The sequence below is a fragment of the Parambassis ranga genome, chromosome 1 (assembly GCF_900634625.1).
Source record: "Parambassis ranga chromosome 1, fParRan2.1, whole genome shotgun sequence".
In the NCBI taxonomy this organism is placed as follows: Eukaryota; Metazoa; Chordata; class Actinopteri; family Ambassidae; genus Parambassis; species Parambassis ranga.
Genome location: NC_041022.1, coordinates 23,200,322 through 23,340,615, shown reverse-complemented (window position 1 = coordinate 23,340,615; position 140,294 = coordinate 23,200,322). Strand labels below are relative to the sequence as shown.

The 140,294-nt window shown below is 42.1% G+C and overlaps 11 protein-coding genes across 20 annotated transcripts; 8 read left to right on the top strand and 3 right to left on the bottom strand.

Moving 5' to 3' along the window:
- The first annotated feature begins 3,722 nt into the window (after positions 1-3,722).
- On the top strand, positions 3,723-8,779 carry LOC114439654 (malate dehydrogenase, cytoplasmic-like). The gene is made up of 9 exons (XM_028411745.1): positions 3,723-3,859; positions 4,702-4,800; positions 5,189-5,285; positions 6,311-6,486; positions 7,361-7,483; positions 7,589-7,765; positions 7,865-7,978; positions 8,114-8,203; positions 8,311-8,779. The coding sequence occupies exons 1-9, from the start codon at positions 3,857-3,859 to the stop codon at positions 8,431-8,433; spliced, it is 1,002 nt and encodes a 333-aa protein (XP_028267546.1). The 5' UTR covers positions 3,723-3,856; the 3' UTR covers positions 8,434-8,779.
- Positions 8,780-10,135: 1,356 nt separating this feature from the next.
- Positions 10,136-18,096, top strand: LOC114439308 (UTP--glucose-1-phosphate uridylyltransferase-like). Of its 2 annotated transcripts, none has more exons than XM_028411171.1 (10): positions 10,136-10,317; positions 12,468-12,583; positions 13,364-13,471; positions 15,739-15,924; positions 16,012-16,145; positions 16,228-16,525; positions 16,617-16,814; positions 16,924-17,166; positions 17,259-17,363; positions 17,976-18,096. In XM_028411171.1, the coding sequence occupies exons 2-10, from the start codon at positions 12,485-12,487 to the stop codon at positions 18,081-18,083; spliced, it is 1,479 nt and encodes a 492-aa protein (XP_028266972.1). In that variant the 5' UTR covers positions 10,136-10,317; positions 12,468-12,484; the 3' UTR covers positions 18,084-18,096. The 2 variants fall into 2 exon arrangements, with proteins under 2 accessions (XP_028266972.1, XP_028266963.1); XM_028411162.1 differs by lacking the exon at positions 10,136-10,317 and adding an exon at positions 11,805-12,015.
- A 70-nt stretch (positions 18,097-18,166) lies between these two features.
- On the bottom strand, positions 18,167-34,001 carry LOC114438771 (vacuolar protein sorting-associated protein 54-like). Of its 2 annotated transcripts, XM_028410318.1 has the most exons (24): positions 33,864-34,001; positions 30,983-31,157; positions 30,554-30,795; positions 28,703-28,787; positions 28,379-28,413; positions 27,798-27,929; positions 27,215-27,600; positions 26,997-27,123; positions 26,825-26,854; positions 26,222-26,329; positions 26,085-26,140; positions 25,915-26,011; positions 25,419-25,756; positions 25,192-25,321; positions 24,929-25,110; positions 24,680-24,792; positions 24,319-24,382; positions 23,754-23,859; positions 23,477-23,564; positions 23,232-23,353; positions 23,073-23,153; positions 22,690-22,797; positions 22,518-22,612; positions 18,167-20,554 (listed from the first exon to the last, which is right to left on the bottom strand). In XM_028410318.1, the coding sequence occupies exons 2-24, from the start codon at positions 31,125-31,127 to the stop codon at positions 20,449-20,451; spliced, it is 2,976 nt and encodes a 991-aa protein (XP_028266119.1). In that variant the 5' UTR covers positions 31,128-31,157; positions 33,864-34,001; the 3' UTR covers positions 18,167-20,448. The 2 variants fall into 2 exon arrangements, with proteins under 2 accessions (XP_028266119.1, XP_028266128.1); XM_028410327.1 differs by lacking the exon at positions 26,825-26,854.
- A 1,666-nt stretch (positions 34,002-35,667) lies between these two features.
- On the bottom strand, positions 35,668-46,743 carry LOC114439384 (E3 ubiquitin-protein ligase pellino homolog 1-like). The gene is made up of 7 exons (XM_028411307.1): positions 46,542-46,743; positions 41,116-41,305; positions 38,351-38,480; positions 37,951-38,052; positions 37,605-37,802; positions 37,339-37,527; positions 35,668-37,079 (listed from the first exon to the last, which is right to left on the bottom strand). Exons 2-7 carry the CDS (start codon positions 41,259-41,261, stop codon positions 36,501-36,503), a joined length of 1,344 nt encoding a protein of 447 aa, XP_028267108.1. The 5' UTR covers positions 41,262-41,305; positions 46,542-46,743; the 3' UTR covers positions 35,668-36,500.
- Positions 46,744-49,408: 2,665 nt separating this feature from the next.
- LOC114439365 (equilibrative nucleoside transporter 2-like) lies at positions 49,409-54,321 on the top strand. 4 transcript variants are annotated; one of them, XR_003671048.1, is made up of 14 exons: positions 49,409-49,697; positions 50,259-50,317; positions 50,405-50,486; positions 50,672-50,820; positions 50,932-51,071; positions 51,263-51,418; positions 51,500-51,597; positions 51,846-51,912; positions 51,989-52,098; positions 52,334-52,442; positions 52,673-52,758; positions 52,934-53,130; positions 53,498-53,577; positions 53,788-53,913. XR_003671048.1 is itself a non-coding variant. In XM_028411282.1 (13 exons), the coding sequence occupies exons 2-13, from the start codon at positions 50,280-50,282 to the stop codon at positions 53,903-53,905; spliced, it is 1,329 nt and encodes a 442-aa protein (XP_028267083.1). In that variant the 5' UTR covers positions 49,411-49,697; positions 50,259-50,279; the 3' UTR covers positions 53,906-54,321. The 4 variants fall into 4 exon arrangements, 3 of the variants coding, with proteins under 3 accessions (XP_028267083.1, XP_028267073.1, XP_028267095.1); XM_028411282.1 differs by lacking the exon at positions 53,498-53,577 and having other exon boundaries at positions 49,411-49,697; positions 51,263-51,397; positions 53,788-54,321; XM_028411272.1 differs by lacking the exon at positions 53,498-53,577 and having other exon boundaries at positions 49,412-49,697; positions 53,788-54,321.
- A 777-nt stretch (positions 54,322-55,098) lies between these two features.
- LOC114440078 (galectin-related protein-like) lies at positions 55,099-60,728 on the top strand. 2 transcript variants are annotated; one of them, XM_028412362.1, is made up of 6 exons: positions 55,099-55,345; positions 57,353-57,397; positions 58,157-58,240; positions 58,510-58,598; positions 59,825-60,008; positions 60,118-60,728. In XM_028412362.1, the coding sequence occupies exons 2-6, from the start codon at positions 57,359-57,361 to the stop codon at positions 60,259-60,261; spliced, it is 540 nt and encodes a 179-aa protein (XP_028268163.1). In that variant the 5' UTR covers positions 55,099-55,345; positions 57,353-57,358; the 3' UTR covers positions 60,262-60,728. The 2 variants fall into 2 exon arrangements, with proteins under 2 accessions (XP_028268163.1, XP_028268156.1); XM_028412355.1 differs by having other exon boundaries at positions 57,258-57,397; positions 60,118-60,727.
- A 4,683-nt stretch (positions 60,729-65,411) lies between these two features.
- On the bottom strand, positions 65,412-69,477 carry LOC114440129 (myelin and lymphocyte protein-like). The gene is made up of 4 exons (XM_028412429.1): positions 69,388-69,477; positions 67,870-68,037; positions 66,513-66,638; positions 65,412-65,940 (listed from the first exon to the last, which is right to left on the bottom strand). Exons 1-4 carry the CDS (start codon positions 69,475-69,477, stop codon positions 65,866-65,868), a joined length of 459 nt encoding a protein of 152 aa, XP_028268230.1. The 3' UTR covers positions 65,412-65,865.
- Positions 69,478-73,958: 4,481 nt separating this feature from the next.
- Positions 73,959-79,095, top strand: pgap4 (post-GPI attachment to proteins GalNAc transferase 4). Of its 2 annotated transcripts, none has more exons than XM_028411471.1 (2): positions 73,959-74,034; positions 74,864-79,095. In XM_028411471.1, exon 2 carries the CDS (start codon positions 75,054-75,056, stop codon positions 76,242-76,244), a length of 1,191 nt encoding a protein of 396 aa, XP_028267272.1. In that variant the 5' UTR covers positions 73,959-74,034; positions 74,864-75,053; the 3' UTR covers positions 76,245-79,095. The 2 variants fall into 2 exon arrangements, with proteins under 2 accessions (XP_028267272.1, XP_028267281.1); XM_028411480.1 differs by lacking the exon at positions 73,959-74,034 and adding an exon at positions 74,057-74,627.
- A 1,343-nt stretch (positions 79,096-80,438) lies between these two features.
- tpcn3 (two pore segment channel 3) lies at positions 80,439-93,115 on the top strand. The gene is made up of 19 exons (XM_028410562.1): positions 80,439-80,775; positions 81,946-82,028; positions 82,291-82,405; positions 82,729-82,857; positions 83,598-83,714; positions 84,765-84,883; positions 85,018-85,119; positions 86,550-86,676; positions 86,892-87,099; positions 87,973-88,117; positions 88,196-88,381; positions 90,370-90,434; positions 90,535-90,622; positions 90,824-90,893; positions 91,504-91,723; positions 91,813-91,903; positions 91,996-92,109; positions 92,532-92,647; positions 92,750-93,115. The coding sequence occupies exons 1-19, from the start codon at positions 80,680-80,682 to the stop codon at positions 92,881-92,883; spliced, it is 2,325 nt and encodes a 774-aa protein (XP_028266363.1). The 5' UTR covers positions 80,439-80,679; the 3' UTR covers positions 92,884-93,115.
- Positions 93,116-93,392: 277 nt separating this feature from the next.
- On the top strand, positions 93,393-122,955 carry ttbk1a (tau tubulin kinase 1a). The gene is made up of 16 exons (XM_028410187.1): positions 93,393-93,451; positions 101,161-101,313; positions 101,920-102,067; positions 103,116-103,189; positions 103,391-103,531; positions 103,909-104,013; positions 106,607-106,672; positions 106,943-107,035; positions 107,638-107,763; positions 107,851-108,005; positions 108,171-108,381; positions 108,477-108,649; positions 108,882-109,222; positions 109,332-109,513; positions 120,166-121,625; positions 121,717-122,955. Exons 2-16 carry the CDS (start codon positions 101,212-101,214, stop codon positions 122,123-122,125), a joined length of 3,786 nt encoding a protein of 1,261 aa, XP_028265988.1. The 5' UTR covers positions 93,393-93,451; positions 101,161-101,211; the 3' UTR covers positions 122,126-122,955.
- Positions 122,956-124,555: 1,600 nt separating this feature from the next.
- On the top strand, positions 124,556-132,584 carry pex6 (peroxisomal biogenesis factor 6). 3 transcript variants are annotated; one of them, XM_028410269.1, is made up of 18 exons: positions 124,556-125,089; positions 125,262-125,882; positions 126,123-126,292; positions 126,400-126,483; positions 126,599-126,704; positions 127,015-127,148; positions 127,228-127,330; positions 127,457-127,659; positions 127,771-127,957; positions 128,357-128,433; positions 128,638-128,755; positions 128,924-129,129; positions 129,293-129,354; positions 129,689-129,797; positions 130,021-130,137; positions 130,622-130,699; positions 131,699-131,838; positions 132,286-132,422. In XM_028410269.1, the coding sequence occupies exons 1-18, from the start codon at positions 124,562-124,564 to the stop codon at positions 132,420-132,422; spliced, it is 3,180 nt and encodes a 1,059-aa protein (XP_028266070.1). In that variant the 5' UTR covers positions 124,556-124,561. The 3 variants fall into 3 exon arrangements, 2 of the variants coding, with proteins under 2 accessions (XP_028266070.1, XP_028266063.1); XM_028410262.1 differs by having other exon boundaries at positions 124,562-125,089; positions 127,225-127,330; positions 132,286-132,584; XR_003670990.1 differs by lacking the exons at positions 130,622-130,699; positions 131,699-131,838; positions 132,286-132,422 and having other exon boundaries at positions 127,225-127,330; positions 129,293-129,379; positions 130,021-130,129.
- Positions 132,585-140,294: the final 7,710 nt, after the last annotated feature.

The window sequence follows — 140,294 nt, the reverse complement described above, 5'->3', positions numbered from 1 at the left end:
TGCCCACAATAAAAGGCCACCCTGAAATGTGCAGTTTTGTCTCACAGCAAAATGCCACAGATGCCACAAGCATTGAGGGAGCGTGCAATTGGCATGCTGACAGCAGGAATGTCAACCAGATCTGTTGCTCGTGCATTGAATGTTCATTTCTCCACCATAAGCCGTCTCCAAAGGCGTTTCAGAGAATATGGCAGTACATCCAACCGGCCTCACAACCGCAGACCACGAGTAACCACACCAGCCCAGGACCTCCACATCCAGCAGGTTCACCTCCGAGATCGTCTGAGACCAGCCACTCAGACAGCTGCTGAAACAATTGGTTTGCATAACCAAACAATTTCTGCACAAACTGTCAGAAACCGTCTCAGGGAAGCTCAACTGCATGCTCGTCGTCCTCATCGGGGTCTTAACCTGACTCCAGATCGTCGCCGTAACAGACTTGAGTGGGCAAATGCTCACATTCGATGGCGTCTAGCACGTTGGAGAGGTGTTCTCTTCACGGATGAATCTCGGTTTACATTGTTCAGGGCAGATGGCAGACAGCGTGTGTGGCGTTGTGTGGGTGAGCGCTTTGCTGATGTCAATGTTGTGGATCGAGTGGCCCATGGTGGTGGTGGGGTCATGGTATGGGCAGGCATCTGTTATGGACGAAGAACACAGGTGCATTTTATTGATGGCATTTTGAATGCACAGAGATACCGTGATGAGATCCTGAGGCCCATTGTTGTGCCATACATCCATGAACATCACCTCATGTTTCAGCAAGATAATGCACGGCCCCATGTTGCAAGGATCTGTACACAATTCTTGGAAGCTGAAAATGTCCCAGTTCTTGCAAGGCCAGCATACTCACCGGACATGTCACCCATTGAACATGTTTGGGATGTGCTTGACCGGCGTATACGACAGCGTGCACCAGTTCCCACTAATATCCAGCAACTTCGCACAGCCATTGAAGAGGAGTGGACCAACATTCCACAGGCCACAATAGACAATCTGATAAACTCTAGGCAAAGAAGATGTGTTGCACTGCATGAGGCAAATGGTGGTCACACCAGATACTGACTGGATCTGAGTCCCCAGACCGCCAATAAAGCAGAAACAAAATGCACATTTCAGGGTGGCCTTTTATTGTGGGCAGTTTGAGGTACAGCTGTGCACTAATCATGATGTCAGATCAGCATCTTGATGTGGCACACCTGTGAGGTGGGATGGATTATCTCAGCAAAGCAGAAGTGCTCACTATCACACATTTAGACAAATTTGTGAACAATGTTTGAGAGGAATGGTAATATTGTGTATCTGGAATGAAGTTTAGATCTTCAAGTCCATCTCATGAAACATGGGAGCAAAAACAAAAGTGTTGCGTTTATATTTTTGTTGAGTGTAGTTTTGCTCTTTTGTTTGCTTTGGTTTTCACCTGTAATGCTTCTCCCATCGTCCTGATTTTGTGAAATGTGTGTGATGTTCCTCGTTAGTATAGTGGATAGTATCTCTGCCTGTCACGCAGAAGACTGGGGTTTGATTCCCCAACGGGGAGAACACCTTTGGGGCAGCAGTGGCTCGGGGGTATAGCAGGGTGGTTTAATCCCAACTCCTCCCTAAGTCATTGTTGTGTGTCCTTGGGCAAGACACTTTACTCGCACTGTCTCCAGTGTACTCACTGGTGTGGTGTGCCTTGCTGGTCATTGTATGACACTGCTTGGCAGCAGCCTCTGGGATTATTAAAGTATCTAAAACAAATAAATAAAATTATTAACCTTCGGCGTCATTGGGGACATTTTTGTCCACTTGGGTAAATTTTTGCCTCTTTACCTGGCCACCATTTTATCTGTGTTGGTGCATATGGCACAATTTTAGTAATAATGCATCAAACTCAATATTTTGGCTAATCTTTGACCTATCCATGACAGATATAAATATAATGCCTCAGCCACCTAACTTTTGTTTTGTGGAAAATAACCAATTTTTTGTGTTTTCTTTATAAAAAATTACTGTGACATCAGGTAATCAAACTGGCATTTAAAGGGTTAAATTCCTCAAAATGATTTAATGTTTGGTAGTTTTTAGCAGGGCTGAAGTTGTTTAACATATTTATGCAGAAAAAAAGTAAGAAAAAATATTAATCTAATAATAATAATATAATCTAATAATGTATAATCTAATAATGTAATCTGTTTTTATAGCAGTTTTTTGGAAGTGGAAATGTTTGTCCACGAATGATACAAAAGGGTAGTGATTTAGAGTGACGCCTGAGGGTTAAATAGATGAAATTTATCGTGCATGATAAAAACTGTAGTCCACAACACACTTTAGATATTGACCTTATGTAAAATTGTCTTTATATTGGCAGTGTGCAATTCAAAAGGGATCAAAAAATATTTTGTCTCCATAGACGGCTGTTCATATTTTTTTTTCAGAAAGGTCCCATGGGGCTGAAGATTCTCATTCATCCAGGTCATTTTCATTCAGAAGGTTGAAACAAGGCAACTGGACTTTGGATTGAATTTTCTTGAAGACATTTCGCTGCTCATCCAAGCAGCTTCACCAGCCCAGCAAGAACAATGGGCTGTTCGCCTGTCCCCCTCCGGCAGGCTCACAGTCGTTAGCCAGTCATTAGAGACACCAGACACACACAGTCAGACCAACACAGGTAAGTATGGAGACATTTAGAGCTATTGTGTGTGAGTTTCACACAGACCTACTCACTGAGGTCCTCCACCACATATAAACCATGTTTCCCCACCAAATGGTGAGAACTGATGAAGCTGCTTGGAGGAGCAGGGAGACTTCTTCAAGAAAACTCTAGGTCCAGATGCCTCGCTTCAACCTTCTGAAAGGTCCCATGGGGTCTAAAGGGCCATGACTTAAAGAGTGCAGCAGGGCTTTTGTGTAAATAATATTGTCATTATTTTAATCCTGCTTCTCTGACCATGTCAAAGTTGATGTTATATTTAATAGTCAATCATTCTGTAGTAGCAGTAGCAAAGTAGTAGCAAACTACAGTCAGTGTTTGAAGTCTGTTTTACAGTCTTTCCTGAGAGATATTAGGGAGGAGGTTTCATTCAATCAAACCTACTTCATATTAGATCTCCATCTGTGTTTGGTTATTGTTATTACATATGTCTCACTACTATCCAGGAGAATTGATGCAGTTCTGTTGCCAGTCACAAGAGGATGCTAAAAATACATGTTCCAGACCAATCATTCCCATAGAAATATTTTCTTAGAATGAAAAGTTGTATGTGTAATGTGTATCAGTAGCTGCCTATTGCTAAATATTTGGCCAGTAAGCTAAACAACATAAAGGCATTTATGTTGTTTAGATCACCTCAGGCACCTCCGAGTTTAAGGTTAAACCAAACAGAATAATATAAGTACCAACACACGTGAAAATACAACAAACACATGATGTGGGAAAAAAATAGATGAAAATGTCAAATTAGTTATATTTATTTGTGTGACAGTCATTTCTATTAACCAGTAGTTCAGTGAATAAGCGCTTTGTCATGCTGAAGGACAGGCAGTGTTGTTCCTCTGCTGACCACGAGATGTCGCCACAGCACAGCTTCCAGATGCTCCCTTAGAAAGGACGCTTTTTACAAAGTCTACCATATTTGGCACAGGTAGGCGCGGTTTGGCCAGAGCAGTGCATTATGGGAGATTGTGTTTTTGTGTTAATTGGGCCGGTCTTTAAAAAACTGCGTTGACTACAAGTCCCGTGGTGCGTTTGGGGCGCGTCGATTCACCGCCTGACTTTACGACACACGGATAGAGGTGACCCCTTTGGTTCAGTTCGAGTCCGAGCAGGGAGAGAAGGCGCCGCAGAACCAACGCATCTTCATCCGCTAGCGAAATGGTAAGAAGCGCTTCCTGCTCCGTCTGACAGCACGAAGGTTTAAAGAAAACAGTATCCGTCCTTTTATCCTTGAATAACGTAATGCTGTGCCAAATAATGCACTAACAGTTGACATTGGGGCAAAGGCGGCAGTGCCATCATTTATTCCCACCTGTCTCCATGCTAATATGCTAATATTCCATGTTTAAACACAGGTTGTCGTTGTGCATGATTCACAATGGAAGAGCCGAGGACAGAGCAGACAGACGCAGTTTGTTGCGCAGTTTTGGAGACGTGTGTGAAATGAAAGATGTAACGTTAGCATCTGGAGCGGAGAGTGCAGATTAGTTCCATACTTTGTACAACACCAGTGCAGTGTACAGTCATTCATCTGCCTCCATTTTAATGCAGCCAGGCTCCGGCGTGGCATCAGCGTCATCACAGGCCTCTTCTCTTACCAATCCCGGCAGGAGCCGAGGCAGATTGAATCTGAGTTCACAAAGCTGTCCGTTAGAAGATGCTCTGCCTAGCAGACTAGTTTCAACTTGTAATGATGTCAATCAACATGGTTTCCAAACTTATTGATTGTCCTTGTTTGTCCTGCTTCAGCTGCATTATGTAAAATCTTAAATACACGCTGTATTCCTGATGAAGACCTTTGTGAAGAATGGTGTCAGGATTCCCACATCTGCATGCTGTATGCAGAAGAAAGATAAAGGTCCAAGGTCTTCAGTATATGCTTGATTCAAAATCAATTAATGATCCAGTTCAAAACAACAGTCCTGGTTATCTCCACTTCAGCCCCCACCCTCAGTTATTTTCTGTATCTAGGTCAATGACACATACTGTTGCTGTCCTTTCAGGCTGAACCAATCCGTGTTGTGGTGACTGGCGCTGCTGGCCAGATTGCCTACTCCCTGCTGTACAGCATTGCTAAGGGAGATGTGTTTGGGAAGGACCAGGTAAGACTCAGCCTGAGCTTCCATTACATAACCTTCAGGAGCCGCAGCAAAGCATTCTCCCCCTGCAGCTGATCAGTGCACAGGCTGGGCGATGCACTGTTACGTAATGGAATTAACCTAAATAATGAACACTGAAGTCTTAAGAAAGAATGCATCTCTTTGTATAATGTAATGCAACCGGTCAGTGTTGAGAATTATAGATTTAAGTACTTAATTGTTCTATGCCCGTGTTACAGCTCAAAACATGACCTTTATTCATGAGTCCTCCATGTGGCCACATCACATATCAGAAGTCATTGAATACCTTTGTATCTCACATTGAAGGGTACATGTTTGTTCATATAGTACCTGTGATTTACTGACTCCATGTTCTCTTGTGTCTCATAAGCCCATCATCCTGATCCTGCTGGACATCCCTCCCATGCTCCCAGTGCTGGATGGAGTCGTCATGGAGCTGCAGGACTGCGCCCTCCCTCTGCTCAGGGGTGAGAACCCAACAAACCTGTTTATGTGAAATCAATATATGGCAGCAGGCCAGTGTTTAAATAACAAAAATGTGTCAAGAGTATTACAGTGATAAAATATGTGGCAATGTCATGTGATGACCACAGACATGCATACAAAAGAAGTGTACCATCACGAGTGGGAGGATTATGAGGCTGCTCATGCTGCTACCGAAAACCAAGTTATCTCTGATGATATATTCATACCTGTGAGAACAAAATGTGAAACTCTTTCAGTGTGCTGTCCATAATGGTAAGAACAACTTGGGCCTCATCTGGAATGCAGTACACATGGTGTCTGCATGCATGTTATTTGTCCTTCATAGCTTCTGTATAGAAGCCCCCTCTTTCTGCTGTCCGGAGGAGGAGGAGGAGGAGGAGGAGGAGGAGGAGGAGGAGGAGGGTCTAAAATAAGGCCTCTGGTTGGCTGCTGGTGGTGGCACCGCATTAGCCAATCAGAGCAGTGGTGGGACAACAATGAGCAGAGGAGAAGTGAACCCAGACTGAAGTCCAGTCTGATAGCAGCCGGTTTATGTTTAAGAAGTAGACAGAATCCATCTTATCGCAATCAGCAGAGGCAGCAGCAGTTTATCTAAAAACAGACCTCTTTGAATTTAAACATTGACGCCCCAAACAATAACAGATAAAACTGTTAAAATGCTATTGCAATTAAAATATATAAACATTAACAACATGACTATGTTGACTGAAGGTCGTGTATTGAGAGGGTCCAGTGTGATGTGAATGTGGTTTACTACTTCCTCTTATTCTTATCAATATGTCCTCCTGCAAGTGGCACCTTTGTTCAGAACAGATAACTTGTACTGCAGGTTAATAATCAATTGTTTGATACCAATTTTTATTAAAACCGAGTACTCACTCTTGGCATTGAGTACCGATACCACTAGTACTTTTAATTTGTATATATATATATACACACACAAACTAGTAGTATGTGTATTGGATACAGAGACGGAGCTGAACCATCTCTCTCTTCACCCCCACAGAGGTCATCCCCACTGACAAGGTGGAGGTGGGCTTTAAGGACATCGACGCCGCCATCTTGGTTGGTTCCATGCCCAGAAAGGAGGGCATGGAGAGGAAGGACCTCCTGAAGGCCAACGTGGCCATCTTCAAGACCCAGGGAGCGGCCCTGGACAAGTACGCCAAGAAGACCGTCAAGGTGACACTTCTCTCATGTCTGTTGTTGGGGTCTGCTTACTGGCTTTTAAAGAAACCACTTGCAGCTGATGAACTCAGGAAATGAAAGTTGCTTACACTGCACCCCTTTACCCAAGAAAAAAGAGCATGTCTTTTGAGAGGCAGCTGTTGTTCTGCTGTCGTGTTAGCTCTGCTGAGTGTCTGCAAAACATTTCTGTGAATTCAATCAAGAAAAGAACGGAGGGCCTTCAGAGCTCAAAGCTCCTCAGGTTGAGTGGTTTGTGCATATAACATTAGTTAATAACATTAGTCCATAACATGTACATTCTAATCCCAAAGTCCTCTGTGGGGTCTGGTGTGAGTGTGACAAGAGGGCGCATTTCTCTTGAGGTCAAAGTTCAGATTGTTGAGAATCTGTGGAGAAAACAGGCAGATGATGTCAACACTGAGGCATTTGAAGCACCTCAACACAAATAATAAGGAAAACTCCTTGCACAGTAAAGATAATATTGTATTAGAATGATATATTTTTACACTACTAGCAGCATAGACACTGGAGCTCAAAGTGTTCGTCAGTTACTGCCATTTATTAGCACTTGGTACAACACACCAAGTGGCATCAGTGCTAACATGCTGTGACAACTAGGAAATGCATAAACAATTCACACTATGAATAACACAATATAGCATTCTCATAGAGAACAACCCTCACACTGTTACTGTGTCAGCATTTCAGCAGTTACATTTTCCACTTTAAAATGAAAGGGTTTCTTCTGTACATGTTCTTAATTGTATTTATGTTACCAAAACAATAACATGCATTAGGACCTTCTTGATTATCTATTAGTCTGAGATGATATGCGTCTTATGCAGGTGTTTACTTTTCTTCCTGTCAGGTTTTGGTGGTGGGAAACCCAGCGAACACCAACTGTCTGATCGCTTCCAAGTCCGCTCCATCCATCCCCAAAGAGAACTTCTCCTGCCTGACCCGACTGGACCACAACAGAGCCTGCTCCCAGGTACACACACGTTTTTGTCTATGTACAAACATACAAGCAACAATTGAACCCACAATTCTATTTCTGTATTAACACTACTACTGCTTTGTGTTCTTCTTCCTACAGGTGGCAATGCGCTGCGGCGTGTCCGCTGACAGCGTGAAGAATGTCATCATCTGGGGAAACCACTCCTCCACCCAGTACCCAGACGTCCATCATACCAAGGTCAACATCCATGGCACCGAGGTGGCTGCCTATGACGCCATCAAGAACGATGCCTGGCTCAGAGGGGACTTCATCTCTGTGAGTGCTTCCCTCTGAGGCTCTTTTGTCTGTAATCTTATCGTATTTTAGATTTCACATTTTCCACAATTCTTAAACTTTCTCCTCTCGCTTCTGCAGACAGTGCAGCTGCGTGGTGCAGCCGTCATCAAGGCCAGGAAGCTGTCTAGCGCCATGTCAGCTGCCAAGGCCATCTGCGACCACATGAGGGACATCTGGTTCGGCACCAAGGAGGTCAGTGACAGATGCTAGCTCCGCAGGTGGTTAGAGGTTCAGCTCTCTGGGATGATGTTGTGTCTGTCAGTAAGGATTCACTGTGTCCCATATTTCTAAAACAATCTGAGTGAGGCTTTTTTTGCCCACCAACAGGGTGAGTTCATCTCCATGGGTGTGTACGCTGGTGGAAACTCCTACGGCATCCCAGAAGACCTCATCTACTCCTTCCCCATCCAGATCAAGGTAAGCCAATGTTACACCACAGTGAGTGTCTGGAAGCATCCAGGCTCTGTGGTTGCCAAGCACACATACAAAGAAGGTCAAATAACCAAACATCTCAACCCCTGCAGAACAAGACCTGGAAGATAGTTGATGGACTCCCGATCAACGACTTTTCCCGAGCCAAGATGGACGCCACAGCAGCAGAGCTGGTGGAGGAGCGAGACACTGCTCTGGACTTCCTGTCCCAGTGACTGTCACCCACAGCAGGCCAACAGCAGCCCGTGGATCTCCCAAAGGCTCGCTGCTCTCGGCTCTGAAGACGAAGCCCTCCACCATTATAAATGTCCGAGCCGGTGTCACCTCTTTGTGTGTGTGTGTGTGTCTGTGTGTGTGGCTGAATGCATCAGTGTGCGTATGCGTGTGTGTGTCACTAGGCCACCTCTTCAGGTTTTTAGAAACCTGTTTACCACAACCTGGCCTCCTCCGTCTGCAAGAGTGTAAGAGAATGTGTTGGTAGATGATAGACACACACTAGCTGTCCTGAAACTATAATGAAACCTGTTATCACCAATAAAACGAGGAATCTGACAGACCAAACTCACGACTCTGATGTTGAATGGATGGAGAGTTCTTCCAATGACATGGGAAAAACATTGTCTACCAGACAGATGATAAATAAATGTAGACATTAATGAAATTTGAAAATACATGAGTAAATGACACATATTTTATAGGTAAACCACAAACATGGACTAGAACTCAGGACACAACAATAAAGTGACCAGCGGACTCATGTTACAGTTGTCAAGTTGAGATGGTAGCTGCAACATGTTTCTAAATTTAGAAGAGTGACCTGCGTGGAACAATGTCCCCTCAGTTTCCATTAGTAAATGTTTTTAACCACACGAGGGCGGTGTTTATCTGTGTGAATGCACATCCAAAGGCACTGCATCATGTCTGCAAAAGTTAGTACCCCCTCTTTTAATTCTGGGTTTGTATAAAGACATAATAAAAATCCTCTTGTTGTACTGAGAACATAACTTCTTTCACAAGTCCATTTTTATTTAGCTAAAAATAAAGCCAAAAAGATAAATACAACATGACAGTGGTTTAATATGTTGTAGATCCACCATTAGCAGAAATAACTTAGTAAGTAATAGTTTTCTATGTAGCTTTATTAGTCTCTCACATCATTGTGGAGGAATTTTGGTCCATTCTTTAAAACTTTGCTTCAGTTTTTTTAAGGCTTTTGGTCATCCTCTTACTCTTGAAGTCACACCACAGCATTTCAACTAGGTTGAGGTCTGGACTTTGACTAGACCATTCCAAACCTGGATTCTTTCATTTTTGTCTTTCTGATGTGGATTTGCTGCTGTGCTTTGGATTGTTTATTTATTTACAACAAATAAATAAATAAATCAACATAATACACAGACCATTGCAGTGACCTCCAGTGAATGTTTTTAACCACATGAGGGCAGTATTTTCCATATACATTTTGATCCAACTACCGCGTATCATTTAAAATGTTTTGTTTTTTTTCTTCAAACGTTGTCAGATCAAACATGATCACACGAAACTGAGAGTGGAGACACATAATGCACTGTAATGGACGTGAGGCAGAAACACTTCAGAAACATGTTGTTATACTGTTAAATATCACACTGACATATTGACTGAACGATTGAAGATTGAAAAATCGATATATCCCATTTTGGAAACAATAAGGATTAGTTCATCTTGCCTTACCATCTTTTTATTTTATTTATAAATAACATGTATTTCAGATTGAACAAGTCTTCTGTAGCTGAAGCTACAGGTGTCAGTGAGACTCTCCTGGGTGGGCGGGACCTTTTGACAGCCACGCGATTGGCAGCCATGTTGGACCAATAAGTTCTCAGCTTTACACCTCGTGCTTTTACGTCACGTGTCTATACAGAGTTGGTGGGCTCGCACCGCAGGCAGCATGCTAGGCTGGCTGCAGCTAACAGCAGGAGGATGAAGTTACAGCGACTTTCACTCTCCTAAAGCCGGGTTCTCCCGATCCGAGCGACACCTCGTCTCTCTCCGGGGTTGTCCGTGTTTTCCTCGGGTGTGTTTTTGAGGTTCTTCCGTTACTTTGACAGTGTATTCAGGTGGGTGAGAGCTTCGTCACGCAGAGCCACGGCTGTTTGTGCACGAAAAGTCAAAACATGTTCTGCTGCAGGTTTAGTAAATATTAAAAAGCACCGAGACACGCTTCAGCTCCGCATGTGTGTGTGTGTGTGTGTGTGTGTGTGTGTGTGTGTGTGTGTGTGTCACACTGTGACGTCCCACACTGATGATACCCCTCAGTACCTAGCTGCACGTCCATGTGCTGCCTGGAACAATATATCATGAGTTATTTTAATATCTCACCGCGCTTAGGCCATAATAAACTTACCTCCCGTCTAAATAAGGGCATGCTCTGCTGACGTCACACACACGGAAGGAAAAACAGCGATAGGTTAACGCACTTTTATATTAAAAGGAATATAAACACGTGATTAGGAGTTTCATTAAATAAATGCAAAAATAATATAGTTTAAAAACATAAACATATTCATGGTGTTCACAGTCTACATAGCTTCAAACAGCACATGTTAACTGTTAGAGTGCAGCTCTGCAGACTCAGCAGTTCGCACCTTTGACCTTCATACAGGAGTAGAAATGTGAAGGCCACTATAAAGGCCTTACCGAGAATCATGTGAGCACATAATATTCCAGAGAACTGCACGTGTAAGTGAAGGCCATCAGCACGAAAATGTACTTTTTTTAAAAAAATAACGTTTGGTCACACAAAATAAAATAAAACAATCACGCTGTTGACTCATTGATAGGATATATAGTTACCCAAGACTGTTAATGCTTGGTGTCTTAAAATACATGCATGGATGTTCAAAAGTGAAAATGTGCTGCTGCACTGATCAGTCTGTCATAGCACTGAAAGTGCTTGGAAAAAAAACTTGTGCAGATCAGTGTGTTCATGACCTTTAAATGAATTCAGTGTACTTTTAAATGGTGTGTTCAGACCCGTCCATCCATTGGTTTAAACACTAATTAATATAAAATTGTTTTTCATGATTAGAACTGCAGTTAATACTTTTGCCTTTTCATTTAATAGTTAAAGAAAAAAAGTTGTTACCAAATGATTTATCTCACCAGCTGTTCAAAAATTCCAAAATATTCACTTTATTATGAATAAATGAGAAACAGTAAATATTTGTATCATCAACTGATAACCCCTGAACATTTTAGTGCATACCTGGGCAGTATGACCAGCAGTGTACTGTAAATATGGTTTTATTATAGCGAATAGTAAACAGGGCTTTATGCCCCCGCTCTGTTAGGTGATGTAACTGGCATAATGAGCCATCATAGTTTGTGGTAATTGGATGACTAACAATACATTTTTTACAGTGGGCCTTGCAACAAACAAACAAACAAACAAAACCCAACTACAAACTTCAAAGAGCTCCAGAACACACAGAGCTCCACTTACACACACACAGTCTCACTACCCTGGCTTTGTGCGATTGGTGTGTGTGTGTCTGTGGGCAGGCCCTGTGTCAGCACAGGGTCGGAGCAGCAGACCAGTGAGCTTCCACTGAGCTGAGGATGAGGAAGGTGTCTGTTGTTCTCTGACAGCTGCTGACAGTTTTTTTTTGTTTCTTATTGGGACCATTTTTTTAAGAAACTCACAGATTCAGTGTGAGCCGACACGTAGCTGCCAGCTGCTTCTTTTCTGCAGATCTTATCGTAGTTGTTTGTCGTTCTTTTAGCAGACTGTAGTGAAATGTCTCTAACTGTGGCTGGTAAGTTCACATCTTATATAAAGTTTGTGCTGAGCAGATCATTTGAGTTTGATACGTGTTGATAGTCACTTTGTGGTCATAGTTTTGCTGCCAGATGTAGTGTGTGACACAACTATTAGCTTTAATTATCAGCTGGAAAAAATGTTTCAAGTTCTTAAAGTGCACAGAGGTTTTTGCAACTTCCTGTTATATTTACATTAGTGTTATTTGTGACTTTCCTGTGTGACAATTTGATCACATACATTCTATGTGTCTAAATATTGAGTATTTGTTGGTCATTCTCAGACTCTGCAACAGCAGCCAATTAAAGGCCAACAGTTTTGTATCATTCAGGCTCTAAATGCAAAAGGATGTAAGACCCTGTTGCTCTAAAAACCCATGTGATTGTCCTGGACTATAGTTATACTCTAGTGAAAGTGAAGTTAAATGAATATGCTTGTGTGTGTTCACAGATCTGACCAGAGGAGTGATGACAGAGTTCCAGGAGAAGCTCCGTCAGCAGCATGAGGAGTCCATGCACCGCGAGCTGGAGGTGCTGCTGGGTACAGCCAGCAAGCCTGAAGCAGAGGTGGGAGAAAGTTTTACAGGCACATCTACATCCTTTACTCACTGAACAGCCTGAACATGTTTTTAAGCTGGAGAATTAAAAACACCAGTGTATGGTTACACACAGTGTCACTAGTGTCAGGGGCTGGTATATCAGTTAAATATGCTGTACAAATATTTGCACCTTATTGCATACAGAAAGTCCACTAGCACAAAGGCTGTGTTGTAAGAGTGCGGGTCACTTACGGGAACCTGAGGTGAACAAACTACAAATCAGAGCACTCGTGTTTGCACATGGGAAACACTACCTTTGTGTAATTTAGGCTTCAGTTTTGCTTTGGTTCTGTGCTGCCGTCCTCTCTCACTTTCACTTTACATTCTTGTAGGTTTCAGCATTACATTCTGTCGATGACCTTTAACGTGACATGGCTACAAGAAAAAGACGATTGAAAGATGTCTTCAACAGGTGCTAAGAGACACGTTCAGTAATGAGGACAATATTGAGATACAGACTTATAGAAACAGCAGCCTCGTCTTTTAAGTTGAAATGTCCATTGGTGCATTCCTCATTATTTGTGTTTTTCATTATTGAGTACTTTGTGCGACCTGTCCAGGGTGTAGTCCCGCCTCTCACCTATAGATAGCTGGGATAAGCTCCAGCCCCCCGTGACCCTGCACTGCAGGACAGAGGATGGATGGATGGATGCAGACATCTGCCAACATCTGTAGTCCACAGCTGAACAGATTATTGTTTTTGTTTTTAAAAGTAATTGAAGAAAATGTTTGATTTGTTCTTTTCCAGATCTCCAGGAAAGATTTTGATGGCTTCAAAAAGCTCTTCCACAGATTCCTGCAGGTCAAAGGTCCTTCAGTCGAATGGACCAAGATCAACCGGCCACCAGAAGACTCGGTAAGCACCAGATACCTGCATGTCATGCTGTTTACCAGAGCTTAGGATGTTGCAATCCTCTGAGGGGCAGTCCAGGGTGAGTGTTTGTCCAAAGGGCCACTTCAGACATCAGAGCAACAAAGTTGGACTGTGCCGTGCTTACATAGGAGGCCAAGTCCCCAAACCTGACTGTGAACAAGGCCTTTGAAGCCCTCATTATGCTGATGAAGATTTTAAAAAGTCATAAAAATACAAAAAAATAGTGTTTTCTTTGCCTTAGAGTAGGCAGGATCCTTTACTCTGCGTGTGTAATTAGCACAGAAGATCAGTACAGACTACCACACCATCTTGAATCAAGCTTTGTTAAGCAGAGGGGAAGCTGTCTGACTCTGGGTCAACCTTACACCTTCAACACAAGAAGTTTGTTGACACATTTCTATGTGCAGGCAACAGTGATTCTGCTCAAAGAGGTTTGTTTCTGCTTGCCAGCCACAATATTACTGCCACTTCCTGATTTCTCAGATAATTATAAAATGTGTTAATCTCGCATTAAAAAATGGTGTTGGAAGAAACTTTTGTTAAGACGTTATCATTGTATCAACTCTGGTAAACCTAGTGTTGTTGCAGGGCTCAGATGGAGCTAAGCTAGGCCAAACCCTCAACCTGAGTCTCTACTGATTTCCCAATTTGTGGAACTGTTCCTTTAAATCTTTTTAGCTAACACAGAATGGAGAAGAGTGTCATGCCATAACAGGCTACTGTAACCAGAGCTGAAGACAGAGAACAGTCAGGCGAAGGCGGTCTATTCATCAGCATGGTGACATTTCTCTCTCTCTCTCACACACTCCCCACCTTATTCCCAAAATACCCAGCACAGTGAAGGTTAGGAACTATGAATAGTCTGACCGCCGTAGCATTTGAAAGTCTGGTTTTAGGACAGCAAGGCCGTGCAGATGCTGGCATTTATCCCCTGTGGGACTCTGGACTATAAGATACACTCAGACACTGTACATTACTGGTGTATTCTCGTCATGCTCTTTACTATGTGAAGGTTTTTATACAACAGTAAATATGTTCTTCTTTAGATACAACTCAGAGATTTAAAGGCTACTTAGTTAGTTAGATATTTATTATATATTTCAATTCCATGCCGTCTTTTTATTCTTGTCTGTAACAAAAAGAATTTCCCCTCAGGGATAAATAAAGGAATTCTGACTCTGATAAACACAGCAGCACCCACCCACTCCACACTAACTGTGTGATTCCACAGGACTTAAATATTCATATGAAGGCTGATACCCTGGTATTAAACACTGTATCCTGAGAGGAAGAAATGTTTATTTAAATATGTTTATTCACATAATCACAATCAAAAAACAGTGAAAAGGTCTTGTTCCTTAAAGATAAATATTTTCTAGCTTATCAGGATTAGTTACTAACTTCATTCCTAACAAAGGCTATACAAATAGTGTCAGATAGTTATTATGAAAGTGGAGATGATACACACACATAGCATCCATAAATACATGTCCTTCCTGTGTGTCACACTGCGGTTATGTGCTGCTGATCTAAAAGTCAGAGGGTCGCCTGTTCCAAAGCAGCTCCTATGGACTGACTGAGTGGAAAAACATATATTTAATAATTAAATCACAAACATCCGGCGTGTAACATCATGTTATATCTGATTAATAAACTTAACGTGATCATCGATCCTCAGCTAATCAGTGTAGACTGTATGTAGAACGAGGGCACCCTGCTGTGGCTGGTGCTAACACTGGCTGTGTGTTTGGTTGTGTAACAGCCTGATGTCTCCCCCCCGTTTGCTCAGTCTGACACTGACCTCAACCTCAGTCTGTGTCTGTCCACATGCAGCTGATGTCAACACTTTCACCCCTGCTTTATTCACAGATTTAACCTGAAGACAAACGCAGTACCACAGCATATACATGAATACTGTTAAACAAACCCTCAGCTGAAATATGACCATAATCAAACTGTATCTGGAGCTCATTCTTTGATAGACAAAGTAGCACAGTTTAGTGCCTGAGCTCAGCCATGACATACTGACACACCAATGCTTTGATTCTTGTCTATCAGGCAGTTCATATTTCAGTCACTAAAAATAAATGCAAAGGACCACAGCTTATAATTAACTAAAAAACTCATGTTTCTTGGGAAATCATTGAAAATGAACCTGCTAAATGCAGAAATATCATACACAAATTTTGACGGCCTCTGTTTGTGAAACAGCATTTGGCATCTGTGTGCTGGCTCTGCTGTCCCTTCAGATCCAGCCCTATGAGAAGATCAGGGCCAAGGGTCTTCCTGACAACATCACCGCCAGCCTCAACAAGCTTGCCGTAGTTAAACTGAATGGTGGCCTGGGAACCAGCATGGGCTGCAAAGGCCCAAAGAGTCTTATCAGCGTCCGCAATGAGAACACCTTCCTGGACCTGACGGTGCAACAGATCGAGGTAGAACTTGCACAAAAACTCCACAACACGCTGCTCTACAAGGCCAACGCTCTGATCACACCTTCTCCTCTGCATACACTATTTCAGCATCTGAACAAAACCTACAATGCCAGTGTGCCGCTCGTCCTCATGAACTCCTTCAACACTGATGAAGACACAAACAAGATCCTGCAGAAATACAAACACCACCAGGTCAACATTCACACCTTCAACCAGAGCAGGTGCAGCTCAGGGACACACACCTTCCTTTACTTTGCAAAGTCCAGAAACATGCAGTCTACATGAGTGACTGTCTCCTCTCAGGTATCCGAGGATCAACAAGGAGTCTCTGCTGCCAATCGCCAAGAGTATGACATTGGGCGGTGACAACGCCGAGGCCTGGTACCCACCAGGTCACGGAGACATCTACGCCAGCTTCTACAACTCTGGGCTGCTGGACAAACTCATTGCAGAGGGGAAAGAGTACATCTTTGTGTCCAACATCGACAACCTGGGAGCCACCGTGGACCTCTTCATCCTCCACCACCTGATGAGCCAGCCAGCAGACAAACGCTGCGAGTTCATCATGGAGGTCACTGACAAGACCAGAGCTGATGTCAAGGTCAGTGCAGTCCTTCTACTGTGTGCTGCTGTCATCCAGGTACACGAAGGTTTAGACTTGTTGCTCAGTGCTTCCTGTTTCTTCTCTGCAGGGTGGTACTCTGATCCACTATGAGGACCATCTGAGGCTGCTGGAGATCGCTCAGGTCCCGAAAGCCCATGTGGACGAGTTCAAGTCCGTCACCAAGTTTAAGATCTTTAACACCAACAATCTGTGGATCTCTCTGCCTGCCATGAAGAGACTGCAGGAGAAGAACAGCATGGACCTGGAGATCATCGTCAACCCAAAGGTAGCAAACACTCTCACCCTGAAATGTGAGACACCTCAGTCAGAGGTAAAAATGTAAAATGTCGTCTGTGACCTGCAGGTTATTCATGAATCTCTCTGTCCCTCTGCAGACATTGGACGGAGGTCTAAACGTCATCCAGTTAGAAACAGCCGTGGGCGCCGCCATCAAAAGCTTTAACAATGCCATGGGTGTGAACGTTCCCCGCAGCCGCTTCCTGCCAGTGAAGACGTCGTCCGACCTGTTGCTGGTGATGTCCAACCTGTACAGCATGGATGCTGGCTCACTCACGATGAGCAAGAAAAGGGAGTTCCCCACAACACCACACGTTAAACTAGGCAGCTCCTTCACAAAGGTCAGCAACCCCCACCATGTTGGTTCAGTTGATTCTGTGTTAAGAGGAAACCCACTAGTGTTATATCTGAATGTTGTTTTTTTGTCCTACAGGTTCAGGAGTTTCTGGCCAGGTTTGAAAACATCCCAGACATGCTGGAGCTTGATCACCTTACTGTGTCTGGAGACGTCACCTTTGGAAAGAATGTTTCTCTGAAGGTAAAACACAGTGCATCTGAAGCAAATATCTCAGGACATTGTGAAGGCTATTGTTTGCCTAAAAAAGGAAAAGATTTTAGTGACCATACAAACATAAAACACTCACTCACACACTGTAGTGATGTTGAAATCCAAATTCTCATGCAAAAGGAGCCAGAAGATGCATGGAAACATGAAGCATTGTCAGATCTTCCTGACAATTATATATTCTGATGTACGATTTAAAGCACCAAATCTAAGCTCAAGTTGTTTTATTTCCACCACAACCACTTTGTATTGATGATTTTGTCGTCCTGTGTTTGTTTACTTGTGATATAACAGTAAAAACTGAGCTCTTGCTGGCTTAAAGGTTTACAAAAAGTGATTGACTAATACAGTGATTAAGCTTTCCATCATTTAATTTAGATCAAATGTACATTTGTGCTGGCAGTTCCTGCCAAAATATTGAAGTGGGGGCTGCCATCTTGGTCTGACCTGTTTTTCAACCATTAGTTCTACAGCCCAATGTCATTCCAGAACCATTTGGCACTACTTCCTCTGTGATGTGTGGATCATCAGTGTTTGCCTGCTGACCATGATGAGCACATAGTGATTCTGTTTCACTTTGACCAGGGGACTGTCATCATTATAGCCAATCACGGCGACCGGATTGATATTCCTGCTGGAGCCATGCTGGAGAACAAGATTGTTTCAGGGAACCTGCGGATCCTCGACCACTGAGGCCTTCTGGGGGAAAAAAACACACACACCAAAGCCATTTGCACTTCAAAGAGACTTTAAGAGATTATTTTAATGAACGGCTAGGCTGACCCTGAAAGGGTCAAAGGTCAGCCTCATCCTCCGTCCAGATGCACTATGCAGATGTTCACTGTTACTGCAGACACACACAGCAAAGTTTGACCACTCTGCTCGCCATCTTCTTCTCATGTCAATAAAAAAGTGTAATATGGATCAGCAATTTGTCCTATCGTTTTTCAGAAAAAAAAACTCTTTTTAAACAATAGTTAAAATACAAGTTATCAATGGGGATCAATTACATCAACATCAATGCAGTTAGCTAAAAATGCAGCACATAAACAGACTGACAACAACTTGCTCCATCATCCTGTTTTATTCACAGCAGGGTTGAAGGATTCAAGATAATTTGAACTCACACTCATGCTGCCGCCCCGACGCAACAGAGCCAGGGTCGACTCATTCACACACACTCTCTCTCTCTCTCACACACACACAGTGGTATGGTAGGCACACAGTAGTGGAGAGCTCAGATGTGTCATCTCTGACGGTCAATCAAAAGTAGGCACTTCTGAAGCAGATGACGGTTCTGGTTTTGTTGTAAGACAGCTGCAGTCACATCACACCAGTACTCCATACATACACAGGCAGGATGATGGTATAAGAGCACTTAGGAAGATGAAGGTTATGTAGTAATCTTGCCAAGTGCTTCTATACAAACAGCTCACAGCCTGCCTGATGTAACTGCAGCTGGACAGGTGAGTGTTTGGTCAGAGCAGCTGAACTTCAGTCAGGAGGAGAAAATCTGATCTTTGCATTTTTAGTGCCATGTGTGATGGAATGTAAACACTGACATAAATAAATGTGTTTACTTCTCATTTTAGAAACCGAAACCTGTGTGATTTCGGCTTCATTAACACACAAACACCCGCAGCTCATGCTAAAACAAGCCAGGACGTGCTTAACTCCAGAGGAGACAAACCTGCACTTCCTAGTTTGTTCTACAGGGGGAGCTTTAGGTCTTTGTGAACCTACAAACCTCCATGTTTCCTACAGGGTTTGAAGTATTACCAGTTCTCCCCTTTTGCCATGTGTGCTGTTTTAACGCAAGTTGCATAATTTTTTAAACATCCCAGACCCAGTTACTCAGAAAAAAATTCAACTGCCAATCGGAACTACTTACACCCAAACTACACCCAGCCAGCATATGTCTGCAATCTGACTGTGACCATCATATTGTGCTTGTGACAGCATGAGCATGGGTGCAAATATTGATGGCATGCTTGTAATATTTATTATGGGCAAAAGAGGTTAAAAAAGAAAGAAGTAGTTCTATGGTTTTTTTGTGTTTTTATGGTGTCATATTTCTAAATCATATTGGACCTTTTATACTTCTATATTAACTGTCACTTTAATGCTATGGGCATTTCATATGGAGATTTAAAAAATATGTTACGGTATATATGTTTTAAACCTCAAAAACTCAGATTTTCTGTTCCACTGTGTCAGATGAAACAAGACGCTCATGCAGACTAAAAATACAGTAGACGTTCAACGGTTGATATTCATGCAGAATTCACATTCTGCAAACTCTCAGCATCAATTAACTACATGTCATAAAAAAAAAAGTTTGCCTCTGTCAGATGAAAGACAGTGACCGCACGAAGAGCTGAATTCCATAAGAAAGCGTTTTACTTTGGTAATAACAGGATGCCGCTTTCAGACTCCGGATATTGAGTCAATGAAATGAAACTCTTCAGTGTCACACCTCTCTCCGCCAGGGTTCCTCCAACCGAAGTATAAAAAATGATAGCCTGCCAAGAGATGCTGATCAAAGAGGTTTGGAAAAAGAACCCTGTTGATTCTTTCAGAGCAGAAAGGAGTGAATCATTTTATCCCCTGAATCTTCAGCTGTGAGATTTTCAAAAAGTCTGAAATCAGTAACAGAAAAGGTTGTTAATGATAAAAATCCCTTCGGCTCCATCATCCCGGCCTGCTAGAGGAAGAGGTCTGCACAGTATAGAATGTATTCCAGGCAAAAAAATAAATTACCCCATTATCCACACCCTGCGCTCCCACTAAGACTGTCTAATAATTTACTAGTATTTCTGTTGAATTGCACACAGTGAGATGAGGTGGCAGCAGTTTGTAGGAGGCTCTATGTGTTCCTTGAGTCTTTGAAGCTGCTGGAGCGGCTCCGGCATGCTGCTGCTCTTCTTCTCCCAGTTTTGTATTTGGTCCCTCTGGGCCTTCCCCACCTTCAGCCGGCTGTCATCGGCCCCTGAGGTCAGCCCCCAAATCACCGGGCCGGTCGGTTGGTTGGTTCTGGAAATCCAGACTCCGTCACCTATCATCTCTTCTGCTCCCAGATCTCAGCCATGTTCAGGTCGAGCCGCTCGAGGCTCTTCAGCGCCTGGACGTTCTCTGTGTAGAACGCCACGTCCACCACCACCAACCTGCAAACACAGGCACAGATTACACTTAAAAATGTCGAGAGAGGATCTCTCTCTATGTTGCCATATTGGCCATTAAAAAAAAATGTTTTGCTTTGTGGACTTTATCATCTACAGAAAAATACACCGCTCAAAAAATAAAGGGAACACTTAAACAACACAATGTAGCTCCAAGTCAGTCACAGTTCTGTGGAATCAGCCTGTCCAGTTAGGATCAACACTGACTGTGAATCAGTTTCAGCTGCTGTTGTGCAAATGGAACAGACAACAGGTGGAAATGAGAGGCAGTTATCAACCAGCCCTATAAAGGAGAGGTTCTGCAGGAGGACCACAGACCATTTCTCTGCTCTCACCCTTTCTGCCTGATGTTTGATCACTTTGCATTTTGTCAGTGCTCTCAGCCCTAGAGGTAGCATGAGGCGGTGTCTACAACCCACACAAGCTGCTCAGGTAGTGCAGCTCATCCAGGATGAAACATCAATGAGAGCTGTGGCAAGAAGGTTTGCTGTGTCTGTCAGCAGGAGACGTGGAGGGGGCCATAGGAGGGCAAACACCCAGCAGCAAGACCGCTACCTCCTCCTTTGTGCAGGGAGGAGCAGGAGGAGCAGATCCAGAGCCCTGCAACATGACCTGCAGCAGGACACTAATATGCATGTTTCTGCTCACACTGTCAGAAACAGACTCCATGAGGGTGGTATGAGGGCCTGACGTCCACAAGTGGGGCTTCTGCTTACAGTCCATCACCATGCAGAGTGATTGGCATTTGCCAGAGAACAAGATTGGCAGATTCACCATTGGCGCCCTGTGCTCTTCAGCAGGTTCACACTGAGCACATGTGACAGAGTCTGGAGAAGCCGCGGAGAACCTTCTGCTGCCTGTAACATCCTCCAGCATGACCGGTTTGGTGGTGGTTTTGGTGTCCAGGAGCTGACTGATGCTTTAATCCAGGTCTGGGAGGAGATCCCTGAGGACAACATCCTCCGCCTCATCAGGAGCATGCCCAGGTGTTGTAGGGAGGTCATACAGGCACATGGAGGCCACACACACTACTGAGCCTCATGCTGACTTGTCTTGAGGAACTTCCATGTTGGATCAGCCTGTGATGTGATTTTCCACTTTTATTTTGAGTATGGTTCCAAATCCAGACCTCCATGGGTTAATAATTTTGATTTACATTGATCATTTTTAGTTAGTTTGTTTTCAACGTATTCCACTATGTAATGAATGAAGATGTTATTTTAGTGTTCCCTTTATTTTTTGGGCAGTGTAGAATTATCAAAAGAAAAACTACTGAATGTTGGGTAGGTGTCAGGCTGCTGTGCATTAAAACAGAACTGAATGGGAATCACTGATTGGACAAAGGAAAATGTCTGAGAATCAGTGTCAGTGAACACAGCTCATCACTGCATTAACAAATTATGGTAAACCTCTACCATGCAAAGAAAAAAAGCAGATGATGAAGGTGCAGACGCAGCTACCTATACTGTGTACAGTTATACTGGTTGGAATTTATACTGTATATTTGTACTGGTTACCAAATTTCCTCCAGGATTAATAAAATAATATTATTTCAAGAGAACATAAGCTCCTTTTCATTTCTGAGCAAAACACAAGAAAAAACACCATAATAAAGCTCAAACTGTCACAATTTTCAAAAATATAAAAGTGAGATTTGCAAATCAACCAGTCTGCTGCTTTGTCTGAATAAACATATTAATGCTCAGCCCTCATAAATTTTAAAGAGGGGATGTAGACCAGTGCTGTCACTTGATTGTTTTTGTGTATAGGTCATGTTTAAAAACATCTGGCTCAAGACTTTATGCTTATCATTTGAATTTTCCTCAAAAACATGAGTGAACCCAACTAAATAATTAAAGTTGTAGAATAACTTTGCTACATAGGTATGTAAAGCAGAACAGGAAGTGTGCGTGTGTGTGACAGGAAGTGATCTGCTTTGCAATGTTACCCATGTTGTGGTCCCCCGTCATTAACGACCCCGAGCCGAGCCAGCTGCCTCTTCAGGTGCAGTTTATAACTTGCGTTGATCCTGAGGAACAACATCTGTGCGGGAAGACACATGTCTCACAATGATGCACTGTGGGGCCCATTAAAATCCTGTACAAATAAGAGAGCCTCACCTGTGTCTGTTCCTCAGGTAAAAGTTCATAAATGGCTTCGTGCATCTTTGCCATCTGCTTACATACGTTTCGGAAGCAGGCTGAGGGCATCGGGGCCTTCACTTCATACTGTGGACACAGGAGCAACAACACAGCTGACATCATGTGATATCTAGGACACAGCTGAGTGCAACGAGAAACACATTGAAACTACTCAGAAGCACAGACCTGACACTCATCTTACTCACAACAGCTGCTTTTACCTTTGTCTTATCGTAACTTATGAGTTTATTTCCATGATATCTGAACAGAATGAGACCTGTAAATAAATGCTATTTGTACCATTACAAAAAAGATTTGTAGGATTTTTTTAGCAGTTGTTAAAAAACAGATCCAGATCTTACCTTTGATAAAACCTTCTCAAACAAACTGTCCATGATAGCCACCAGTTTGGCAGAGATCTCTGCTATGTGATCATTGTAGTCCTGCAAGACAACAAACGGTGTCAGACACTCACAGTATTTCTAGGAGAATTTCCCTGTAAACTGATTGCTGTGTGTTACCTTGGTGATGTGGTCAAAGTGTCTGAGGACACTGAACTGTTTGGGCTGTAGTTTGGTCTCAAAGTGAATTCTGATGATGGGAATGTAGTGAACCACCAGCTGCAGGCAGCGGGAAGCTAATGCTACAAACAACAACAGGAAGAGAGCGTCAGTATAAACACAAGCCTTCGTCTTTAGATCAACGGAAGCATTCAAACTTCCTTTGTTGATAAATCTAATCATAAGCCTGACTTGTTGTTTTGTACCGAGGTTTTTGGTGGTGATGGTCTTGAGGCCAACGACCTGCAGAGCTCCAGCCCCCAGAACCAGCTGGCAGCTCCGGGAGTTGAAGTGCTGAACAAACACACAACGCAGGAAATTATTTTGTAACACCACTGCTGTAGACCTCACAGGCAGTGCAACTAAAACTCTAAGCTACACTAATATAACACTCAGTGATTTTAAAAAAACACCAATATCAATAATTATTGATTCAAAGAATCGTATGAGTGGTTCAGGATTATTTGGTGCTGGGTGTCTGACCTTGAGGAGGTCCGACAGACGTGTCAGCATGTCGGTGGCGATGGAGGGGATGTCATTGACACACTGACAGTATTCCAGAAAGATCCGGATCAGCAGCAGAACCGTGCTACAGAAGGGGGACAGTTTACAAACAAATGCTCACATTAATGTATATTGATATATTACTATGACTGTATCTGACTGTGGTCTATGACATTATTAGTATGTGTAAGAATAGAATAGATTTTTTGTAGTCATACAAGTTTAGTAAGTTACTGCTTTAGTATCCTTAGACCATGTTTATTCACACAGGGATTTCTTAAGTTTCAAGGGCTTTTTTGGCACTTTAGATTTATTCAAATGGCATTTATTATGAAATCAGAATGATGGAGTGGTTTGTGCTTCGACTCGTTAACATGTGTTCTGATCATTGGATTGCTGAAAAGATGTTGGTCGTGTTGTATCAGGGCCAAAATGCAGCTGAAATGAGGGTGTTGTGATATGTTCATGGCAATGAAAGTCTTTGTAATATATTAAATTACATCTGTTGATTGACACAACAATCTAGAAACAATGTGAAATGTACCCAACGACGGCGTATTTTTGCCCGTTCACCAGCAGGAACTCTGTGGGTTTCCTGTCATCTGGACCTGCAGGAGGAAATCAAATGTGTTACAGCATAAGCCTTTATAAGCTTTACTTTGATAAAAAGTGAATTTTCACAAGTACACAAGTAATAGACAAAGGACACATTAATAGGCAAGTGTGTCTTTATAACTGTATGAACTTATGGTTTCTTACTTCCTTTAAAAACAAAAAAAAACACCAAGATAAAATCTAACTTCCTCCCTGCTCAAAAGAATTCTTCACAAACAACAACACTCGTACTTTCTAGCTGTGGCTCTGGCAGTGCAATGCTGGTGTCTAATGTTAGTGTCAGCTGATACCTGCAGCTTTGCGTTCTGGTAGTGTTATTCTGCCATCAGCGATGGAGTTCACCAGATCCTGAAACTCAGCAGGAACCTCTGCCTGCTTCCAGCGCTCATTATCCAGGAGGAGGCTGCGCCGACACAACGAACATCAGCATTAGGATGCATCATTATTTGCCTTTTGGGGGTGCTACACAGAAGCCACGGAATTCAACAAACAAGGCTGGCTGCCACACTACTGTGCTCCACATCTGAGCTGCAGGTCACCTGAGTTTAGTCTTGCGTTCTTCGTGGAAGCGGTGGACAAAGCGGTTGGCTTGGCTTTGCAGCGCCCCCCTCAGGGAAACACTCCGCCTGCCACAGAGCTCCTCTGTGTCCTTGGCGAAACTTTCCACTGCCTGTGAGAGACACACAAACTCCGCCGAGCTCAGACGCTCCAGGGAGCCGTCCTATTAGAGGTGGGGAGACATAAACTCACTTTATCTACATCTTGAACTCTTGAAATACAAATTTAGTCCTGTGCGGCGTACTTTGGCTCGTGCAGTAAGAACTTTGACGCAGCGGTCATGGCTGACGTCGGAGGCCGTATACAGCAGCTCCTGGATGTTGTTGACCACACGGTTCAGCTCCAGATCACTGGGCATCATGTTCTCACCAGACCTAACACAACCAGAGGGTCAACTAACCAAGTCAATAATCGGTTACTGCATGTGGCTGTAAGAGGAAGCCATATATAGATGAAAGATACATGACATACATGAAGCTCTGCTCTCTGCTGACAGCCATCTCTGTGGTCCCAGAGGCGGAGTCACTGCTGACAGTCTCCATTCGGCTCTGCTGCGTCCTGGAACCTACTGCAGAGCTCTGCTCCTGAGCTGCCAGCGCCACCTGCTGCTGACGGGCCTCATTCAGAGCGTCACTGATAAAGAGACCTTCGTGGGTGAGGTATGCCAGCTCTGCTTCCCCCTGTAGGAGTGACTGGCTCTGGGCAGCCTCTTGTCTTGAAGCCGTTGAACTGGCCTCCTCCAGGAGCCGGTTCTTCTGGTTGGAATCCAGAACCTCCAGAACCACATTTTTGATCACGTTCAGAGTGATCTGAGAGGCAGACACAAGGGGAAGGGAAGTGTTCTATATTAAGATTAAGCTTTTGGTTTTTTCCTTGGATATCTGATCTGACAGAATAAAAATAGACATTCTGGTTCAGTCTGAAGTTTGAATGTTCAGGGAATGTGTAGCTGAGTTTTGTGACTCACCTTGATTCTCTGCAGGAACAAAAGGAAACTCTCAAAGACGTTTTTAAGCAGCTCAAACCACTGAGGGAACATCATCAGACGCATCTGGTCCACTAGCCTTAAAAAACCAACAGCAGTATAAGCAGCAAAATCTAAGATAGGAACCAAAACACATGTAAAGTTCTACTTACTTAGTGATGACTTCAGTGTCAATTTCTTCAATGTGCACAACGCTTTCTGCCACACACTGCAAATACAAACAGGGTTCCATTACGCTAGTGTAGAACATGTCCTTATTTTAAGAGTGTTTAAGCGGTCAGGCTCATACCTGAGTGACGATGGCCTTTGCAGCTAAAATCATCTCATCGCTGTATATGTCCAGGAAGTCGAGCTTCCTCTGACGCAAAAGGCCAAACACCAGAGACTCCAGACGCTCCTACATACACACAAAAAAGTTACAAACTGAGCTGGAAACAGATTTATGCAAACCCAGCAGGCAGCAGGGTTTTAGATAACTGAACATGTGTTTCAATTAAGGATGCTCAAATTTGACATGCAGAAATTTAGCAAAACATTTATCATATAGGCCTTTGTCATAGAGACTAAAGATGACACGCAAACAAATACTACTTTAATGATTATTTAACCATATATAAGAAGAAGTTATGTGATCACATTCCAATTAAATCACAAGGAGATAAACTGCATTTAGTAATATTGTTCTGCAGACCAATGCAGACCAACACACGACATCAACTGAATTATCTGAAAGCTGTTAACCCCACCTCACCCATGTGGTACTCCAAGCAACAGACACTCAAAGGATCATTTGCAGCTAAGGTCTGACTGATCACTGATCCACATGATTTTATGGATTGGGAGCTGTGATTTTGTAGCATGTCAGCAGTTTGTGCGTGTGAGTGTAGCCCACCTTTTGTGAGGCGGTGTTTGTTTTGTGGACCTGTGGTGGGCACAGCATTCATTAATTGCACGACAAATTTCAAATGTGTTGTGAACTGTGACTAACGGCAGCTCTTTGGTTTGACCCAAATTCTTTCAACTTTCTTTTTCTGCTTAACTGTGTGTGAAAAGTTTCTCCAGACCTTCTCCAGGATCTGCGGCTCGTCCTTCAGACTGCGGTTCAGGTCACTGCGAGCGTACATGCTGAAGTCCTCCACCATCATCTTATCAATCAGCTTCTCCAGCTCACACAGCTGGGAGCCAAGATGTCTGAGGAACACAAACACATACGCAAACAGAACTAAGTGGTGTTTTACATGTATGCACCTAAAAACAAACTCTTGGTCATAATCCTCCTCACCTGAAGCTGTGGATTCCCTGCAGCTCCTGCTGCAGCACCTCCTTGGTGGTGGCGATAAGCTCCAGTGCTCCAACGAATTCAGAGGTGGAGAGCAGCAGCTGAACAGTGGGCTGTGTCTGATGCACTGCTGCCATCAGCTTCAGCTTGTTGTGCAGCTTCACGCAGTTCTTGCGAGTCAGAGCAGTGCGGAGAGCCTGGAGTGGCCCCTGGCACATGACCCGATCAATAGCAGCCGTGCGGCCTCGCAGGACAGCCACTGCCCGCTGTGTCTCCTGCAGGCGGTCCTGCAACTCATGCTGCGAGGACATAGCGTGAAAAAACGCCTCAGAGCGCAGAGAGATCTGCCGAGCGATGCTCACCTCCACCACATCCAGGTAGTGACTCAGCTGGAGAGAGAGGACAATGTGTGATCAATGTCTGCGTGTGATGTCTTTTCAGTGGATTTTCTTTGCTAATTGAAAAGGCAACAGTGTTTTTATCATTAAGAATAGTTCCATTTGTACCATTTGTTTAAAAATGTTAATGTTGAAATGCCTGCTAACAGCCGTTCCCAGTTGATTAGTGTGTGTCCTGCAAAGATCACCTTTTCCTGCAGCAGTTTAGAGGACGCTACATCTCTGCTGCTCTTCCCGCCTGCACTGTTGAAGTGAGACCAAGGCAGGACCGCGTTGAAGGTGGCTGGGTCCTCCAGAGCAAAGTCAGGCTTCATAAAAATCTGTGCATTTGAAACATAGACAAAACAGCAGTGAGACTCTTTCTCCTGTGAATTAAGCTAATTAAATAGGGTGAGATTAAGTAACCCTTCTCTTATTATTGTTGTGATATAATTCTTATAAGCCAAAGCTAAACTAAAACTGACACTAACAGCAATCCAAACATGTCTGTATAAGACTAAATAATATTTAATCCAGACTCTGCCCATTGTAGAGTAGCAGTGAACCATGCTTCTAATGTTGAGGGTACAGGAGAACATACATACACCATATGCAGGTTTGAAATCACTCAATTAAAACTCTATTTAATCTATTTCTCGCTATTTATTCACATTTGCATAGCATTTTAATTATATATCTGGCTGGTGAGTATCCTGAATTCTAGGTGGGCTGAAACATGGGCAGGCAAAAGAAAAGAAGATTAAGACATTAACTAATAAGGCAGCATTACCTTGGGAACTTGTTCCAGCTCAGCTCTGGATTTTTCTGGAAAAGGCAACCAAAGTTCTGGATCAGTTATTTTATCACTTAATTTGTCAGTTGTGTGTTTTATGATTTTACATGTTGAAGAAATAAAAGATTTGACATGATTTTCAAGCATAACAGTAACATTAATAAAGCAAAATAAATGTAAAGAAAACAAATCAGTGATGTTTGTTGCTGGGTCCAGGGTGGTACACTGTATATTGCATCAATGTGTTTACACTGGCCATCTTATGTACTACAGAGAATGGATGCAGGGAGAGCCCTGCAGCAGCTGGTTAATAATTCATACCATGATTGGTGGTGATACTGGAGACAGCGTCCACGTCGTCTTTGTTGGGACAGATCATCTTGCAGCGTTCATGGATTCGTTCCCTCTAAAAATAAGATCATGAAAAGACACTGATCTGAGTGAAAATAGAAAACCTACTAATGAGAGTGCTGTGATGATTACGCAACAGACAACAAAATGTCTTTCATTTTTCTTGCAAGGGTTAATACTGAGTGTAGTGTGAACAACAATAAGTAACGCTTCCAAAGGTCATGGTCATGTGGCAGTGAGGAAGTAGAGGAATGCCTGACAGCTGTTTTTCTGACTTATATGTCATTCTGAAACCTGAAGGAGGAAATGAGACCAGTGCTACAATCACAGGTAGATTTCTAAAAACAAGACGTATCATACAGGAACAGCAAGAGGGCGGTCCAACTGACAAAGTCCAAAGAAAATAAAAAGATCACACCTCACTCAGGTAGTGAAACCACACACAGTATAACTGAGGGTTTTTTCTTAAAAAAAACTGACCTCAATACATCTTAAAATCTAAAGTGAAATAATAATAGTACATAACTCCCATTCATTCAGTCCCTCAGCTCTCACATGCTCCTCTGCTATCAAGTCTGACTATAAATATAAATAATGTAATGCTATAATAACTACATGTATGGTCTTTAATGAACTTTTAAAAATAGACAGCCCATAAATTAGTATTTAAGTGCAGTGCTTCTTAAAATTATATCCATCTTTGGTGCACCAATACAACAATATATTTATTCATTCAACTGCAGCCAGAGGGTAAAATCATGTTTTTTTCCAGGTCTTAAAACATATTGTACATTAAAGTGAGGCTTAAGCATTCTAAATGGATCAATTGGACATTTTCCAAGAGTTTTACAGCAAATTTCCTGCTTCCACTTCCTGTTTTGTTTAGACCACCAAACACGGTGCTGCTGGGAAAGCCCTGTCATCATTATTGGGTTGTGTTTTTGCCACTTTGTTGTGACTTTGTTGTGTTCTAGCCCGCATCAGACCTGTGGCACAATCCAGTGACAGTTATCTGGACAGTCATTGGTACACATCAAAGACGTTCTTCTTAACACAACAAATTTTGAGAGCATTATGGGAACTTTCCACTACTGAGTGTAGTTCCACCATAATTTTGTCTAAACTCCTCAGACAGTAAAACCCAAGTGGGCAACTTAACTTCGACACATTTTTTCATGGAATGTGGACTGTCACACCCCACAGAATAGAAAGGTGAGTGAGCACTTTAGGCTTAAAAATGTAAACCTATCCCTAAAGTGGACCGTTCTTTGTTATTCAGTGCAACGTTACTGCAGGTATCTCATTAAGCATTACATCACTGCCAAATCAGATAACTACACTACACTGATGAACTTCCAAGCATCCACTTTTACTCATGTTTGGTTTTATGTGATGATGGTACAGTGGGACAGTAAACACTAGGACAGGGGCAGAGGAAGGAACATGCTTCAACAGGTCCCAGTGAGGATAATGGGAACATTTATGGTCAGGTGATATGCACTTGGTTGACTGTCAAGACAAAAATCCAATCTAAAAAGACTTGTGTTGAAATGAAGTTAGGAATGCCTAAAAACGAACTTCTATGAAATTTCATAGAAATGAGTTGGAAATCTGCCAAAGGAAAACAACTAAACACAGAAACTGCTGTGGTGTGTGGGTGTGTCAGGATTCCTGACACACCCACAACAAAGCGGCTTCAGGAGAAGCTGGGCACAAACATTTGATCTACATCACCAACACTGAGGTCTAATCTGCAGTGATGCTGAGTGAATCAGTCTCCACCAATCAGAGGCGCTCTGAATAATTCAGTGCAGGTGTTACCTGAGCCATCTCCTGCAGATAGGGCCCGAAGTTTTCCCGGGTGATGTTGGGGAGGTAGAAGGAGGGCATCACCTCTGTCTCTGCGAAGTCCAGCCCCCATGTTTTGGTGAAAAAGTCAGATTCCCGTTTGGCGAGCCGTGGGTCGTTTAGCGCGGCGGGGAGGTTAACTTTAGAGCTGTACACAGTCCACCTGTCATGCTCCGCTACCACAGATGGGCCATTGCACAGGCCCCGCCCCTCACCTGTAGAAACACAGCATTCAAACATTCTGTGTCCTGCTTTTGTCTCCAAGCTCTAAAATTCAATTAACAGTTTTGTTCAGAAAGCAAAAAAATACACGTTAAACATCGTAATATTAATAGTAATACTATAAAATAGTATTAAACTACAACTAATGTCTACACATGCTAACTGGAGTTTTTCCCGCACCAGTGGGCTCCTTGGGGCAGACATCAGGCAGGGACCGCATGGGACGGCAGCGAGGTGGGGAGGGATCCCGCTCCTTGTGGTGGATCCCCTCTCGGCTTCCACTGCCGGGACGAGGCACTGGGGAGGAGCTGTGGCTGGAGGCCATGGCATTGGGAATTGCCTCTCAGGAGGCTAGCTAGCGACACAGAAACAGAGGTGGAAGAAAAGAGATTCAATCCAATTCCATTTTATTTATATAGCATATTTTACAATCAGAATTGTCTCAAAGCGCTTTACAGAGACCCGGAGCCTGAACCCACTTAAGACCAAGTGTCAGGAAAAACTCCCTTTTAACAGGAAGAAACGTTGTAGATCAAAGCTAACACTAAATTAAGTCTTGTAAGAATCAAGTTTGCCCTTGTTTTGTCAGCAAATCACACAATGCCTTGTCACTAAACATTATAACCTCAGTCAGTGCCTTGTGGTAAGTGGCTCTTAGGGGATCAGCCTGAAGACACAAATATAGTTTCATAGTTTAACATCAGCTGCAGTAATTTCCCAAACATGAGAACACTGTAGTCAACAAAACTAACAAAAGGAGGATGGGCAGTAATCAGAATACAAGTGTGTGTCTCAATGGAACATGTTACACACTGTGACTGACTGATCCCCCTATGAGCTCTGTGGTACAGCTAAATAGGATAGATCAGGCTTTGAAAGACACACATCAGTTGTTAGTAGGACATTAACGTAAGCCCTGTTGTAACCAGCGACACCGAAAATAATGTCTCTCAAACTGACACATTTACTACTGCTTCTAAACTCTACTGGCAGTTCTGAGATTGGTAACACTGTACAGGATGTGACACCTGTTAATGGTCCCTGACAGATGTAGCATATACCATGACTGTTTGGCTTCTGAAGTTTCTACCTTCCTTCTCTTATTGTGTCTGCTTACATTGTGATGCTGGACAGGTAGTGTATGGCAGGTTTATCAGATCTCCACAGCTGAACAGTACAATGACAAGCCCCTGAGACATAAAGCAACCATGAGACAGATGCCAAGAAGCTCCACACAGCTGGGCGAAGATTACTACAAGCAACACCTCCCAAATTATAGTTACTGATTCGTGCAGCTTTTTCTGTGACTGTTTGACTTCACATTTAGGGGAAAAAGGTTTAGACATAGGGAGCCACATGGCCGTTTTTGATAAATTAATTTATTTCATCATTTTAAACAGTAACACAAGCCTAACTACAGAAAACACTGCTTGTTAAATGTACAGCCTGACAGAGCACCGCAGGATGTGAAGCAGCAGCGTGTTGGTAGTCAGTTCTAATCTGACTGCTCAAACAGTGGAGATGTAAGACCCTCTGCTGCTAATCCCATCACACAGATGAGAGGATTACAGGAAAACGTCTGCAGGCGAACCGTTACTACCACCTGCACTATTTCTAGCTCCTTCTGCCTTCAAATGACATCATCTCAAAGCCAGAATCAGCATCTCAAAGGGTAAAACTTCAGACTTGTCAGAATCCAACTCTCGTTCTACCACCGACTGAGACTTGAGTGAGGCAAAAATAGACATCATCAGCCTTTTAATATTTTTGGAGAGAGATGAAAGAATTGACTTAAGCAAGAAGGCAACTAATTACTATTCATTACAATGACCAAACCGGATTTAACAGGCCAGTGTTTGGATTCTGCATTCAGAGCTGATTCCTTCAGAATGCAGGAAGATGCTGGCACACAGACTACATATCTGCAGGGTGGGGTGATGAACAGAGAAGCTGAGCCAAATTTTTAAATCATTCATGTCCTTTGCTCGCTCTCTCTTTTGGTCAGGTGAAAACAAATTCTAATATGATAGAATACAATATATCAATAACAAACGGCAGGAGATTTATAGAAAGAAACAACGACTGCACAGAGATCGCCATTCAAAATTTTTAATTAAGTGTATATTTCTGAAATGGCTCCACCACCTCACAGCCTTAGTTTCTTCCCCGTCCCAATATCTTTTTACTTAACACAAAATATTTATTATAAGCTGAGTGTGGGGTGACAAAACAAGGCCAGTATTAATTTTTCTTTGCTTGATTCACAACAGAAGAACTGGTCAGACAAGGCTGGACCATACATACATATGTGCTATGCAACTTAGAATAAGTTTGTTTTTATTTTTAACCATACAAATAAAAACTAAGACCACGGAAGCACAAACTTACTGTTATTATTCTAAAGTAAAGTCATGTTAAAAAATATGACTTTACTTTAGAATAATAACAGTAAGTTTGTGCTTCCGTGTATATAGTGTATATAGTGCATAAACATAATATTTATCTATAAGCAGAGCTAAATAGTAATCATCAGTTTTTGTATGGAACTTGTATTAAGGTTAGAGAGGCTGAAGTGTCAGGTCTGTTTGTACGTCTAGCTATGGCAGGCTGACAAAAGCAGTGGTCAGATGTGAAGATGAGACTATTTAGTTAATGGGTAGCGAAACTGCCTACATGGACTTTCCACGTGATTTTGTTCTGCTGATTTGAACTGTCAAATCATTGGTCTACCCCCAACAAGACAGGGACTGACCGAAGCTAACCAGCTAGCTGTAGCTTAACTCCAGTGCAGTCTTCGGCTGCAGTTTTTAGCACTGCAACCACTGACGTGACATGAAATCGACAGTAAGGGGCAACAAGGGACACGGAACGTGTTTTTTCAGTGTCCGCGGTTGACATGGAGCAAAATACCATCGGCCTGTGCCTAAAGCTAACGTTAAAGCTGAAGCTAATGTTGTCATGGATGGTTACACGTAGACTAGCTATTGCTAGCAAGTTAGCCACACACAGCTACATAACGAGATGGAGATCCAGGACAGCGGGCTATCAGCTGTTACCTTACCTGTCGTGTGAAGCACAGCGGCGGGCGTTTCTCCTCTTCACCATCACAGTAACACTGGAGGAACCAGGAGGAAACCAGCGGGGCACACAGCAGCAGGTAGCGCCGGTACAGAAACCATCATGCACTGCTGGAGGAGGGGCAGGGGCGGCCGTTTCTTCTGCGCTGAGCTCAGTTTCAGTCTACAAGGTTCGCTGCTGCCACCTGCTGTCCACATCTTTCCTCATTAGTTTGATTGCCGTTGCAAGACAATCAAATTTATGTATTTTTGTAATCAAAATGTTCATCTCACAGAGGACATTCCGGGTCAACTTAAGCAATTTCGGTGTCATTTTTAACACGGGAGTCTATGAGAGCGCCCTTCAATGAGGGTCATCTCAGGGGTCAGCTACAGACTCCATTTTAGTCTTAAAGGTAGGGTAGGAGATCTTGAAAACTCAGTGAGAGTCAGCCAGATATTGAAAGTAAAGACACGCCCCGTTCTCTCGGCGCTCACCCTGAAGCCACGCCTCCCAACCAGTCTGTGACTTCGGCCGTCATGCACGTACCTCTCTGGTGCGCGCAGAGCAGGAAGAGAGTGACAACCAACCAATACTCTGTGCAGGGGCGCCTCGTAGGATTGGCTGATGTTTTTAGTGTTTTATAGCTTCCACAGATGATTCATATTCTTTGTTTTAAAGCGAAACTGCCGAACTAATTTGTTGCTATCGGATTGTAAAGAGAAGTTACACTAATTTAACAAAAAGTGCATCAGAATGAAATCTACCCGACCTTTAAAACACTCACAAGATGCTGCTCTATCAAACTCGTATTCAGAATTTTCTAATTCCGAATCGTTTCCACACGCCAGGCTCTCAAAGTTGAAGTGGTTTTTAAGGGTCTCCTCTGCTGTTACCATGGTGACAGGCTGACACACAGAGGCATACACAGCTCTGAATTGCTCTGATTCTCCAGCAGTTCAGATCAATCCTTCACATCAGCATTCAAAGCGATGCTTCAGCTGCAGCAAACTTGCATTTTCTTCAGGAAATGGTTTTCTAGTTATAACTACATTACTACGGCACCCTGGACCTTGAAAACTTTAAAATTTAAAAACTCACAAATACACATATTCTAGTAACATCATTTTCTTAAATCTTTGTTGAAAACAGATTCTTGAGTTTAAATATTTAAAAAATATGTTATGATGTCACTGGGATAAGCAGTTACCATATTGAACATATTTTGGCACAAGTTGTAACTGTACACTTTACTGTGAGCTGTGCCAACTTGTGTTCTTTATGGCCATCTTGGTGTGGAGAACTCCAAACATTAACCCCGATACCAAAAGTGTTAATGCTAAAATTGAACACCAACCAAACTGTCAGCACGACTCTTAACACATTATCACATTTTAAGTAGCTGTGATAGATTAGGTTTTTCACTAGTCTCAGCCCCTTAGCCTATAAGACAGGATGCTGAAAACGATGGCAGATAAGGTCTGTCACTGCTGGTGTGAGTTTATGTGCAAGTGATACTATTAAGCCCTTGAGTAACACTACTACACTACACTACACTTTTCCATTTTACAGCCTACACACACACACACTGGTACAGTATATACATACACACACAGTTATATACAATAAAATATATTATTTTTTATACATTCATTCTTACACGGTACGTAAAGTCATATATAGTTCTATACTGTGTCATGTGTGTTTACGGGGCATTTGAAACGTCCCGATTAGATTAACAGCAAACAGGCTCCACAGTTGCAGGTTTGTCCTGTTGCTAGGACGACAGCTCGAGACGAATGTATAGACAAGCTTGACAAGTTGGTTATTCACACAGAGAGGACAGAATGAAGGGACACAGACAGAGACAGCCATGTGTTTATATTGTTTGCAGCTGTACAAAAACAGTCAGTGTGCAGCATGACTGCATGGCTGAACAAACATGAATGATGAGACACGATAATGGTGAATAAATATAGGAAATAAGTCACTGTTGATCAAAGGTCAATTTCTCTCAGAGCTACATTTCATCTAAAATATTACCGAAAGTAAATGATAACATGGTAAAAAGTTTGGTGGTCAGAAGAGCTGTTGGTTTTTCATGTCTGTGGACATCAGCTCGTTTCTTACATACACTTTTGTTATGCTCTAGTCCAGAGCTTGCATTAAGTTCATGATCATAAAATAGAATTATTCTGAATATATAAAACATTAAAAGAGTTTCCCTGATTTTAGTAGAAAGATCATTTTATCTTTTTTTCCACACTTCCCTGCTTAAAAACCCCAGTGTATTCCAGAAAGAGATTAAAAGCTACAAGGAGACAAACTGAAACCCGAGAAATGATCCTTTTAAGGCAGGGTGAGACAGTAATAGGCTGTCAGGAGACAATACTGCTGTTAAAGTCTGCACTAGTTTTACAAAACATTCCAGAAGCGGTAAAAGAATAAATAAGAAAGTTTAAGGCAAATCAAACTCCACTACAGCTGTGTCCCAAGGAACTCAGACCTCATCAGACTGAAGGCTGGGAATCAACCCAATAAATGCACTTATACTGGACAAAATTAAGTTAACTTATTGAAACCCCTAAATTCTGCATTTTTCCAACTGGCTACGGCTTCAGAGGAAGAGTCTGTGTGGCTTCTAGTCCAATGGGCTTTGGAAGATGAGTCTTACGTAGCCTGTGTCTCCGCCCAGAGGCTGGATGCAGAATGGGCACGCAGAGTGGAAGGCGTGCGTGCCATGCGGCAGCGGGATCTGACTCCAGTACGCCGTCGTCTTCTCCGAGCAGACGTGACCACAGGGGACAAACGAGTGCGTTGGGGGCTCTGCGTCTACATAGAAGCCCGCCTCGCAGCCAAGCCACAGTGGCACGTAGGGCCCCCTCGCCCGGCACATAGGGCACTCCCTCTCCTGAAAGTCTGCTTCAACCTCTGGGTCGCGGCGCCCTCCCCAGCCATGATAGCCGTGCACATGACCGCAGCGCATGTAGGCCCAGGGCTGCTTCTCATCCAGGACGTCTTTGCGCCGCAGGCTGGGGAAGGCTAGCGTGTTGAAGCCCACTGGACACTGTGGCCGCCCGGCATTCAGCTCCTGACGCAGCGCTTCCAGGTGTTTGACTGTGGGGGTAAGCGCCAGGCCCTCCGCTGTCCGCCAGAGCAAAGTGGCACCACACAGGTCGATAAGCGAGCCGTCCACCAACTCATTCGTCTCAGAGTCCACCTGAAGCGAGACAAAAACACTTAAATCAAATCACTCTGTTTAAGTATAGATTTTTTAAAGTTAGAGAGCCAAACTGCTCAAGCACCATCACATTACCGTTACCCTGAGACTATGGGTTTGTGTAGTTGCTGCTACCATCAAGCAAACATGAAATTACAACATTGTCTTCTGTTGTTTTTATCCAGAAGACTGTTAATTATATATTAGTGCCAAAATCCAGTCACAGAGTCACAAGCTAGCTATGGTGGATGTCGCCTACCATCTTGCCCCTCTGCTGAGCTGATCTCGTCTCTCGCAGTGTGAAGACATTGCCGCAGACTGAGATTTCCCTCCACAAACCCGGTTTGGAGTCCTGGCTGAAGCCGTTACGAGGATGCATCACCAGCACGCCGTTTGTGGTCAGGGCGTCCATCTGCCCGTCCTGCATCCTCCACTTGGCTGCCTTCTCCTGTGAATAGGTTAGAAGTCTATGTTAAGCATCTCCACATTGAAAACAGCCATACAGCTAATCGCACGTCTTCCTACCCCTAAGAAGATGTTCTTAGAGGAGTCGAAGCCTGCTGCGTAAATCCGTGCCGTGTAAGGAGGGTTTCTTTGGCAGATGATCCGACAGGCAAAGCGGGAGATGGTGCTCTGAACTGTCTGACCATCAGCAGGGCTCTGACCGCCAGGCACGGTGTCCGTCACCACAAAGTCAATGGGATTTTCTGTAGACCGACCAATCTATAATTTTACCCCAAAAAAGTGTTAGATTTTACATTATTACTATTTTTGAACACATACGTTTCACACTCACTATTTTGCTCATTTGCTCATTCCCACAATTCTTCTCATTTTTCAGAGTTTGATAAGGCTAATAAGGCATACACACCTGGAACATGTCTGTGTTGCCGTCGTGTGTGTACTCCACCACCACCGTCTGTGCCCGAGAAAGGGTGTATGATATGCTGTGCTGCTCCTTGTTGCTGATAGCCTGCAGGAGCATAAGAGAGATGCTTCATTGCAATGTTTGGACAGAGACAGCCTTTATTGTTCCATAAGGAACTGTTGTAAATGGCTAGGAAATAAAGCCGAAAAGAAGCTGCCAAAAGCTGCAGTTCCTTGAGTGGCCAAAGGCAAGTCAATCCTCATTCAAAGTTCAGGATGACTGACAATCAAATACACAGTACCTCTACATACCTGGTATACGACCTTTCTCCATCTATTGCCTAAATGTGCATACACAGGAATACACAAGAAGCCACAGCCAAAAGTAAGTGTTGAGCCCTCACCTTGGCAGCCTGAGGCGTGCAGGATGTGTGGACGGTGCTGGGTTTCACACCGTTGGCCTTGTTTCTGCGACACAGAGCGAAACGACTTTTCCGCCTTCCCTTGTCACCGTTGGGAAGAGACCCGTTACACCTGAACACAAAAACTAAAGTCACTAAATCTGCATGCATGCTATCAGGGCATCTGCAGCCTTACAATAGATCAGCAAAATATTTACCCTGTACATATATAACTGGAGGACACTTGGTTATATATGTGCCATTCTGTGCGTACATTTGGACTGACAACAGATAATCACTCATTTTGCTTTATACGTCACGGATGAGATAATGTGACATCCTTGGTGTCCAGGCAGCTCTGTTTCAGCTCTGCATCACATAATATAAAAACAAACAAGAGCTAGCTTCCCAGAACTTTAGACTGGCTGCTGAGTCCACAGTGAAAGGCGCTCATTCAGGAAGTCAGCTGAATTCTTTACTGTGGTTTACTTTCACAACACATGCACAGGATTTAGGTTGTGTTGCTGCTTAAGTCATGAGTCAATGGTGTCTCAATGCATCCTCTATGATGCACCACAAGTGTAGTTTAAATTACTATGCTGCACAACAACTCTGCTATGCTACCCAGCATTGGTATTCAAATATCTTTAAAATATCTTTAATAGTTAAGTTGTAAAGTAACACACATGTAAACATTTTTTAGGATTAACTAAACACACCCTATGTCTGCAGTGCAGGTACAAAAAAAACAACAAAAGACATTTCCCAGACATTTGTTTCACAGCCTCCAGTGGAGACAGGAAGTGACAATCAAAAGCAGGATGTTATGGTTCTGTGGTTAAGTCATTTATCCACCCATTAAATATAACTTTAACTGGACTACATGTATTTGCACCATGTTTTATTCTAGTCTTGATTCATAACACATTTGAAAAGACAATTCAGAAAGCTGAACGTTATTGGAGCTCTCGGTCAGTTGGTCAGTTCTATCTGGAGGTTATCGTCAAAGACAGACTGCCACTAGCCGAGGGTCAAGTAAACATCAGAGTTCAGTTGAGAGTCGGGCCATTCTTTCAGTGGATAATGCAAACTTCCTGCGTTTCAGATAAAGCAACACCCACCTCCCTTCTAGACAAACCCAGACCACCCCAACTCCGCTGTGGCTCCACTGTCTCACACATAACACGACCTCTGTTTTCACTGCATGCTTCTTTAAAATTAAACCTTATGACTAGTCTAATTGTTAGTTGCATGTTATTCCAGACTGTTTAATTCCACATGTAGACACTATAATACAAAAGCAAACAAAAGGTCTGAAACCACAGCTGCCTCAACCTTCCCGACGCCCCACGACCTCCTGGAACCACAGACTTGCTCTTGTGTCCACAGTGAATGGCCTTCAGTCTGCAAGACAGCTGCATTCTTTGCTGTGCCCGAGTGTCTCAGTGCATTTGAGTGGATATAGGCTGACTTGGCAAGCCACAGAATAAAATTTACGCCGTGCAAAAATATGCTGCATGTACTAAGTTCAAACAAGAGATGTGTTTCTTATTTATCTGGACAAAGTGGAAACATGGTGGGACACAGGAGGGACTTTCAAGGCTCACAACAACAGTGAAATGACGACGAGGCAACATTTAAGAGCTGGGAATTACACTTAAAACTTGAACTGTCTACAGCGTCTCCCTTATATCAAGCCATGTGTTTAATATTGTTTAATATTGTTGCTAGTGTTGCTAGCTGGCTAAGCTTGGTTTTATTTTTCCATGTGACAAATTTTGTCAGAGGGTGATTGCACACCTTTGCATGGGTGTAAGAGTACTGACTAATCTTATGTCTGTGTGAACTTGCCCATTAGATTACCCAATGCCAGTACGTCAGCTTCACATGTGCTCAGCAGCTTGTGAGCATAAACATGTGCAGTTGTCTTTACAAGTAGCTGGTTTGTACTGACACATCACTGGTAACGCAGCAACACTACATCTAAACTCCAGGCGTTGCAGATATCCAATTGCTACATTAGATAAAAAGCAGTACATCTGTGTGAGCTTGCAAGCTAACACTGAGGCAGGACACACAGACTACTAACATGCACAAAATAGAAAGTTAAGGAAGACATTGTTTGAGTTTGAGTTGAAGAAACTTTAAAGATGTTGTGCCAGGTCTCTATGGTGGCCCTGCTGCTGCACGCAGAAATGAGGAAGTCAGTACTTTTTGTTGCAGTGCCATTGTTGCAAAATAACCCCCCTTCCTGTGCTTACTGGAAATACAAGCATGCATTCCAAATGTGGTATTTGTGTAAGCAGCTTCTGGCAAGAGGGCATGATCACAAACAACAATAATAATACATTTCCATTGAACTGCCGCCTGTTTTTAATTTCAGCAATGCAAACAAAAGCAGAGAGAAAAAAAATACCAAGACTGTGACTATTGTATAAGTGGTTTTGTAGTGAGCCGTAATCCACTTACATGCAAGAAACAACACTGTTTATTGTCCGTATTGGGTTACTGTATGTCTAAGGGGTTTGGCGTTGAAACAACAAAAAGTTGAAACTCAACTGTGTAAGTCAGATCCGACTCACAAGTAAACCAGTTTGCTTTACTGATGTGGATTAGTTATTAAATACAAGTGGTAATACAAGGTCATTGCTACTGCTAACATCTTTTTTTAATGATCTGCAGATAATCATACTTGTCCAAGTTGGCCTTGTCAAATTCTGCCTCAGTCGATTCACGTTTACATACACCATAAATCATTAACATCTTACCCCAGCACAATGAGCTCTCCATATTTGATTGGTCCTTTGGTGGATGCAGTTGAGGTAGAGATGTTTTCCTGACCCAGTGAAAACATCTGTGCAGCTTTCTGAGAGAAAAAGGCTGAGGACTTTTCCACTGCGTTAACTTCCTCCATCACCGTCTTAGCATCCCCAGCTGTGCAAATACACTACACATTACCTGCAGACACAATTAAACAAACAACTTCACATAAGCACAATTGACAGTACATGTAAAGCAAATCATTTTGAGAACGCATCACTTGAAGATATTTAATTTAACATTTAAAAATCCTCTTCAGAAATCCATTCAACACACACAAAGACTTCAACACAACACCATTCATTCCCACAATGCACCCACACTGTCTTTGTACTGGAAGCTGGGAGCTGCAGTGGCAGACAATGTATGTATTCACTCCAGTACACTGAGCAGGGTTGTGAGGTGTAAAACAGGGGCCATTTGCGTCTGTGACAGGGTGACTCATTTAGGAGCACACTAGAATTGATGTTTGTACCATGAAAGAAGAAAAAAGAAAACAAGCCGAGTATTCATTCAGAAGCCTAACGCTGATGTCAAAATGCCAAAGAGGACAAAAACTTACACAGCTGAATATTATGATGAATTCTTTGCTGACGTTGACTTTATGAGCAGGAAAAGTTAGTTCAACATATACTTTGAAGGCAGTGTGAGTCAATTCTCATTTAGCCCAACCCTTTGTAATTACAGATTAGAATAAATATTCTTGAATTCAGTAGCCCTTTTCATTTGCCCATTTCATTAGGCCCTTTTTCTGAATGCCTTGCCCTTAAAATGGTAATTACTCTTTGAGGTTTAAAGTATTGCAAGTAGGCAGGCCATTAGTGCGTAGTGTGGGCAGTGGGTCACCAGGAAATATCCAGTATAATCTGCTTTTTAATGCTCATTATTCAGATTCTTGCATTTTAAAAGCAGTTCGCTCATTCTAATTAGACATAAAATTGATTTCATTAGCTGCATGTTAAATATAGCCAAGGCACTAAGCACAGGCATGATACAGGCATGACGTGTTAGATGTGAATTACAGGTTGTTTTTTCTAGTTTCTTTCTGAGCTCATAAAGGTCATATCCAACACTTCCCAATCTATGTGTGGCCCAAACCTTTCCTGTAACTCTAGAAATGTTTGTCATTTAAAGTGGCAGCTGTAGACAGTAACTCCACCAGCTGTCCCCGCCTTGTACAAATCAGATATTCTACTTTGCAGCCCAGCATTAAGCCTCTAAGTCCACAACTAATAGTAGGATTCGTAGTTTGAGCAGCAGCTCCAAAGTCTACCACATGACACATTTTACACGGCCTGGCAGATATTTGCTGGTAAATGAAGTCAAAGCTCTGTGAGCAGGCAGCGTGTGAGGGAAGACATTACACATTACATGCAATCTACACTGTAATGATACAAAGCTGCTTCAAAATCATAGGAGGTGCTGCTGACAAGCAATGACATCCACAAGGTCTGTCAATCAGAACAATGTTGTTAGAAAGAGGGCATGAAATAATTCCATTTACATGTTAACTAAATTGGGAGAAAACAGGGGACATTTCCCATGCCCCTTGTTTTATTATTTATCTATGTTACATCATTCTTTATCACGTTTAAAAAAAAAAACGAGAAAATTGCAAGTATAGCCATTAGACTTGTTAGCATTAGCTTGCCACTTAAAAAAGGAAAGAGTAGTGATGGTATAATCCACAGATCAGACTGGAGGGTAAACTGCCGCATGTTGTGAGGCTCAACAAACCCAAACCGTTGGTAGCCACTACAAAATTCAGTGAAACCCCTAATGGGTGACTGAGGTGTGCTGTAATAATTCAATTATGGCGTCTTACTTCAATTATGGCTTATAACGAATCAGGCTAAAGTAATCATAAAAGGGTGTTTTCATGGCAATGCCTTATTTACATTGAAGTACTGCTGTGCATGTAAACAGAGCCGTTGTTTGCTAGTTGTCCATCTTTTTATATGATGAAGAAAAAAACATAGACCTTAGTGCTGTGAGAAAATCACTAAAGTATTACAGACCATTCCAGCCAACGCTATCCAATCAGCAGCACGAGGACTGTAAGACCAACTCTCTGGGAAACACTTCTGCATGTTAGCTCATGCAGCAGCAGCTGTAGCAACACATGTACATTAATTACATTACCAGGTGTGTTGTTTTTCCACTCTCCCCTGTTAGTGTAGGTGCTTTTAAAGGAACACTGATGGAAAGGGCATTAGGCTCAAATATCTTTCAATCTCAGGAATGAGTTACTTCATCATTAAAGATTATATCATCTGTTCTGATCAACTTTTTACAACACACATACATATAGCCAGTGGACAGAGACTGCCTGAAATGGGACACCAGATGAGAAGGACGACTAAAGTGACTTCACTCATTTACAACAACTGCTCTGTTGTGCGTTTCTTTCCTCTCGTGACAGTGACATACTTCTATGGAGGTGAATCACACGTCTCTCTGTTAACACTTCAGCTCAAAGCTGATTTTATCCCTCAGCACTTGTGACTCAGACCACATGGTTTCTAATCGGTCTCAGCAGCACATCATCATACAATCTAGTTTTGACCTCACATTGCTATGATCATAACTCAGTTTTGATGCCATTCTTTGAAGTTTGACCACATTTTGTTCCGTTTCAAAACACCATTAAGGCTGATGTGTGAGGCTGTATAGCGTATGTCACCTAATGTGTCCTGCTTACTTTGAAATGGGAGTGATTCAAGTAACGCTGACTTGGAAAATTAACGTTTATTGAACATAATTAGACTCTGACCACAGTTTTTGCTTGTTCGGTTATGTTCCCTCAGTGCCTCATGGCATTTGAGATACTTGTATTTGGCTTTATTAAGTGATGTTTTACCCCATCTTACACCTGCTAATACCATCTACAAGTTTCAAATATACCCTTTCAAAATAAAAGCTGTATAGAAATAAAAAAATATATATAGCTTGTTTTATAATTTAGTGACTGCTTACCTTTAAATTATTTATCAACAGACACACCACACCTCACAGCACCTGGGTCTAACACTCAGGCAGGATTGCTGCCAGGTGTCTGGGCTATATTCAGATTTTTAAATATCACCATCTGGCTGACTTTTAACCATGGTAGAACCGAAGCTGCACAGCAAGTACACTGAAAACACTGAGTCATCATTTCTACGTACAGGATCCTGACAGGGCTAAAAGTACTGACAATGGTGGATGACGAGCCACTCAGCCTGCCAAACCAGACCAGCGCTTGCTCACTGAAAGAGGGTCACACCATCCAGGTGTTATGTAACATCAGCACAGGAAATACCAACCGAGTCACACATACAACAAACCCAGTCCACCATGGCAACAGAGAGAGACATAAACATTAAATGTTTACTAAAATATGGGGAGGGTATATATGTTGTGTGCATGCCTGTGTCATTTTGGTCAACGAGCAAGTATCAAAGATACTCATGTATTTTTAATGCATTAACCTACAACAGAAGTAAAACAAACCTTTCAAGATGAGAACGCAAACAGCAATCAAAACCCATTAGAGACAGTATCAGTGCTAAAGACAATAAGCCTCTAATAACAACTTTAATTCATGAACACAGAACAGAGTTCCATGTTTCACACATAACTTTGAACCATTCTCAGCACCAAACATTCATAGGTGCAAACCATTGTGGCCATGTCGCACTGTACAGGTTCCTTTCTACAGTACCTGCAATAAAAGGTTGGCATATTTAAAGCAATCTGCCACCCTGATACTGCTGTTTACTTCTGATGTGTCTTTGATTACAGTGCTCACATTTAGTGGAAGTGTGGGCTGGTTCACTAGACACATCATAGTTCCATAAATCCTACCAGCAAAACGTTCAGGAAGCAGAGCTAACCAGCTTAACTAAAACACTCAAAAAGAAACTCAAAGAAACTCAAAACTCTTAACTCAAAAGAAGTGGTTTTATTAAAACAGTCAGGATGTTCATTTTTTTTAAAGACAACTATAACCAATCCAAACAGAGGAACGTGTAAAGTGTCCATCTGAACCTGGTTTACATGCATAATTCTTTAATAAGCAGATTAAGTCATTCCTGGAGTCAACATTAAACAAGATTTTTTTTAAAGCTGGGTTAATCATTAACAATCTGCAGGACTATATTGGAATATATTAATAACATTAACATGTTTAAGTTATTTACATTACATTAGTAAAAATGTTACTAACAAGAATGGTTAGCCAGTGAAGGTTTTAATACCTTTTATTATGATAAATATTATCACTGCACCTTGAGAGAAAATGATATGAAGTTTTTTATGTTAATGTTTAGTTTTAGTGCGTATCATTCTATGCCACATGAGATTAAATATTAGCATGTATTTATTTTTAGCTGCACTGAGAGAAGTCACACTCATTTCCTTATCTTATCTTTTATGTTATCATTTTCTTAAAAGATAAGTCTGTGGTAATGGCAATTTTCAAAATAGCTTATGTGCTCCTGCAATGTTTTATTTAGCGTTTTGTTTATATTATATACTTTTAAATCATGCATCACAATAGTTACTACACCATGGATCTCTCCCATAGTGTTCAGTGGTCTTCAGACTGCTGACAGCAGCTCTTCCACCCAGACTCAACTTTCTGCTGCTTCAGGTCAACACTCCCGTCCACAGATGGACTGACATGTCTGAAGGCTTTTAATATGAACAGGCAGTTGGACAAAAAGGGCAAAGTTTCCAGATTTAAACGGGGAACAAAAGTAGCGTCTGCTGGGACAGATGCTTCGGTAGGATGGTGCATGCTAATCAGTTAGTGTGGCCGGAACAAAGGGGACAGCTGGGACACATGGAGGCAGAGCCCGGCGCGGCAACCACAAGCACCGAGGCGACTCTGCGTAGGATGTAATTTACTATGGGATAGTATTTGTAATTAACTTTGTGGGAAATAAACAGGGATCTCTGAATTTATCACAGCACCCAGTGAACGACAACACAGAAACTGTGGTGTTTTAGTACCCGGGAGGACAAAGAGAGCACTAAACTTGAACACTATATTAACATAAGATCACATTTACACCGGTAGACTTCAAAACTTAACATAAATAACGCGACATATTATCAAAGCGCTGATTTACACGGACAACCACGGAGTATTAAACCCCACTAAACATTTATCACACGTGTGAGAGAGAAAATACATTTTAAGAATGCTTGTTTGAAGGGATGCTGACAGTAAGATAATGTTCCACAGTATCTGTGTAGCTCATTTGTTAGCTTATTAGCTTTTTGTGTAGCATGAGGCTAATAATAATAACGCTGATAGTGGGAAACACGTCTCTAAACATTGGAAACGTTGTTAAGCACAATGAAGAGAAACTACAGACAATAAACTCACCAAAAGTTACTGCTCCTCCAAAACCATCATGATCTGTCTTTGTTCCGGGAACTGACGGTGCTGTCGGCCTTTCAGCAAAAGAACGTGTTTACTTGTTCAGTGCGTGAAGTTTTAACGAGCTTATACCTGCGGAGGAACAGAACAAATCCCAAGTCGACGCGGTCTCAATACGTGTCAGAACTGTCTGCAACTAAAACTACATCCTGAGCGACTTTACGGCGTAAACCGACCAAACTTCCGGTTAACATTTCAAAATAAAACTTCTATCTTCAAAGGCCACTGACTGTATAAATGGCGACATCTAAATGTGAAAGAGCACAAGGCATTTACACAGCAGATAGATTACAATTAAGGCCTTTGTAAGAAGTATTATTTTCAGTTCTTTTATTATATCTTGGCAAACTAAGCTTTTAGAGGAAACAAAATGTACTTTGTTTTATTTTGAAAAGTTACAAAGTAGAACTACCAGTTTTCAGTGTGCTGGTTTCCGTGTGTGCCTCTGTCCTCTCAGTGACGTTTTGTTTCTGACTTGTTGCAGTTTTTACCATCATAAAAAATCTATAAATAGACCCAGATTAGTTGTCTGAGTTATTTTTTTATTATTATTTGTATTCTAATTAAATAAAAAGAAAATGGACAAAAACACTTTGTTCTAATGACAGCATGAGTGAGCAGGCTGCTGTGTCAACAGGTAAAAACATGGAAAAACACATTAGCCCTGAGACAGTTTAACAAGAGAAAATCTGCAGATATGTTTTACAGTCGTACAAGTCATGATAGGTGATTTAAAGGAGCAGCACAAACCCGCAAAGCAGGACAAACCAGCACAGCAGTGTTTAACTTTCTTCACTAAGCAAATCAGTGCGTCACTTATCAGGAAGTAAAACAAAATGCAAATATTACATTAAAAATGTGTCACAGCCAGAAACGTAATATAATGTGTTTATTTTTAACAAATATTTAATTTAATATTTTATTTCCTTTAAACATTTGTTTATGGTGCAGATAAAGCAAAGTGTGCATAGCCCTCTAGTGTTAAAGCTGTGAGATTACAAGAACGTAGGCTACATAGATTTAGAATATTAGGACGTGTTTTAAAAAGAAAAATAGGAAAACATTTTCTAGGAAAGAGAAAAAAACAATATTTGAATTCATGATAGTTTCTGGAAAATAATAATCTCTTTAAACGCTGAGAAGACTAAGGAGATGATTATTGACCCAAGGAAGAGGACAGACCAGCACGCCCCACTCTTCATCAACGAGGCCCAGGTAGAGAGGGTGAAAACCTTCAAACTCCTCGGTACCCACATCAGTGAGGATCTCACCTGAGCTCACAACATGCAGCAGATCATCAAGAAGGCGTTGGAGGAATACCCTCCAAAATCCTCAGCAACTTCTACAGATGCACAGTGGAGAGCGTCCTGACAAACTCCACCACAGTCAGTAGGAACTGTACTGTTCAGGACAGGAGGGCTCTCCAGCGTATCATCTACAATGCCCGGGTCACAAAGAGGGCCCACAACATCATCAAAGACCGCACTCACCCACAGCACTCACTGTTCACACTCCTGCCGTCAGCCAGATGCTTCAGGAGTGTAAAAGCAAGGACAACAAGTCAGTTTCTATCCACAGTCCATCAGGCTGCTGAACACTGACTGAACATTTATCATGTAACATTATTGCCACAATGCAAAATTGCACATATTTGTTTTTGCACGTACAATCTGTCTGCAAACATATTTGCACATTCTAAATGTCCTCCCTCTGACAATAATGCACCTTAAACACTGATAACACTTCACCCTCTGTACATAGAACTGCACATTTTACTCATTTAATTTTTTCTTATTGCTTATTCGTATTTTTATTTATTCTTATGTCTAAAATAAGTCTATTGGTTTTTTAATCTTAGTTTAGTTGTACAAAGTCATATGAAGGGAAGTGAATCTTGAATCTGATGTATCTAAATAAAATCTAAATCCCATAAATATGACGTTTTCTAATTATTCCCCCGTATAATTATGACTGAATCCTAGTAAAGATAAAAGTAAAAGCAATCTCTGACCTCAGACTGAAGACATACCATCACTTAAACCAGGAGGAAGGACAGTGATCTGCGCTCTGTCCTCTCATGTCTCTCTTAGATTTTACCGTAATAACTGGGATGGATTTTTAGACTGAGCGTTGCTACCCTGTTCAGTTCTTGTTTCCATTTTGCAGAGGTGGGGGACTTGACTAGAGTCAGACTCGAGTCGCAAATTGGAGGACTTGAGACTGATAAAAGACTCGACTTGACTTTGACTTGGCTTTCATGACTTGAGAATTGACTTAGACTTGAAACAGATGACTTGAAAGGACTTGAATTTTTTAATATAAAGATGGAGTCTGTAGCTTGAAATTTATAGGAGGAGATACATTTGGCAGCTGGCCCTCGTTGAAGGGCTCTCTCATAGACTCCCATGTTAAAAATCACACCGAAAGTTATAATTTTCTTTGAAAAAAACTTGAAGTTGACCCGGAATATTCTCTGTGATGAACATTTTGATAGTTGAATGGCTGAAATCGGTCAATATATGCTGAAGCTACACTGCACCAAAAACGTACGGAGGAAGAAGAAGAAGAAGAAGAAGAAGAGTCGTGCGCACATGCCGTGTGTGTGTGTGTGTGTGTGTGTGTGTGTGTGTGTGTGTGCGCGCGCATATTGGGGCGAACTCCACTCTGCGTGATAGAGAGAGGAGTGTAAACCCAGGGACTGTAGAGACGGTAGAACTCTTGGTGACGTTACATTGATGTTAGACTCAACTTACAACACATTTTGAAACTGGAACTCCAGTCACGCCTCCCCACTAAAGACTTCCAAACTTCAGTCTGCTCTTTCCTCAGAGATGCTCTGAGAATCTGAAATCACTTTTATGCTAAGAGTCATTACTAAGATTTTTTAGGCTAAATTCCGACCCCTGGGTTTTTGGACGTTTGGTTTTGCTTTAGTTTAGTTGTAGTTGTTGATAAGGCGGGACATAAAGCTTCCTGCTTCCTGCTTCCCGCTCAGAGCAGCGCGCCACGCAGCGCTTCACGCGCTCAAACTCATTCATTCAGCACCGGTCCGCCTGTCAGAGCCCGCAGAATCCCGCAGAATCCCGCGACTCCAGCTCACAGGTGAGTTCTGTGTGTTTGTCATTGTACCTACATTTCGTGTTCTTTTAATGGGCGCCTGGATGGTTTATATACACGTGTTCTTAATACACGTGTTCCTGTACTTTCTTCATTACATTCTGAATATAAAAGGCGCCAACGTAAACTGTAAAGTAAAGTAAACTGTAGCTGAAGCGGATAAACCCGTAAAACTGCACACACATTGTGTTTATTCACCCAGAGCAGGCACATTTTGAAACGTATGAGACTTTCTTTAAAGTTAATAAGCCTTACTTTGCTCATACTGCTGAGCGGACTGTAGGAAGTGAGTCAACCAGAAGAGTCTCAGTTCAGGTGACATCAGAGACAATTACTGTTAACAGACATAAACGAGGTAGAGAGAGACCTTAATGGTTTTACTTAAGTCTACGGCTGGTCATCTTTCATGCTCTGATGGTGACTGATAGACAATTGTTCCAGTCAGTTTCTGAAGTGGGATATGATTGATTTTGAAATGTTTTAATCACTATGCATGCATCCTGATTAGTGATGTAGTCACTAATTCCTTCTCTTGACTTGACTCAGAAACCTGCCAGAAGCATCAGGATGGTGAATGATAAGAAACAGAGTTCACCTGCTGACCGGTCAGTTGGACTTTTTTCTTTTTCGGTACAAAAATGATCGTTGTGTTTTGGTTGGCTTCAGTTTGTTGTGGTCTTTTTTCCCCACAGCGGTCATGCTGTCGCTGTCATCATCTTTGTGCTGGGTGTGGGAACTCTGCTGCCCTGGAACTTCTTCATAACTGCCTCACAGGTTTATATTCTCTCATCATATCTTCCATCATGATACATGCTTCATTGGCTGTGGTCAACCATACACTGCTTGAACTAAGGAACTGAAGTTTGCATTTTGCTAGTTTTCAGGGATTATTCAGGCATTTGTTGTTTTTATTCTTTGTCATAGTATAGAAATTATTAAAGGATTCTTCTCCCTCTTAGTATTTCAATGAACGCCTCAAAGTATCAAACGTGACTAATGGCACATCAGCTGATATGTCCAAGGACTACAATTATGACAGCTGGATGGCTCTGCTGTCCCAGCTGCCCCTGCTGCTGTTCACCCTACTCAACTCCTTCCTGTATCAGTGGTGAGTTTTGGCCTTATTTATCCTTCTTCTAACATAAGGCATTACACTGGTCTTAAGTTTGACTCGGTGTAATGATGGTGATGATGATAATGAAAGTGTTTCTCTGTGCAGGGTCAGGGTGCATGTCCGCGTCACCTTCAGCCTGATCGCATTCTTCTTTCTCTTTTCCCTCACTGCTGCCCTGGTCACAGTGGACATGCAGCCAGATACCTTCTTCTCTGTCACCATGGCAACCATCTGGTTCATCAACAGTAGGTCCATGCAGATTATCATATGCGTGCTATTGCATTTCTTACATCCACACATCAGATGAACTGTGCAGTATGGATGGGATTTGGGTGAAAGGGAAGTTCACGTTGGGTTAACGTAAACTGTATTAATGCTACTTTTGGTTCTTCTTCTTGACATTCTGAATCCTAATGTATTTATTGTTCGTGTGCAGTGTCTGGTGCAGTGCTGCAGGGCAGTCTGTTTGGTCTGGTCGGCCTGTTTCCTGCACGGTATAGCACTCTCTTCATGAGCGGTCAGGGTCTGGCCGGTATCTTCGCCGCCATCGCCATGCTCTGCGCCATCTTAAGTGCTGAGAACAACAACACCAGTGATGAAATGTTATTTAGAATCTTGAATGAACTAAAATGTTTCATATGCAGACACTGATCAGCTGTGTGTTTGTCTACAGGTAAGCCGGATCAAAACTCGGCTGCGTTGGGGTACTTCATCACTCCGTGTGTAGCCACTCTGGGAACTCTGCTCTGCTACTTACTGCTGCCACACCTGGTGAGGAGTAGGCTACTTTATAGCACTCTCTACAGTTAAATTTTCATGGATTGCTGTTAAATGTAGGCATATATGAAATCCAGGTATATTTACTGTGTTTATTCAGACACAGAGTTAAGGACTATTTAAACACATCGTATTTACAAAAAACAAACAAGTCTTCAGACTTGATTCAGAAGCACAGAGTAACACTATTTCTTATTTCATGTAGACCTTTGTAATAATAAATTGTCTGATCTGGCCTGCAGGAATTTTCCCGTTTTTATCTGAACAGAAGTCAGTCTAAAACATCACAGGAGCTCCTCAGCCCAACAGGTCAGTGTCATTCAGCAAGGTATTTGGGTGATTACAGTATCAACGATATCACTAATCCATCTTTTTCCTTTTAAAGACGAAAAAGTCCAGAACAACAATCCGAAAGACCTTGAGGCCAACGGGATGTACATCAGCAAGCTGGAGGAGAGCCAGGACCGTTCGTCTGTCTGGGCCGTCTTCAAAAAGGTGAGCATTAGCTTTTCTCTGTTCCCCTCAGGCTCTTTTTCTATGGTAAATCTATTAAAATGATGAAAGAGGTAGAGTTCACATAAGTCCAGGAAGGAGTTCATTGTTGAACTGATGATACAAATGTTTCTCCTGCCGTTATTAGAGCTCTCGTGAGCTGTCAGAGCTCTTCACATGTGTTTGTCAGCTCACAGTTTGTTGCCTTCTCTGACTACCACCTTCCTGTGTGTCTCAGATCTGGCTGATGGCTCTGTGTGTGACCTGCGTCTTCGCTGTCACCCTGTCAGTGTTTCCTGTCCTCACAGTCCGAGTCCAGACGGTCTACAAGTCTAACTCTAAATGGGGTGAGACAGCTTTTCTAGCATACTGAAATAACATCACTTTTACAGCTTCACTAGACAGTGATGAATGGATTGTTTTTGGGGGTGCTTAAATGTCTCGGAGCTCTTTTAATTTGAATTTTTTAGTGATTCATTTGAATAGATCTTTTTTTAATTGAACTATTCTAAAAGATTTTTGTCCCAGGGTTCAGGGCTGCAGTGTAATCCTCTGTCCCTCTCTGCATTTCTAACAGAAAAAATCTTCACCTGTGTTTGCTGCTTCATTGTGTTTAACGTCATGGACCTGGCTGGCCGCAGTGCTCCGTCCGTCGTCCAGTGGGTGAGTCTGCAGCCTCATGGACTAGTTAGCACAGATCTGAACTACAATGCTTTCTGTCCAGATAATTGTCATTATTAGCTTGTCACCTACAATGTGTAGCCAAAAGTCACTGAATCATTTCAGCTTCTTTTACTGTAACACATGATTCTGAATGAGTCTGCTGGTGTTTGTACAGCCGTCGAAGGACAGCCGTCTGTTTCCTGCTGCCGTGTTGTCTCGCCTGGTCTTCATCCCTCTGCTCATGATATGTAAAATACCGGGTTCTAAACTGCCCCCCCTCCTCAGTCACGACTGCGCCTTTGTGGCCATCATGGCTCTGTTCTCCTTCTCTAACGGATACCTGGCAAGCCTCTGCATGGCCTACGCTCCACAGTGAGTACCTCCACAGCATCCACACACGGTAGCTGTCTACATTGTAATGGTTTTGAGGTTTAGCTTCTGAGCTAATGCACTTAGCTACAGTCAGTCAGTTTTATGAGCTGGATTAGGAGTTAATTTTACACCTTCATACAGCTTCCTGGCTGCATTCATGAAGGGTAGTGGATTAAAGATGGCAACAAGTGGGAGAAACATTGTACTAACACCGTTTCTTCAGCTAAATTATGAATGATTGCCACTTTGGATTCAACATTTATCACTGCGGTGCACAAGTGGTTGACATTGCATTTACAAATACTCCTCAATATATCACATGTGAATTATATGTAGCAAAAACAAACTTATTTGTGTATTTTGCCAGAGTTTAAAATAACAGCAGCATGCTGGCAACGCCCAGTAGAGGGAGCCCAAGCTTCACAGCCTTGTACAGGGCAGAAGAAGGTGCGCAAACCAAACATAGGAGTGATATATATATATATATATATATATATATATATATATATATATATATATATATATATATATATATATATATATATATATATATATATATATATATATGCACAATGGACTGACTGTATACAGTGTTTTATGTTTTTAATAAACATTCATTTTGTATTCGTGGTATGAGTAACTGCTTCTTTCCATCAGGTTGGTGCGCAACAAGGACTGTGAGACAGCCGGCTCTCTGATGACCTTCTTCCTGGTCCTGGGTCTGGCTATTGGAGCATCTTTCTCATTCCTGCTGGGAAAACTGGTTTGGAATTAGTAGTGGTGAGACTTTGAGAAACTGTTGTATAAATGTGGTCTGGGTTGGGTTGGAGAGACCACATCTTAGAAGAAGAACACACAAACCAAAACAATTTGCATAAAGGCTTATATTTTATATAGGCCATAAAACATATAGGCCATCTTTGATTGTGAATCTGTTAAGTTATTTGAATGTAAAATATTTTTTGTAATATCGACCATTTAGGTCTAAAAATGTTCTGAGGTGTGATGAAATGTTAAACCAGTACCAGCACTGATTTAATGTTTTTACATGTTTGAATGCAGCTGAGAATGTAACTCCTCCTCACATAACCAAAGAGAGATATTACTGATTTTGTGTTACTGTATTTTTATGCAGAGCTGCATTTTGGACAAGCCAGGTTGTTTTTGATTGTTTGTTTGCAGAATTTGAAAGGGGGGGGGGGGGTGTTTATACTTTTTTTTTATACTTTTTTTTTAGTTTTTCTTCTTTATATACAAATTTTATACTGTTTGTTCATTTATTTGTGTTTTTACTGTAAATAAGTTTGAAAAGTCATCCTTGTGTGTGTGTGCATCTTTGAATAGGCTGAGTAAAACTGCCTGAAGTCAATAGATTTCTCATTTGATCTCTTCCTCTCTCTGCAGAGACAGAGAGACCCTCCACACACCGAGTCCATTTCTCATTCATCATGCTCTCTCTCTCTCTCTCTCTCTGTTTAGCTTCTCTCTCTGTCACTGTGATCTTCCTGTGACTCTGGAAGCAGGATCTATATGTGTCTCAGAAATGTTGATGTACACATCTGGTTTGCAGAAACATTTAATAGCACGTTTTATCGTGGCGGTTGAGTTCTTCTGTGTCTTTGTATTCATTTTTGATCTCTTCAAAGTGGTTTTGCACAACCTATGGTTGAATGTGGGCTGTGTGTCACTTCTGCAGGTATGTGTTTGTTCTCAGGTTCTGTTGGTCTTTTGTCAACTGTCACACCCTGCAACCTGCATGCACACACCTCCCTCATACACACCATACGGCATTGATCATACTGACTCACAGCTCGTGTGTGACTAGTTGGCACTGTGATTTGTTTTTTGTTTTCTTTTATGACTTTTTTCATCCAACAGTGATTCAGCACAGCCGTTATTTTTTGAGTGTTAGTGTGTGTTGTTATTTAGTCGTGTTGATCATGTGCCCTTCCTGCACACAGACACATGTTTAATGATAGAAAGCCATTAACAGTGCTGAGCCCTCTGTTGGCAGGCTGCTCCCGCTGCTTCCTCTTCCTGTAGCTCGGCCCTTTGCTTTGACCACATGTTCTCCTGCTTCCTCCCATTCTTTTACTCTGCATGGAAAATGAAAATGGAAAGTTGCAGCTAGTCAATGAGCTTATTCAGAGTTCTGTGGATCTGATTAAAAATAAAACCAGCGACAGATCGAATCATTTCAAGGAGAAGCTTGGTGGTGAGTATTTTGGTCTTATCTCTGTTTAGCTTTGCCAGAGAAACTGCATGTGGCAAAGTACTTCACTAACTAACATTGACCTGAATGAAGGATGATAACTGACTCTGAAGCAGCCTTCAAATCCAAAAAAAAGCTCAGGAGAAGGAGATTGTAGCTCATGCAGGGATCATCAGAAAACAACACTAAATAAATGTATAAAGTGAATGGCTGATTATGTGTAATAATAATATTAAAGCTGCAAGCAGCGTTGCGATCCGCGGGGCCGATGCACTCTCCTCTGCTCTCCTCTCATTTCCAGAGACGTACAGCAAACACACGTTTACAACCAAACTTTCCTGCTACCAGTAGGTGGCGCTATGACCGTATCATCCTATTAGCATATCTGTTCAGAATTGTACGGAAGTACGACGTATTAGGGCCAATGTAAGAAAAAAAAATACTGACCCGGAAGAGGGGGGGGGCAATATTCTGAGATTTAAAGTCGCAGATTTACGAGAAAAAACTCAGAAATTTGCATCCGTTTTTCCTGGTCATTGAATTATGTCGCGTTTCCATACATGCACACGGTTTATGTGTACAGTTTACATATGTGTAAACTGGATAAAAAGCAACTGTTTAAAGTTTTTAGTTTTTATCACGGTGTTGTGAGAGTTGTAGGCCTATATGCCTTATAATAGGAGGCAGTGAGTGCGTGTGTGCTTACCTGTGTGTGAGTGTGTTTGTGTAGGAGTGGAAGAGAAGATGACTTGTTAGCTTGAGAGAGGGGCGATTTATTAACAAGAAGTATATGTACAGCGTAAAGAATATGAGAACAAAGCTGCCGCCCTGCAAGCACAGGAAAGTGCTCTGGTCCTCCAGCTGTTTGTGGCGGTGGGGGTTAACCACGAGCACCGTAGCTCGTCCTCTGTGCTCCCTGACTATGGTCGGAGGTTGAAGCAGGAAAGGTTATGAACGGTGCTATCTTCTTCACAGCATTGTCACAGCTTGATGAGCTTTTCCACGGCGACCGTGACAGCAAGCAGCGTGTCTCCAGATTTGCGACTTTATAGCCTAATGTCAGAGAATATCTGAGGTCTTCCCGTAAATTTGCGACTTTTTTTCTCGTAAATCTACGACTTTAAATCTCAGAATATTGCCCCCCCTCCTCTTCCGGGTCAGTATTTTTTGGCCCTAATACGCCGTCGTAATTCCCTATAGTGTCCTGAGTGGACACAGTGAATTTCAGCTCAATTGGATGAAGTATGTGAGGCGTGAAAAGTTTTTTTAGGAGGGTCACAAATAGCCAAAAATGACCAAATAATTCAACATGGCGGACTTCCTGTTAGTTTTAGAGGGGGGGTCCAAGAGACTTTTTTGTGCGTCTTGGAGGGATACATATGTGTGCTAATTTTCATGATCCTACTCAAAACAGGCCAGGGGGGCAGGCAGGAAAACCTATGAAAACACAACATTTTGTGTAGCCAGTAGGTGGCGCTCTGTCAAAAACTGAACAATGTCTGACACAAGCATTCAGGCTGTGGCTCCGAACGTACATGTCCATTTTGGGGCAGATCGGACAGTAAACACAGAAGTTACAGCAACTTCCTGGTTGGTATGGAATTGTCAAATTTTCAATAAATAACACAATAATGTAAGTCTGAGAGACATTTGGAACAATACAACGTGCTGAAAAGTTTTTGTCCTGCAGGGAGAAATGTTGCCTGTCCTCATTATGGGGGCTGGCCTCCAGCTACAGCCTCACAATGAGCCTACTTGTTATTGACCTGAGAGAGAAAGGCATGCAGGGGCAGCTGATTACAAGAGCGTGCGTGTGTGTGTGTGTGTGTGTGTGTGTGTGTGTGTGTGTGTGTGTGTGTGTGTGTGTGTGTGTGTGTGTGTGTGTGTGTGTGTGTGTGTGTGTGTAATGAGGCAGGTTGAAGCCTTGCCTCAGTGTTGATTCAATCGACAGCAGACGTCGGAGGCAGACAAACTGGATCTGCAGGTCACTTCTCTGATTCTTTCCCTCAGATCAACATGGCTGAAACACACAGAGCTCCAGCGGAGGGCAGAAAGGTAGGTTTACAACTGAATACCAGCAGGTCAGGGACAACAGCCCGGAACACTCTGACAAACTCATTCTGTTTTATTTGTCAGGTGGCATTTTAGACAAGTAAGACTTTTCTTGCTTGTGTCTGTGTCTCTCTGTGTGTGTGTGTGTGTGTCTGTGTGTGTGTTTTGTTTTATTCTATTTTTTAAAAAAAGTATCAAACCAGTTTTTGTGCCAGTTATTGTCAAGTTGACAACAGTAAATATAAACAGCAGTTCCCAGTAACTACCAAAATAAAAGCTACTTGAACGAGGTTTAAATTGTTCTGTAATATACAGTTGATCTAAATCTTTATATTTAAGTTAGATCACAATAACTTTCCTGTTTACTCTGGTGGTTAAATATATATTGGATATATTTTAACCAAAAAAAATGTCATTGTCCAGAAAGTTTCTACAGTGATTTTTGAATTTTCATTGAGCAGGCTGTGTACTGTGACAAATGTTAATTAGATCCTTTTCTCCATTTTTAGTTGATACTTGAAAACCTAACAAGAACTGTGAGATCCTTGACAACTATTTCAAAGCTTTTATTTTGAAGGGCACCTCAGTATTTTTAACATCCTTTTTCCCCAGTATGTGACGCAGCACGTGCTGGTCAAGCTGTAAAATATGTGTTTTGAATTCATTCAGTGAGTAACACTGAGCTTTTTAAATTTCAAAAGGGTCAAAAAGCTCAGACAGTCTAAATATAAGGATAAAAAGTTAATAATGTTTTTCTTTCAGAAATGGACGTTTCCACAGAAGAGTGTGTCTGATCCAAATAAAGGGAGCCCTCGCTCTTCTGACCAAGTTGCTGAAAAGAAACTGGTAAATGTGACAAGTGACCCCCTAAAGCACTGAAACAATAGAACCATGCTTATCACTCATGCAAACAGAAAACATGAAATCAAACGACATACAGCATGAATGCTCAGTGTCTTTATGTGACATAATTGTCTCTGTGTGTCTTTGTTGTAGATTGATATTGGACACACTTGATCACACTAGAAATCAAGCAAACATTTGAATGAAATACAATAAACTATATTCATTTAATGTGTTACTGCATGTCCCTAAAAATAAATCTGTGCGTGCAGTCAGTTCCTTTCAGAGGACATATCACAGGGGGGATGCGGCCGGGGAAGAAGGTGGTGGTGGTGGGTGTTGTGGACCCTCATCCTGACAGGTATAAAAGAGTTTATCTCGCTTTCTTTTTCAATCCATCCTCTTTTTATTAACCCTCATACACTGTTCGGGACATTTTTGTCCTCTGAGAGAAATTTTTCTGTTTATTTTGGCCATAACTTTGTCAATATGTGAACAAATTGAATCATTTTTGTTCAATAAGCTTAATTTTACATAAATTTTGTTAGTATGATATTAAAGTTTTTCATAGGTCAACAGTACACTGTGGGCAAATTTTATCCCCTTAAAAACAAGATCAGTGTGCAAATGGCTCTCTTCCTCTCTAACATACACACACAGTGTGTAGACACACAATTATGTGCTAAAATACTCCCTATAACTCCATATACAAGCCAGAAACTACACTACATGAGCACAGGCCTGCAGGTAAAGGGTTAATATGGCCATTAAGTTGTTAACTGTAAAAATCACAAATGTTACCTCCTACCAACAGGGTAAACCACCAACAATCAAGAATGCATGATTATGTAGTGCCATGGCTGTGCAGTCAAAAAAAGTGTGGTTATAATGTAAGTCTATGGGAGAAAAAATGAAAATCCAGTGCTGTGCAAAAACTAATAATGCAATAAAGTCAAATTTTTTACTGATGTTTGACATGACCAAGACTGTAATAAAGGTTCAAAAGAATCCAGTCCACATTCACCTTTTCTATTAAAAATGAGCCATTTTGTGTGTTTTTTTTTCCAATTTTCAGCACCACCCCTTATAAAATTGGTGATTAAAGGGTTAAAATCCTGGGGGAAAATGATTTTTTCACTACTGTTGATTAGAACTGAAGTTAATTAAAAGGTCTATGCAAAAAAATTTAAAAAAAATATTTATCTAATATATTTTTAAAACCGTTAAAGTTAGGGGACGTTTTTGTCCCGAACAACACATAAGGGTAGTGTTTGCGAACAGTCCATGAGGGTTAATAGCAATACACTGCTTGTATTTTATTATTATTTAAAAATACAAGTAGTTATTATGTGTTGTCTAAAGTGATCTAAGTCTAGTCCACCAAACCAAATTACTTGAAGTCAAAACAAAAGCACCAGAGGAGGAATCTGGATGACCTCCTGACCCTCCTTACTGTGTAGCATCAGGCTGAAATTGTTTTTATTTTTAAAACAGAGGTTCCAAAGAAAGAAAGTCCCTTTAAATGTGATGGTCTGACACAAAAGGAAAAGTATCAGGGTCGTATTTCATTGTCTGTCCCTTTGTCAGGTTCTACATCGCTTTGACGTGTGGACGTGGGACGTCCCGGGAGCCTCCACCTGACGTAGCTCTGGAGCTGTGTGTTCGATTTAAGGACCAACAAATCCTGCGGAGAGCCTGCGTGTCTGGGTCATGGGGGGACACAGACAGGGCCATCCCTTTCTTCCCCTTCATCAAAGATCAGCCATTCAAGGTACCAGATCTGTTCATAAACTGACATTGACTTGAATGGAGGCTTCACACAACAAAACAACAAACATGGTACATGTTAAATGAACCAGACATCCTCTGTCTCCTCACAGATTGAGATTTACTGTGAACAAAGCAGGTTCCGGGTGTTTGTGGACGGACAACAGCAGTTTGACTTTGACCACAGACTGACGTCTCTCAGTGACATTGACACGTTATGGATCAAAGGAAGCATCAACATTACTAAACTGGCCTGAAGCGGAGGACCGCTCCCTCACAGGAACAAACAGAACCTGCTGTGGATTCTCTTTAACTCTTCAGTGTCACAGTGATGTCTCTAACCTGTACTGTGTGTATAAATACTATATTTTTTCAGTTTGGAAAAGTATTTATGATATTGTTTTACTTTGTTTTTTGCAGTGCAGATGTAAGTGTTTTTATAATGAAAATTTCTAATCAAAATTTGTGATCATAGAAACTTGAAGACGACACATCAGCCTCAGAGATATTCATCTATATTCAGGGCATTACAAATGAAATTGTACAGTAATTATGGTGTAATTATGTAATGACTACCTCAGTTCAAACTACTATCCTACTGTCATTCATAATTAAAATAATCTGTACTGTGTACTGTTTATATTAGAAATATAATTTCTATTTTCTTTTTTTATATTTCAACCTTTAACAACATCCATATTGTCCTATATTACCATCCTCTCAAAACTATTGAAATTTTTTTAGTTTTTTTCTTTCAAAATAAGGCAAAAGTGGCATCTTTGTTTGGATGAAAAAATAAAATAAAGGGTTTCTTCAGTGTGGCTTCAGGTTCATCCGTTCATCACATAAATAACATTCTAATTATTATCATCACTACAGATGTGTATGTTGGTATGAATGAGTGACTAAAAACACAAGTGCAGTGCTGCAGTTTGACCACACGGTGGCTGCAGAGGCTCGTGATGCATTACAATTCTTTGCTTGTATATCAAGCTTTAGTTTTTTCAGTAATTCAGAAGTCACAGCGGTAAATATAAAAAGGTAGAAAAGGTGTTTTTAATCCTCGACTTTTTTTCATTCTTATTCGTTCTTTATTGTAGTGTAATTTTTACATTCCATATTTATGTTAAATGCTATCCTAAAATGTATGACATCATAATTTGGATGCTATATACTAACAAACAAAATGAATAGAGAAAAAAAAATAAAGCATGTAAGGGATAAAATGCCATATTAACATTGCATTTTTTAACCACTTATGTGTTTTTAATGTCTAACTTTAACCAGTCACAAAACCCTCAGTGAATGAAAATATTACAGGTCAAGGTGTCAGGGGAACAGACCCTGTGGTGTTTATTTTATGGGATATTTTGGTGAGTTCTCTCATGCAGGTTGTTACTAAAGCTGTGGTTTGTATCATAAACACAACCCTGGCATAGTGTTGTCATTGTAATTCTGCCGATAGTTAATGAATTTTTAACTTGGATAGCAGTATTCTAAATAGGGTGCAGCTGTCTGAGGTGTTAGATGTAGATACTTTGTCTAAATCAATTATGATTTTTGCAGCCTCCATAATAAAGATCACAGAGCCTTGGAAGACTCTACACATCACTTTTGTTTTTGTGTGTTTTATCCGTTTAGTTCTTGCCAGAAAGACGCTTCAGTCACTTTATACTCTTCAATTCGATTCAGACCTGGGGAGTGTTGTGTAAAATGTATTATATATTGTACCAATGAAGGCAGAGCTGGCACAGATCCAACTTGATGCCACAGTATATTTGTCCAAAGTATCAGCTGCCTGTGATTGAGACAGCAGCCTTACAGAGGTTCCGTCTTCTTCAGTTTCATGGAGATGCTCCGCTATTATCACCTGCTGCCTTCCTTCATCAATTATTCATCACAGCTACAGTTCACTGACCTGATGCACTGCCCGATCACCCTTACACGCAGGAGTATGCGTGTGTACTTGTATTACTCACACTGTGGGGACATACATTTGTTTACAGTCACACTGTGGGGAATCCACTTTCATTTTGTGGATGTAAGTCCCCACTATATAAATCAGTCCATACAAGGATGAGGGTGTTGAAGTTAGGATAGTGTAATGTCCAATGAAGTGATAGAAGTGTGTGTGTGTGTGTGTGTGTGGCAGCTTGCCCTGTATTTACTCCCTGCTGTACTCCATTAAACCTGGTTTCATGTTCTCCCTGCTCTTAAATGCTGGTTGGGCACCAGTTTGAAGGACAAAGTGAAGTACAACCCAACCTGAATATCTGGACATCACACTCCCAGTAGTGTTAATGGACAGTTTTGTACAACCATCAGATACTGCCACATCAGTACTAACCCAGTCTCCGCCATATGTATGTATCACTGCTGTAAGGGACACGTTCTGCACAAGGTTCTGCACAAGGTTTAGGTTTTTCTTACTGTCAAATTGCACACTGTTGTTCTTGTGTATAATATCATATCATTTCATATCTTCATACCAAATTGCACAATCCGTTTCAGACTTATATTTATACCTGCATTACGAATTGCATTTTTGTTTCTGCACCTGTGTTTATTTTTTATCTTGCTGTAAATAATGTTTATACTCTTTTCTGTTTTCTGTTATTTTTACCGTTAGAGGTATATTTGTTGTTTTTAAGTGACTGTATTTGGCTGCTGCAACAGTGAAATTTCCCAGCTTGGGATGAATAAAGTATTTCTATTCTATTCTATTCTTTTTTCTTCCAATAGTTTAAATCGAGGCAACTGGACTCAAAGATTGTTTTTTGAAGACGTTTCGCCACTCCCCCAAGTGGCTTCTTCAGTTCTGCTACTTTTCTGGTTGGGAATCTGAGTTCTATGTGTTCAGGACCTCTGTGGGTGGATCTTGCAGGAGCTCACATGACTAAGATCCCTATAGTTGGTTAATGGCCCGTTAACGACCAGAAACTGTGGGATGAAGGGACAGGGTTGTGAACAGGTGAGAGCTGATGCCTCAGCCCTCCCCCTCTGTTTATTGAGGGTTTTTCCAATTTCACATAGATGGCTCCTTTGACTCCTCTTTCATACCATCTGTCCTCCCTGTCTAGGATTTGGACATTATTATCCTGAAAGGAATGACCACTGTCTTTGAGGTGGAGGGGAACTGCTGAGTCCTGAGGAGGTGGCTCTCCTGTGCTGTGCCATCTTTCTGTGTAGTGGTTGTTTGGTTTCACCAATATAGAGATCAGAGCATTCCTCACTGCACTGAACTGCATAGATTACATTGCTCTGTCTGTCCCTGGGAGTTTTGTCCTTGGGGTGGACCAGTTTTTGTCTCAGTGTAGAGCTGGGTTTAAAGTGTACTGGGATGTGATGTGCATTGAAGATCCTTCTGAGTTTCTGAGAAACTCCTGATATATATGGGATGACAATGTTTTTCCGGCGTGGCTGGTCCTGTTCTGGTTGGGCTGTCTGCTGCTCTTTCCTTTTGCCAGCTTTCACCAGGGCCCAGGTTGGGTAGCCAAAAAAGTAGCAGAACTGAAGACGCCACTTGGGGGAGTGGCCAAACGTCTTCAAAAAACAATCCTTGAGTCCAGCTGCCTCGATTTAAACTCTTGGAAATGACTATGACCTGGATGAATGAGAGCATCCACAGATATATTCAAGCTAAAATACATGCACCTTCTGGCACATTACACCAGTGTATTTAGTTTGCCTTAAATCAAATAGTCATCTCCAGTCTCCCAGCTGTGTGTAACGGAGGCACCTCTACACCAAGCTGCCCCGCCCACCAGACCCCACCTGACCGACATCCTCAGTGGTGTGTTTAGCTGTGAACTCCGACCTCCTTGCGCTTGCAGCTTCACTTGATGTCGCTGCTAATGAATTATTCACAAGTGTCAATAGCCACTGTACCCCCTGCACCCCCCACCCCTCCTCCTCTGGTTACCATAGAGACACCTTTATGGCACGTGAAGTCCTGTTGATCTAAATGTTTGGACAAACAGAAGAGCATTTAGATGTTAAGAAACAAACCAATTGATTTATTTTAAATAAATTCAACTTTCAAAAAAATGTACAAAATGAAGCTGACAGCAAGAAGAGCTTTCAGTACAAAATAAAAAAAGCATCCTAGTTCAGTTTTATGTTTTTGATCCACAATTTGACCACAGATTTGACAAATAAACGTATAAAAATATAAAAGCAGCCACACCAAAACCTTTTCCAAAAACAAAAATACCAACCAAAAGCATTTCAGAAAAAGCAGAAAATAACAAGAGAGCCAACATATTTTTAAAACATGTTGGAAATCTTTATAGGTTATATAGGTTTAGTAGTAAATAATTAATATGGAGGAACTATATTTAATCAAATTCAGTACATAAAGTGTAACTTTAAGATGGTAGTAGTACAATAATGCTGACTAGTACATACAGAGGCATGGTAAGTGTCTGGATGTGTAACACAAAGTAAAATGCAAATAGCATTTTGTCATTCCCATCCATTGTAGATTCTTTTCAGGCGGCAAATGGTTTTGTTAAAGGGGAGGGGCTTGTTACCATGATAACTATCATTTATCATAGCAAAAAAAAAAAAATTCAAAAAAAGTAGGGGAGACCGGGGCTTGTTGACCCACTTTTTACACTCTGTTCATCAGATTGTTAAAAAATACTTACCAAATGAAAGTACAAACTTTGTATTCATTTTATTTTGATATCTCTTTTCTCTGCAGACTTATCAGCATTTAAATAGAGGCTGCACACGTGTGACATGCTGCCCCATTAGCAGGTAAGTTGTCACACCATACGTCACACATGCCTGGCATAAATAAACAAGAACACTTCAGTTTAATTAATATTCCAAATTAAATTTAGCTAAAAAAAGTTCAATTAATCAATGAACCAATAAAAATTGGCCAACTTCACCTCCCTCAATGACCTCAGCATCACGTCAGGTGCTGTGCTGCCATTTCTTGTTTTTCTTATGTAATTCCTGACAATTTCTTCTCCTGTGAGTTTTTTCTTTGTTCTTTCAAAAAACAATCACAAATTGAACAACAACTAACAGCAGATTCTCTGTGTCTATTATTGCATATACTCAAGTAGTGTGACAAGTTGCCCCAAACAGCCATATTTGGTAATATCAGCCATATTTTAACGTTAGCTTGAAGCAGCAGTGTAACTCAAGTCTGGCCAAACACTTGATTCTCTCTTTTAACAGGTTCAAATGTTAATTTGTGTCTTTAAGCAGACAAAAAAAAATTCAGTTGGTATTTTTTACTTTCAAATTTGACCTCACCTCAGTTGACAGTGTGCTTTGCTTTTCCCAGACAGGATGTGACATCACATTATGTTTAAGCACAAAACTGGTATTCCACTTTTGAGTAGACCCCCTTTTGTGGTCAAGTTATTCCAAGTGTGACAACAAGCCCCGGTCTCCCCTACTTTTAGTACTTGGTGTGATTTTTTTTGGTGGTACTCAAATTGAAAAAGGGATATGTCCTCCAAGGACTGGATGAACTCTGTCCACATACTGCATATTCCACAATCACGACAATGTAAACTAGAGTGGAGACTATGTATAGTATAAGCAGTCATAGTGAGGTCCGTTGTCTTAAAGTTGTCTGTTGATTTATTAGCAGAAGAGATGAAGCAGCTCTGTGACACAAACCATCAGGATCAGCTGGCAGGGACATGTCTTTCCACATCCTGCTCCAGACTGCTGGACACTGTGAGACACTGTGCTGACCCAGGTTTTGCACCAAAAAAAGCCAAAAGTAACACCTGACAGCGTCCACTGCCCACTGTCCACACTCCCTTCATGTCGGTGTGCCGCAGCTTTTATGTAGAAGAATAAAAATAGTTCTAGTTCTGTCCTGCAGGAAGCCTCTAGAAAGATTTCCATCGGATGGCAGACAGGATGGTGTGGATGAAGTAGAGGAGAGTCGTCACGTATGAGAACACCTGAAAAGACAGAGATATTAAATGGATGAAGCAAATTACTCAGACACATCCTATAAAGACTGTATTGACAACCAGGTTAGATCGTTCCTCAGCTTTGTTATATAGGCAGGCAGTCCGACGTTGTGTGGGTCATGGTAGATATTTTTCTGTAGCAACAGCACAAACTGCTGCAAGTGGTTTAGCAAACACTAGCATGAACAACCACTATAATACACATACTAGTGGGAAACAGCAATGCAAATTTACTGCATACTGCATATATATATATATATATATATATATATATATATACATACACAACAACCACAAAAAATGCTAAAAATAAAAAACACTGAACAAAGCTTCAACTGTGCATAGATGGATGTCACATCAGATGAAAATCTAAACAAACATGAACAAAAACACAGACAAACAAAACCTGACAAAGACACAGAACATTCAGAATTTCAATGAAAACGATCTGGTGGATTTTTAACATATCTGACTTGACCCTTTAAGAGTTATATAAACTACCTAATGACTTTTAATGTTACTTGTTACAGCCGGTGTACATCACACACAGCCTGACTCACCACTGCAGAAATGTCCAGCTGGTAGTTTTGGAAAATCGTCCCATCTTTCATCTCTAGGGTCACTTTGGCCAAAGCCACTGAAGCACTGAGGTAGAAGAAGGCAGCAAGGCCGTGGTACGCAAAATCCTGACAGAGGACGAGGAGGAGGAACATGAATGTAGAGTCATCACACAAACACACACTGCTAAACAATGCTGTTAAAATGTCGTCTGTGACTGGAGACTGAAAACTGAGTAAATGTATCTCCTCTCCTGACTCCAAATCACAGCTTAATTAACCAACTTTTTTTTTTTTAAATAATTGTCTTTATTTTAGTTTTCACAGTGATTTAACAAAGTCATCAGTAAAAGGAAGCCGCTTGTGTCTGCATGTGTAGCGTGGAATTATACTTTTAATTTGTTGACTGTGTTTGATTCTATAAAACAAAGTGAAATGTTTTTTAAAATTATTGACCAAATCAAAAAGCTAAATCTGGCTCTAAACTGGGCAGACCTGCTGTAATACAAAGTCACTTGATGTATCTTATTGTATGATTGCATGGAAGATGCAGTTCTTCATTTTTCACGTGTGTTTTTGTAGCCCTACATATTCCATCCCACATTTAAACTCAATGCAAAGCTTTAGCAAACCAGTGTTACTGTTATGTGATTGTCAGGAGTTGGTTGTGTGTGTGTGTGTGTGTGTGTGTGTTGTCTCCAGTACAAATAAATGCTGCACTCTACAGTTACATTTGCCTCACATTTGTCTCTTTGGTGAATTCACATTCCTCACATGCTGCAGACATCTCCTCACTAATACAGGTGCAGAATACTCAGCTGTGGCTGCTACAATCTGCAGTCAAAGAGGCACGCCTAGAGCCACTTGATTTAGTCCTCAATGAATATAGTGAACAGAGAGAAAATCAGTAGTTACACCTGCTTCTGGAGAACAAACACACACTCTGTTTTTATTTGGCTAATAGAGTAGCCTATTGATCATGAATCAAAATCTAAAAACACAGATATACTTTTAACTTCTTAAATTAATAATGTGATGGAGCATGTTTGGACTCCATCTTGAGAGCGCCACCTATGGACAGAATATTTAGACAGACAGTGGGACTTGTCTCCATACTGAAATTCTCTGAGCCATTGGCAGCCTCATCATATGTGTGGCTGAGGATCATATGTAATAACATTTTTTCAGTGTTAGACCATTTTAAAAATATGATATTTTTGCTTCTAAATCAGCTGATCTAAATGTGAGTTGTGCTTTTGCATCAAAGGGTTGTGTTGCTGAAGTTTCCTAAAGACAGAGGTGAGGTAAAGCTCCTCAGATCCTGCAGTTACTACCAGTAGTTGTAAGTAACCTGACTCACTGCGGCTGCCCAGCTGCCCTTGTTGTGATGCCCCCCGCAGGCGAACACCACCATCCAGATGAAAGTCATGACAAAGCAGAAGACAGAGACGAACATGACCCAGCCCTGAGGGTTTGCCGGCACCACCAGCGTGGACGCCACCAGGATCCACACCAGGCCGCCGAAGATCTGCGAGGAGCAGGTTTAGAGATGTGTCAGAGGAGAGCTGCTGAAACTCTTCTGCATTATTTTACTGCAGGATGGCACCAAGGATTATCAGTTCCCTCTTAGATTAATATGCTGATTATTGCATGATCCTGACACAGTACAGACCAGGCTGGATTTGAACCAGTTGTTAGCTCCTGTTAGTGTAAGACTAAACACATGGGCCCTCTCTTTGAAACTGATATCCACCAACTGATATCCATGATGTCTGGATGAGACAGACAACAGGAAGACACTGTACTCAATGACTCCGTGTTCATTGAAGTTTATTCCTCGCATGTAAATATAGTGACTGCAGCTTATGTTTCCTGGTGCTCGGCATGCTGCACCTCTAATGATTGACAGGCTGCATTATTCATGGGGCTCAACCCTCGTCCACCTGCTGCCATCACCCCTCCTCCACCTGCTCACACACTGCCTCTTGCGTGTTAATGAGTGAGATAATGTGAAGACACCTGCAGCATTCCTGCACTCTGCTGACGTCTGCTGGTCTTTAAATCTGCGGTGTGACAGCTAATATCACTTTTAGATCTCTCCTTCATCACCACACACATCACTATATCTCACCTGTGTATCATCTGGCTGCTGTGATTACTGATAATGGACATACACAGTGAATACTTGCATACTATGGGTTATTAACTCACCTAGCATTATATTTTTATGCAGTCTTTCCCCACAGAAATACCATAAATATGATCACTAATTGAATTTTTTGATCCAAATATTTAACCTCAACTCAATAAACTGCTGCAGCTTTATAGATTTTAATTGTATAAATTAAATAACAACTGCTAGGCTCATCTTCACATCACTGTACCAGTATACATGCTTCACAACACCACACAGCAATGACACATCATGCACAGCTAAAAGTAACCTGAACACATCTAAGGGCTGAAAACTGTTTTTTAAGGCTTTTTGTCTTGTTTAATATAAATTAATTAACTGTAAACTAATAATGAATAAGGAATAATTTAATTTTTACAGGGACAGAGCTAACGAAATTTACTCAACAGTCCCGCTATAGTCCCTGCTGCTTATCCCAGCTGCGTAAAATGGAGCGCAGTCTGATGCGCACAGCCAACAGTGTGAAAGGGAAAGCGATAAAGAAACCTAAAATAGTGATGTTATTATTACTCAAGAATCAATACAAAACAGCCCAGGCGTCTATACAGTAAAGGTCGCCCATGCCCGACGTTATCATCCAAGCTGCGTAAAACCGAGCGCACCCGTGCGCACGGCTGAGGGCGCACAGCCCTGTCTGACAAAGCTCCGCTTTCCATCCAAACTTCTGAAGCCGCTGTTTCTTACCAGTTCAGGCAGGTAAAGGATGTCGGGGATGGTGGTACATATTCCAATCCCGCTGGGGAGGTTCCCCATGGTGGCAGTGTTTGAGGCCATCCTGCTGCTGCTGCTGCTGTTACTGAGACTGAAGCGCACGCGGATCTGTTGCTGTTTAAAGCAAGAGGAGCCGAGTGGAAAAACCGGAATCCCCCATCCGCCGAGCTGCCTGACACGCCCGGCAGCCCCAGACACACTGATGCTCACAGAGGCCGTTAGACCACTGAGCTCTGCTGCAGGTCCGGGTTCAGAGTGATGGACGGTCAGCATGAGACCGACGCACTTATCAATGTCTGACACATATTTTTTGCCATGGCTACCACCACCACCACCAACAACAACAACAACAACAACAACAAACAGACCGTAACAACAACAGCAACAAACTCCAGGGCAGAAACATGATGACTCTGGACTTTACCACTGATTGTTTTTTTTCAATATTTTAACATTTTCAACTTAAATGAACCTAAAATGAACTCAATATGTTTTTATTTCTTCTTTTTAGGCCACTTTTAACCCAAACCATAGGTCTGCAATAGGCTAATACAAGATGCTCTGATGAATCCGGGAGTAGCTAAGTCCAGCACTTAAGTAGCTTAGTACAAAGACTGAGTGATTCTTACAGTTTTACCAAAAACAAAGAGACATTTCATACACATGTCAGGATAATGCATTGCATATAAAGGTTTGAAATTACATACAGATCTACTTCCTGTCTGCTGAGAGAGGGAAACAGATCATCACCAAAACGTTTGAGTTTATTTTTACCTTATCTCCTTTGTTACATGGAGGGTGCCACTGCCCCGGAGAGCCAGGCAGACCGCTCAGGGGACAAGGTGCAGAGGTTAGCACTGCATTCAAAACATTTTCCCTCCAGACCTAATCAAGTACTTTTCTTGTAACTAAACTGTAAATAAATGTAAATAGATAAATCTGTGCCAAGGAGAGTGTTATTAAAATGGAAGGCTGTAGTCCTGTTTGTGAGTGAATCCTCCTCCACCTGTAATGTGGACTTTTGTTGGTGAAATCATGCTTATACTGTGAAATCTTCAGCCATGGACCGGTGGAGTTATAACAGTTTGGGATTCAAAACTGTGAAGAATTTGTCACTTTAACCCTTTCAGGTCTAAGGGTGTTTTTGGGGACTTTCCTCGCCTGGCATTCTTTGTGTATTACTGCTCATTAATATATTATAGAACATAAATGTAACTGTGATGTAAGTGTGAAATTAGCCTACAGCTAGCTGCATCGTTAACCTGCAAGCACCATTAATATGAGGCCCACACAGGTTTGGACATGGTTAAAGGTGTTTCCCTTTTGATGAAGCTAGGTAGCTAGCTTCCTCTGACTTGCAAAGCAAAAATGACTGATTCAAGGTTAGATGATTGGCAAACAGGGCTAAAAGCCAACACTGATGACAGGTTATCCAAAATGTCAGTATACTCTGTGAAGTAAAGGACAGCTTACACCCTTCAAACTAAAATAGGTTGTGATGGGTTTTTAAAATCCGACATTTAGCCATATTTATCTGTTATCTTCGAATGTGACAGCATGCATTGTAGTATTGAGTGTCATACCAACATACAAAATAAAAAGGAATGCTTCACTTTTTATTATGTGCAAACATCTGAGGTCACTTCATTCTTTCACACCTCACACTGTAAACAACAAAACCATGGAAACACCAAGCATCTCATTTGGCAGGTGAGCTGTCGGACAAACACCTCGGATAATCGCCATGCTGGATCTGGTTTCCTGCCGCCGTTATCCAATCCTCTAGCCTGGGAAACCTACTCCTGATGTCCACAGACAACACTCTGTGGACATGTGTCAGCAAAGACAGGGAGTCACGACACAAAATGTCATCCACACAGGAGCAAAATGTTCCTCACCGTTAAACTCCTCTGAAACGCAACAATTAGGGAGGAACCCTGCTGGAGTCCATGGCAAAATATAACCACAAGTGAACAAGTGAAGTGAGTTCAAGGAAGGATTTTAGGTAACATGGACAAAATTATATCTCAGAAGAATAAAAATAAAAGTATAAAATTAATATACATATACTGTCGACTGTGAGGTGTTAATCCATATCTAGAAAAGAAAACATATGACCTGTGATCCACTTTATTGTAGTACAATGCATTCAAGGTAACAGCTAATTGTAAAAGAGGAAAAAACTACAGTTCCACTGCAGGTCCTGGTCCATCCAGCCCCACACCCCACACTGCTCTCTCCAGGATTCAGTTTCCTCAGAATGATGCAACCTGAGCTGCAGAAAATTCCTTCTTTTCCCCTCTGCTCCATTGTTCTGCTGACAGTGTTGTTAGATAATGGGCCGTCTGCTGAGGACACACAGAGCTATCTAATCTTCAGGTCAATCAGCAGGTCGCTGAATACTTCATGATCGGATGAAAAATGTTACAGTCGTAGACCCAAACTAATCGATGTATGCTATAATGTTAGCTTCTTTACAGCTTCAGCTTCACTGAGGCTACAGGCAATTTTACAGGAGAACCTATGGAACCATTTGAAGCTGTTTATAAGGACACAAACTATGATTTTAATTATTGAATTTCTACATTGCATTTTTTTCTTACAGGTGCGCTCTGAAACATGCAAAATATTAAAACAATAACCAAGACAGAGAACTCAAGAGGAACAGAACTGTAAGATGCACTAAGGAGGTGACTTTGTGTACACGTTCTGCACCATGGGTCAGGTTTTATCATGCCATGAACCTGGTGGATCACTGCAAATGAAACTAATCAGGAACTACAGTACTTTGGTCTCATACTTCCTCTGAGTTCCTGTGGTCAAAAGACACCTTTACACCTTGGAAAGTTCCTGGATCTATCATAGTCATGACTGTTAATGACTCTAGGAGATTTGTCTTTACTAGGTGGACCCCAAGTTACACAGTTTCTGGTCTTACTAATGGCACTTATTGGAATGTTTCATCCAGGCTATCTGGCCATGGTCCTGACGCGATTGCTGTGGTGGCTCAGTCCTCAGACATGTGGTCATCTGGGTGGAGAAGTCTGGCAGCAGCGAGTTTCAGATGGGTGGTGTTGGTTACCTGACAGTTTTTAACCACTAAACCAGACCAGCCGGTGTCAGACAGGCGTGGAGTCAAGAAAGCAGACAGAGACTGATGGTCTGAGACAGCCTGACAGCCTCACCGAGGACGCTGTCAGAATGCTGGTGTCTGCTCTTCCTGTAGAGTGATAAGATTAAGATTAAGATTTTCTTTATTGATCCTTGTAGTCAAATTAAATTGTAGCAGCATTTTTCCAAAGCACAATAAGTTGTTGTGTACACCCCACCTGACCACAAGTAATAAATGTATCACTTAGTGCTTAAAAATATCTGTTTGGAAAAGCTCCAGCTGTAGTCTTTGCATTGTTCTTTCAGCTACTATCACATTACATAAAGACATGCAGCACACCCTCATGATGATTGACATTATCAGCTAATTCTGATCATAATAATTGATTGATAACAATCACACAGCTATCGGAGTGGTTGCTATTTGACCGTTGTCCTCTCAGACGTCATCACACAAACTCTGTGGGTTCTGCCACATTCCTGATCATCTGAAGCATGTGTTATGTGTCTCTGTTGCAAGTTATTGTCAGTCTGACGTCCGACCATCATATCAGACATTCAGATCAGAGATGTGACCTTTGATGGAAACAAACGTCACGTGCAGCACGTCCTCGCTGTTTCTGACATGGATGCACTGTTGCCTCACAGCAAGAAGGTTCCTGGTTCGATTCTGACCAGAGCCTTTCTGTGTGGAGTTTGCAGGTTCTCCCTGTGCCTGCGTGGGTTTTCTCTGTGTGCTCCTGCTTCCTCCCACATTCTAAAGATGTGCTTGTCAGGTTAATTTTTCACTCTAAATTGCCCGTAGGTGTGAGTGTGAGCGTGAACCGTTGTTTGTGTGTATGTTGCCCTGTGATGGACTGGTGGCCTGTCCAGGGTGTACCCCACCTCTCACCTGTAGACAGCTGGGATAGGCTCCAGCCCCCTGTGACCCTGCACTGCAGGACGAAGCGGGTTAGTAGAAGATGGATGGATGGATGGATGGATAAGTTGGGGTGACCTCTGACATCCAAGCACTCTGTTCATCCCTGAGTCCAATTGGACAGATGCTCCTTTATCTGGTCCTGAACAACTTATGATGCTTTTACATGACCACAAATACATATATTATAGCAAATCATGCTTGTTTCTGACTTCTAATCACTGCTGTCAATTCCCCAATCAATTCCCTAATCCTTGTTTCTGCCCTTTATCAGGAAACCAAATTGCTAAAAAAAAAAGCAAAATAAAAAAACTCCAAACTAACAAAAAAACAGATTATGGTTAATTGTTTTATGTTGTCGTATATTCAGTAGCTTGCTTTAGTATATTGCTGCAAGTGTGAGAATGAAAAAGAAAAAACAAAAACATTACATCTGCACCACCTGGTGGCCGGGAGCAGCATTATCGCTGCACCTGTCTTCACAGTATTACGGTATTTTGTTGCGGGTCTATTACCGTAACTGAGAGGACGTGCTTGTGATGTTTGGCCATGGCAGTGGTTAACGGAACGCAGCTGCGCGACACCTCGATGTGAGTCCACGTCCCCCTCTGTCTTTATATGTCTGTTACATTGAATTGTGGTTCGCACTGTTTCAGCGGTTAGCTTGTGTGTTAGCTTAGTGCCAGCTACCAGCAGTTTATTGGTGTGTCGGTGACATATGATTCATATTTTACACCGCTGCTGGAAGACCGGAAGCGATAACAGAGAAACTGTCACATTAAAAGCAAACTGTGGACATTTTCCAGATGTTTCTGTAGATTCAGACACATGCTGTGACATTTACACGGTGTTACACAAAAACCACAGACGTAGTCCCGCATGAAGGCTGCACTTTTTCATCTGTCCAAGCTCCGGACCGAAGAGAAACACACCGCTCAAACATGTCTGCCAGTCAGGAGGAGTTCATGACTTTATTTGTGTAGGGAGGGTTTATCATTTCAGATTAACAGGACAGCGTGGAAATCACGTTGTTTTGTGTAGTAGGCCATAGTGTTGTCAGCTAACATAGTTTATCATACAAAATCATACCTGGATCAGTGTAAATATGTGATCTAAAGAAGTTGGAGTATGGAATCATTTCATTTCCTAAAGTGGTAGAGGAAATGTGCACACTAAGGACACAGTGAGTATTAGTCAGCGTATCTGTCTGTCAGTGTTCATGAGAGCACAAATGTTAACTGGTCATTCTGGCTCAGATTCCAGTTTGTCCTGAAATCTAAAGGCTGGATTATAAGCAGAGTGATGTGTGTTTCTTTCTTAAAAAAAAAAAAAAAACTTAGAGTACATTTCTAGGGACATTCACTAGTTGTACTTGAATGAGCCAGATGTCTTAAAAACAAGTCTTCTCTCTTACTACAGAACCTGAGCTGCCGAGGACCAAGCTGAAACTCTTCCCTCTCCACAGACCTATCAGTTCACAGCCGAGTCATCTTGTTTCAGTGCTGTGTGTCTTCCAAAGCAAAGTGGGACGCTGTAAGTCCTTCCAGGGCCGCCCTCCTCTGTCAGAGTCCATTTTGTTACCGTGTGGGTCAACCAGGCTGTTTCACCAATGCCTCGATGGAAAGCCTGCTGCAGTCAATACCTACGATGGTCCAGCACTGTCACTCAAGCCCTGGCCATCTCTGTTATCACATTTTGCATCATCCTTCCTCTGTGCTGTCACCGGCTGCTGTACTCGTACTTCTTCATCAGGTCCATGTACCTGGACTCCATGAGTGAGAAGGTCCTGCAGGAAAGCCTCGAGCGAGGTCAGAATGCCCTGCGCTTCTGGCAGAGTTCATCCACAGCGGCCTGGTCCAGATTCAGCGACATTGCAGAACATCCTGATCTGCTGGTCACTGTAGTGACGGCCAGGCGCAACGAAGGACGAGACTTTCACTATTTGCTCCAGGTGATGCAGCAGCTCAGTGGGATTGTGGGAAAATGTGGCGAGCGGCGGTGCGCAGAGGTGCTTGTCTGCGACGTGGAAAGTGGACCTCAGGAAAACCAGGATGCCAAGCTGCTGGAGGGCCACTTCAAGGTGATCCGGCGCTCCCCACAAGAGCAGCAGAGAAACCGTGAGCGAGTCAACACTTTTGAGAAAGAGAAGAGGGATTATGTCTTCTGTCTCCGCAGAGGATGGGAGCTGGTCAAGCCAAAAAACATGATCGTCCTGGAGGATGATGCTTTTCCAAGGGAGGACTTTTTTAGAGTTGTAAAGGACCTGTTGTCCCGGCAGTTTGCACTCCACACCCTTTATGTCAAGCTGTACCACCCTGAGAGGCTCCAGCGCTACTGGAATCCTGAGCCCTACCGCATTCTGGAGTGGGTGGGGCTTGGGCTGGTCGGTGCGACGGCCCTCCTCCTTACCTTCCCTTACTGGAACCCCTGCTCCTTCTCTTTCACGCTGTCAATCAGCCACCTCCTCTTTTTCACCCTCTATTTCATGGCAGCTGCAGAGCTGCTAGGGCGACACTATCTCCTGGAGGCACGGAGACTGTCCCCACAGCTGTATGCTGTCTCTCCTGCCACCGAGTGCTGCACCCCCGCCATGCTCTTCCCCGGCAACACCTCGCTCCGGGTGGCGGAGTATCTGGATGGCTCGTTCTGCATCAAAGGGAACGCCAAAGACATGGTTCTGTATCAGATGGCCAGGACCATCCCTGGTGAAAGGTCTCACAGCGTAGAACCCAACGTTATCACCCACATTGGGGCCTACTCCTCTGTCAGGGCCAACCCATCCCGGCCCAAACTCCTCTGACAGAATGTAGGTGGAGAACTCAGTGAGTGTTGGTTTGTCTAAGAAGGAGGTGTTTCAGCTGCAATATTCACATCACATGCGCCTCTACATCACCACATCACCCTCTCACTGAGCTGTGTTTTCAGTGTGGGACCGGATCAGATCAGATCATTATGCTGGAGGTTTTCTTGAATCCACTTTGGCAGTTTTACCTCTCTATCTCACAGAAGTATTTTTTTTAAAAATCAGTTGCTGTGAGGAAGCTCTACATCAGCTTTTTCTATAGAGCTGATGAAAGGATCTGTTCACTGGTTTTAATACCCACTCCCAGTGCCTCTTGCTTATTGACAGCTGAGCTCCAGCCCCTATAACTACAGGACAAAACTGATGAAGAAATGAATGATGGGTGCTTTCCATGTCCACAAGAACCCCCCTTAGCAGGGGTGTGAACACAAATTTAACGCTACAACCAAAACAACAAAAATGTCTTTAAAATAAGGACGGGGGCAAGCAGTGTGGACGGTTACTGATGAAAAACAGTGAACACATCCTTTATTGGGACTAACCTAGGGAAGAAAGCGTTTTCCTTCTTTTATCTTCCTGGACTTGTGTGTGTGTCTGTGTGTGTGGTGTGTGTTTATGGCACGTGCTTGATGACATGACTGCCAGTTTCTGCCTTTTTTTCTTTAACAGTCACCATTTTTGCATTTAAAACGTGTCACGCTACAACAGCTATACAGAGCAATATTACATTATCACCGTACTGCTGCTGGAGACAGCAGAACCACACTGAGAGTGCCTCAAAGTTCAGCAGAGCAGTGACACAACCATCCATTACGACACATGGAGGGTTCCTGTATACCTTCAGGCAGAAATCTGACATTTTACATTAGCTAACCTCATTCATCATTAAACTTCCCCAGTTTAATGCTATTAACAAAGGCGCTTCTCTTTTCGAGCATTTTATTGTACTTAAATAACTAAGTAACAGCTAATTTGGATAATATTAGCTGGTGAAACATATTTTTAATCCTCACCATTGCCTATAAAACAATAATGAAATGCTCCTAAACATGCATGCTAACAGAATGAGGCTAAAGCTAACAGGATCCAGAAGTCACCAGATGATGAATTAGCTTTATTAGTATTATAAGGATGTGTAGATCTAGTGTGATGCTGGCATGTTTGAGCTTGCTGCTATCATTTAAACATATTTTATGGTTTATCACTTTCAGCTGTGCATTGAAAGAATTTCTGAAAGTTTACAAAGGTTTATTGTGTCATTTACAGCTGATACTTTCCTGAGTCGGTTTACTGCAGAGCTAACCACACGGCTTACCGTCCTGTTTTCACTACAGGTGATGGTAATGAGGTTTCGTGACTCCAGGAAAATACCCAGAAGCTCCACTTTACCACAGTAATTCCGTAAAATGTCCGACTTATTTAACACCATCCTGGCATCTCACTGACCACTGTATCACTTAATGTGCCTTTAATCTTTCACTCACTATTACAGCTTATTTGGAAGGTTGTAATACTTGAGTAAATTGAATTTATAAATTTATATATATCATCCTCAAATTAACCTTAAGAATTATGGGACACAACTGCCAAAATAAAACCCACAGGCCTATGAGCTATTCTAATGACTCAAAAAGCTCTAAACTGCCAAATTAAGAAGGGAAATGGATGAAGAGCACTTTAAAAACAAATTAATGTGATGAGGAATGTTTTGCTTCCATGTGTGTTTAAGAAAACATTATTTTATTATCTATATATTTTATGGAATCAGTTTATTTATTCCCTTTCTGGTTGAGATTTGTACTTCCATTATGGCTGCATGGTGAACTACATCGCTAGCCTGGCTCTGGTGTGCAGATCTGGATGGTAATACTTCAGACAGAGCCATATGTGTGTGGTGATTTCTGTGAATTACATGAACATATCAGGTGTTTTTGTGGATAAAATATAAATGTAATGCTGTATGTCATTGTGCATAATACATGCAAGAACACGAAACACTATAAAACGAAGGGAACATGTTTATTAATTTGATAACAAGTAAACATCAGCACAACAACAAATACATTTACTGGGGGATGCCAAAAAGTGACAGACTGATAGAAATCATTTCTTATATAGTGCTCTGAGAGTTTTATATACGGCTACTGGTTAGTGGATATATTTTTGTGAAGAGCCTGCTCATGATCACTGATCAGCCTCTACTTGTTTGGCAGCTCTAAATGGATCACTACTTCTGACCTGACTCCTTACTTTAAATTGCACTTTACAACATAAAACGTTCATAGGAACATTTTATTTTATGAAGTAAATACTGAACTCTAACATGTAAAATATCAATCAGTGAACTGCTGTGAAATATTGTTTCAGATTATCACCATAGCTGCACAGGACATGTCTGCTGCCTTTGGTTTTTGGTTTGGTTGTGAGGTTTTTTCTGCCATCAAACATTTATTTTTGTGTGTAAATTGTCATATATTCCTGACTCACTGCAGTAAAACACATGTCTTGCAAGACATTTGGATTTTCACAAGATTCATCCATCCTGGTGGGAGCAGTGTGTGTTGTTGAGAACAATCACTCATTGTATTGAACATTTTTGTCATAGCAGCATGTGTTAAACCTGCTCTGTCAGAGTCTGATCTCAGTGACTTTCCATAACTTGATGGCAATGTCTGAAAGTTCAAAACAAAAGCACCATAATAATGGTGCTTTTAGTTGAAAACCTCTGACATCATAATCTCTGCAGGATGATCCAAATGATCTGTCTGACTTTCTGACTGCAGCATTATCTCTGTGTCTGTGTGTCTCTTTCACTGTTTTCTAATTTTGGACCACAATAAATCAGAGTTTGAAGCCACATGCTTGTTGAGCAGTTACTGTGTACGTATGACTGACTGCTGGACGGAAAACGACCTGTAAGGTGACCGAACCTGTTCAGTGTTAAGGTTTTACATATCTCAGCCAGTCATGCACTGTATAGCATTGAACTCCCCACAGTGCACAGGCTTGATATGTCAGACTTTTCTGATAAGAATCATGAGAGGAAATAAAGCTCATGCATCTTGAATGTTACAATAGAACAGTGTCAAATCTGTATTCATTTGAGAAAGATAAGAGGACATGGACACGTGAGTGTGGAGTATGAGATTAAAAAAATATGGACATCCTTTATTTTATGATACTGCAAGGACAAAGCCAGCAAACATGTGTAAGACCCCGAAGGCAGCAGACCCTTTATCATGGTGTCATCTACTGGATGTGTGTGAGCAGTGGAAAAAGGCTTTAAAAAAAGTGATCAGATCAACCTTAGAACCAGCTTAGCTCACCACAAACACTGCAGGCTTTAATGTCTGCCATGAAAATGAAATGTCATGATTTAAAACACATGAACAGAAAGATCTGTAGGTCTCTCTCTCCCTATCTGTTTCTCTGTTTCCGTTCCTGCTGCCAGAGACACGAGTCACATGATGCTTGGTGCTGCTTTTAGGGTCTTTGATTAGTGACGGAAAAACAAACGTCGATTCCACAATGGGGATATATACACAAGACTGCAGGGAACAAAAAAAATCTACGTTTCGATAAATAAATAAGGATAAAAGTCAGCATGAATAAAACTGATAATTGCAGGAGTAGATCTCCATGCATCTTCTGAACCTGTGAATTTTATATATATATATATACATATATATTAAATTAATATAATTTATATATATATATAAATATATATACTGTATACTGTATATATATATATATATATATATATATATATATATATATATATATACTGTATATATATATATATAAAATTATATTAATTTAACAATTATTTTTATTTATTTTTGTCTAAATAAATTAATAGGCCTTTTTAACACATTTTTAGCCTATTTATAAAGCAAACAACACGGTTGTCCAAAGTGCAATGTAACAAAGAAGCTAATTGTTTCAACATGCGTTGTTTTATGTTGATTTTATTTGAAGTCATATTGACTGTAAATTATCTACGAATATCTAATAATAGGCTATATTCATAATCATATATTTTTCTTTTGAAATAAAAGTTGACGGCTCTTCGGTTTTGACAGGCAAAGGACTGCTAACACGTCATTGTAAGTATGTCCGATGCTCCGTGAAGGCAGCACCAGTCCTGGCTTATATGAACAGGTCGAGCAGCAGCCGGAGCAGTCCAGGCTGAGCCTGAGGCAGGGATGTAGGTCGGTCTGTCCCGGGTACGCGCAGCGGAGAGGAAAACATCTGATGTTAATCCCGGGAGATGGACGCGCTGTCGTGACGCTTACGTGGGAATGAAAGGATTTTTTCATCCTTCCACCAAAGTGACAGAAACTCCGATTTAAAGTTTGTAAAACTTTTCTTGTAGCTTTAAGGTTTGTGTTTGGAAAAGTTGCGCGAGGAGCTTTGAGGAAAGTGCTGAGAGATGTCGGAACCAGAGAAGGGCGAAAACATTCCTGATGAGTCTGCAGGAAAAGGAAAAGGAATTCCAAACGGAGGGAATGCTGCAAAAACCCAGGAGGTGAGTGAGAGATACACAGATACACAGTCCGAGCGAGGACGTGTCTGTTTATTCCACATGACAGCAGGAACGGATGGACTCTTGTCCCTGTGGCCTCATAAAGCTGCTGAACAGGGAATGAAGACACTTCAGGGTCCCTGAGTCAGTCAGGAAAACATCCGACTGCAGCGTCACACGAAAGTTTGAATAGTTTCTGGACGTGTTTGTGTGCCTTAAGCTAAGCATGGACATGTGGCTTCATTTTTACTTTATACAGAAACACTGATTTAACACCGGTGAATGATTAACATTTTATATCATTTTAAATAAAATCTAAAAATAGTAAATAGTAAGTTCACCTCCACAGTGTGGTGCAGTGTTGATGCACACTTGTATTTTCTACAGCAAAATATTTACACAGAATCATTTTGTGAGAAATAATGTAAACAAAGCAACATATGTTCACACTCCTTACAGTACAGTTTGTTGGTGGGAGTTGTTAGTTGTGCATCTTGTATTGACCATGACACTCACTTTATTCTCCACTTCCTGATTTCTCTCCTCATCATGTGACCTCACTATCCCCTCTAACACATCACAACAGACTGCCACCTCTTATATAGTGTGTTTCCACGCTGTTACACGCAGCCATGCAGAGCAGCTGGTGCATCACCAGGAGTTGACACCTGGGTCAGGTTTGAATCCATAGTCAACGCATGAAGACTTTCATCCAATCAAATGCAGCCAGATGATGTTTGTGCTTCTGTAGGAAGGTGAAACCAACAGGATTAGTTTTGTTGGTCTGTCAATCATAAATCAGCACTGTGTGTGTACTGACTATCAGACAGGCACTGCTGGGAAGTGGCGGAGCCCCCTCAAATCTAAAAGGATGACAAATTAATCTGATGCAACTGCAGTTCCTCAAGTGGCCACGTATAAAACGCTAAAAACATCAGCCAATCCTGCGAGGCGCCCCTGCACATAGTATTGGCTGGTTGTCACTCTCTTCCTGCTCTGTGCGCACCAGAGAGGTACGTGCATGACGGCCGAAGTCACAGACTGGTTGGGAGGCGTGGCTTCGGGGTGAGCTCCGAGAGAAAGGGGCGTGTGTTCACTTTCAAAATCTGGCTGACTCTCACTGAGTTTTCCAAATCTCCTACCCTACCTTTAATAAGCATCTGTGTGTTTCAGGATTTTGATTTGGCTGCCATCTATGTGTCGGACGCTCAGTACAACAGAAACATCTACTTTGACACATCGCCTCACGCTGTCAGGTTGGACTTTAACATGCTCAAGATAGTTTTGTCATGATATTCAATATTATAAAGATTTTTTTTGTATGTTTTGATGTGTTTAAAACTACAACAAATATGTCACCTATCCTCACATTTGTCATCATTTTGATCTCTGCACTCATCATTTGGATTAATCCACTGCAGAAAATAGTCCCCACCAAGCACACCTTCCTAATGCTCCAATGTCAATGTGATTGTCCTTTCAAGGGATGGAAACACAACTTTGTGTGTGTGTTTTTAGACTTTACCTGCTCTACAACTACTGGGTCTTTAAATTACTCCTTTACTTCTTCATCTCGGTCAATCTGTCCCTGGCCATCTTCGAGGAGCCAGCTGTGTTTCTCCTGCCTGTATGGGTAAGATGGCTGCCACACACAAACACGGCTCAGGAGTCATAGTTCTTCTTACTTTCATTGGAAATAATCCTGCAGACTCCTTGCTGGAATTGTGAAAAGGAACAAAATGGGCATAAAATATGGCTGCCACATGTCCCCCTGTCTATGCAAACTGCCCCTGCTATTCTGTCCATCACACATCATGTCCAACCCCTCTAGTACGTGCCCGCCTACAAACACTTTCCCCAAAGCCTGACAGCCAATAACCACATAGTTAGCGCTTGTGCTAACCCTCCAGCTAAATGTGATTAGTGTGTTAATATGTGATGTATCTGCGTTCTCAGGCCACAATGCTGGTGGAGCTGCTCTGTCTGCTCGTCTTCACCCTCCGTCTTGTCCACTATGCAAAAGTGATACCTCGAGACAAGTTCTGGAAGGACCCAAAAAACATCTGCATTATCGCCATCCTCATGGTGAGCGTGCCTATTAGCATCAATCCGGTGGGAGGGGCTTAAATGATACGCCTGTCTTTGGTTTGGGAGGGCTCCTGCAGAGGGGACCCGGCTGATGATAAGGCTGGAGGAGGAATTCCTGTTTTCTTGGTGTAAAAGTGTGCTGAGCAGAGTTCCTGTGTGCAAGCTGCAGAGGCAGAATGTGCTGAGGAGACTTTATGCCGGTTGTTGTGAAACAACCTTTAGCCAGAGATGGTGCCTCGTCAGCGCCTTTAAAAGCAGAAAGGCTTCCTGGTGACTCAGTGACTAAGCTGCTCAAACTTATGAAATAACATTTCCACCGTTTCTGTTGGCACTGTAGACTCATCAGGTTGCTGTTTGAATAAATATGAGTTCAGCCTAAGCATACACTTAACAATATATACTGATTTATTTCTAAAATAAGAAATGCATTGAATATAATGGAAGCCATTGACTCTATGTCCTGACATGTATTCATTTTGAAGTAAGGCTTGCATGCACCAATATGGTGGCGGTGTGAACACATCTGTGCATTAAGTATCAGCCAGCCAGGTTATTTAATGTATGTTACAGTGTAATCTTTAGGTGTGTTGTATGCAGGAATAGAAGTCACAGTCATTTATTAAGTTAAAATCGTCTTCATCTTATCACTTTGCACCAAGCAAGCCTCTAAAAACATGATTTAAAAAAAGAAAATATAAAAACATGAGTATAATGTTGTTCCTCTGTGTGTTACTCAGCTCACTCTGATTGATATGGTCAGCTATGGAGCTCTGAAAGCTGCAAACCTGTACAGTGTCCGCTGGTCCAGAGTCCTGCGCCCACTCCTATTGGTCAACGTCACAGAGGGACGGCAGGTAACAGCAGCTGGTCTCTTCACTCTCATGTCCAATGCTCAATGCTCATCATTATGACATGTTTTTTGTTTTGAGGTTTTGCATAGTTTACAGTGGTCAGTGGAAACAGACAGGGATGATGTGCAGCAACGTGTGCAAACATGGTTGAAATAATATTGGCAGGTAGTCAGCTCTAGACATCTTGGAGACATTCCCACAGTTTGGCTGTATTTGTCTGGATTTACACCTAATAGATGTTTGTAGTGTCTGTCAAAATTTGAAGAGAAGTTACTTGATGACTTTCAGAGATCCTTTGGATAAATGGGAGAAGAATGATAAAGCAGGTGAAGGATGCAGATTCTACAATTCAGCATTCAACAAACCTGGTATCCTCAGATCTCTGTTCGCTCTGCATGTGTGACGTCAGACTTCCTGGTCCAGTGCTTTCCTTTAAATAACAGTGTACAGTGATAACTTTTACTTATTTAAAAGTCTGCATCTTCCATAGAATCGTACAGCAGCAAACATATTTCACCAGCACCTAATAGCTTACACTTAATCAAATAATAACTGGCAACAATAATTCTGTAAAAATACAGTCAAATGTAAACAGATTAACAATGTTATGTTATAGTGTATAAACAATACAAAACTGTACTGTATATATATATACTGTATCTCACTATGTGTGATCTGAAAGTCTTCATGCGTCGACTATGGATTATATTATAATATAATAATAAAAACTCTCAGACAACAGCAGACACTTGTGTTACACTTTGCTCAGCTAAGAAGTTTGATTTGTTGTGATAGATCTGATACAGATTTATAAACTAGATCTAGTCTTGGTTGGAGTTTGTTCCCTAATGACCATGCTGCTCTGTAACCTCTGCTTCACCTCTGGAGCGTTTGTAGCAAGCTTCCTGCTGCTGAGCATGTTGATGGTTTTGAAGAGCCGATGGCGCCTGAACGCATCATTACTTTGCGTCTTTGTGGATGAGGATGAAGCGATTACATCCCACAGGGAGGAGGGCGAGCTTTAAATGTTGCTGTGTGTTTGTTTGTGTTCAGCTCCGCAGAGCATTCAGGAGCATCCGGAACGCTCTGCCTCAGATCTTCTACGTCTTCCTGCTCTTCATGTTCAGTGTCCTTGTCTTCTCCCTAATGGGCCTCAAGCTGCTGGGCAAACGGTCAGACAGCTCCACTTATTATTGTCATGCTTTTTGTTTAGATCCGAGTGATGTCAAAATTTGCGAACAGAAATGTACCACATTTTTAAAACTAATTTCTGTTAGGATTTGCATTTTTTTGGTTTTCCCTGCAGAGGTCTAACCACCACAGAAGGAGCTCCGTACTTCACAAACTACCTAGAGATTGTCTTCGAGCTGTATGTCCTCGTCACCACAGCCAACAGCCCTGACGTCATGTAAGAAGGTTTACACTGTAAAACATATTTATACTCTTGAAAAAAGCACCTTGAAGCGGCAGCATTCACAGTATGTACCAGTCCTTGTTGGCTGTCTTTACTTAGAGACTGCAGAGTCTATGCTTGTTCCACAATGTGACACCAGCACAAAGTGTTTCTGCTTTTTGGTCACATTTTAAACTGTACATGATTAAGTCTTGTCATCCAGTTTTAACCTTAAATGTAGGGTAGGAGATTTTGAAAACTCAGTGAGAGTCAGCCAGATTTCGAAAGTAAACACACGCCCCTTTCTCTCGGCGCTCACCCCGAAGCCGTTTTATAGCTTCCACTGATGTTTAATATTCTTCGTTTTAAAGTGAATCTGCCGAACTAATCGGTTGCTATTGGATTGTAAAGAGAAGTTACACTAATTTAATAACAGAGAAAAAGCATAACTCTACTGAAGAAGCAATAGCCATATAAACACTATGTTCTATGTTTTTGTATAAAAACATAAATTCCTCAGATTGTAGTGGCTCTTAGACAAACAACAACATATAATTAGTTTCATAGTGCCATTGTTTATTTAGCAAAAATGAATCAATACTAAGTACCAACCATGATTCGATATCTTGTAGATCTACCTTCACTGCATTTCTTCAGTTCCTTCAGGTTTTTCATGGACAGAACTCTCAAGGCACCAGCAATTTCAATTGGGTTAAGGTCTGGACTTTTGCTAGCGTAGAATAGCTGCTGTATGACCCAATTTCCATCCAGCATTAACTCACAGCTGTCAGATGTCCTCTCATTTGGACTCAATATGCCCAGGTCCTGTGGCTGCAAAACAAGCCCTCCACCACCATGCTTGACAGTGGATCATGCCTTTCTCTCTTGTCATTGTGTTGAAACACACATGAATGTTCAGGAGCAGCAAACATATGTTTTTATAGAGGTCAGTTCATCAGCAGCACCTGCTGCAGCTCAACTAATTATTTGCGGTATAGTAAGACCCATGACGATTAGATGATATTTATTATATTTTTGCACATAAGACAAATTCAAAGGGTTAGTATTTATGTTTGAACATAATGTGTTTTTACATGATCGTTTATTGAATTATAATCGATTCTGTAATAGTGAAAAAATATATTATTCATGAAAAAAGGAATTTATATTAAAAATGAATTGACTGAACACAACTTATTATTTTCTATTATTAGTAACAGGCTTCTCGACATTTTGATCAAAATAAAAGGTGAGTGTTTGCATGTAATAGTGTGTGACAGACTTGCATAGATAACATGCAGCCCTTAACCCACATGAACTGTTCTGCCTCCTGTTGAAGCGGAAGGCTTCTTAACTGCACACAAAAGAAGAAGGAAGTTCTCTTTCTCTCTGTCCATCTCTGCATCAGAGGCATGCACATTTTATTTACTGCTTCTCATTGGCAGGATGCCAGCGTACAACGCCAGCTTCATCTTCGCCGCCTTCTTCATCTTGTACATCCTGATCAACACGTACATCTTCATGTCCGTCTTCTTGGCAGTTGTTTACAACAACTATAAAAAATACCTGAAGGTAGAGCTGTCCCGCACATTTGAAATGGTCTTTATACATTACCTCATGTAACAATGATCAACAATCAAGTGAAAACGTATGGGAAGGATGGTGGATCCCCCAGGAGGAGTAGTGATCATTTAGAGAATAAATTAGTTAAATAAATGAATGATTTATTTAAACTCTTCTGCTGATGGCAGAGATTTATACTCTGACTGCTCATCCTCGCTCCACAGGAGGAGGTACGGCAGCTGGTGAGAGCCAAAAGGCACAAGATGGCACGAGCGTTTGCTGTCCTGCAGGAGCAGAGAGAGGAGGGAGGACAGCCAGTAGTAACCCAGGCTAGCTGGAACCAGCTGGTCCGACAAGTCCAACCAGACATCAGCAATGCCCACAGGGAGCTGCTGTGGGGCGTCTGCGATGACAAGAACCAGGGGTACATTGGTGAGTTGTACACAAAACAACAAAAACGCACAAGTTTTTATTCAAAATATTTAGTGGAAGTGAAATAGTTTTTATCTGTCAGTTAGAGAAACCAAAGGTCCACATCAGCCCCAGAATGCCGTTTGTTTGAGGTGTGAGTTCACTTTTCTCCAGAAGAATCTTAGATTCTCCCCCCCTTGGTGCTCGTCCTTTATTCAAATCATTAAGCAACCACCAACTTCTGCTGAGTCACTATCTTCACACACATCTTCCACATGAAGGAAGTCAAACTGCTTCATCATTCAGCTCAGCTCAGAGCTGAGAAAAAGGTTGATGCATCTTACTAGAAAAGCTGACCTGAGTCACGTAACACAATTTGAAATATTGACTCTGAAACACAAGCAGCAACCTTAGAAACAGCTGGAACTGAAGCCGGTGCCGAAACTGCCCAACTCTGGAGTTCATCAAATGACCACTGGGGGCCAGCTCAGACCTCCATGTTAAAATGTCCAACTGTACAGCAGAAATAAACATGTTTACAGCCTGGAACACAAAGCGGCTTCCAGCGATAAGTCCCTCTTTAATGACAGACATGTTTTAGTTATATGAAGACTTGAAGGTATACAACACAGCCCTAAGTAGTATAATCAGGCTGTGGCTGCTTTAAGTGACAGGTGGGTCCATCTCTGAGCAGGAACTGCTCATGATGCTTTTGATTGCCCACCTCAGCTATCCTCCACTGCCTTTCCAACTAGGCTGCCCCCAGCGGTGGCATCTAAAATGACAAGGCATTGTATATTAATCTTATTTCTACAAACTTGAGCCTGCTTGAAATTATACATCTTCAACATTTTTGTAAATAATTTGTGATTTTTATTAATGGTCGGGTGACAGGTAAGGTAGCTTTTGTCCAACTGGCTGACCTCCTCAACATCGAGGTGATTACACTCAAGTCAAGACCACACCCACTTCAGAGGTTATGCCCCGCATTCTACCAGTCTGCCCCGAGCCGCCTCCTTTGCCGAGTGGTCCAACACCGGTGAGACACACAGTGTTTCAGTGAGTAATTATCATATGTGTTTGGTCAAAACTCAAAAAGATGACCTTTTGTGTCCAGGGGCTTTGTGATAGTGTACGACCTCATCATCCTGGCGAACGCCGTGTTCATCGGCTTGGACGAGGAGAATCCCATGATCGCTAACTCGGAGTGGGTGTTCCTGGCTCTCTACCTGCTGGAGATCCTGCTGAAGCTCTATGTGTTTGAACCCAGAGCTTTCTTCTCCAAACACAGCTTCTGGAACTGGTAAGAGCGAGCTGAAGGTGTACGACCTTGTCACACACTCTTCACATTTCTCTTGGTTCTAAATGGATCAAGGTTTCTAGGTGCCAGATGCTGAAGAAAACTTCAACGTGAGGTGTTCATGTGGATGAAGGACTTTTGTTCTTTAATGTGTCTGTTGTCCTGTTTCATATTATTAATGTGTATCAATAATGATGATAACCATGATGCTGTAATATTTTTACACTTACACTTTCCAAATCTAAAATCTATGAGCTGTGTCAATCTCACACAGCCTATCTACATCCCAGATTATAAGTACAAGGTAGGTGACACATGCTTTAGCTGCTGCTTGTATTCTCGGTCATATGCCTAGAAGCGCTTGGACCAGCCCACTGATGCTTGAGGTGCCAATTTTATTATTATTTAAAGTGTATTTGTTTGGTTTTTATTTTGGGTAGTCAACAGCTTTTGCTGAGTAAGTGTACAGCTTAATTTATTGTCAAAAAGTCTAAAAGTAAAATCCAAAAATGTATTATTAAGATTAAGAAACCTTTATTAGTCCCACAATGGGGAAATTGCATATATATATATATACATTTATATATACATAAAGAAGAGGAAACAAAACTATACTGAGCAGTGGCAGGACGTCAGCCTGCTGTTTCTGTTTCTCATAGTTCTGCATTCTCAGTCGCAGTTGAAGGATTTTCTTTTAGGCTTTGTAAGTGGTCACTTTTTTAGGCTCAGCTGTACAGTTTAATGCAATCCAATACAACAGCAATAACTCATTTACACAGGTCTCAAAGTTCAGCTTGTATAGCTTGATGATAGCATGATATGGTATTATTTGTAGACCAGGCTCTGTTAACTTGTGACCTGAGTAACCTGAGACTTCAGTCTGTGACTTTGTTAATCTTACTATTTGCAACTTCTTTAACAATCTGACTTTGGATTGTGTAATCTGTGACTCCTTGATTCTTTCAAACTCAATGAAGAGTCAGAGTCACATTAACAGACTTTACGATTAAGATTAAAAAAATCTTTGTGTCCCACAAGGGGGACCTAATCTATGACTCTTTTATCCTGTGCCTTTTTATGTGTGTTTATGTTAATTGTTAATCTGGTAATATGATTTTTAATCTATAATATATTGGATCTTTTGACTCTGTGGCTTCAGTTGTTCATCTGTGACTGTAATCTAGTCTCTTAGAATATGTAATAATGGATGTGACTTTGTTAATCTGACACTGACCATAACAGCCCTGTGACTCTGAGACTAGTATGTCATTATTCTGACTGTGGATCAGTCAATATTGATTATGGATCTTTATAACAGTGTATGTATGACACACTGAAGCCAGTGGCATGTATTGGACTGGATTAAATGTTACAGGTGCACCTAATAAACTAGCTGAACAAACTGAGTTTATAAAATGCAGAGTTGCCAGAAAGTCTCTTGCTGCAGCTTTTTTCTTTTTTAAGTGGCATTTCTGCTTTTTTGTACAGTTGTGCTGTTGAGCAGTGCAGGCGAGGTGACATCAGTCAGATATCGTTGGTGGCATTGTGTTTCATGGCTGAATCATTAGAACTGGATGCATGGGCTCAGTCGTTGCTGACACATCATGAGCTTTTTTTCTCCAACTTGGTCTGCAGTTTTCACAAAAAGATATCATACACAAATAAAAATACTCATTTAAGGCCTCAGTTTAACAATGTATCATAATTTAGTATCATAAGCAGCCTCTGGCAGCATCCAGTTCTCTCACAGATGGAGGAAGCCATTCTAATCTGAAGTGTTTTAGTTAATCGCCTCATTCATGCTCTTTTAATAATAATAATAATTGAAACCTTTTGTTGTCTCTGCAATGGGCATTTTGTGAGGTTAAAACATCAGGAGTGGCTTTCTCCACCTTCCTCCCTGTAAAGAGCAATGGTTTTGCTAACAGCATCTTCACTTTTGTCATCCAACTTTATAGTTGTACCTTTTAATATGTGTTTTCTGCCGACAGGTTTGACACCATCGTCGTCATCTCTGCTCTTATTGCCACAGTTGTCAACTCTGCCATGAAGTCAAGTAAGAGCGTTTTTACTTAATTCTGCAGATTGGATTGAAAGTTTTTTATTCCATCAGAAAAAAAAAGGTGAAACCAAATTTGTTTGTGATCTTGTTGCAGCGGGGAATTACACCAGCCGGCAGATCCTGGACATTGTCTTCATCCTACGAGTCCTCAGACTGATCCGTGTGGTGGACAGCATTAAAAGGTTTGACTGCACTTTTGATTGCTCAGGGTATCTATGCCAATGTGCAGGCAGCCATAGCAGTGGTGCAAGTCGGAGGAAACTTGTCTCTAAGGATTAGCCCACAGAATGTCTCGCTGTATGTCATTACTCACTCCTCTGCATGACCTGGTCTATATTCCTACATTATTTTATCTGCTAATGATGAGCATTGTGCACTTCTAGGTTTCGTGCAATCATCAACACCCTGATCAGGATTGGACCTGCCATCCTCACATTTGGACAGCTCATCATTGTGAGTTAGAGCAGCGGATTAATTACAAAACATGAATGGGGGATGTAAAAATGTACAAACTAGTTCCTGATTGCAGTCTTGGTGCTGTTAAAGGCCTTAGAAGCCAGTGGTCTGGGTGGGGGCCAAGGAGGCTTGTGCTTAGGGGGATAGAAGAAGGATGGGGTGGGTTGAGTTGACATCAGCTGCATAAAGTGGGGGGAGGAAGGAGGGGAGATGCTGGTGGAGATTGCAGTGTTGAAGATAATACCCTTGATCTGGCTAACCTGGGGGTGAGGGAGACCATTTTATTCCCAGACCTCACCAGACTCTCTTCCATTACTTCTAGTTTGTCAAGTATCTCTAAAGGTTTAGAGAAATCTTTTTTCTACAGTTCTGATTCACCCCTGATTTAAAGTTAGACCTGATGATGGTGCAAAAGTTAACTTTAGAAGCCCATCAAAGTTTTTCCTAATAATCCCGATGGGACCATAGCTGTCTGTACCAGGGTTCACCAAGAAAATCCATTCAGTGGTTGTTAGGAGATCCATTGAGCCATGCCATGCAGGGCTAAAATTTAAGTTGGCATCATGTAAGTGAAACTGGCTCTGAGCTTTGCCCTAATCCTCCTCAGGTGGTGTACTACATCTTTGCCATGGTAGGGATGGAGCTCTTTAAGCACAAAGTGACGTTTTATGAGGATGACTCCAGCAACCCGGCGAAGGCTTACTGTGGAAACCCTCTGCTGAGAGGCACTGCCTTCGCACAACTCAACTACTGCAAGAACAACTTCAACAACGTGGTGTCCTCCTTCATCCTGCTGGTGGAGCTCACTGTGGTCAACCAGTGGCATGATATCCTTTAGAGAACAGAGAACTGCTGGTAGTGCCTCACTCCTTCTGATTTACACTGGAGTCTCTGTGTTGCCTTAGCATGATTCCACTGCTCAGCAGCGGCTTTGCCACAGTCACCCATGCCTCAGCCAGGATCTTCTTCATTCTCTTTCACATTGTGGTCGTCATCATCATCATCAAGTAAGAATTATAGTGTCTGCATCAGGGTCTATGATTCCCTCTCAGTATCTATGTTGTGTGTAAGTTATGCATCACTTCCTGTTATCTTTCAGCATCTTCGTGGCGTTCGTCCTGGAGGCGTTCTTTGTGGAGTACTCGGTGAATAAAGGTGACCTTCAGACATCTCTGGAGAAGAAGATCGAGGAACTGGAGCTGGCTGTGGCACAGTATGCTACTATGAAATACACAGATACATACAGTTTGATATTACATTATATACATCATAGATCTGGTAAATCCTGGAGGTGAATAACACCGCTTTAGTGTGTGTTCACACTTTAAGTCAAAGCAGCAGTTTAAGCACTGATGTCAAATCACGTTTGTATTACCATGTGGTTGTTTGGCAGCTCTTCACTTATCTTGCATGCCTATGTTTACATTTTCTGGGGGTGTAATCCAACTCTTTGCATAGAAACAAAGACACCCAAGCCCAAAAGACACACATTGACATATGATACAGAGGAGGGTTTGGCTCAGTTGGTGTAGGATTGTGTCATGGTGGTATTATTTCCATTTTTCCACAGATGAATATGGCCTTTGTTATAAATGGCCCGATATAATTGATAATCCATGTTTGTATGTAAACCAGGGAGAAGATGGAGGAGAACTTGGTGAATGCCATGGAAACTATTGACAACGATCTGGGAGCAAACCAATCACCAGTTCCAAGCTTACCCTCACTAATGTTTAAAATTGCCTCTAAAAGTGAGTTACTGCAGAAAAAGGCACAAGAGGAAGAGAAGGTTTGAATGAAAACCTGCTGTCCTTTTGATCCCAGGATTAACATGTGTGTTGTCCCTGTGTCAGGGTATCGCACGGTGGACGCCTTGCTGCAGCGGATGTTTGAAGCCGATCTGGACCCCGAAGACTTTGCTGAGAACGACAATCCTGAAGCTCAGGACACTGGGAATTTTGCGAATCCAACATTCAGCTCTGCATAGACATTCATGTACAAACATTACACATTATATGAAGGGAAGAAGATTGTATCATGCACACATACTTTTAAACACAGCATCATCTCATAGTGCCAGAAATGATGAATCTCATGTATTCAGTGCAACGTGTCATATATAATCAGGTGTGAGAGTCTTATCAAGTGTTATATTTTTATATCTCTGTGTAGAAGCACAAAGGAAATCAGTATTTTCACATAAAGAATATTTACATGGATGATGGATGTGTGGAATTTGTGTCCAGGTTTCACAGCTCATGACCAAATGAAACAAGTCAATATATAGATATTATATATTTTTTATTTTCATTATATAGAACATTTAAATGTTGTTAAACAAGTCTCTTGTTATAAGGTAGGCGGCTCTCACTGTTGATACTTACAATACTTATTCCGGATCAGTAGGGGGCGCTGTGGGGCTTTCTGCTTCAACACCGAGACACCAAGGAAGTGTGTGTTTTTGTGCGTGTGTGTGGTGCTGATGCTGTAGAGATGGAGCAGAGGGAGTGGATCCTGCTCGGCTCTCTGTCGTCCGGACGGAAAACGACGTTCAGGTAAGAAGACAAACAAATAGACAAATGTAAAAAATGTAAAATGCAAATAAATAAACCGAGCCTGCGCATACAAGTGGAAACTGAACAGCGGACAAAAGCGACACGATGCTGTGCTCGATGTATGAGTGTGCGTGCATGTGTGTGCGAGGCCACATCAGTGTGTCGGATCAGTAGAATCTCACCAGAAATCCCGATCGCTGATATTGAAAAGTTGTGTTGAAGATAAAAGCCCGGCGCTGCTTCCCGGTGTGCAGATGTCGCTGTGAGATGTTAGGACAATAATGAAATATAGGAATAACCTTACAAAATAGGCCTCACTGTAATGAAGGCAGAGATGAGGCGTTCAGGTGCGTCTTAAAGGGTGGGATTTAACAGGGCCGCCCGCCTCACCCAGCTGTTACTCCTTGATTAAAATAATAAATAATTAGAGTCGGGAAGAAAACTGTTATTGACACTGTCAGGTCAATGTGAACGGTCTGTGAACCTGTATTTTAAAATGGGAATACAGTAGCTACAATAATATGTCACCAAATGTGTAGTGAGGAGGACAGAAAACTGACTGGGGTGCACTTGTAGCAGGCTATTTGAAATCTACAGTATCCAGTAAAATAAAGATTATAATAGCCAAAAATTAAAAATTAATAAAACTACAATTTTGCATGTGCACTTTTCGTTACAAATATATATATATATATATAGATATATATATATAAAAGCATAAGTCTGGTATCGTGATGAATTAGTTGCAGGGTGTTAAATTCTGGTATTTTAAGACACTTTTCCGAGCAGCAGCAGGTGTAGTGCTTCCACTGACAGCTGTTATCTATTTGTCTCTAAAATGTCAAAAAGCTACTTAATCATGTAAAGATAATCCGCTTTGTATTATAAAAAAAATGTAAAGGAAAAAACTTTAAATGTCAGTTGTTTTAAAAGCTCTTCATTTATAGGTCGCCATTGTTGTTTACCTCTTAGTGCATTCTGGGTATTGATGATAAATGGTTGCACAGGTGTTTGTTTGTACTTTGTTTTCCTGACTTATAAACATGACATGTGTTTGACCTTTTCAGTTTGAAACTGAGCAAAATATAAACGAGGACAAAAACTGAGAACTATACTATGAATTTAAATTTTACAGAGAGGTGAAAAGGTGTCGGTGTTTATCGCCTCGCCTTTGCTAACCGAGGGGCAGACTGTCTGCTGCGAAGCACTGCGCTTTCTGCCCTCCATGACCCGTCCGGCTGCTTTATCAAACCACATTGGCCTGGCTACCCTCTAAATTCACGTCACCATCCCAGAATGCATTGTGTGATTGCGGTCATTCTGTAGGTCAAAAGATCTGTGGTGATAACATATGTGTCTAACAACAACTTTTAGAATGGCATCCGCATAGCATATAAGGCCTGCACGTCTCAGTAGGTTATTTATACAGTTGATGCACCGTCAGCTCCTGATCCAGCTTCAGGTGAGAGCAGACAGTTTATAGTGCTATAATGTACTTGAATGAAGAAGACACTTGCTGTGACATTACCAAATGCACTGCAACAGTGTTTCTTATATAAGGGCCACTCTAGTCTATTAAAGCGGAGGGGAATCCCTCCAGAAGGTGTAGTATTCATCAACGGTAAAAACAAAATGTGATGTGACCGTGCTGAATAATTGTATTGTGGAGCATGTATTATTAAAAGTTGTATGAGAAGTTAGCTTAACTCCAGGCATGGTTCAAAGGTGTTCATTTGGCTCCTGATTACTTCCTGAAATAAATGGCCCATTGACACAAATGGTACATATAATATAACATAATATGCACGGAACAGGTTTGAGCACATGGACTTTCTGTTGACTCCCCGCACACCGTGTATGTGAAGAGAACCTAATACAAACACGGTGCCCAATCACTTCAATGATTATTTCTCCCATTAGTCCAAAGGTTTTGTCACAGCTGCTGTTGGCGTGCACATGTTCCTGCCCATTTACTTTACATTGTTGAGGATAAAAGGAAAGCTTCACTATTGTGAATCATCTGTGGATGTAAAGTCATTACAGAATGAGTAAATTGGAGCTTAACGTGTCATTCGTTTGTCATGCAGCCAGTGAAGACAGGTCTTTGTTTGTTGGACTAGTCTTTGGACCAAAGCGTTCTTTGTTGTGTCACTGTGATTAACCATTGGGCTACACATGGCAGAAAGGCTGATCAGTGGACTGAATGCAAAGATGAATCATATTTTGTGCCTGTGTGTCTCTGTTACTATCAGCAGCATCTCTGAAGCCAATTTGAATGAAGTGATTTGTTGTTGGTTTGGTTCTTTACGTTTAACGGGTCATGTTACCTGCAGCAGATCCTGTGGGCTGCATCTGGTTCTATCAGTCGTGCAGGTCTGACTCTAAAAGTCGGAGGGAAAATCGAGGAGCAACAAAGAACATGGTGTTAAAAAGTGTTGACGAGTTACAGGTTTGTTTATTTTTTTAGAGGCTTGTTTATTTATTTAAGAGAAAACGAATTTTCTGTACTTTTATTTTGAAAATATGTAGGTTGACCTGTTTGGTAAATATTAAACTTGGGGTAATTACCCAAGTTTGGCTTTTATATAATTTGATAGCTTATATTTGAGTTTTGTACAGCTGGTTTATAAATAACATAAATAATAAAAAACTACTACTATTTAGCATATATGTATATATATTTGTTTTTTACTTCGCCTACTACATACTTTGTTTTACTTTTTAGGGTCTGGCCTATAATATGATGTACACATATGTAATATTCACATAAACATTTAATTCACAGGCATTAGGCTCTTATATAAACTGTTATTTAACAACAGCAACAGTAGCCTATAAAATAAACTGGGTAGTTACATGGTGTTTTATTTTGAAAGCGCTGGCCGGATGTTGTGGTTGTGTTGGGGACGGCTGCTTGACGCTGGTACAGGCAGAGCTGCAGTGCGGACAAACAGGCTGGAGCCGGAGAACCTGACACCCACTGATCGCCTTTGACAGCCGGGCCCGGGTCAGCCTCAGCCGGGTTTCTGGATCAGGTTTTAGGCACTGGGTTTAAGTCCCGAAACTGGCCCAACAGGAGACAATAAGGACCAGTCCGCATCCTCCTCCTCCTCCTCCTCCTCCTCCTCCTCCTTAGCTGCAGCAGCGGAGAACCGGAGGAGGACCCGACCCGGACAGCAGCGGGGTTTTAATGTGCGCTCTTGGATTCTGAAAGAGGATCTTTTTTTTCTTCTTCCTGGACTGGGTGCGTTCCGAACCTGCAGCGGGTCTGTTCTCACGGGACCACAGGTTTGAGGACGGACCCGTGCGGGTTTAATCGGGGACTGTTAGAGGAGAAATAGATGGTGGTTTAGTCCTCCGGGAGTCTGAGGCCCAAACCCCGGCCCCCTTTAGAGGAACGGTGGGTTTTCTGGACCAGGACGTTTTGTGCCAAAATAAAATCCCAGATGAAGATTCCCAAAAGGCGGAAAAGGAGCGGACGGTGCGCCAGGTAGGCCTGATCCGGACCAGCCTTGGTCAGGACTACAGAGATGATATACAGTGGGTGTGTGTGTCCTGCAGCGATGCGTTAATGGAAGTGGATTTAGGAACTCGATCCGTATCAGAGACGGTTAAGCAGGCGGAGGCCTGATGCTCGCGTAGACTATAGGGCAGATACGTCCTCTGTCACTCCGATGATCTTTAATTCATAACTTGGGTCAGTCCGGGCCAAATTTATTGATCAATAGGATGGGATTGTGCGCATGCGCACAGAGGACCCATGACTGTGCACTGCAGAGAGGAAAGATTCAATATGAGTGATGCAGAGGGAGGAGAAGGCGGCGGGGAAGGGGTTAAACCTGGACCACAGCGGAAGTGTGTCACCGAAAAACTCATTCATTCAATCAATCATCTTTAACCCGATGTATTAATTAGGCTATAAGAATACATCACAGAAGAACAGCAAATCATTGTAAGTTCCAGCTGAGTTAGACAGACTGTACTTCTGTGTATTTGTCTTTTTAGAACACGAATGTTTATGTACAGAACAATTTGAAAACAAAATCAGGTAATCAGTTATTCACCAACAGCCAGCCACTTTGCTCAAGAATAAAAAACAGGATTAGTAAGTTCAATAATTATAATAATAAATAAACTGTATTAATTAATTAGCTAAATACCCTATATTTAGAAATAACACATCATATATTATTGTTGTTCTTTACTTTTTTCTTTTTGAGGAATTAATTGGGCTTGCCAAAACATAGTGGGTGAATATATATATATATATATATATGTACAGAATTACTTTTTATATTAATAGTGTGTTTTAGTTTATTTCATTTCTGCATTCAGAAACATGTTTTCTTTGTGTAATGGTGAGCGGCCAGTGTTCGTACTCTTAGTTATTAGTGAGATTACTATTCTTCTTGTTACATCAAAACAATTGCAGAAATATATCAAAATGCATTTGTTTGACAGTCAAACTATAATGCAGTATTTTTGCTGTAATGTATTTCACCAGCTGACATAACTTTGCAGCAGCATCTGTCCTCTGATGTCTGATAGAAGCATCTGTTCTTAGATAACACATGAAAGTGAACTGCAAGCTCAGTCCAGCCCTCTGTGGCCATCCAAAGCTGGGTATTGACCACTGTGTGCTAAAGTGCTACAAGGTACATAATGGGCACTAAATGATGATTCATCACATACCAGACTGGTTATTTACAGTAAAGGTACAGTACAGGTTTTTCAGATTACAAAATAAAAATCATGTATGAATATATCTGTATGAAATCGCAGTTCCAAGTGTAGCTACAGCCAATCAGCTCTGTTAAATGGCTGACTCATAGACAGGTATTTGTGCAAATTCATCACAGGGAAGAGCGGGCAACTAGAGGGTAAAACACAAAATCACTCCTCACAGCAGAACCAAGTCTCAAAACAGAGATGATGAGGAGGTGCACATTAAACTGCTGCCAGTGTGGAAAAAAACAAGGATAGGTTGTAATTCATTTAAAGAAATCAACTTTTGATTAAAATGATGGAAATTTAGAAACAAATGCAATGATGATGTAGCAGATGTGATCAGAACAGACTGAATGTTCATGACAAATGTGCTGTAATACCATTACAGTCCAACGTGCATGGATGGATTTTTTCCTGCTCTTGAATGCTGTTTAATATGAACAGCAATTGTTATCTTCAATGTGATGTCCGCACTGTGAACCTAAAGGTGAAACTGGCATCCCATGGAAACCTCATAGAACCCAGTGTTATACTGAGGATCTGAAGGTGTTCACACTGTGTATGAAGGCCTCCCCACGGTCCACCCTCCCCTCCTCTGTGATGTCAGCTTGGTCACTCTCCACTTTTTTGGTTAACTGTGCACTCTGTTCTGGCTTGTAGGCTAACAAAGGAACAGGAAGGGTTTTGTCCCGCTCAGGATTTGTTGTAACCCGTCAGGTATTCCGGGAGCTCAGAACTATGGTGAGCTCTGACTGACTTCATCAGATCAAAACTGGAATGATTGCAAACCAAGCTTCTGGCAGAGCACCCCTCCCCTGTGTTCAGTAACAGATTAGGTGTTTGTAGGTGAAGAAGGAGAAGATGAGGTTTGATGGTAGAGAAAGTGTCTGTCAGGATGTTTCACTCATATCTGCGGCTGAGACGCTTCACACAACTCAATGCACTGCTGCTGGACCACAGAGTTTCTCTTTTTACACATGTTTTAAACTACGATACATATTACACATTTACTGCAAAACGTTCAGGTGGTGTGTGGTACATCACTGTAATACACTACTATTCTATAATACTATAATACTTTTGATGACAGTCCATGGCATACAATACAATACTATACAATAATATATGCGACAGTATTTTCTTTATTCTATATAGTATTCCATTCCATTCTATAATACTCCATACTATATCGTATACTATACTATACCAATATATTAATCTGTACTGTATAATAATAATATTGCACCACATTATAGCCGGTCTGATTGCCCTGCTGCATTCCACTGTGTTTGCTGTTGCAGAGTGTTTCGGAGGAACTGTGTGGTCCTGCCCTTTGCAGTTATTGGCGGCTCAGCACTGTGTTGAGGCCTGCAGCAGGTTTCACTACATCTCCAGTGCTACAGTGACTCCCAGCTGCTGGTTGCTGTGCAGTTAGTGCTGCAGATGCTGCAGAGCTGTTTCACTGCAGGTGCAGAGAAGCCTCTTCCCCTCCTCTCCCAGTCCGTCCAGTCCTCCACCAGAGCTGGTCTGACTGAAAACACAGCGGACACTTTCAGTTATTACCTGCAGTCCGCCTGAGCTCTGCATGCACCGATGAAGGCCTATGGCATTGCATGCAGAACAGCATGGTTTGAGGACTGACATGCATCACGTTAAACTTTAAGATCCCCCCCCCCCCCCCACAAATCCACTGGAAAACTACATGGCAGAGCAGAGGATAATTCTAAGTTCAGTGCAGGTGCACTAAAGTGACAGGTGCTTAGTTAAAGTTGCTGTGCTTGTGATGCTAAGTGAGATGCAGATGAATTAAGCATGTAACAGTAACAATTACAACTTCCTGTTACTGGTTAATGAGCTCAGACTAATGGGATTCAAACAATCCCCTTGTCAAGTGAGAACTGCAGTACCATACAATAATCCACATAAAGTAAATCAGTGCAAGGTTACATTATGTAAAACCAAATGTGATGTTAGGTGTCTGCAGGCATAGCTCACTCCCAGGCAGTTTGGAACTCAACAAGCTCCTACAGCTCAAATCTCATAAAACGTAATATTTCTAACAGAAACTCAGAAACAGAGCCTCATCCAGCCATCACCTCAGTCTAACTGCCTGATGTGCGGAGGTTGTTGGGTGCTGTACTGAACTTGGGAGTGAACCCTATTCCATGTAGGCGTAATTCTTAGGTCTTAAGTTCAACTTCCTGGCTAGTTTCTTTGACCAAACAAACAAGCATTTGGACCCAAATAACAGGTCAAGTTGAGCCTGACACCAGCTCAAGAAAGACGACACATCAAGAGTACCAGTTTGTGCTTTCACTGCTCTGATTTTGTCAAACTGTCAAGATATAACATCAGTGAGCCAATGAGATTTAAGCAGGTGTTTCCCTCATCTTTTTGCTAAGCTAAGTAAAGCTAATGGGCTTGAGCCAACAGTCTAGAGTATCTACTGTATTCCTGCACTTTCAGAAAGAGTAAAGAGCTTAGTTCTCTGTGGTATCATGTTTGGATGAATGTGCCATGCTAATGATTTAGAGCGGAATATAAACCAGCCTGTCCCGTGCTCTGATATGCACTCGAGTCGATGGCCGCGGGGCCGTCGCAGCATCAGACCTGCAGGATGTGAGCAGAGCGTCTAGCTGCTACCTCTGCAGTGCAGACATGATATTTGCTCCAGTTGCTGCAAATACCATCACACCCCCTCCACACCTCAACCCCCCAACTGCAACCTTCCTCCCCCTCTGCCCCCCACCCCCACACCGGCCTGTAGCCTGATCCAGCTGAAGAATGGCTTCTAATGGCAGCCAGCCATATCTAATGCCTGTTGTTATTTTGAACTGCCGTGACTGCCCCAGCACAAGGCTGTGGTTATACTGGGAGTGTCCCAGCACCACCATGATGTTGTTAAATGTAATGACTGTTCTGTCTCACTTCTTCTCTCTTACTCTCTGTCCTCCTCCTCTTCCTCCTACCCTCTATCACAGATAAATGGCACTTTTAAGCTGGGAGCTGCTCGTGTTCTGTCTGGCTGGCAGATGCAGTGCCTAGTCCAACAGGACAACGCCAACATGAATGGGACGTCCGAGCAGGCCGACATCCTGCCGCCAAACTGCATGGTCAAGGACCGATGGAAAGTGGTGAGTGAGGAGACCTTATGTTATTTATTTGTTCTAAAAGTAAACTGTAAGTATAAATAAAAACATGTACAGATAAAGGGCTTATATATCTGTTTAAACCCACTGCTATGGTTGTCTAAGCTTCCTTTGGCTCCTGATACAAGAAGTTACATAATGCAGCTCCTGTCTCAGCCAATCAGATCGCATCATAGAGCCTGCAGGCTGTTTAGACTGTGCACTTCAATGATCAATTTACTGTCTCCACTGAACTGTCGAGGTCCAACATACCATAAACTAAAGACACATTAAAGACAAAGGGAGGATGAGACGGAGAGAAAAGGAAGAGGAGAAGATGGGAGGGAGGAGGAATAGAGGACAAACAAATGAAATGTGGAAAATAGAATGATAGATACAGAATTTAGAGGAAAAACAATTATGGAAAAGAGAAATTATAGCAAAGATAAAGAGCCATAAAGATTGTCATATAATTACCAGAGAGCACAGAGATGTGAAGATAAAGGTGAATAAGAGACAAAAACAGGCCTGAAAAATGAAATAAGAATAAATGAAATACGTGAAAAAATATACAAAGTTATCCTGTCATGATCATTCTATCCTGTGTCCCAGCTGAAGAAGATTGGCGGGGGTGGGTTTGGGGAAATCTACGAGGCCTTGGACCTGCTGACGCGAGAGAACGTGGCGCTGAAGGTGGAGTCGGCCCAGCAGCCCAAACAGGTGTTGAAGATGGAGGTGGCGGTGCTGAAGAAACTGCAGGGTGAGAGACGCCACACGTTCAGCAGACCATCACGTGCCACAGGCCTCTAACGTTCCATATGTAATAATGTAATCAGTGTGTGAATTTAAAAAGAACCATGAATGGAAAAGGTCAGATGAAGATGTTTTATTTGTCTCATCTTATTTAATTCATTTAGACTGAAGTAACCATAGTAAAGCTACAGCATGTATGACTTGGTTTTCTTGACCTACATTTGCTGTTTAAAAATGTCTGCTGTGGCTCTGAATCAGTTTCCATTGTTATCTTTCCCACAACAAATACAGCCTTTTAAAGCAAGCCAGCATAAACCTGAATTGTGTAACAATATTATATCACAGCTGTACTACAGTGCTGATTGTGTCACATGTTTGCATCAGGGCAGCACATGATTCCACTGAGTCACAGCAGCTGATGACCAGCTCTTACGGTCCAGCAGTCACTTCTTCTCGCATGAAAACGTGACGTCTCACTATTAGCACGATACTTAGCTGTTATCATTTTAATGATTTTTAAACTTATTATTATTAGTTTGACTCTTTTACAGTTTTACACCATCTCTTACATGGATTAGTAAAGGTAAAATAATAACATGAATTTATTGCTATGTAGATGTATTAAACATTAGAAAATGTTTAATTTACTAATATGTAAAACAAGCAACACATTTTTACTGCACCTAAATGCACCAACTCAGTATAAATGGTATTTCAGGGTGGCTAAAATCAGGCCTGGGGTTCTGGAAGAAATACAATTTTGAGTTTTAAAGGTTGTCATTACATTAGTTCAGTAAATTATTTTAAACCTTTCATCATAAAAAACGCTGCAGAGTTGTTGTTGTTAGTCACATCAGATCACACACAGCACTGAAATGTAGATACTGAGAACACTGTCATCATCAGCGACAGTCAACAGTCATCTTATTTTAAAAGAAGATTTCACCCAAATATGGTACACCTCATGTCTGATTTAGTCTGAATTTGGAACATTTTTGGTCAGTGGAAAAAGCTGATAGTTGTTTAAAAGTGTGATTCTCTTTTCTCTTTTTCAGGTAAAAACCACGTCTGTAAGTTTATTGGGTGCGGTAGAAATGACAAATTCAACTATGTGGTCATGCAGCTTCAGGTGAGTCAGACTGTGGCTGTTGACTGAAGGTTTTCTTTTTGTGAAAGTGGACAGGAAGTAGGCACATTTCCAGTTTATGTGTTGGATTAACACTGTTACAGCTGTGCTTTGACGTATGCATGTTGCCCTGTGTGCTGCTCTGATACTTCATCCACTGAGAAATTTGCATGTTTTGTTCCTGATGTTGTTTGTGCATCACAGGGTCGCAACCTGGCTGACCTGCGGAGAAGTCAGCCCAGAGGAACCTTCACCATGAGTACCACCCTGCGACTTGGGAAGCAGATCCTAGAGTCCATCGAAGCCATCCACTCAGTTGGCTTTCTGCACCGCGACATCAAACCGGTAAGGGGCAAAACATGTCCTTTGTATCTGAGTGTGATCCAGAAGCTCAGCACATCTGCCTGGTTTCAAAGGAATTTTCTCACTTCAGAACTTTAGACATTCCCTGCAGCAAAACAAGCCGATAACAGTGAGAACAGTAGGCAATGCTAAGAGGATTTTGGAGCATGGTGCTGAATAGATTTGCATATTAATAAGCAGATTTGGAACAAAAGCTGGAAGACAAACGCGGATAAGTGTGGAGAATCCGGAAGGTCAGGGTGAACAATACAAAATGCTACAAACCAGCATTTTCCATGAAGGATCACAAGTGGCCCGATAATTCACTGTGTGCCACGATATGATGTGTGCGTTTCTGTCGTGTCGTCTTGTGCCTGCAGTCAAACTTTGCAATGGGCCGGCTCCCCTCCACATACAGGAAGTGCTACATGCTGGACTTTGGTCTAGCACGGCAGTACACCAACACAACCGGAGAGGTCCGACCGGTAAGGCACCTTATCAGTGACCTTTCTGAGATGATGAAAGAGATAATGTGACACTAAAAATCCCTCTTTTGCCCAGAGAAAGGCATGAAATATGGACTCTGTATGTCTTTATGTATAGCATAATGTATAGGTCAGAATAGAATAATATGGTATAGAATAATGTTTACATTTTACTTTACACCTGTTTTATTTTATTTATCTGTAAATGATTTCATTCTGTTTCTAATCATAATTTTCAAATCATTGTTGTTTCATTTAATTTTTTTATTGGGTTTATTTATTATTGGTAGAAATGATCTTCCATACACCCAAATATATGTAATGGATCTTCACTGAGGTGTGTTGTTGATTAGATTCCATTTAACACTTTATAATAAATTATACAAACTGAATAATAAAATGCCAAAGCAACATCGTGCTGACGTATACATGGATGTGTTTGCTGCACTGCAGCACAGTGTTTTAACAGACCACTCCTAAGAGTGTGTGTGGAGTCTGTTGGAGGCCTGACGACCTGTGTGTCAGTGAGGAGAGGGGCTGATTTTGATGTAAGCTAACAGATGATCAGGTGATCAGGGCTGCTGGTTTCTGTCGTTTCGTCCGTTGCTGTTCAGTCTCTCCTACGGCTCATATTTAGTTGCTGTCTCTCTGTCAGACGGAACTCAGAGCTATTTTTAGATCAGTGAGTACGTGAGCTGCCTCCATCTACTGTCAACCTCCACTTCTCTTCCCTTCTCTCTTTTCAGTACATTTTCCTTCCTCCCCTAGCCATCCTCCCCTCTCAGTTTCCTCTCTTACCTTCATCCTCATCATCCTCATCACTCTCCTCTCCCCTCCTCCTGCAGTGTTGTATTGCTTCTCTTGCAGCAGTGAGATGAATATTTGATGCTTTAACATGCGTCACTGGGCAAGAGACATTAGGGTTCCAGCCTCTCTCACATCCTTCTCTCCACCCATCGTCTAGGCTATTCTCTGTCATTCTCCCTCCCTCTCTCTCTCTCTCTCTCTCTCTCTTTCTCTTGCTCTCTCCCTCTACAGCTGAGTCAGCTCCAGTGATCTTAGAGGATGCTTCTCTCTTTTATGACTCTGCCCTCCTCAACTTTCCTCTTCTCTTTTCTCTCTTACCTCCTTTGCACGCTCTCTCATCCTCCCACCGTCTCTCACACATCACCTCTGTCCAACAAGGGATTTCTTCAAGCTCCGGCTTCAGCAGGATCATCTGTCTATTGATCTCACATGAAGTGCTCCATTGTTTAGTCGTCTAACTTCCTGTTGTAGTAGCTAATGTACTAATTGCAGCTTCACAACCCATTTACCTGCAGTTGTTTAGTTCCCTAAAGGAGGAGGATGATGGCACTAGAGAAAAATCAGAGGTTCACTTATAACAGTAATTTATCCACTGCTTATCAGATCAATGTTTCCACACAATTCATCAGGGGCCTTAGTGGGCTTCAATGACACTAAAGACACAATCACAATGGTACTGCAGAGCTCACTTAAGCTAGAGTCATCATTGACCACTTGGTTGATCAAGATCTCATTGGCTTTGCACTGTGCCATTCACACACACACACACTGATGGGAGCAGTTCAGTTCATGTTGTGAATGTGTGTGCTTAAATGTTGAACCCTGTGTTCAGGATACTATCATATTCACCTGTATTGGTGCATAACAACAACCAGAGAGAAAAATAAGGCTTCAAATACAAGCAATTCCAATATTCATTTATTCAAATGTTATATCATAACATAACACAGCACATAATTGTAAATACAATAAGAAAAACCCTCAAAAACTGAAGTTCCAGGCCACATAAAATTAAAAAAAACATAAAACTGTTTTTTGTGTGTGTGTTATTGGATTAGTTTGCAGGTTGCTTTGTCTTATGTGACTCCCATTTAAAATTGAAGAACAGATAAGTAAACTACTAGTACATGACTAAGCAATGATAGTTGTTACAGTAATGTGCATCAAGCTATCTAGGTGTCCTTGTTAGATGAATGCAGCACTGTCGCCCTGCATGTTCAGTCTGCATTGGTCATCAGTTTGTTTTTTACTTTGACAGTTTATGTTCTGTGATGTTTTTGTTGTTTATTGTGTTCTATTTTTCATCTTTTTACGTTTCAGTGTTGTTTTTGTTTTTCTTACAGTTCCTTTGGACTTATGATTTTGACGTGCATGCCTCCCGTTTCTCCATCACCTCCATGGTATCCCTGGGATGTGAGTGGTTTCTATAGCGACAGCAGGGTCACATCCGCATCTCCAGCTGGCCACCAAAGTGGCCAAAAGTGAAACTTACAAAATATTAAATAAATTGTTGTTCCACAACATTTCACACAAACCAGGTTTTTGGGTTTATATATGTTTTAGGTATAAGCTCCAGATTTGTTGGAAAGCAGCCATTTTTAACTTCTGATGACAAAAAAATCAGATACTATAATACTTACTTTCATGGCCACAACAGCAACAGCAAGAGCAGATTTTTTTGTATTCGTTGCAGCAGTAGTAGCATTAGCGTGTGATTGTAAATATCGAGTAGTGATTGGAAGCCTATTGGCATAACTGACTAACTTTTCTTTCATCCGGTCCTCAGCCAAGGACTGTGGCAGGTTTCCGAGGGACGGTTCGCTACGCTTCAGTCAACGCTCATAAAAACAAGGTCTGTACTATTTCATGTCTTCTGATGACTGGACTAATGAATTTATACTACACATACTGGAATTATGCCCTCCAGTCTGCCATTCAGACCACATTACTCCCCAAAAGTTCCAGTTTCAGTAGAATCACTTCTATTTCTACCTGTTTATATCTACATTTTATAGTTAGAAGACAAAAAAATGTCATACATAAAAAACAAAGCTTCAACACAAAACGTTACAGATATATAAAACCGTATACCATCAAGACTGTTTTTGTTGTGCCCCTTCAGGAAATGGGTCGCCATGATGACCTTTGGTCATTGTTTTACATGTTGGTGGAGTTTGCTGTTGGACAGTTGCCTTGGCGGAAGATCAAAGATAAGGTCAGACTCCTTCCCCTGCGCCACTTTACCTACATCACTGTTGTAAACATCAATGTGTCTTAACCCTTCCTGTGGCTTTATGTTCACATGTGTTGTTTAAACTAATAATTTGTGTACAACCACACAAAACACATCAATCCAGTCAATATTAGTTACAGCAAGAAGACCTGTTCAGCCTCATCCTGCAGGCTTCTATTTTGAAAAGCTTCACAGTGTAAAAGCCTTTGGAGCCTATAACATGTCTATATATGTCAATTTCAATTTGAAAAGAAGCATTTTGAGGAAAACACTTTTTTTATAGTTTTATTTTCTTACTATTTTAGGACAGATAGAAGGCTGTTTTATTAAAAAAAACTGCAACTACATGATTACAGTTTATTTTTTTCTATACCAAGTTTCAACAGATAGTCTGGTGCCGTTCATAAAAACATGCTAGTATCATGCTTTGCAGCAAAAATACTGAGGCTTTAGCATCTAATAGAGACAAATGTTTTTCTTAGGACTAGATGGAGACCAAAATGGAGCCAACATATGATTTACACATGCACGTGTATCCATGCACGTAAATTTCCTGCATAATAGTGATTTGTGTGTTATTGTAGGAACAAGTTGGTCAGATTAAAGAACGTTATGACCATCGGATGCTGCTCAAACACATGCCTTCAGAGTTTAATACCTTCCTGGACCACGTCCTTACCCTGGACTACTACACCAAACCAGATTACCAGGTACACCACAGGAGTCAGGATGATGCTCTGCTTGGGGTGCTAGTAACTGAACTTAAGCTCAGATTCATGAGTTGTTGTTTTGTCTAGCTGCTGATGTCGGTGTTTGAGAACAGCATGAAAGAGCGAATTATCACCGAGAATGAGCCCTTTGATTGGGAAAAAGGAGGAAGTGAAGTCACACTGTCAACCAGTGCCTCCACACAACCACAGCACAACACCAGACCCACTGCTGCCATGGTGGGGTAAGAACCAGACTGTCAGCTGTATGAGAGCAGCTTTACACCTTATAAACCAGAACTCAGCAGGAAACCATATTGTGTTTTTTACCTGTTTGTCTGTTGATAAATTCAGTTGTGTGACTAGTTGTACTTGTAACTAGTAATACTATTCATTTTCTGTGTCTTCAGAGCCATTGTGACACCGGTTCCCGGAGACCTTCAGAGGGAGAACACCGATGACGTTCTGCAGGATGAACATCTCAGCGATCAGGAAAACGCCCCCCCACCCCCTCCCAGCCGTCCACCCGGAGAGACGAGTGCTCAACAAGTGGGAGAGACAGGAGAGGCTTGGGAGGACACAGACTTCAATCGCAACAGACTCAGGATCAGCCTGAACAAGGTCTTAGCTAACTCTACAGTATCACATTGGCATCTGAACTCATCATTATAATGATTGAGTTTTAAGACACAAACGTGTTTATATGTGTTTCTCAGGGGGGGCAGGAAGAGGAGCCGGGTAGGGTGACATGCCCAGTGTCGCCGGTTCGAGGTGGAGTTCCGGAGTCGCCAACTGGTCAGGGTCGGTCTTTACGATACCGCCGGGTCAACAGCCCTGAGTCCGACCGACTATCTGCTGCAGAAGGCCGGGCTGATGGCTACGGACAGAGGTGACATTAAACTACAAATGGTGGAGGTGGTTTACAAACAGCATACAGGACTCAGTTTTGATTTACATGGGCAAAGATTAAGATTTTAAAAACAGGTGCATGAATAAGATTATGAATCAGTGCAGTCTTACAACTGAATTAAACCTTAGCTTGTGCACCTGTTGACTTGTGTTGACTAGTACATGCTTGGACTTTATTTGACCCTGTCCCTACCTCTTTGTATGCCTCCCAGGTCTCGGATAGACATCCTTGGCTCTCCATCTCGTCATGTCTACTCCTCCCAGCCGGCACAAATGCTGTCCGTTGACCCCGGTTGCCGAGGAGACCGTCAAGTCAGTGGACGCCAGGAGGTGTCTGTGGCATCCGTTGACCAGGAGGCACACAGCAACGCCTTTATCCGCTCTGTTCCACTGGCTGAGGAGGAGGACTTTGACAGCAAAGAATGGGTGATCATCGACAAAGAAACAGAGCTCCGAGACTTTCTTCCAACCACGTCAGGTACAACGGATGAGGAGCCAGAGGAGCTCCGCCCACTGGAGGAGCAGGAAGAGAGGAGGAGGCTCAGGGCAGCAGGTAGGAAATTCAGTTTGACCTAAATTTTATATTAATTTTAAGATTAAATGCTAATGAGAAGTCTGGAAAGCTGTCAACGTTCTGGATTAAGACTGCAACTCTCCTGCAGGTGGGGAGCTGGTGGTTCGTCCAAAGACTCATACCCGAGAGAGCAGCCGGGGGATGCTAACACTAACAGAGGAAGAGGCATCGAGGAGGAGTGGCGGGAGCCCCGCCCAGTCACCCTGTCACTCACTACCTTCAGGACGCCCTCGTCGGAGAGAGTCCGAGCCTACTGGACCGCAAAGACCGGTAAGAGACCCAGCAAGCCAATCAGAGGAGAGCTTGGCTCTCTGATGTCATGTTGGTGGACAGCTGAGAGGTTTGGGCAGCCGTTGTGCCAGTTTATTCTCTGAACTGTTTGGTTGTACCAAACGCTGTCAGAATTAAGCACAGCAGCTGCTATACCTCATCCATCTGTCTGCCAACATGCAGACTAAAGGACAAATTCAGCATGAAATCTTTGTTAATTAGTTAACTTTACAGGCTTAACTTGTAGGAGAAGTAAGTACTAGATAGAAGAACTGCAGTCCTACAGGATCAAGCATGTACTGTATTCAGCATGATAGCACCACCTAACATTAGGATTTAACCCTAATAGCCTGATAATGTAGAATTTGGATATTCTGTTCATCGCACCAGTCCCCTGAAGGTCATGAGCAGAACATCTCATGCTGGAATTGTCCTTTGAAAAGATAACCGTTTAGCTTTATGGCAGCACCATCCTGCAGCTGGGCACCAGTCACATGCAGTCATTCCATCCTACTACCATTAGACACAGAGACTACAGCAAGGTTCTACAACCAAAAGATCCTATACAGACAAAATGTTAGCATCCAGCCCTGTGGATTTTCCAAAAAAACATCAAAGATGAAAACAAGACGCTGCAGTGAGTGGTCATGTTGGGCCTTAAGACAATTCTGTTTGTAAAATGCGCTATATAAATAAAATTGAATTGAATTACCTGTATCTGTGTCACATGGGCTTTTCAACTGCCCTGCCCCTTTAGAGGACTAGGGTTGGGTCCAGATATGTCAGGGTTAACAGATGTGATAGCTCATGTTAAATATAAGTAAATAAATAAATAAAACCACAGCGTACAAACCAAGCGGCAACTTCCAGGACTCAGATTTGAAGCCAATGCAGAAGTGTGAAAAGTTGCAGTTCTGCACTGCAACCACTGGGGGCTGGCTGCGAAAGCGAGTCAATCCCCATAAACTGCAATGTTAAAATGGCCAACTTCACAGCAGAAATAAACATGGGTGATGTCACGGAACCTTTGTCCATGGTTTTTACTGTCAATATTACAAATGCATGGACTTTCAGGGACCTGGTGGTTCACATTCATCATACAGTGTCCGGTCAGTCTTATTAAGCAGACTAACTTCTGCTTAATAAGACATATTGCTTTTGAACTACAATAATCACACAAACATTGGTAACCCACTTACAGCATATTAGCCAGCTGGCCAAACAGACAAGAAGAAACTATGCTGTTTTTGATTCTGTGGTAGCTTCTTATCATTGTTTAATTACAAACAGCAACATAATAACAATATTTTATATACAGCAGACAACCAGCAGTCTGAACAACGCCGTGTGTGTGAATGTTACTGATGGTTTGTTTCTTCCATGACTGCCTGTGACTAATAAAAACAGCTTGGTAGTCCAGCTGTATAGATGGTGTTGCTGCCTTTTCTTTGGTCCATCTCCTTAGTTTTTCCATTGACTCTTGCTTTGAACCATTGTTTTATTCTGAAGGAGTGGCTGGGAAACAGCAGCTGTAGAACATGTACTGTGTGAATCATCCTGCAGCCATGATGTTTTTATGTCAGGATGTTGATGATGTTTTCATCCTATCTTGTTATGCCGTTTTTTCTTAAATTGGCTTCAGTACCTGGCTTTATGCTGGAAAATTATACATTTGTGGACACACACAAATTTATACTTTTGGTGAAATGGAAACTATGGAAATGGAGTCGAATGTGCCAGAGAAAAACAACCATACTGGGTGATTTACTGCCAGTACCAGCATTTAGTTGGGTAGTACATAATGATGTGGAGGTCGGGATGCTGTATGCATGTAGCTTTTATTATTCAAACCTTTTGGATGAATTCTGGCATCTAGACATATTCCCAATCAATAGTTTTATCATATAATCTAATACTGATATTCATGTCTGCTAATATGATTGGAAAAAGTGGGCAGAAGGGCAGAAAGGACAGCTCTCCTGTATTTCCTTCAAGGTGAATCACAACAGCTCTGTGAATAAGTAGAAACTACAACTGGTGTTGTACTCAAACCTGAGCTGAAGTCATTCAGTGACAAAAGTTAGGATTGAAAACAGACCTATAGGTGTTTTTTTAGAAAAATGCCCCTTCACACAAACTGGCATTTGTCAAAGTCAGATTAGAAAATCCATTAAAATAATATTGCTGTCAGTTAGTGTTGGCTCTGTCAGAGGTGTTGGTTCCTCTTCATGAGGATGTAGTTGTGTTGGTGGATTGACTCAGACTGGTCACAGATGTTACAGATTCACTCTACCTGCCTGATTCAGTTATAATATCTGGTGGTCAAATCATTGTTACTGCAGTAAATGTTCATGTGTGATTGTGACGTGATACTGTGCTACACTGGCCGGACAGTGTGACAGGCAGAACGTGTGGTATTTCAGACATGACACTCTTCAGTTTAGCTTTACTGTGGGACATACATCTGCTGATTAAAGATCCTCCTAGACTGGACTGGAAAGAGGTTTCTCATTTTTAGTGGAGGGAATTGTGTTGTCTTTAGATCATCAATTATATCAATCAGCTGGAATTCTAATAAGGGCATTAAGTATCCAAGCAACTGTTGGCTCAGCTGTTGTTTGGGTCACCTTCAAAACAAAATGAAAGCTTAAAAATGAGAAGCCTGAAGTCCAGCAAAAAATGTTGTTGGTCCTAAAATTGACATTTTCACACAAGAACAGAATAAGCATCTTTAAAAAAAAATAAAAATAAATAACACACACACACACACACACAAAAGAACACGATCAACAGTGACAACAGATTATTGTTGAAATTTAGTTTGGATATAAAATATACAGCATAAAAAATAAGACATTAAATAGCATCCATTTTAAAATCTAAACATTGTCTCAAAAGTCATATTTCATATACCTTCCTATATTTATTTTGTAAATAAATAAATTAGGAACATCTTACATAACAGACCAGGTTACAAAAAACAGCAGCCTCTGAAATGTGTTGCTTTTTAATGGAGGACCAAATGTGACCAAAAATAATCATCTTTGATAATTTAAGCAAAAAAAAGTTCATCATTTAATTATAAAGCTGTGTAAAAAAAAAAGGAGCAGGAATGATGTCACTACATTTCATCACATCAGACTTTTCATTTCAGTGTGCTTGTGTTTTCTTCCTGTACATGTTGACCTGACGGCGGCGCTATAAGAAAGCAGAGGGGGTTCTGGGAAGTCTATTGACAGCTGATGTGTGGAACATGAATATGAATGTGGAATCAGTTTCACATTGATTTGACATATTTTCACCTTAGATTTTATTTTCTTCAGCAGGATGTGGGAATTTATTTTTTTATTCATTTTGTCTTTTTTTAAGTTGAATTCTGCATTTCTGTGACCATTTGATTTTTTCATGCACTCATTTCACTTATTTGTTTTACTAATAGGTCAGTTTTGGTCCTCCATACTTGGTGGCTGCTGTTTACAGGCTGGACGAAATAACATCATCACACTGATATCTGACTTGATCCGCGGTGTTATCGTTAAAAGCCTTGTCAGTGCAAAAAAAAGACACTTTAGCGAGCTCTGCATCTATTTTCTTTTATTGCCGCGCCGATTCTCACTGAGCGAGCTCGACTGCCGCCAACCATCGAGGACTGCCATTCTCTTTTTTGCTCCTCTTCAATTCTTCCCCCCCACCCCCTTCCGCATAACTACTGATGCCTTTGCCCCCAACCTATCGCTTTAAAAGTACACAGTATGTCAAGTTTGACTCACCTGAGGAGACAGAAAAGAGCGAGGGTGCCATTGGGACAACACAAGAAGAAATAAAGTGATGTTTCGGGGTAAGCACAGTTTAGGAATAGTCCTTTACCTCTGTTCTCTCACTCAGTTTCTGTTCCTCCTCTTCCTTTTTCCTTCTGTTCAGACATTTATTTCCTTCCTTTTTCCCCCCTCCGTTGTGTGTCTGTGTTTTGTGTGCTTGATGACTCCATCTCTCTTTTGTGTTCCCTGTTTCTTTTTTTTTTTTTGCATCTTCAATGGAAATTTTGCTTCAGAAATCAAAAGCTGAAACAGTCCAGGCTCAGTCTGTTGTAGAGTAGTGAGACACAGTATGTGCAGTGCTCGTGTGCTGGTGACTTTGTGTCCTTTTAAAGTGCTTCTTTGTGGGTGGGGACGGGAATATTTTCCATCATCATTTTTCCAGCTAGAAGGATGCTAGTCTGACCAATCTGGCAACCCACACAGCTAATAAGCCTATTAGCTCAACTGTCTTGTAAAGTTTTCAATAACTTGTAACTAGTGTCTGATAGCTGTTACTGTAGACAGACTGCCAGATTTACACCAACACTTTCTCAGCTTCTCTCCCCCGGGATCCTCCCCTTGCAACTTTTGACCAATCAGCAGAGGCTTTAGATGCGTGAGAGCACCACTCAGCTCTCTCTTGTCTAAAGCCTGTGAAGGGAAGGGGAGGAGACTAGGGGCAGAAGGTGTTGGGAAGTAGCCGTAGGAAAATTTGATCAGTGATAAAAAGTTACTTTATACTTGTTAACCTCCTCCCCTTTCCTCTTTCTGATTGGTCTGTTTGCAGTTGGAGGATGACAGGCATCAACCACGGCCCAATCAACTGAGGAGGCTGGCCTCCTACGTCTTCTCCTCCTCCACCCTGGAGACGGAGCAGTATCCCCACGGAGGAGGCAGCTTCATCCACAGGAGCCGCTCAGCAGAAAGCAGCCCCGCCCACATGAACGCCGCCTCGGCCCGGCGACGGCACGCCGGCACCCTGCCGACGCCCGGCAGCCCACGGAGCAGACACTCGGTCCTAAACGTCTCCAGGACGCAGCTGCAGCAAATGTTAGCCAAGCTCATGAACAAAAACAGCAGCTGAGAGGACTGAGAGACGGACTCAGAGTGCACACATTTACGCATTACCTGTGAAGTATACAGATACATGACACACACACACACAGATATCACACATATGCAGGGTTGGTCACATAACTTTTAAGGCCTGGGGCAGATTATGGACCCCTTTCCTCCCACTCCCACTCATAAGGACAACACAATTACTGACCGTGCAACTAAATATATCAGAGGGCAGACATGATAGAGAACTATAGAGTAGACTATAACTGTTTTATTATTGATGTCAAAATGATTCCCAGGGATTATATTATATCTCATTTATTCAAGGTTTAAGTTGCAAGGCCTGAGCTGGGAGGACATAAAATCCTCCAATTTAAAAAAAAACAAAACAAAACATCAATATCAAGAAGCAAAAAGTAAACCGTTGACTTCAGATTTGGCCAGCTCTGCATATAGAAACACACACTGCACACCAAACACTGAGAGCCAGATCATAGCCACACAACAAACACAACAAGCCATATTTACTGGCACACAGCAGCAGCAGCAGCAGCAGCAGCAGCGCTGTGCTGGTAAAGAGTTTCACACACACACACATATATTCACACTCATGTAACTGTATCAGATGATCAGAGGAAAAAGGGAAAAAGTGCTGAAGATGGGAATTTTTTTTCCATGCAATAAACTCTCAGAAGCCTCTCTGCAAACCTGATGTTGCACACGCCACAGACCTGGCAGACTGCTGGAAAAAAATGTGAAACTTTCTTCTTATTTCTGTGAAGAAGAGGAGTGTGACACAGAGCGGGGCTGCTAACCGACTGTTAAGCTTTACAGTATTTGTGCATTTATTCATTTTTTTCTGCTTTTCCTGCAAAAATGATGGAGCAATCGTCGAGGAATGCAGGTCGTCGCGGCGATTGAATTTTTTTTGCACCAAGACTTTGGAGTCCGTTCATCCCGTCCACCGAGCAATACACCGCTACACAACAAACACCCGCACAAAATCAGTGATCCAAACATCTCACTTCATTAAATGTTATGTGTGAAGAGAGAAGCGTGTGAAGGTGTGAGAAGTGATTGATCTCTGATTGCGCCTTTTAGAACAAAAACTGGACTACAGGTGTGGATGTACGGTAGCCCAGGAGTGCACATATTTTAGAACATAACAAAAAAATAAATTAAATTAAATTAAATTAAAAACTTTAAAAATTGAACTATGGATTTGATTTTCAGATTTATAAATGACAGTATGTCAAATAAATACTAGAGGGAACACAAATGGACCATAAAACGTAGACAAAAGGCAAAATAAATGAAACATGTTTATCATAAAAAAAAACAAAATAATTTTTTTTTTATGTTTATATTATGAATTTCCAGTTTTGGGTCACCACCTGGTAGAAAGGTGGAGGGGGTGAAAGTGTGTCTGTAGTCATTCTATGTAAATGAAAGGGCACATCAGATGGAGCTGCTAGCATGTAGGAAGCTACGCTTTGTAAAACATGATTCAGAGCGTCATGAAAAGGAGGCGTCAGCCAGTGTTAATGGCTGTTGTACAGTAGTTACAGTCTTTCTGTTTCCCAGACGACAGTGTCGAGGGATTGCTGCACCTCTTGTTCGAGCAGTTGTTGGTGTTTTGGTTGATGATGATGATTTTCTTGAGTGTATCCTATAAATTGCTTCATCTGCATCACATCATTAAAATTAGACTTGGCTTATTATCCAGAACATTGTGAACAATGTATCTACTAAACTTCTGCATCTTGTATGTTATGTTAGCATTTTCATGTTGGCGAACTGACGTTAGCTTTTAGCTTAAAATGGCTGGCATGCTTGTAGAATCTCAAGTAAGATTCATTCAGCCAGAGATCACAATTCATGGATCAGGCTATCAAAAATAGATTTAGTATTGATCAGGCACTTGCTCCATCGATCCACATCGGTTGGTGTGTTGGATTTAAATCCAAGTCTTCCACATTCATTGTTTATCAATCAAAAATGCAATCAGTCGTGTTGGTGGAGATGCTGTGACATGATGATGTCAGAGGTTTGAGTTGTTGTGTTGTTTAGGGGTTTGGTCTGTTTTGCATTTTCACCACGTGTTTGGATCACTGTTATTTCCATTGTGCTTCCTTTCCATTACTACGCTGGATTTTTACTCTTGCACTTTATCACTGAGTAAGGCAGATAGAAGGTCAGGCAGGGCCGAGGGTCTCATTACATGGATGCAAAACATGATGCAATAAGTGAAATGTGGGATATAACAAAAAAATATATTGGTGGCACATATGCTTTTTTATCATACCAGCTTTGATGCATCTTTTGCTTTCAGTTGCTATAAGAATCTGATACTTGAAGCATCAGTGAAGGAGAGCTTGTATTGACTGTAACCAGTGGCATTCTGGTAGGAATTAAAAAAACAACAATACAACTTCAATCAGTAACAGTGATTTCATAAGGGCATGAAGAGTTTGTGTTGGTTCAAAGACATTAGGCAGGGCATTACTGTGTTTGTTGCTTTGAGTCAGAGTTTGGTTGAAATTTGAAAGAGGAGGTAAAACATGTATACCAACAAGTTCCTGACTTCAATACAATAACCTCATGGCATAGCATTATTCACTGGTGACTACCTTTTAGTACCTAAGAGGAGCAATGAAGGGTGCTAGATAACAAAGCTATGATGTCTACATAGAGGGAGGGGTGGATGAATTATAAAAAAGAAATCTTGACAGTGAAGAAGTAAGATCATTTTCTATCCTATCTTAAATTTGCCTTTACAAATACTATGTGATATTATAAGTCCAGCCTTCACGTCCTATCATAATATCGCAGTGTCTTCAAAATAGTCAGTATTTATACTGAGGAATCTGAGTCAGTATTTGAGAGATATAGTAGAAAATCCATAACAGTGTTACTGAGTGTTGTATATGGCCGCTGCTCACATGGTTACTAAAGCAGTGGCGTATGTGCTACGCTACTGTGAATGTCGTTCAAACAACCAGAGTCCAAGCTGCAAGCTCCTGAACAGAAATCTAAAACCCGGCCACTTGAGACTACAGCTAGGACGGCCATTTTGTGCAATGAAAGCCAAACTGTTGCTTTCTAAATGTGTTAAAGGGCTACATTAACTAAATATGCACCACTTGCTGTTCTGTTGAGCTTCTGTTCAAGGCATTCTCTTATGAGGAGACAGCCTGACGTTGTTTTCATGCTGCTTCACACTAAGTTCAGGATGCCCTGCCCATTTTTTTATATACTGCGTACCCAGTAAAAACCACTTAGAGAATGTACGAAGTGGACTAGCTGCTTACTTTATTTTGCACGCCAGCAAAGTGATTCACCTCCCGTACGAGATTGTCACTGACACATCCATGTTTTGTCCTGTGTCGCCGTGGAGGCAGTGCCACATTCAGTTACAAACGGGCGGTAGAAAGCTCTCGGAGTAATACACCTGTTGGAAAGTAAAAAAAAAAAAGCAGCATTAATGACGGTATGTCGTACCAAAAGACTGTTTACTGACTGTCGCCACTCTTTGCATGAGATCTACTGTTTGTACGACACGCACCTCTGACTGTAAAACAGCACTGTACTGTAATTACAACAAAAACACAGTGAATATACACCTCTGACTGAAAGAAGTCTGTGATTTTTGTAAATAACACACATAGTAACTAGTAGAGATACTCACGGATCAGAGCTGTCAAGCCCTGAGCCACCTTACCAATAACAGACGGAGCCTTTTTTAACTCTTGAAAGTTACGGAATCACATTTTTTTTTATTGTGCTAACGTGAACATTTACATCTGGTGTTTTATTAGGGCTGAAAGCCATGATGCACTGCTGAACATCACAGGCTTCTCTTTCCCCATGCCTTTCATGAATCCAGTTTCATGGAGTCAGCAGTTTAGAATCAGTTTGATTTTTGATGCCTTCAGTCATTGTATCGTGCGGTTGTTGTTGCAAGATGGCAACCAGAACGACACTGTAAACATTTAGCAAAGAGTTATTTTGCAGGTTACATTTTGAATTCATTCATTTCAATGCTAAATGTATAGTGCATCTAAACACACTTACACAGCTGTCACTATACTTCAAACAAAATGCTGCCCATTCCCTTTTATTGAAATACATAGCCAGCCAGCTAAAATATAGCACTTCATTGTGTTTGAAACATGTCTTATTGGCTGTAAGAACTTTGTTTAAAGTGTTGTCTTACTCAAACTGCTGCTACTCATGTTGACCATAGTGAAAAAATACTTCCAAGCCATTGAAATATTAATGTATAAATGACTTTTTATTGCAGCCGATAAGAGCAGTTAGCAGAACGTGTCACAAACCATTTATACCTCATGAATCACATGGTAGAATTAGCTATATGTTTAAAAAGGTGTACAAATATATATATGTATGTATTATGCTTCTCCCAGACCTGGATTCTATTACATATTTAATATGTTGGTGTTGATCTTAATGGAATAACAGGGTGATATTGTACAGATGATGTACTGTAGAGAGAACAGCGCTGTGTTCATCTTTTAAAATCTTGTGTCCATGTTGGTTTTTCTTTAGATCGTATGTCACGTTCACCAGACCAGTCACAGCTTTCACATAACATTACTCATTATGTCACTAATTCAGGAACATTCAGATATTTTAGGAAATCTTTCTTTGCCGTTTCCTCTGAGATGTAGACTGACCCCTAGCATTGTAGTCATAACTGAACACCTTAGACTGGGAAACTGCTAGCTCAGCTCAACTGTTCACATACCCAGTTAGCTACCAAGCTAATCAGCAGAGAATAGATTTAGCACAGAGATCAAAACAACATAGCTTCAATGCTACTTGCTGCTAAAACAATGTTATTTTTACATTCATGTTACATTCTTTACACAGCTTTGTACAGAGGTGTGTAGAGGTGTGATTGGAACTACTGTAAAAATAAATAAATAAATAAAAATTCTAAATTAAATCTCAGAATTTTACCTCAGAGTTCTGAAGGAATGTCACAATTCTGAGAATAAAGTTTAAGAATATAGTCAAAATTCGGACTTTTTTGCACACCTTTTATGCTAAGCTAGGCTACATAACATGCATTTATTCAACAACAAAAACAGATTTCCATAAAGTGCCTGAATGTTCCTTCAAAGTTTTTGCAATAAAATAAAAACAGTGTAGTCGGGGACTGAAGAGCTCACAGTGTTTGTTCAGTGTGATGATCCGTGAGTGTCTTTCATGTGTACAATACATGTAAGCATTTCTTTTTCTATCACTATATGACTGTACAGTACTGCTTGTATAATTTACAGGTAAAGCATGTATTTTAAACTTTTTGTAAATCCAAATGATAACTGTACATATATACAGAAATGTAGAAAGCAATTAGGTTTGCAGTTAATCTCTAATAGCATGAACATTTAGCGGGGTTTAGTACGTATGTACAGGCTGTATGTTAAATCTTTATGAAGGGAAACACTTGAAAAATCACCTGATATCAGACTGCGTGCTGTCTAAGGATAAACTCTGCAATGCATTTTTTTGTGCCTTTTATATCAATGTATGTAATCTAGACAATCTTGAAAAGCTTGTGTACAACCAAAATGACATTAAATGGTTTTGGGGGCAAATCAGATGCTGCTTTTATTCTTGTTTATGTTTTAATTTTGTGTGTGTGATGTCTTTGAATAACACATTTCTCTTGTTATTTGAAGAGCCATTCCATGTGTTTATTCTTCTTTGCAGTTTAATTTGTTGTGATTAAAAATAAAAAAAGTTGTTGTGTTGTATTGTTTCCAGGTGTTGTCGCCCACGGAGCAGAAGGCCCCATCGCCGTCCTCTCCAGACTATCGGACAAAGGGCCAGGGTGACGAGAAGGAGCATTTCCACATCCTTCCTCAACTGCACGCTAAGAGGGCCGACTTCCTCACCGTTATGCTGACTGGTACCCTGCCTCAGCGCCGCAGCTTTGCCACTCCCGACGAAGAAGTCCCGGAACCACCGGGACCAAAGGATGATGACGTCACAAAAAGTGAGTCCAATAGCGAGGCTAGTCAGAAAAGCACTGAACGTAGCCAGGACGCCGCACCTTCAACACTCATGGCCGAGGACCAGAGGGGTCAAAAGGAGCATGCGTCAGCTGCAGACGCTGATCCAGACCTGGAGGATGCATCCAAAACCCTTGTCCTGTTCTCACCTGGAGACACTCGCAAGTCGCCCTCTGGAGGTGATCATGTCCTAGACGGTGAGTTGGCCACACCGTGTGCTCTCAGTTCCAGAATTGACCGCCTGCTGGTAGGGGAAGCAGTGCAGCCTGAACCCTCAGAGACTGGCCGTTTGTCCCCAGCTCTCAGGTCTGACCTGAGACCTTCCACTCCAATTGCTCCTGCATCACCTCCCTTCACCAAAGTTGAGCGCACTTTCATCCATATTGCAGAGACATCACACCTCAATGTCATGTCTTCCAATGGTCATTCTGCCAGAGAGAGTGACCGGGAAGTCTTGGCCATCATGAGGGAATCCACTGTGGAGGTTGGCACCCATGACCAAGAGAGCAGACTAGTGGCAGAAAGCTCTCCAGAAAAACCTGTGGCAGATCAAACTACACATGTCTATCCCCACCTGCAAACTGAGAACGGTCCATCAGCTGTCCTGTCGCAGGCTTTGGAGCCTGTACCAAAAGCCATGTCACCAATCCATGAACATAAAGATCTGTCACAGGAACCTATGAAGCAGCCATCGCTGAGTGAAGAAGCTGCCAAGCTTCACACAGCTGGGACGGAACTACCAGCTGCAATGAAGCCCAGAATCCGAAGCCGAATTCCAATACTCATCTCTGAAGAGGACTCAGGTTCAGAGCAATCCTCATCCCTCTCAGCTCGAATTCGGCTTCAGCAGCGTGCCAGGCAGTTGGACTTGGCTCGCATTCTGGTCCAGAAGCAACAAGGTCGCTGGATGAGGAGGAGGATGCTGTCTGGGACGTCATCTTCATTATCTTCTGGGGATGATGAGCGTCGGAGGGCTTCTGAAACTCTGTCTACCGCTGGTTCAGAAGAAGACACGCATACCTCAGATGAGTCCAGGAGGAGCACCCGTCTCAAACCGACTGAAGAGCAAGGATCCAGGGAGTGCAGGAGCAAGATCCCCAGGCCTGTCACCCCCATAAAGAGGAATTCAGTGGGACTTGGTGCTGCTGCTCCTTCCCCTCTCTCCTTACCAGACTCTGGCACTACCAAAGGAGCATCATCCATTATTAATGGGTATGATTTTTGTTCTCTTCTAATATACTCAGAAAGCCATTTAATCAAATGTCTTTAAAACAAATAACACAAGGTACTCTTCTTCCCACAGTAATCAAAAAGTTGGTCTTAGCACTCTCAGCACTCAACGGAAATCTAAGGTCTCACCCAGGTCCTCTTCCTCATGTCCCCGCCCATCAGCTGCCCCCGCCCCATCTGGCAGTCCTCGAATGCCCCTACGAGTCCTGTTTGGAACCCGACGCAGCCTTAGTTCCACCCACTGCAGGACTGACAGTCCCTCTCCTCAGAGAGTCTGCCCGTCCAAGCAACCTCTCTCGGTTCGAGCCCCAACTGTCCCCATGCTCCCACCCAGGACTACAACAACCATGCGGCGCAGCATCTCACAAGAAGCCACTGCTCAGTCCTCCTCGGCAGCTGCTCCCACCAGGACCAGGCCAAAACCAGCCGGTGCAGCTAAAGGGAAACCGAATGCCAAGGAAAAGGTGGTACCCGCTAGATAATACAAAGAGACTCAACTCTGAGACGTGTTTGTGTATAATCAGTCTTCGGACAAGCTACGCCTCAAAGGTTTTCACCTGATTCCATATTAGACTGTGATGTTATAATGACCTCCTTCAATTCATTTATGAATACAGACATCTTATTTTTGTTTCCAAGGACAGCTAATTGAACTGTTTTCATGGGCTTCCAGTAATCCTGACTGTATGTCGCACAGGATCGTTGCTGCCACGGTGCTATGAATGCGTCTGCTTCTCCCTGGTCAATCCCCAAATTAACTGGTTTCTGGAGCGGAGAATCATGGCCTCCAACAAGTCCAGTTTCAGATACTCTCACCTGACACAGTACTCCCAGCTTTCCATAGCATTACTACTCTTCTCCATAGCGTTACTACTCAACAATACCCTGCTTGGTTCACATTGCATGGTAAAGTATATCACAAATACGATGAATCTGTAGAGGGAAACAGACATGTACAGATATCTGTACCGTAAGTGGTTTGATATAGCTCTACCCATCCTATTGGCCGAAAAAAATTAAAATTGGACTGTTTGAATGCCCGACGTTGTTAATAATAGAACCCTATCTATATCCTGTATTCATTATGGCCTTGGATAAAGAGAAGAGTTGGATGTGAACACAAATTAAAATTGCTCGGCCGCTCGCCTTCTCCTCATGGTGTGAAAATGGGCATGCTTTAATCATTCTATTTTCTCTGTGTTTTTATTTTTCTTTATGCGCTGAATTGTACATAATAGAATCATTTCCCATAAAGACATCTTTATTTTTTATCTCACCAAGCAAAGTGTAAATTAAGTCTTAAACCTTCTGTTCTGATGTGTTGGCACTATGCCTGTTTTTTACGCATGAGAAAAACAGGGTTATCCATGAGAGGAAGTTATACCTGCTTGGATTCTGCTGACAGTGCAAAAGTGCTGGTTGTTGGAGCCCATGTTGTGTTTGTACGAGGCTCTGGGCAACAAGCTGTGAAGTAAAGTCTTGGTCATGTGGAAAAGAGTCTTGTCATTCTTTTCTCAATAGTTTCCACTAAAGCCAAAGAAATGGTGGTCCCTCCCTCTGCTAAACATACAGCGAAGCCCAAAATGATCCATACCCTTGCCAAAAGTGGCAAAAGATTGTAATATCATAAATTGTCCAAAATCAATCAACATTGTCTCTAGATGCTTTAGAGAAACTCGGAGCCTGAACTCCTGAGCAAGCAGACAGTGTCAGGAAAAACCATGCTCAGAGGAGAAGAAGAGGGAGACAGGACAGAGAGGATGAAGGAGAGAGAGAGAGAGAGAGAGAGGAGCAAACATGCACAAACATCATACATTACTGTAATGCTGAAAACTATGTATTTGCTTTTTAGCTGATATGTTGTTCAAGTTAATTATACTAGCACTAAATAGATAAGAACATAGGCAGGTGCTGATAGTAGACACTGTCAGAGGGCTGGGTGCCATTCAGCATGCTGATCTGGAGGGAGAGAGACCTGCAGAAAGATACAGAGAGAGAGAGAACTACAAGGAAGACTGGTCACACAGTTAGTGACAAAACAATAAATCATAAATATGGGTCAGCCTGATGAGAAGTTAGGAGGGGAGGTGGAGGAATAGAGATGGTGATGGTGTTAAGGAGGTGGGGAAACTGCTCAGTGGATCATGTTTTTGTCCCCCAGCAGTGTAGGCCTATAACAGTACAGCAATAATAAAGATTAAAGGGTAAGAGTTAGTCAGCCCTATTCTACCTGTGGCTGTGTCCATATCAACAAGTGATTATAACTACACCTATTAACCCTACACACTTTATTTACACGAGATATATTAAAGTATTCATACCCCTTAAACTTTTTCACATTTTGTCACCTTACAACCACAAACGTTAAATGTTTTTTATTGAGATTTTATATAATATAGCAACACAAAGTAGCACATAATTGTGAAGTACAATGAAAATGATACATGGTTTTTAGAATTTGAAGCAAATAAAAATATGAAAGTGTGGTGTGCATTTGATGATGCAGCCCTCCTACATCAATACTTTGTAGAGCCACCTGCAGCTGCAAGTCTTTTGGGGTATGTCTCTACCTGCTTTGCACATCTTGGCCCATTTGCAAAAAAGCTCAAGCTCAGTCAGATTGGATGGATAAACATTATTAATATATTAAAAATATTAATATTAACATTAGTTATGTGAACAGTAATATATGGGGAGTGATGATTTCCATGGGGAAAGAAAGAACCCGTTAATAAAAAAAATACAATTATACTATAGGAGTAACTATAAGTAACGATTCGTTGATCAAACCGAATATTGTTTTAAAACCCTCGAAACAATAAAACTTGCCACTTTGCTGTATTTCTCTATTCATCCTCTAGGTGGCGGTAATGACGCACTACTCATTGCATCTTCAACGGCGGCGAAGAAGATCAAAGATGGCGCTTCATGTGGAGTTGAGTTGCCTGGAGAGTTTTCCTTCACATCTGAGCCCTCTAGATGTTTTGGTATTAAAGTCGCACCTAGATTCGGTTTTCCAAAATGACACCGACCCACCGACCGTCCTCTTTACCCCGCAGCGGCCCCAGGGCTGCAGGGGAACGGGTATTTTACTGCGCGTTCACCCGGCCACTGAGGAGGAGACAGCGAGTCTCGGAGGAGGAAACTATCCTAGAGGAACCACAGAGACCGAGAGCTGCGTCCGACTGTTCACCAGCCGGTTTTTCATGCGGCAACACGGGTTGCAGCGTTTCGGCAGCACTGGTACCGTCCGGGCCTTTGAGCCGGTCAGTCTGCACAGAGTGGTGCTGGGAGCTCGCAACAGACAGAGCCTCCGCTGGGTTGGTGCGGAGCAGTTCAGCAGCGGGCTGCTGGAGCTTTGTCGTACGGGACAGTGGCTGCTTGCCCGGCAGGGAGACCCACTGCTGCTGCCCCGACACCCGCTGGTTGGCGAGGACCAAGGACAGGTGACACTTTATTCCACAACTCCGAAGTAACTTCCCCTAGATGCTGCTGAATTTTAAAAAAAAATGAAGTCATCCAGTTTGTTTTTTGTTGACAGACTTGTCCATGTCTTATGTTGTAGCTCGTGATAACAGAGCTGGTGATGTGGGTTTTCTCTTCCTCCTGTGTGGTCAGGTGCAGCATCAGCTGTTGGAGCTTCAGGTACTGGAGTGCAGTCCTGTTACCCAGGGGACGATCACTGCTGACACCTCTCTGGTCCTGACAGACTGCTGGGACTTGATGGACCCCCCTGCTGCCCCCATTGTGGGCAGACAGCTCAGCCTCTGCGTGTCAGACTTTGCCCATTATGCTGACGGTCTTGTCGGTAGACAGTCTCTTCTGGGCAACAGGAGGCTGATGAGTTCAGGGTTCTCCGGTGTCCTGCAGGCGCTGGAGTGCAGGTTGGACATCCAGGTGGTGGACACTCAGCAATGGCACATGGTTAGAGGTCAAGCACCTGTGGACGTGGACAGCTGTGTATTTGTGAGCAAACAGCTGCTTCTCAGACTAGGGCTGTTCAACCAGGAGTGGGTGCGGCTATCCCGACCAGGTGGATCCTCCAGAGGACCCACAGGAGAGACTGACTGCAGGGAGGGTGCCTGCAGAGAGCGGCCGGTCTTTGTGGTTGTGGTAGATCTAACACTGAGTCCAGAACTACAGATCCAGGAGGACATAGGTTTCATATCAGCGACTTTGTGGTTCAACCTGACTGAAGGAGACGTGATCCCTTTGAACAGCTGCACACTGAGGATGAAGGTACAACACACATTATGTATAGACTGAGGAACTGCAGGAAAAATCAGGGAGAACATCTGTAGATGTTTCGTTTAATGGCTTGTTAAGTGAACATATCATATTTGCACCACATCCAGGCTTATGTTATGGAGTTGTCAGTGGAACTGGGACACTGCTGGATATTTAACCACACAAATAATCAAAAGTACTTTCTGAAATGTTTTCAGGTCTGTATTTGTTCACTGGCTTGTTTTGTCTCAGAGGTGGAAAGCGCCCCCTCCTGAACCCGGCGGCTGTCGTTCTGACAGTTTCTGTCGTTCAGCTTCTCCACCTTCAGCCGGAGAGCTTCACATCCAGCTGGTCATCTCTCCGCTGTACAACAACCTGAGCTGCTATGACAACCTGCTGGCAGAACACTTTAGCACACCCAGGTCAGCTGATGCTCCAATGAACTCTCTGGCCACTTGTATATTTTCTCATTTTGTTTTCATCTACAAACAAATGTTTTTATATGAAAATCTGTCCGGACTTTGTGCAGGCTGGTTTCACAGGGAGACATCCTGACGGTTCCAGCTGGAAACCATCCAGATCTGCTTGAGAACAACTCTGAGGGGATCCACAGGTACGTCAATAGTGCACACATATACAGGTGTCAGCAAAATAACATGGTTAATGCTGCTAGCTTGCTCTGTTGGTATTGCTCAGTGATGAGTCTACATGACCTTTGACCCTGTCAGGTCTCCAGTGCTGCACTTCAGAGTGCAGAAGGTGTGTCCATCTGCGGGGGAAGAGGAAGGAGGAGGAGCCTATCTGGCAGACAGACTGCACACTTCACTCTACATGGTAAACTTTGACCTCTGAACTCGGTCTTTTGTGTATCAGATGCTCATCAGCAGGCACACAGTTTTGCATGGTTGCTTCTAAGCCTTTTTCGACATTTGGAAGACGTCTTTGTAGCTAACCCTTCATCTACTCTATCTGCTTGTTTTCATGTTGGCTCTTATGCAGCTGATTTTCAGTGTTTGAGGAGTGCATACGCAGCAGAGTTGTTCCTACATAAATACGATATAGGCCTGAATCAAGATTATGATAATATCTGTATATAAATATACAGCTCTGACAGAAAAAAATGAATTTGTTTCCGTCTTCTCAGGGAGCTTCCACTAACAGCCCTGTCCCTTGCTGCTCTCCGGACGGAGTGTCTCTTTGGACCAGTCTGTCTCCTCCAGGCCTCAACAAGACAGTGGAGCTCATCAGCAGCATCATCCTGCCTCACCTGCAGCAATGGTAACTGCACCTGCTTGATAAGCATTAACCTATAGAGAAACACGATGTGTGATGTCACTGTGGTGCCTGGTTGTAGCAGCTCCCTGACTGGGTGCACCATCCTCATTCATGGTCCTGCAGGAAGTGGAAAGATAACGGCAGTCAGAGCAGCGAGCCGCAGGCTTAACCTCCACATGCTCAAGGTAGCAGCTATTCAGATTCAAATCTCAATACCAACTCTTGTGCTTAAAAGTTCTCTGTTTGATCCCTGAAACTGCTGCCTTTTAAAAAAAAATGCATCTTCCAGCATTGTCTGTGTGTGTGTGTAGGTGGACTGTGTGAGCCTCTGTGCTGACACCCCTGCAGCCTCTGAGGTGAAGCTGACGTCTGTGTTTCAGCGGGCTGACGGCCTGCAGCCCTGCATTCTGCTGCTCAGAAACCTGCAGCTCCTGCTCAGACCTCGAGGGGCCTCCGAGGACGACGCCAGAGTCCAAGCTGCGCTCTGCCAGCTGCTCTGCAGCACCTCCACCAGGTCAGTGCTTGTGCAGTAGTGTCAGAACTTTCCTTTGAACCGTGTCTTTAACCATGCTGTGTTGATACATAGTGATCTGTTTTATTAATGACTCCACCGTTTGTGTCTCAGCGTGATAGTGGTGGCAACAGTTTGCAGACCTCGGGATCTGTCTGCAGCTGTCATGGCTGCATTTGTCCACCAGGTGGCAGTGGATAGCCCCACAGAGGAGCAGCGCTGTGCCATGCTGGTCAGCCTGAGCCGAGATCTTCCCCTGAGCAGAGATGTCAGCCTGGAAAGACTCTCCAAACTCACTGCGGTATGGAAGGACTCTGATTACTCATATCTGCTCTGGCTCCACCATCAGGACAAAATGGCTCCCTACACGCAGACACAACATCAGTAAATGTTTAGAAAATACTGTTTTATCTATGGAACAAAAAATCCAAAACTCTTGTCTGTGTCCCTATTAATTTGGAATCTATATTTCTGCATAAATATGACCTAAAACATCAGCCAATTGTTGCACAAGACCTGAAGGAAGACAAGGAGAACCCAATCGAACAAATGAAACTCGACTAAATATACTTGGTCATTTATTTATTCAGGAAAATTACGTAACATTCCATATTTTTCAGGACTTGTTTGTAAATCTCCTAAAGTCCTATTTGTGCACATATTTAAAGAGTTAAATCTGTTAATGTGTTGTGCCCTGCAGGGGTTTGTGTTGGGGGATCTGAATGCTCTGCTGATTGAAGCTGGTCGTGCTGCCTGCAGGAGGCTGATCCAGACCTGGTGAGACATAATAATAATAAAAAAATGAACAATGAGACATCTGTATAAAACCTAGTTCTGCTCCTTTTAATGAATGTATCTGCAGATGCAATGCATTCATTTTTTTTGTCGTAATAAATGTCTCTAATCACATCATAAGAAAAAGTGATTTATATATTTTCACGTCATATTGTTTTAGTGATTAAAGCCCTATTGTTTGTGCAGCGGGGCTCGGCTGCAGGAGGATCTGTGCTCCAGTGGAGTGACCGTCTTAAACCAGGATTTTACCTCTGCCCTGGAGACCCTGCAGGACGCCCAATCCAGGGCCATAGGAGCCCCGAAGGTGAGCACATACACACAGCTCAGCTTTTTTAAATGGTTACCTACAGGCTTGCGCTCTAGTATTACCGGTACAGGACCTGCTGAGTAAACCAGGTGAAGCTGCCATCTCTCTCCTTTGTGCCCTACCGTTGACATTTCCTCCTCCTGCTGGTCACACTCTTTATTACAGATCCCTAATGTGCGTTGGGAGGATGTTGGAGGTCTTCATCATGTGAAGAAAGAGATTCTGGACACGGTTCAGCTTCCCCTGCAGCATCCGGAGCTCATGTCTCTGGGTCTGAGCCGGACCGGAATCCTGCTGTATGGACCACCAGGAACAGGGAAGACTCTGCTAGCCAAAGCTGTGGCCACAGAGTGCTTCATGACCTTCCTCAGGTAGGACTACCTGATCCTTCCCCATTTCTGTGGCATCTTTATTTGATCATTTTTATTACTGCTGGTTAGTTGAGAGTGATTACTAGAGGTCTTCTTTTTAAGTATATAATATACCAATGGAGGAAGGTGAAGACTGCACACTTTCTTCCATCTGCTGTTTCAGTGTCAAAGGTCCAGAGCTCATCAACATGTATGTGGGTCAGAGTGAAGAAAACATCAGAGAAGGTCTGTGTCACGTCCATCGTCCTCAGTGGGTCCTTGTTTCGTGTTCCTTGTCTCCTCACAGTTTCACCTGAGATTAAAAAGATGAAATGTGAGCAGGCTACATACACTGATGGAAGAGCTATTTCAATCTTACATTCAGGTCCCTCTTCACAGTAGTGTGGGTTATTTAAGCTTTATTGCAATGAAAGATCATTTCATTAAAATATAGGTTGTCAATGATCGTCTGCCTGCTCGTGTTTCGTCTTTTTGTCTCGCAAAACATCCTCATGTTATTTAACCAATATAAAAACATGTTTTTTTTGTGTGCCTTAACTGGTGTTGGTGTTATGCTCAGTGTTTCACAGAGCACGCTCAGCAGCACCCTGCGTCATCTTCTTTGATGAGTTGGACTCTTTGGCTCCCAGTAGAGGCCGCAGTGGAGACTCTGGAGGGGTGATGGACAGGTGAGGGATTACCAGCACTGGCTGGGCGCTATAAAGAGCCCGGGTCCTTTACCTGCTTAAAGGTGGTCAGGCCTATAGTTGGTTGCAATCTGAAAAATCACCTATGTATTCACTTGTTCTTTAATGACCTTAACTCTGCCTCTACATTCATACTGCACATAATCTTCCCTGTATCTTTAACGTTACATGGATCATTTGAGTGTGATTGAATGTGTCTGTACAGAGTGGTGTCTCAGCTGCTGGCTGAGCTCGATACGCTGCACTCATCTGTCGGGGTTTTTGTGATCGGAGCCACAAACCGCCCAGACCTGTTGGACCAATCCCTGCTAAGACCTGGCAGGTCAGAGGTCACACACACGCTCATGTTTCCATTACTTCATAGAACATTACACTGGCTTTTATTATTGCAACACATGCACACACAGCCTTCTGCACCACAACCCTAACCTACACCTTATTCTAACCTTTATCCAAAAACCAAGTGTCAACCCTTAAATAGCCACTTGGAAGATCTGACCAAAATGTCCTCACTTTACAAGAATGTCAATCAATTTTAATGGTCTAACACTTAAACTGGTTCTCACAAAGATAGCTATACAAGAACACACACATGCAGGTTTTATAGCTGATAATAAAACCCCACATTTTAGAACCACTTAACACAACAGTTTCTTCAGGTTCTAGCTTTATTTTTGTTTGTTTCCAGCTGCATAAACAGTACGTCAGTGTGTGTCATCTCTGATGTTAAACCACCCTTTGCTTTAGGAAGTACAGGCTGACAAACAGGCCCATTCAGCAGCGCTCTGATCTGTGTGTCTGTCCAGGTTTGACAAGCTGGTTTATGTGGGAATCAATGAAGATCGAGCCTCCCAGCTGCAGGTTCTTCAGGCCATCCTCAGAAAGTAAGTCACAGTAAGCAGTATTTATTTAAACCGTATTTATGAGTCCAACACTCTGATAGGAAACACTGTTTAAATTGTCCAAAGCCTGTGCTGAGAACATGTCTTTGTCTCTTAGCTTGTAAGCAGAATATACATTTGAGACCTCAGTGATTGTATTACTGTGTGTGATTAATGCTTTAAATCAGCGGTCCCCAACCTTTTTTGCACCACGGACCGGTATCATGTAAAACAATACTTTCACGGACCGGCACAGAAAAAAAAAAAATTCTCACTTTCTCAGCAATGAGGCGGTCCCATCTAGGGATAATGGGAGACATGACACCCGAAGTGTGTTTTGTTATGTCCAGTCCACTCCGTAATTTTGTCTTGGCCGTCATTAATTGCTTCAGTCGTTCTTGTTCATGTTTTCTTCCATGGCTTGTCTTTTAATGCAGGGTGCTCGGTCTCGCAGTTTTGAAGGCTTCGTTGCCTCATTTGCGAGTCTGTCGCCACATGTCACTCAGAGCGGACTTGGTGTGTGAGAATCACCTGTTGCAATAAATCCGTATTTTAAATAGGACTCCTGATATAGTCTTTTAAATGCGGGTTTCTTTTTCTTTGAAGGGGTAGGCTCCTCTTCTTCTGTCTCCTCGTTAGGCCTTTTCCCCTTTCCGAAGAAGCTCTCCAAAGACGTTTGTTTTTTATTTATTTTTGCTGCTTGTGGGCTTAATTTTGGGGCCGTATCCCATGACCGAGACAAGCGTCTGGGCAGGTGCTTAAAGGCACAGGCGGATGAATCTGATCGATTTATAAATGAAACAGCTGTCAGACTCAGATAATGAATAATATATGTTTTGCTCAGTCTTTCTGTGCGGCCCGGTACCAAATGACCCACGGACCGGTACCGGTCCCCGGCCCGGTGGTTGGGGACCACTGCTTTAAATGAAACCATATGCCTACAGATTTCTTTTGGTTACAAACAGTTAACAAGTTGTAAACTGTGTGAAATGTTGATTCCAGATTCCAGTTGGACCCTGCTGTGAACCTGCCAGAGGTGGTGGACCGTTGCCCCGCCCACATGACAGGCGCTGATCTGTACGCTCTCTGTTCAGACGCCATGACCGCGGCCATCAAGAAGAAGATCTCTCTGATCAATGATGGTAAGAAATGTTGCCGTGTTTACCTTTAAACAGAGGCAGTACGCGGAGGGTAATAGTAATGCTGTTTATTTGTGTTGGTTCATGTGTTGCATTGAAGCTGATGTGTTCCTGAGCTCCTGTGGCGCACTGTTAACACACCTGTCATATCTGATAGAGGCTCTGTTTGTCTTCATGCTGCCAGAGCTAACATTAACAGCAGCAGCAGCTGTAAACTGTCGCGGCCCTCTTGAATCAAACCTGGAGTCTGAGCAGCATGTTGGCAGCAGCAGTTAACGTCTTTGGACTGTTAGAGGAAGTCAGAGCACAGGGATAACACACAAACACCCACACAAAAAGCCCGCCATCCAAAACGAAATATCTATTGTTCAGTAATGAAGAGCAGCTGCAACGTGTCTGATCTACTTCTCTATTCACATTTACATCTATTTCTACTCTCTGTTCCCCCAGGTCTGGATTCAGAGGATTCTCCTGTCCTCCTTTCTGCTGAGGATTTCTCTGCAGCCTTAGAAAACTTCAAACCTTCTGTGTCTGAGCAGGAGCTGCTGAGATACAAAAACATTCAACAGAAAATCACTGCAAAGTAACAACCTGCACATAACTGCTCACTATTAGACAGATAAGACTGACATGATTGTGAAAAATCACTGCTGTAAAATATTCCACAAAAAATCTAATGTAAATGATGTAAAGATAGCTTAATTTATTTCATGGTAAATGTCATTAATAAATACACAAGTCAAAGAAAAGCAGATGTGATGTTTCATTTTTCTAATTAACAACTGCTGGGTTACCATTGTGACTTCCTGCAGTCTAGCAGCACTACTGTCATTTGTGTGCACATTATTTTTGAGCTGAGTGGGACACAACCTAGTGACTGTAAAAAACAACAAAAAAAAAAACTCTAAGACATCCTGGTAAAGAACCTATTCATTTTTGTTTTAAATTTCATATTTCGATAAAAAGAACCATGTCCAAAATGATTCATAGTTTTCCTGAATAATCAGCGATGAGGCCTTTATTTAGCACAGCTGTCAAACACTTCTTACAATTCTTATGTTTCCATTGGGAGTGAAACGTAGCACTCTTCTTTTGCATAGAGGTTCTTCTAATATCAAGGTTCTTGATGTTAGTCTTCCTCACCACAAACAACTTTTCAGCTGGGTTCAGGTCTGGACTCTGGTGTGGCCCCTCTGATGTTTAAGATGTTGATTTTGTTCTCTGCCAACTATTTCTTGACCATTTTGACTTTGTGTTTTGAGTTGTTGTCGAGTTGGAAAATCCACTGTGTCCCAAAGTCTTTCTGTTGTTTTGTTGGTTTTGTAGTCTTCGTTTTTTCATTTACTATAACAAGGATGCCTAATCCATTGTATGAAAAACAACCCCAAACTATTCTGATCCCACCATTCTATTAATAATTTGGACAATTATACAAAAAAAAGAAAAGAAAATCTGTCGTCTGCTACTTGTGTCATTTTTAGCCTGAACTGAACTGATCTGTTACCTAAATAGAAATTCACTTGAACCAGGGTATGAACCATTTTTGGCCTTAACTGCAAATGTAAGCTCCACACTGCCAGATCACTTTCTATTAGCCCACATTAAATCCAGTCTGCTCCAAATTTCATTTTCAGAAATTTCATTTAGTTGTTGCAGCAGGTAGATATGGCAAACAAAGCTGAGCTTCCCTGAGGATGTCACTGACAAAGGTTTAAATGGCCTGAATCTTTAAATCGAGTATTTTTAAAACTTTTTTAAACATATAATGCAAAAAAGTTACCATCCAAGTCCCGACAAGTTGGGTTTGTTGTTTGTTGTTTGTGTGTATCGATCACTATTATAATAAAACATTTTTTACAGTGTACAAACTGGCTTGTTTGGAGTGATCAGCAGTTCAAAGGCTACAAAAAAAATGGAACTCAACTTGATCACAAGAAAAAATCTTTTCATTTTATTGAACAATTTATTCTTCATTAAATGCTTCAAATAAATCAAACTAATAGTGTAAGCACATCATTACGCCACAGTTCAGCCAGGTCGTTATACTCTGACCTCTGACCTTTTTGTGTCTGATGTTGAATTCTGACTAGGGGACCTCCTCCAACAACAAAATTCTTAGTTACTAATAAAAGGACATTTTTGGGTAGATGTCATTTTAATTTGCACTGGAAGCCTCAGGAAACACATCGCGCCTGCATCTTCTGAGGCTTGTGAGAGGATGATATCTGTCGATGATGCTTTTGGCTCAGCAAGCTCCAACCGTCCAACATGAAGCAGATTCCTACAGTTGTGGCAACAAGGACCCACAGACAAACACAACGGAAAAGCAGCGTTTTATTAAAAAAAAAAAAAAAAAAAAAAAAAAAAAAAAACTTGAAATGTGCCTCATTAAGTCATTTAAGGACTTCAAGTGCCTTATTCTGCAACAACAGCACATATAATTATTAAGTAAATGTTATGTTTCTATGGTAACCATTGCTACCTATCTGACCCTTGACACACAAATGTCCCTATTGTGTAGGCAGCATTGTGTGTCAAATGCTCAGTGTTGTGTGTGGGTGAGCTACAGAAGAGTGTGAGGCAGGAGTTCCTGTCAGAGTTTAATCAGCAGTTGGTTTGGGCTCTTCTGAGACTCAAACCTGATAGAAGTATGAACACAGGGACAGCTGGATTTTGTTGGAATGATGTACAAGCCACATTCGGTACAGTATAATGAGCCAAAACAGCTGTGAATTTTGAAGGGTAAAGCCGGTAGTCCGGGTCTGGGTGTAATCCGAATTAATCTGGAGGCCTCAATCTCTGTGGTTCGTCCTCTGGATTCATTCTGTTTTGTGATTCTTGGATTTTAGTTCGTTGCTGGGGCAAAGATCCAACACACAGGTCTTCCTTTTCTTTGTCTTCCATATCTAACAAGCACATCCTCTTCGTTAAGGACTCAGGTGAAATGGGGCATTCGGCTGCAGGTTCTGGAAGATGAGAGCATTTGATGGACCACATCAGAGATTGTCTTTTCACTCGGAGGATAAGAGAGACAGTCCACAGAAATCTCAGAGTATATAAAAGAAGTGGACATAGCCAGCAGGGGGCGACTCCTCTGGCTGCCAAAAAATGTCTGATTGTGTTACAGTCCTAAATCAGCATATGCTTTATGGTGTGGCTACATTTTGATTGACAAGTACCTACAACAAGCGTGCAGAGGTTCCCCACTGCCCGTCTTTGGCTCCACCCACACAACCAAATATAGTCAAGTCTAGGGCTGAGAAATGAAGCGCATGCCAAAAAAACTGCAATTCTTTGCATGGCTCCCAATTTATGTTAAAATGTCCAACACTGCAGATTAAAATAAACATATTTTAACTAAAGCACTGACAAGCTGCCTTGTCTCAAGGCACTTAACAGAACCCTGGAATGAATTTTATTTATGGTTTATGGCCGTGTCTGGTTGGAGTGCCTAAGTGGCTTCAAACCAGCAGACAACCATCCTGTTTATACAGTCTGTGAGAAAAATACACTTCTTCTGTTCAACTTTTAGAATCAACAACCACACACCGAACACAAAACCCCACAAACATCAAAGACACAGCGCCGTAAAAAACTTTTAAAAACATACTACATTAAACATTTTATAATGCATTGTGGGTACACTGAGGGCACTTTGAATAGCACTATGAAGGGTCTAAGAACTGTCACTACACATTCAGACAGTGCTAGAACATGGCTAACACTATGTATAGGGCATTATATGGTGTGTGTGTGTGTGTGCGGGGGGGGGGGGGGGGGGGGGGGGTTCCATATTTTTATGATAAATTGAACAAATGTCAATTTGATCCATTACCTCTGTGCTGCTGTGTCTCTATGACACATTATTAAGCAGTAAAAAAAGGGAAATCGAGTGGTCATAATTATCTCACCCTGCAGTGCTGTCTTGATTGTTTTGGTGTGTGTTGTTTTGCTGAGAGATTTTTGCTTCCTGTCCAATGTAATCAAATTAAAGGGTATTCAAATTCAAACTTAAAAACTTAACCCACAGTCCTTGTGTGCAGTTTCTGAGTGTAGTTTAGCAGGAAATATTTCCTCCTTAACTGTATATTTGGCTGCATTGAGCAGCTTACTTCCATGAAACTGTAACAAAGACATGAATCCATATGGCTGATCTGTCCAAAATCTCACACCAAAAGAACCAGATATATAAATATCCCTGCAGGATATATTGGGGTGAACCGCCCCTCTAATTTGACGTGTTTAGTTTAAGAATCACTTTAAAAAGAAATTTAAACCATAACCTGACAGCTACAGAATAAATATGACATCATCACACTTCATCTTTGATGGTGGGGTTCAGCATTCCTCCATGCAACATAAGCCATATTTACCGCTTACGTGGCCTTTGCTACTTTTGTGCGCTTCATCCTTTTCCTCCTCATGAGGGTCACCTGAGGCCTCTTCAACCCTGCGATCAGCAGCAGCAACCTGGGCCGCGACTTGGTGAGCCAGCTTCTCAGTAGCGTCCCCTTGGGAAACCTGCGGGAACAGCAGACCGTTAGAGGTGAGGACATCCACAGAGTGCATGGTCAGGCTGTTAGTCATTCACTGCTTTACAGATTGGACTGCACAGTTGAGCAGAAAAAACATAATATCACTCAGTATTCGGTAGTTCAGTAGTTGCAAATTGTAATATAAATCCTGTAGTATACTTCCATTTCATTTTTAAGGCATACAAACGGAGCCCAAAGTGCTCCCATTGAATTTGTTTTAAATCTGTGCAAAAGTTTGTTAAAAGCACTTTGTGTTCAATTTGCACACTTTAGCATGCTAACATGCTAAAACAAGATGGTGAGCTCTCACCGTAATGAGACCATTACACAGCAAATAATCACTGCAGACAGACAAAGCACACAAACTAACAATCAGACACAGTTCGGCTCCAAACTAAATGTCTGCAGACCACCTGCTGTCATGTACAACACAGGAAGAGAGCAATGGACAAACCGCAGTACATGATGAACAATGGACATGGTTGGGTCATGGATGTAACCATGGAAACAGTTTCCTATCACACAGGCCTGATCAGTCATGTCAGGAGTTTGTTTTAATGGGAACATCCGGACATTTTAAACATTGCTACAGCTCAGAGAAACATACCTACAAACAGCCTGGACAGGTCGCCAGCCTGTCAACATAGAGACCAACACCCAGTCACACACCTACAGCAATCAGAAGGAAATCCCCTGCATGCATGGGCCTCACCCTTCCTGCAGTGACCTCTGCAGCACTGTACCAACCCAGATCTACAAACAAACACACATGCTAATGAACTGTGAGCAGTTTGTAGTGTTTAACAGATCTTTGTACAACTATATTGAGTAGCCCCAGACCTTCTTTCAGCATGAAGAAGTTGATATTTACAGATGAACATGAGAAGCAGAATCAGCACACATGTGATATTTTGGACCCCTTTGATTGGTTACAGTAAAGTGCATCAGAAAAAGCTCATGTTCTGACTTGTAGGTGTGGCCTTCAGTCCACGTGGCTACCGTTGAGCTGAGATATCGACACTTTGCAGCCAAAGTGAGCCAACCAGCCAATCACATCCTCATGATTCCACCACACAGAGCCACCTCTGTCTGCTCCTCCCATCTGCCGCACAGTACCTCAGCCAGTAACTCTCTCCTCCTTCAGACGCCAGCCTCACATTCTTGCCCGCTCGGCGGCCCTTTGAACGGCAGCTGTGTGTGACCTTTGAGTCTTTATAGGAGTAGTGACCTGCTGAGCACGACGGAACACAGGAAAAAAAACCCCTCTCAATTGTTTGGACGCTGTGCTGTTCGAGCACGCTGAAACCAGCCAGAGAGAGATCTAGCAACGTTCAGATGTGGAAGGGCCTTGCTGACGCCATTGTTGTCGCCCCGCGGGGCTCGATGTTAAATGTACCGAGGGTAACATTGTTTGTGTAGCTGACCCCTGCTCCCCCCTGCTCTACCCCCCCCCCTCCTGTCAACCCTTCATCCTTTTTTTTGTATCATCCTCATTTGATTAGCTCTGCTTTAGCTTCTTCCTCTCATGGAGTGCTCCTGTGGGCCTCAGAGGCAGAAGGAAGCTGCATCTTGACTTTTAATTGAGCCTCTTCTGCTCCGATGTGAGGATCAGCTGCCATCTTCAAGATCAGGAGATTGTGTCTTTGATCTGTCACACTTCAGTCTTCCTTTGTCTTGCTCCATCTTCATCACGCTTCTTCCTTCCCTCTTTCCTCTGCTGATCATGCTAATAAAGGTTTAGTGTCTTACCTTCTTACGACTCAAATTCAAAACTCTTGCCATCCTGCTTTTACAGTTGTCGTTTAGTTTTCTAATGTCATCCCAAGTTTCCTCTACCCAATCCTACACCACCTCTCCCTCTTCCTCCTCCTTTCCTCCTCCTTCCACAGCAGCTCTTTTTGTTACTGACCGGGTGCCGACGTCCTTAGAGTCAGAAGAACCAGGTAACTTTGACATTCTCCTCGTCTGTCCGGCCTGTAGCAGCTATCAAGAGGAGCTCACTCTTAATATCTGAGTCACCTAACAAACAAGCTGGCAGATCATCAGCAGCAACGTCACAAACGCTCCCTTCTGTCTGTTTCAGCATGAAAAGAACCATTCATCCCAAAACTTAGTAATCCAGGTGAGAAGTTTATTTCCACAAACACTCACACATGTCAGAGACTAGAGGTACTACTAAGTTGTTTGGAACTGTTAAAAAGCAGATCTACAGCCGACAAACCAAAACACTTGCCTCAAATTCATCAGGAGTCCAAGTTCTCACTGTGAGGCTCTGAAATACATAAAGGTTAGCACTTTTAAGCGTGGAACGTGGTCAACGACGCTCTCCATCACCTCCACTCCTCACCTCAGCACACAACTTAGCAGTACTCCCTAACTCTGCACAAGGAACACAACAGAAAGTAGTCCTTACCAATTGACCCCACACATTTGTTAGGTTATGCCCCCAGCGTCCTTGCAGAGGCACATATATGATCCCAGCTGCAGTTTTTTCCCCGCACACTAGAAGGTTCAGCCAGGATGCAAAAACAAATCTGCTAAATAATAGGAGGCCATGAACTGGCCGGGCGGGGGAGGGGCCTTTAAAAAAAAAAGGAGGGTCCACTCAGCACTTCTTACTGCAACGGGTGATCCCAGGACAAACAGCCAATCAGGGACCCGACTTAACCTGTTGCCATGACACCTGGCACTGACTGGTGTACAAAAAAAGTATAGTCGGGTGGAGAGTGAAGGAAGACAAAATGAGTGCACACCTCACACTCTCACATCCTGACCCGTCTGACACATTCACTATACTGGATACTGTACATAAATGCAGAATAATGATGCTTTTATTTTGTAAAGTCAACTTACCCATGAGGACAGATGCCTTTGGGTCACTGGATCTGTGTACAGGCCATCACCACCATCAGAATTATATACAAACTGCAGTTCCTCTAACAGCCACTTGAGACTGGCTCCAACAGTGACTCAGTCCCTTTGTCAAAATGCCCCAAAATGTTTTTACATAATTGAGGGCGTGGCTACTTTGAGTGACAGATGGGTGCAGTCTTAGATAACAAGCTGCCTGTTTATGCCAATGCTCCGCCTCTTTGTCCATATTTGGATTAACCACAACTCAGACTCTACCAAGATGGCGGCAGATGGATCAGATTTTGAGAAACCTATCATAGCAGTTTCAGCTATTTATATTTACAGTTCATAGGAAGGGGAGGACAGTTTAAAGACAGTCAAAGGTGAGATTCATCAGTCACTCAGTGGACCAGCCTGCACAGGACTGTGTACAGATTACATCAGCCTTCCTCTATGTTCTGCTCTTTGTTTCTCTTTCCAATTCAAGCTCAAAATAATACTATTCTAAAGGAAATATTTAAAGTATGTATTGTTATTCATTTCTTTAAATGAAATAAAGATTTTTATGATTTTTTTTGTCCACTCTACTGTCATACAGTGTGTTATAGCATATTTGCTTGTGAAACCAGCATGGACCTCTCATGTAATGTCTGTGTCTGCTCTGTAGAGGGCGCTGTGGCATCACAGAGATGCAGAAGATGCAGCAGAGGGAGGAAGAGGGAGGTGGGTTGGGGGAGGTGAGGGGCATGTTTGGTCTTAGACTGAGAGAGGATCACCCTCCTGTTTGTTCACTGCAGTAGAGATCAACCTGGAGGGAGAGGAGGAGGAGAGGCGGGGGGAGGACGGCTGGCACTGCAATGCAGATCATCAAATGAGGAGGTGGAGGGAGAAAAAAGGAGGGAGGAGGAGGAGGAGGAGGAGGAGGCAGGGAGCTGGGAGCTGCCGGCTCTGCAGAAAGATTTTTTTCCAAAGGGGGAGGTTCAGGGAATCCCTGTTGGCTTGGAAAAGCTCCAGAAGGACAGGCAGTGAGGCGAGCTGGATGCTGCTTTTAAACAGACACTGAGAGTGTGT

Coding starts and splice junctions, on each gene's coding strand:
- LOC114439384 (XM_028411307.1), bottom strand. CDS start 41,261: ATGGAGGAAGTTAACGCAGTGGAAAAGTCCTCAGCCTTTTTCTCTCAG. Junction 38,053..38,350: donor GCACGCCTCAGGCTGCCAAG/GTGAGGGCTCAA, acceptor ATGCTCCTGCAG/GCTATCAGCAACAAGGAGCA. Junction 37,528..37,604: donor CTAAGAACATCTTCTTAGGG/GTAGGAAGACGT, acceptor ACCTATTCACAG/GAGAAGGCAGCCAAGTGGAG.
- pgap4 (XM_028411471.1), top strand. CDS start 75,054: ATGCCTCGATGGAAAGCCTGCTGCAGTCAATACCTACGATGGTCCAGC.
- ttbk1a (XM_028410187.1), top strand. CDS start 101,212: ATGCAGTGCCTAGTCCAACAGGACAACGCCAACATGAATGGGACGTCC. Junction 104,014..106,606: donor CAACCGGAGAGGTCCGACCG/GTAAGGCACCTT, acceptor TCCGGTCCTCAG/CCAAGGACTGTGGCAGGTTT. Junction 109,223..109,331: donor GAGGAGGCTCAGGGCAGCAG/GTAGGAAATTCA, acceptor ACTCTCCTGCAG/GTGGGGAGCTGGTGGTTCGT.
- LOC114440078 (XM_028412362.1), top strand. CDS start 57,359: ATGGCTGAAACACACAGAGCTCCAGCGGAGGGCAGAAAG. Junction 58,241..58,509: donor AAGTTGCTGAAAAGAAACTG/GTAAATGTGACA, acceptor CTGTGCGTGCAG/TCAGTTCCTTTCAGAGGACA. Junction 58,599..59,824: donor GTGGACCCTCATCCTGACAG/GTATAAAAGAGT, acceptor TCCCTTTGTCAG/GTTCTACATCGCTTTGACGT.
- LOC114439308 (XM_028411162.1), top strand. Junction 12,584..13,363: donor CCAGCAAGCCTGAAGCAGAG/GTGGGAGAAAGT, acceptor GTTCTTTTCCAG/ATCTCCAGGAAAGATTTTGA. Junction 16,815..16,923: donor AGATCATCGTCAACCCAAAG/GTAGCAAACACT, acceptor GTCCCTCTGCAG/ACATTGGACGGAGGTCTAAA.
- LOC114438771 (XM_028410318.1), bottom strand. CDS start 31,127: ATGGCCTCCAGCCACAGCTCCTCCCCAGTGCCTCGTCCCGGCAGTGGA. Junction 28,414..28,702: donor CAGTATCACCACCAATCATG/GTATGAATTATT, acceptor TGCCTTTTCCAG/AAAAATCCAGAGCTGAGCTG. Junction 27,124..27,214: donor CAGGGAATCCACAGCTTCAG/GTGAGGAGGATT, acceptor TGTGTTCCTCAG/ACATCTTGGCTCCCAGCTGT.
- LOC114439365 (XM_028411272.1), top strand. CDS start 50,280: ATGGTGAATGATAAGAAACAGAGTTCACCTGCTGACCG. Junction 51,598..51,845: donor ACTTACTGCTGCCACACCTG/GTGAGGAGTAGG, acceptor TCTGGCCTGCAG/GAATTTTCCCGTTTTTATCT. Junction 53,131..53,787: donor TGCATGGCCTACGCTCCACA/GTGAGTACCTCC, acceptor TCTTTCCATCAG/GTTGGTGCGCAACAAGGACT.
- LOC114440129 (XM_028412429.1), bottom strand. CDS start 69,477: ATGGCCTCAAACACTGCCACCATGGGGAACCTCCCCAGCGGGATTGGA. Junction 68,038..69,387: donor TCCTTTACCTGCCTGAACTG/GTAAGAAACAGC, acceptor TGCTCCTCGCAG/ATCTTCGGCGGCCTGGTGTG. Junction 65,941..66,512: donor AGCTGGACATTTCTGCAGTG/GTGAGTCAGGCT, acceptor CTGTCTTTTCAG/GTGTTCTCATACGTGACGAC.
- pex6 (XM_028410262.1), top strand. CDS start 124,562: ATGGCGCTTCATGTGGAGTTGAGTTGCCTGGAGAGTTTTCCTTCACAT. Junction 128,756..128,923: donor GGGCCATAGGAGCCCCGAAG/GTGAGCACATAC, acceptor TCTTTATTACAG/ATCCCTAATGTGCGTTGGGA. Junction 129,355..129,688: donor TGAAGAAAACATCAGAGAAG/GTCTGTGTCACG, acceptor TGTTATGCTCAG/TGTTTCACAGAGCACGCTCA.
- LOC114439654 (XM_028411745.1), top strand. Junction 7,766..7,864: donor TCAGAGGGGACTTCATCTCT/GTGAGTGCTTCC, acceptor TCGCTTCTGCAG/ACAGTGCAGCTGCGTGGTGC. Junction 7,979..8,113: donor TCTGGTTCGGCACCAAGGAG/GTCAGTGACAGA, acceptor GCCCACCAACAG/GGTGAGTTCATCTCCATGGG.
- tpcn3 (XM_028410562.1), top strand. CDS start 80,680: ATGTCGGAACCAGAGAAGGGCGAAAACATTCCTGATGAGTCTGCAGGA. Junction 84,884..85,017: donor CTCAAGCTGCTGGGCAAACG/GTCAGACAGCTC, acceptor TTTTCCCTGCAG/AGGTCTAACCACCACAGAAG. Junction 85,120..86,549: donor GCCAACAGCCCTGACGTCAT/GTAAGAAGGTTT, acceptor TCTCATTGGCAG/GATGCCAGCGTACAACGCCA.